The sequence below is a fragment of the Sturnira hondurensis genome, unplaced genomic scaffold (genome assembly GCF_014824575.4).
Source record: "Sturnira hondurensis isolate 20B ecotype Veracruz unplaced genomic scaffold, ASM1482457v3 Scaffold0008196, whole genome shotgun sequence".
In the NCBI taxonomy this organism is placed as follows: Eukaryota; Metazoa; Chordata; class Mammalia; order Chiroptera; family Phyllostomidae; genus Sturnira; species Sturnira hondurensis.
The window spans coordinates 20,576,588-20,719,077 of record NW_028080827.1 but is presented as its reverse complement, the minus strand read 5'-3'; the positions used below and the strand labels follow the sequence as shown (position 1 = coordinate 20,719,077).

General features: G+C 51.6%; 1 protein-coding gene across 1 annotated transcript; it reads left to right on the top strand.

The window, feature by feature from the left end:
* Positions 1–25,323: 25,323 nt before the first annotated feature.
* ITGA11 (integrin subunit alpha 11) lies at positions 25,324–141,177 on the top strand. The gene is made up of 30 exons (XM_037054224.1): positions 25,324–25,484; positions 54,455–54,566; positions 81,939–82,039; positions 86,127–86,218; positions 88,612–88,726; positions 91,825–91,952; positions 93,049–93,197; positions 97,635–97,779; positions 98,560–98,725; positions 100,061–100,131; positions 108,941–109,085; positions 110,824–110,972; positions 113,933–114,073; positions 114,347–114,550; positions 115,199–115,329; positions 117,001–117,167; positions 118,536–118,678; positions 120,122–120,232; positions 123,476–123,561; positions 124,362–124,569; positions 127,736–127,834; positions 129,289–129,365; positions 131,308–131,397; positions 132,287–132,377; positions 133,899–134,012; positions 134,226–134,312; positions 136,286–136,396; positions 136,506–136,601; positions 139,710–139,823; positions 140,410–141,177. Exons 1-30 carry the CDS (start codon positions 25,433–25,435, stop codon positions 140,479–140,481), a joined length of 3,567 nt encoding a protein of 1,188 aa, XP_036910119.1. The 5' UTR covers positions 25,324–25,432; the 3' UTR covers positions 140,482–141,177.
* Positions 141,178–142,490: the final 1,313 nt, after the last annotated feature.

Genomic DNA, 142,490 nt, shown 5'->3' with positions numbered 1-142,490 from the left:
CAGCTACGTGGTAGAGGGACTTCTGATGAGATTTTAGGCCATGGAATTGTGCCTGCACGTAACTGCGGTGGATGTGAACACAGACACACACACACACAAGCGCTCTCTGGGATGTAAGCACAGGATACACATCCGTGTCTTTCTCACACTTACAAATGGACCGAGCTGCTCACAGCTCTCAGCCCTGCTGTGTCTTTCTCTCGGAGCTCTGTGAGCTCTCCATTGGGAGCTTCTGGGCCATGGGAGTGTGGTGCCTGTGGAAGATTCAGGACTTGCTTCCCCCCACTCTACAAATATTGATGGGGTTCTTGCTCTGTGCCAGATGGGGTACCAGGCACTGGGGATACAGGACTGAGCAAAGGCAGACAAGGCCCCTGTTCTCAGGGAGGAGACAGGCATTAACCAAACAACCACAAAGACACCATGCACCATGACTCCACTGTGATGGGCAGGTCTGTGGTGCTACTGGGCAGGGCCCCTGAAGAACTGAGACTGACTGGGCTTGAGGACACCTGGACTGAGGTCTGAGGGTAAGCAGGTGCTTTCAGGTGACATGTGGAGAAGAGCTCTCCAGGCAGAAGGAATAGCATGTACTGTGGAGGGGGCAGTGCGGCCTTGGGGAAATGAAGGCAGGCTAGTGCTGCCTGGGCAGCCACGGAGGTAAAACGAGGCCCGAGACAAACCGGGAGGTGAGTGGGCAGACCAGGCAAGCTCTGGAGGCATAATGACAGTGACAACTCCCCAAAGCAGTAAGAAGCCATTGGTGGGCTTCAAAGTAGGACCACAGAGGAGTCATAGCACATTTACATTTTAGAAAAGGGACTCTGGCTTCTTTGTGGGAAAGAGATGGAGGGGGACTAACCAGGATGTGGTGAGCCCTACTAGAAGGTGACTGTGTGGCCCAGAGCCATCGGAGATGATGGTGACAGATGCCAAGGTCTTTTAGGAGTGAATCCCAGGCCTTTGCCAGCCCCAGAGCCCTCAGCCTCACCTGCAGGTGGTTGGGGTCCAGAAAGAGATGCTCCACTTGCTGGCCTACCCCAGAAGAAGACCGGCGCCTGGAGGCGGCCAGAAGTCCCTGATTCAGCCACCTAAGAACCATCTTTGGCTTAGCTCAGGCATTTCGCTAAGTGGTCGGGGAGAGTGGGGTGAGGGGTGAAAAGGGAAGGCAAGCTCTCTTATTTCTGGAACACTTTCCCATTTTTTGTGGGAAAGTGCCCTGCAGTTATCTGTACAGATTGTCATATTGTCTGGCAGAAACCCCAGCTGGGGCCCTTGGGGGAGAAGAAGTGCATGATTCAGCCCATGGGATGGAGCCAGGAAGGTTTGCGATTGATGAGAGAGGTGGCGGGAGGCTGGAGATGAGGGGTAAGGAGTGAGGGGTTTGGAGTTCCAGGCAAGAGAGCTCTGGAGAGGAGGGCAGAGATGGTGAGGAGGCCAGTGAAGAGCCGGCCAGTGCCCCAGGCTTGCCCAGCAGAAGACAGGCTCCTGTGCGCCACTTCCTGGAGGCAATGCTGCTCAGCAGGGAGCCAAGAAATAATAAGATAGGTCTGATTAAGTGACTGATTCAGCAGTGGGGTTGCTCTTGGTCTAGGCCCAGCCTGGAAATTACAGGTCTGGGTTGCAGCTTCCGGGACAGCTACTGGAATCAGGGGCCTGCTGGTGACTGTGGTCAATGGCCACATGGCCCTGCCCACCCTCCTGGGCCATGGTTATCGATTGGAGGAGGGGCCCTGACTTCTGGTCCAGGCTCGAGAGCTGCAACCACCAAGGCCCCGCCAGGCCACGTCAGTCCCCTGGGAATGCAGCTATCAAGAAGCACTCCATCACTACTCACTGGAAAGCTCAGCCTGGCTCCCCCAGTTCTACAACACAAAGATGCTGAACTATCTAAGTCTCCGTTCACAGCGGACGTGAAAATGCAGGTGTGTGTGGGTGCTGTCATGGCACGAAAGAGAGAGGAAGTGGCTTTCTGGTCCTACTCTGCCACTGTTGTGTGGCTTTGGAACATCTACCTTCTCTTTCTGGGCCTCGGTTACCCAACCTGAACATGGAGGCCACAGTACCTGCTTTGGCTCACAGACTGCTGTGATGGCCAAAGTGAAACACTTTGAAGAAAAATAAGATAAGACTGTAATGACTGTGAGGACACCCCATGTGCCCTTCACCTTGTGAGAAAAGGACCTTTGACCCCATTTCCAAGGTGAGAAGGTGGAGGTTCGGGGAGGTCAAGTATCTGACTAAGTGGACGGTGAGCCGCTGAGCCAGCACTCCGGTCATACCCACCGATCCTGAAACCGAGGTTCCCTCCACCATCCCACAGCTGCCTGTGGGTTCATCAGGAGCCAATTTTCATTTCAAAAGGTTTTAAAAAAATATTAGTCCCGAAATACAGAACCAGAGACAACAGTTACCTCAATTTTCAGACTTAAGAGTAAGCAAGACAGAGAGGGTCAGCTCACAGCAACCTCTCTGTGAACTCCAACCAGATAATGTGTCTGGAGGTTTGTCCCCACAAGTCTTTGAAACAGAAGTAGCAAGGGTAGAGTTGGGGGGGCTTTTGCAGCGATCCCAAAGTGGCAGGAACTTCGAGACCAGATATTTCCCTCACCCTCATCTTACACACAAGGAAGCCGAGGTCCCAAGAAGGGAGGGACCCAGGTCCTATCGTCACTTGTCCAGTTATATGCAGACAGAGCTGGGCTGAGGACTTGAGTCTTCTTTATTCTCCATATGATGCTCTTTCCAAAATAGCAGCAGCCTGGTGACTTTATCACATGTGGCTGGGTGATCTCAGGAAGTGAGGGGTGACATTTGGAAGGAGCTCTTCAGCAAATCACAGGGGTCTGGCCTCTCTCTGGTGAGGTGCTCAGACCTTTGTAGGCAGATGTTCGAGGCCCGTGCTCACCCCCATCAGGTCTCACCAACTCTCCTTCCTCATCCCTTCAGGCTTCCCAGCTTCATCTCCTTGCTGTAGCCTGGAGAGCTCTTCACCACCAGCTACCCCCCCCCACCTACCCCACACTCCTCTCACCCCTGCCTCAGCTTCCCCCACTGCTGCCATCCTTTCCATGTACCCACTTTCCAGTCTTCTTTGAAGGGAGCCATTCTACTTGCTCCATGAAGCTTATCCCAGGTTCTAAAGCCCTCTTGCCTGTCTAACAGTTGTTGAAGTTTAGTACAAGCCAAGTGCTATGTTCAAAGATCACCTCATGTAAATCCTAGTTGCATTATCACTCCCCAGTGGGTACTATTTTTATGTCCATTTTGAAGGGAAAGAGGATACAGGGATCCAAAAAGTTTAGGTAACTTGCTGAAGGTCATGCAGCTTGTCAGTGTTGGAGTTGAGGCACAAGCCCAGGGTTGGCTGTGTGAGCCAGGAGCCCTGTCTAACCATTGGGCTACACTGCATTGGGGGATGTGGCCTGCAGCTCATTCAATCTTTACCACCAATTCTAGCAGCTTCTTACACCCTGTCTCACTGTGTCCATTTTCCATGGGTAGTCCTGTCTGACCAGCTAGACTGTGACCTCTCAAGGGAAGAACCCGACCATTTCACTCTCCCTGGTTCCTGGGGAAATAGAATTAGCTCTCAAAAAGACCATGCTTCTAGATTTCAATGTACAAATCGGCAGTTGTAAAAACAGTCATGGGATGTAAAGCGCAGCATAGGGAATACAGTCAATGATACTGTCTCAATAATATTGTCGTAACTGTGCACGGCGTCAGGTGGGAACTAGACTTATGGGGTGATCACTTCATAAGTTATTTAACTGTCTAACACTATGTTGTACACCTGAAACTGATATAATATTGTACATCAACTGTATCTGAATAAATGGAAGACCATCTTTGCCTCACCTTCCAGAGACGGACTCCACGCTGCTGAGAAACAGGCAGACATAGTCAGTCTGGCCTCTCCACCAGATGGCTACTTGCATTCCCAGAAGACAAGGGTCTCGTTTGTAGTAGTGGAGTCAGTGGGCCGCTTCCATCCAGTGCTGTAACATTCCTCTGGTCGACTGCCTGTAGAATTCCCTCCTTTCCTTTCTTCCCTCCTTGCCTTCCCACTCTCTGATCATCTCTGAGTATTCCCAAGGACCTCGCCTTAACTGTCTTCTCTGTAGGCTGACGGCCCCTCAGCGTCCATAGTGCAGGATCCCCACCTCTTTCTAGCAGGTCTGGACAGCACTCAGAACGGGCTCAGGTCTGCAATGGAGAGGAGGTGGCATCTCCCAGCCCCCCGAGCATTTCCCCTGAGGGGATGTGATCAGTGTCTCACTATTATACAACTAGAAACAAGGCAGTCACTGGAAAAGTTACCTTCAGAGACAGAATGACTCCCAGGTCAGCAAGAGTGAACCTAAAGAAACAATGTGCAGGTCAGGTGGAAAGGGCTTGTCAACGACAGAAGGCTGGAGAAAGGCGACGTACCCAGACCAACACCAGCAGTGCCTGGAAGCACAGCGAGAGGAGGCCCTAGACTGTGCACTGGCAGCCTTTTCATTCACAGAACAAGTTCCACTTCATTCCATCTCTAGTCATTCATTTATTCATCAAACACACCTTTGTTGGACACTCCTCTAGGGTCTGAGATTTGTTGGTGCACAGAAGAGATGAGTTTCCATTCCATGGATCACAGTTTGTAACTTTATCTTTAGCTATGTAATCAGTTGGTTATGTCCTGCCTCCATGGTTAGGCTGTGAGTGTTATGCTCAGTGCAGGATCCCGAGTGCCCACCGTGGGACCCAGTTCATAACAGCACCTGGTAAACACGTACCAGTTAAATACATGACACGACCTCGTTCCTGTTGAGACAAGAGAGTCATGACGTTGTATCAATAGGCTGTGAGGATCCCAGCCTCACTGTAAGGCCATCCACGTGTGGGAGGGACGGTTCCCTGTCCTCACTGTGAGCTCACCGAACTGCTAGAGATGACAGTGTCCGTGTAGTACCCTCCTCGGGGAGAGAAGGTAGGTGCCAGGTGAGTACTGAGCTCTACTTGCAAATGAACAATGCACAGGGCCAGCCACAATCCCCAGAGGCCACCCTCAGGGTAGCCGGTGCACATGTGCAAAATGTCTTTATCTAAGAGTGGAGTGTGACATTAAGGTTTGTGCATGAAAACAGTTCAGGCAATGCTAAACATCTTCCAACAGTCTCCTCTGTTGACACTCGCACCAGCAGTGGAAGAGTTTCACGGCTCCACATCCTCACCAATACTTGGTGTTATCAGACGTTTTATTTTTTGCCTATCTCAAGAGTGTGTAATTGTGTCTCATTTTAACTTGCATTTCCCTGATTACTAATATGGTCAAGCCTCTTCCTATACTTTCTGTGTCTATGATATCCTTCTTTATAGTTTTTGTTTATTTTTTAAATTCTGTCATTTTCTTATTGACTACTATTTATATATTCTGGATGTTATTAAGCCCTTTATTAGCTTTATGTGTTGCAATTAATCTTCTGCTATTTTGTGGTTTGTCTTTTTAGCTTTAGATCTTATATTTTTCAAGTCGTAACCTACTTGATTCTGTTTCAAATCCATTTATTGCTTACTTATATTTACAATGCAACTTTTATTTCTTTTAGCATATTAATTCTAGCTTTTCTGATGCTAATTCCAGAATACGAAGTCCCTGTGCATCTAATTCTGCTGCGTGGTGTTTCCGCTGACCTTACTTTTTGGTCCCTTATTTCCTTGTGTGTTTTGTTTCATTTTTGCTGTAAACTGCTCATTTTCCTTGGAAGTTTATTTGAGGGAATTCTTTGAGAGATGGGTTTAAGTTTAGTTCCTCCAGAGATGATTCATATTTGCTTGTTCCAACATAGGACCACTTAAAATTAAATTCGCCATTTGAGGTTTTTGGGCCACACTGACAGTATGAATTTGGACTACACTTACATAAAGACCAGCTTATAAGTTTTGAATTTTCAGAGTTTTTGTTCATCTCCATCTGCAATAAAAAAAAATTTAAGGCTAGTTTTCATGTTTATCCTCTTTGCAGAGTTTACTTCTTATTCACTTACAATGAAAATAAAGCTCTTGCGGGCTATCCTAGCTTTATGAAAAGAGATCTGGTATTAGATTTTCCACCTTGGGTGGACCCAAGGCTTACAACTGCATTCTCTGATCCTGTAAAACTGTGGACAGAAGCTCAAATTCCTACATTTTGACAGAAACCTACATTCCAAAGAGAGTTTTGGTACCAATTTATATCCAAGGATTTCTGGTTTCACCTCATTGTGATTTCTTACCTTTATATCAGCTCCATGGGGCAATTAAAAATATTCTTTTTCTTAATATAGCATTGCCCACCATTTTGTTTGGTAGAGTCGTTCATAGTATCTAGTCTGCTGTCCTGCAGAAAAAAAACGTCTCCATAATTTTGCAAACGAGGAGACTCAGTTCTAGAGAGAAGCCAGCTCACAGCCAGGTAGATGCTGACGCTGCCACAGGGAGGAAATGAGTCCACTGAGAGTGCTGCTCAGAGGAGAACCCCTGGGGCCACGGCTGACCTGGCAGGCGGCTCACCTTGGCCCCTGTGGACAGTGTCTCCTGGAGAGGTGCTTGGTTTATGGTCGAGGAAGATCAAGTGCCCCCCAGCACCTTCTATTGTTCCGAGCGCCCTCTTCCCCTCCCATACGCCACTACTGTGCATGCTGTCACCTTCGCTTCACAGGAAGATGGCCTGGAACACACAGAGGGACAAGGCCTGTCTAGTTGGAGGTGGAATCAGGAGCTTCCTCCCCATTATGGTCACTCCTGAAAATGCTCTTTGCCTCTCCCCACATCCATTGGCACATGCGGGGTTTCAGCTGGCCTCGCTTGGCTCCCGGCCTCACGCTCAGCAGCAGCCACCTAATGTCTAGCCTCTGGCCCTCTGGTGGCCAGCCAGATACTGCTTAGACTCCTGGGGAAGAAATACCTGGCTTGGGAGTTGAGAGCTACCTTTCACGGAGCTTGCTCTCCAGTCTCTGCCCCAGGAACAGCAAATAGGAGAAAAGTGAGTTAGAGCTGAGTACTCAGACTCATTACCACCATTGTCTTGAGAGCTCGTAACCTATTTACTGAGTGCTTTCTTCACACTAGGCCCTGTGCTGCACTCTTCATGTTACTCTGATTCCTCTAATTCTCATGAGAACTCTGAAGTTAAGAGAGGCTAACTCCCTGACCCAAGGTCCCCTATTGGTAAGTGGTGCTGGGATTTAAACCAGATCTCTCTGAGTCCAGAGACCACGATCCACCCCCCTCACAGTACTTCACAGCCTGTAGGGACATGTTAGACAACCTAATGTGATCCTCTCTTTTCACAGAGGAGGACACTGAGACCTGGAGAAGTGGAACAACTGGCCCACGGTCACGCAGTGTGTCGGCGTTGGTGCCAGGCTTTGCATGGCTTTCCCGTTGATGCCTTGTTTCAGAGCAGAACTCGGATGCATTTGTGGATAACAAGCCAGGGGAAAGGGTTACAACATTGCCTCTGCAAGGCCCTGACCCAGCCAGACTCCAAGCACACAGGATCAAGGGAGCCCAGAACTGGGCACTCTCCTTCACTTCTACACACCCAGACGGAGGAGGAGGCAAATTACTCACGTCATTCTCTGGGTCCTCCCGGAGCTGCCAACCCAGCTGCCTGCCTGCCGCCTCCCCTCAGGGCTGTGGTCAGGCCAACTGGGGAAGTATTAGATGCTGCTGGGTTTCCATCTTTCCATCCAGCTTTGGAAGGGCCCCTTCCAGATCTTTGAGCAGCGAGCAAATTTGGAGAAAACGGAAAAGTTGGCTCTCTTTTCTGAAATCCTGTGGAGCACCAAGCATGGAATAAAAAATAGAGCCACCGAGCCATGGAACAGTCTAATTTAAAGATGAGATCCCCATTTGGGGAAAAGTGAAGCTGCCCGAATGAATGAACTGTGCCGACCTTAAAGACAGAGAAAGAGGCAAGCAACGACCTTTTCTTTTTACTGGGTTTCGTTGCTCACCCTGCTATTGTTTCACATGAGCATTTTCGATGTGAGGTTGGGAATCTGTGGTTGGGAATGTGAAAATACTGTTTTCCATCTGTATTTGGTTGAATCCATGGATGTGAAACCTCCTGGTAGGAAAGGCCAACTGTAGTTGTTGGGGGAAAAATCCATGCACAAGTGAGTCCACTCACTTCAAAACCATATTGTCCAGAGTCAACTGTACTTCTCTCCTGGAAGCAGTCATCTGAGGAGGTCAGTTCTGGGCGCCAAGGAGTGCATTGTATTGACCAGAAGGACGCGTGTAGCATCTATGCCGGGTGGGGGAGGGCAAGGAGGGGCCCGTTGAGGAACAGTGGGGGACTCATGAGACAACAGTGGTTGAAAACGTATCTTCAGACAGAGCTGGAAGAGCCTCCCAGGCCACTTAGCCCAACACCCTTGTTCTACAAATGAGAAAACTGAGGCCCAGAGAGGGGAAGGAACCTGGCTGCGATCACACCACCAGCGAATGACAGCTATAGTTTAGGAGCCAGTGTCCTCATGCTCAGGGAGTCTTGGGTTACTCAAAGTCTGGCGACTGCCAACCAGAAAGCCTGGTGGAAATTCCTCTCCAGTTAGAGCAGGAAGGTCATCAGCCCCGACTGTCACAGGGGAGAGAACGGGAGATATTTTGATGGGCTGCTTTGAGGTATGTTCCTTACATCCTACCTCCAGGGCTTCTTCCCTTGGTGTATCCTTGGCACTGACCTTGTGGCACAGCACCCTCCACGTGTACAGAACCCATATCAGGTCTGTCTCCTCCATCAGACTGTGAGCTTTTAAAGGTCATCTTCATAGTCCTGGCACCAGGCACATAGTACACACTCAATTTTTGTTGAATGAATGAACAAATAAATGGACAGATACATGTATGTTTAGAGGGATGAATGGATAAGCCAACCAGTATTTCCCCAAGGAACAAGATCACAGTCCAGTGTTGGACAAAGTTTCCAGCACTGGGAAACAAAAGGCCAGTGGTTAAATCTGAGCTCACTTCGTATCAGCATATGACTCGAGGCAAGTCACTCGGCCCATGCCTGGCACTTGGCAATGGCTACACTCATCTGCCAGTCCCTGAGTTAAATGCTGAATTCACAAGTAACCAAAAACAAGCACTATTGTTCCTATTTTAGAGAGGCAGAAACAAAAGTGTGACAAGGTAAAGATGTAAGGCCTAAAATGAAAGTCCAACATTATGTGCTGCCTTGATATCTGGTAATACTCGGAAGGCCCTAAATGTCCCAACAGCCAGTTCCCGTCTCCACTCTGCTCTCATGGATGAGGTTCTCTAGCCAAAGAACTTGTGTTGCCAGATGGGCCAGGTACAGCCCTTGCTTATCACTTGGCAGCAGTTTCTGGTTCCCTGCCAGCCTGCAGGAGTATTCAAGCAAACCAGTCACATCCTCCTGTGGGAACCAGGGGGCACCATAGCCTCTGGATACCACAAAACCTGCCTCTCACAGACCCCACTGCTCACCCTGGTCCGGAGTAAAGCCCAGTATGGCCCTGCAAGGTGTGTCCTCTTCCCCAGGTTGAGCATAAGTGGCTAATAAAATACCTTTTATCTCATCTGTCTAGTGTAAGCTAGCGTGTGCTCAGCCATCCCCATAACCTTAGAATGATGATCACCACTCAGCAGTGGCGTGAAGAAGAGGTGATCAAAACAAAGACTCGCCCAAGGTCACGTAGCCAGTGAACCATGAAGCTGGGACTTGAACCCTAACATCTGCCAGAGTCTACAGCCTTTATTTTTGTGCCAAATTGCTTTAGAGTAAGCATTTCATAATTGCTACTCCATGCGTCTGAGAGTGTTGTAAAGTCAAGGACAGTGTTCTGTTTGAAACTGCATCTTCTGTGTCTACCATGAGCCGAGAATACTGGGGAGCCCAGGAAAGCATTGCTAAGTGGCAAAATGGATGATCGAACCTCTCGTTTCTGACCTCGGTTTCCGCATCTGGAAAATCAGAAAAATAATCTCCATTTACCTTGATAGAGATTATTTATCAAAGCAGATAAAGTCATTAGCTTTGGAACCAGGTGACCTGGGTTTAAATCCAGGTTCCACCCACCATATAACCCCCTGAACACTGTGATTCAGTTGTGCCTTTATAAATTTAGGACAATAATAGGACTTACTTTGTTGGGCTGTCAGAATATCTAAATGAGTTTACACATATGAACACTTAGTAATGTGAGCTATTACTACTGGTTTGTGGGTCATTGCGAAGAATGTGGTAGAATGCATATGTATAAAACCCTAGGGGAACTGTGGAATGGGTGATTTGTCTTTGGTGGCGTCTGCATCTCCTTCCAACCCCCTGTGGTGAACACGGGTGGTTTGTCTGTCCAACAACCATTCTTCTTCCTTCCTAGTGGAACCCGAGTTTTTTTTGCAGATTTGGCTTCCATGACTCGAGGGAAGATGGCCCCATTCCTAGCCAGAAACAGATCATGACTTGTCCAGTCCATTGTGGTAATTTAATCCTCTCTGTCGGTGATCAGAGAGGGCGAGTGACCCAATTCTTCCCAAGAGAGACGAGGAGAGGTGTGCAGGGGGTTCCTGTTTTCCCTCGAGGTGTCTCCACGGCTGGGTTAGACGAACGAAACTTCATCTCCTACCAGGCTGAGGATAACAAAAGGGAAGAGACAGAGGAGTAGCTGCAGTCGTGACAGCCACTGTCTGAGTTTCCCTGCCTCTAGACTTAGAATTTTGTGAGAGGTAATGCATTCAGTCATTATTTAAGCCCATGTGGGCCTAGTTTTCTGGTGTTTGCCATCAAAGCTTCACAACGGATATAATTCTTCTTGTACTTGGCACCCTCATCCTCTTCCTATTACAATTGATTGTTCTAGGTCAATTTTCTTCTCAGTCTGTCATCACATTTGAGTGCAGCTGTGTTGTTTTTTTTTAATTTGTCCAAGCCTCTCTCTCTCTCTAGCCTTTCAACTTTGAGAAAGAAGGAAAGGTGTCTGCTTTGCTCACCGTAACACGTCCAGAGCCTAGATCCACACCTGAAACATAGAAGACACTCAATAAATATTTGTTGAAGAAATACATGAACTAATTTCCTAGTCCTCAAGCCGTTATAAGACAGAATAAAATCACCATCCGAGAGCACTTGCTTTTGAATGGAAATTCTAGAGTGTTCACAAGAAAACTCTTGCTGAGTTTTATGAGTTATCATTAAAGGGCACCTTGAGGAAATGACATTGTCATATTTTGTATTACATTTCCAATTTTGGCAGGTTGAGCGATGTAGACAAATTTTCCCTCTGAGGAGAACTCAAAAAAGTAGACAAGATACTTGCCAAAAATTGGCTTGAAAGTATGGAAAAGCTATCAAGGTCATAAAAAATTACTGGACTGAGATCTGAAAGGGGAAGGAAGGTCCAGAGAGGGGAGCTTGGCATCTGGGGCTGCCTGTGCCCTGAAGGCATTTCCAAATCTTGATGGCACAACTGAGAAACTGGGAAACATTTTTTTTGACAATGTTGGTAGGAGAACAAGTCGTAGCTGACAGTCTCCATAAGTGGGAATCACGGTAAATTTCGAGCATTATTAAGCCCTAAGAGTGAGGGTAAACTGTCAGTAAACCTCTCCTCACACTGACTGCAAACCAGCTGCCAGACATCTGGGTACCCAAGAAAGTCTCACTCCTAAAGTATTATTGACAGTATTCAAGTGAGCTGAACGGCCTCAGGAACCTTCCGGAAGCAAATAATCCTCTTTGGAAGATAAAATTCAAACTCTTAATTTGTTTTTGCAAACAATTTTTAAGTTCATGACATATGCACAGTCAGAGGTAGCCAGTGGTGTCAGGAGACATCACACGTGAGGATGACGAGCAACAACATACAACAGGAACAAACCGCAACAACTGCAGTTGATCAGACACAGACTTTAAAATAATGGTGTTTCCTGTGTTTGAGGAGATAACAGACAAAATTTAAACTTTTAACAGAGAACTGTAAAGAATGAAATAGAAATTCTCCAAGTCAAAAATTAAATAACACAAATTAAAAACTTAAAAAATAGGCTTTGAGTCAGTTGGGGAAAGGCTTAATAAATTAGAAGATAAGGCAGAAAAAATATCTAGAAATAATTGGAAAGTGCAAAGAGAGGACAAAAGGCATGAAGCAACTGTCTTAGTCCATTCAGGTTATTATATGGCATCACAAAAATGCTTAAGGAACAAACATTTAGTTCTCACAGTTCTGGAAGCTGGGAAGTCCAAGATGGAGGCACCAGCAGATCTGGCATCTGGGGAAGACCCACTTCGTAGTTCAGAGATCAGGTTCTCCTGTGGTAGAAGGGGTGAGAGAAATCTCTGAGGTCTCTTTTGTAAACATACTAATCCCATTCACGGGATTCCACAGTCATGATATAATAAGCTCCCAAAGGCTCAGACTCTTTTTTAAAAGAGTTTATTTATTTATTTTTAGGCAGAGGGGAAGGGAAGGAGAAAGAGAGGGAGAGAAACACCAATGTGTGGTTGCCTCTCGCATGCCCGCCACTGGGGACCTGGCCCGCAACCCAGGCGTGTGCCCTGAGTGGGAATGGAACCAGCGACCCTTTGGTTCACAGCCTGCGCTCAGTCCACTGAGCCACACCAGCCAGGGCCTAAAGGCTCCAGCTCTTAAAACCGTCCCATTAGGGGTTAATATCTCAATGTGTGAACTGGGCGGGGGTTGGTGGGGGGACATTCAGTCCATATACAAAACAGTGATGAATTCTAATGGCTACTGGAGTCCCGGTGGTTAAAGAGAAACAAAACAGGACAGACACAATATTTGAAGAGGTAATGGCTAAAATTGATGAAAGGCTTAAGTTTACAGGTGAAAGTTCTCGAGGCATCAGTGCTCTGTGGTGTTAGCATCTTGCTGAGTGTCAGCCTATGTGTGCATGTGCCAATGTGGCCTCAGATGACTGCACCCAACAAGCAACCCAAAGCTGTGGGCCTACCTCACCCAGCAGAGCAATCAGCTGGGCGGACAGGAGAGCTATGGAGGCTACAGCCAGTCAGGGGACACTTCAGGCTATGGCCAGAGCACCTGAGGTTATTTTTTTTTTAAGTATTTATTTCTCTTTAGAGAGGAAGGGAAGGAGAGAAGGAGAGAAATATCAATGTATGGTTGCCTCTGGTGTGCCCCCTGCCGGGAACTGGCCTGCAACCCAGGCATGTGCCCTGACTGGGAATTGAACTGCGATCGTGTGGGTCACATGCCCGCGCTCAATCCACTGAGCTACACTAGCCAGGGCCTGAGGTTCTGATGGACAGACCCCAGCACAGTCTGTGGCTCTCAGTCAGCAACCCAGGGATATGGCTCAACTGGTAGCTATGGCCTGGTCAGAATTCTCAGTCGTCTTACGGCAGCAGTCCTGCCCTGGCTGTGGCCAGCAGCCTGCGGCTGCCTCCTGAGGTTCCGGAACAGCTTTGCTTCTATACCCAGTGTTACCCTCATTGTTCTGTGACCTTCCAACTCCTGATCGCCTGCAGGTTTCTTTGTGTCAGACTATGTAATTGTAACTATATCTCTGGCTCCCATTAAAAACCATCATGTTATAAACAAGTGCTGGTAAGGATATGGAGAAAGGGGAACCCTTTTGCTTTGTTGGTAGGAATGCAGACTGGTGCAGCCACTGTGGAAAGCACTGTGGAGATATCTCAGAAAATTAAAAATGGATCTGCCTTTTGACCCAGAACTCCCATTTCTGGGAATACATCTGGAAAAAAAAACCCAAAACACTAATTCAAAAGAACATAAGCACCCCTATGTTCATTGCAACATTATTTACAGTCGCCAAGACATGGAAGCAGCCCATGTTTCCATTGGTAGATGAGTGGATAAAACAACTATGAAACACTTACATGACAGAATACTACTTGGCTATAAGAAAGAAGTAAGTTTTAACCTTTGCGACAGCATGGATGGACCTGGAGAACATTATGCCAAGTGAAATAAGCCAGTCAGAGAAAGGCAAATACCATATGGTTTCGCTCATATGTGGAATCTAATGAACAGACTGATATAGCAAACAAAACAGAGACAGACTCATAGATGAAGAGCAACATGTTGTGGGGGGAGGTTAAGGGGTAGAGGGATTGAGCAAAAAGGGAAGAAAAAGGACTCGTGGACATGGACAACAGTGTGGTGACTGCAGGGGGGTGGGGGCATGAGGGGACTAAATGGTTATGGAAAGAAATACAGTGGATTAAATTTTTAAAATCAAATAAATAAAAACCATCATTTTAGTTTTAAAAAAAGCCAAGTTATTCTCAGAAGGAAAAATAAAAAATGAACCTATATCATAGCAAATCTCCTTAAAGCAAAAAATGAAANGGGGGAGGTTAAGGGGTAGAGGGATTGAGCAAAAAGGGAAGAAAAAGGACTCGTGGACATGGACAACAGTGTGGTGACTGCGGGGGGGGGTGGGGGCATGAGGGGACTAAATGGTTATGGAAAGAAATACAGTGGATTAAATTTTTAAAATCAAATAAATAAAAACCATCATTTTAGTTTTAAAAAAAAGCCAAGTTATTCTCAGAAGGAAAAATAAAAAATGAACCTATATCATAGCAAATCTCCTTAAAGCAAAAAATGAAAAAGAAAAAATGTAAATGTGCCCATAGGAAAATTAGACATTTTACCTTCAAAGGAGCAATGATTAAGCTAACAATTGACTTATCAAAAACAAGAATCAAAAGACAAAGGAATGATCATTGTAATGTGCTGAAAGAAAAAGTAATGCCCAGAGAAAATGTTATTCCGGAATAAAAATGATACAATATTTTTATACAAACAAGAATGAGGAGAATTTCATACCAGAAAATCCAGTCTGAAAGGAAATGCTGAATGATATTCTTCTGGCAAGAGGAAAATGATGCCGTATGAAAAGTCAGAGATCCAGGAAAAGCAACAAAAATGGGAAATGTGTGGATAAATTGAAATATTAATCGGCTGTGGAAAGTATTCAAGTCTCACGGTGTGTAAAATATGGAGAGAAGTAGAACAAAAGCAACTGTGTGCACATTAGGTGGGTGGCAGGTGGTGGCGAGGCCAGCGCTCTCAGCCCCCCTGTGCTGACTGAGAGTGGAGAAAAGCACTCTTCACGGGAGACTTTTATAAATCAGAGATGCAGGCTGGAAACTCAAGGGGATCATTAATGGGTAGCAAATGGCTTTATTCCTTCCCAGCTAACAGAGGGGGGACTAGGATGATTTTAAATAATCTATCCGGCAGAAAGCAAGAAAAGAGAGAAGAAGGAACATAAATTAGGCAGGACAAAGAAAAGACTAAGATACTAGATTCAAACTCAAGCATAGCAAGAATTCAATGCAAATGGGCTGACACTCCAGTTTAAAGCAGTTTGGCAGGTTAAATTTAAAAAACAGCTACATGTTGCTTGTGGGAGCTAGGTCTAAATCACAAAAAAACAAAGAGGCTGAGAACAAAATAAAGGCAAATGATACCCATGCGAACACTCACCAAAAGAAAGCCAGTGTAGCTATATTCATACAGACAAAGTACTGTTTGAATATAATGGCCAAAAACATTACTCAAGACAAAGGCATTTTTAACAATGGAAGGTGTGAGCCACTAAGAAGATATAAAATTCTAAATTTGTACACACCTGAGTCTTAGGCTCAGAACCTATCATGCAAAAACGACAGAGCTACGGGGGAGGCACCACACATGGTTCTGCCATCTTGGTGGCAGGTTGTTTTTCTTTTCACATAAGCAAACGGCGCACGTGGTGTGTGCCGGCCACCGTTCAAACGCTTCACCTCCAACTGTGTTAGCTCGTGTAACCTTCCAACAGTCGTGTGAGACAGGTGTTCTCATTAACAGGTGCAAATTCCAAAACACCAAGAGCCAAAGACACTTGCCCAAAGTTGTAGGATCAGTAAAGGCGAGGGCTGAGATTGGAACCACGCTCCAGGATCTTACCGGAACCGGCGGGAGACCTTGACACGGCTCCCTCAGAAACCGACAGGACACGGGCAAACCTCCAGGGGAGCAGGTGCTCGGGGCACAGCCACCTGATTCTCCATCACAGTCGCCGTCCTCGGCCCAAGGCGTGCACCCCCGTCGCGTCCAGGAGTGGGTGCTGGAGGCTGACGTGCCGTCACATGTTTACGAGCTGGGAAATACTGGACAAACACTAGTTCTATTGTTTGACCCTTGGTCTTCAACTTTGATTTATTTATTTTGTGGGATTGTATAGGTTTGTAGCAACTGCTTTTATTGTGAGCCCTTCACATCTCCATTATAAAAAAGTCGAGCACAGTGTAAGTAACGAATAAGGTTACTGTTGCATCACAGTTTGTGCAGTTGGGTGTAAAAATGTCTGGATGGACGTTAACAGAATCTGAATATCTGAATGGGGCATATACTAAAGGTGCACATGCCGAAGGTTTCTTGGCACTTTTTCCAGCCCTCATGGTGTGTCATTCAGGCTCTGGGGTGTCTGTACAGGGTTGCTGAAGCGGGCACGGCCAGAGCGGCAGTGTGGGGCCTTGTGCAAGTCACGGGCCTTTGGGCCTCCACACCATGCTCACCCAGCAGCCATGCCCACTCTGAACTGCCCCCTGCCCTCACAGGACTCAGGGAGGGGGTAAGAGATGCAATTGGGAAAGCCCTTTGGACTACATACAGGGACTACAAATGCCAGGCATTGTTAAGAATCTCAGATGGTGCGTGGCTAGCTTGACTAATCTGTTTTACACCATTTCATATGTTGTTAATAATAAAAGTTAACATTTACTGAGGGCTTGCCATGTGGCAGGCGCCGTGCCAAGCAAGCCCTTTGCAAACTGCACTCTGTCTCCTCCTCACAGAAATCCAGGAGGCAGAGTGGTCCAGGGCGCTGCAGCCAGATTGCCTGAGGCAATCTCTAGGCTCCACCGCGTACCAGCCCAGTGTCCTTGAGCGAGTCAGTAGCCCCCTTTGGGCTTCAGTTTCCTCATCTGTAAAATGAGAATAACAATAGCACCAGCTTCACAGAGCCATTGTAATCATGCAAGGAGGTGATCCATGCCAAGTGCCTGAAAATGTGCCTGGTACTTGGTAAGTGGCCCGTAAGAGTCCGTTCTATCGTTTTCATTTTTCTTTTCATTCCATTTCAGCAGAGAAATGTTTGTAAGTGGCAAGTCACCCAGCTGCTGAGGGTCAGGCTGGGGTTCTGACCTCGGTCTCCAAGCCCATGTGTTTGCCCACGACACTCCCTGCCCCCAGAGCTGCATGAGCAGCTTCAGGAGCCACCAGCCAATCAAAACTCTGCAAAGACCAAGAAAGTTGCTATCCCCATTTCCCTAGCAACCAACAATCCTCCACATGCTGCTTAATGGTTGGCTTCCATTGAGGGGAAAGTTCTTAAGCTGCCTTAAGTCCAGCACTTGCACCCACATTTTTCTCATTAATGCTCAAAGAGAAAAAAATACTCACAGGAACATTTGTTACCCAAATATCAACTAACACACCCATACTTACCATACTGCTCCCCCAACCCCCCAACCACTGCCACTTAGCCTCTGCCCCCAGCTGCAAATTGCTCAGGAGATATTTACTGCTGGGACACGCTTGAGGACAAGCGGCAGCTGCAGCAATCTGGGGACTACACACCCTGGCAAAGCAGGAGGTCAGTCCTCTTTGCAGAAAAGTTGTAGACCAGCAGTCTGCAAGCAAGCGCCCACTGTGGCTGCCCCCACCCGGCAGGCATTTGTTTGATCACAGGGACAAGGCCAGCCCCTCCGGACTGTGGCAGAAGTGGAGGTAGAGGGAGGTAGCATCCTTTAAAAATTCTCACTGGGTTCAGCAACGCTGGCTGGAGGCAGAGGGAGTTTCATCACTGGCCACGTTGTCACGAATGTTTTTGATGGTTCATCCTAGGCTTTGCTCCCCTATCTTTCCTTGTCAACTTCCAAGATCAGTTATGCAACTTGGGATGCTCAGAAATCCCTGCACATCCTTCCAGGCTGAGGACATCAGCCCAGGGGACTGGCTCTCAGCTAAACAGGGAAACGGGACATGCTCATTTCCATCACCCTCGCGGCTGCCTTTCTGGGGGTCTGCTTTCTCCACCAGGGCCTTCCAGTTGTGTGGGGGCTGGTGTTCCTGACCCACATCTTCCAAAAAAATCATATCCTTCCTCTTCCTTATTAAAGCTCCTACTCTGTGTAGGAAACTTGGGGAAGGAAAGGATGTGATACAAAGTTCACACTGTGAATGAGTGACTGATGTTACCTAATATGCTAATCTACCCCCCAAGGGGATTTTTCTTTTTTGAAGAGACAGAGACTAAAATGACAAAATCTCTGGCATCCCCGGGCATTCCAGGAGCTTGGACAGATGTGAGAATGTCCGGGAGCACATCCTCCAGACTCAAATCTTCACTCGGCCCCCTTCTAGCAAGTTGCTTCACCTGTCCAAACCACCTGCCCGTGCAGGGTCCCCTGGAAGTAGACCCTGATAGAAGGATTGAAGCATAAGTATTCTCACAGGGAGGTGGCCCCAGGAAACATTGTCAAGGGGAACAGGAAGGAAAGCAGGGGAGGCAGGTGGGGTGGGGGAGGAAGCAGTAATGAGCAGGTGGTCTTTGTGGCTACCTGAGGCTCCACTCCACTGGGCTCCCCCGGGAGACAGTGGTCATACCTCAGAGTTGTCCCTCAGGAGGGATGTCTTAGTCTGTGCAGGTTGCTGTAAGAAAAATACCACAGACTGGGTGGCTTATAAACAACAGAAATGTATTTCTCACAGTTCTGGAGGCTGGGAAGTCCAAGATCAAGGTGCCAGCAGATTTGGTGTCTGGTGTGGGCCTGCTTCCTGGTCCATAAATGGCTATCTTTTTATTGAGTCCTCACGTGGTGGAAGGGATGAAGGAACTCTCTTTTATAAGGACTCTAATCCCATTCGTGAGAGCCCCACCCTCATGACCTAATCACCTTCCAAAAGCCTCACCTTCTAATAGGATTTAACAGGTGAATTTGCCGGAGCTGGGAGGGTGGGGCAGGCAGGGACACAAAGCGTGTGGTCCAGAGGAAGGGGTGTTGGAGCGGGGCAACCCCCTCCGCCTCCCATCAGCCATTGGCTGAGGGCTGCTCCCACGCATTGCCCCAGCATCCCTAGGCTGCTCAGAGGGCTCCAGCTTGTAGCTAGAAGCCATAGGGTCTGGCCTTCATTCACAGCAACGGTGAGCACCAAGAGAATACATTAGAGCAGCGATTTCCAACCTGTGTCATCTCATGGCACACATAAACTAATACTAAAATTCTGAGGCACACCAAAAAATACAATTTTTGCCATTCTGACAAAAATATATACAATCTTGATTCATTTGCACTAGGAGACTATTGTTGTGTTGGCTATTGTCATTTTTTTAAATTTCACAATCTGAGGAAAAAGAGGTCAGTTCCCCTGATGAAAGAGTCAGGTAGAGCACATTTCAAAAATTCTTGTGGCACACCAGGGTGCCGGCCGCAGCGCACCGGTGAAAGTCGCTGCATGGGAGCACTGACAGTGACTGCAACGTCACCCACTCGGTGGGAGAGAAAGACTCAGTGTGTGCTGAGAGGTAGGTGAGAGGCTGTGAGGCACTCAGCACAACGTCCAGTCCAGGGTCAGTGATGGTCAGCGATGGTTGCTGGTGGTTGCCTATTATTCTGTGGCCCTACCTCTCTGAGCCTCAATGTATGCCTCTGTAAAATGCAGATCATAATTATACTACATCCTAGGCTTGTTGTAATGATGAAAGGAAATCATATCAGGAAAACATCTAGCACAATAAGTGGTTGATAAGTGGGCGCTGCTGTTTTCGTTATTATTGGACATGTTTTGTCTCCTTCCCTAGAGTAGAAGCTTCACGAGGAGGCACAGCCCACATCTGGTTTGTCCCTCTATCCCCGCGTGGCGCTCAGGAATAAACCTGCTGAATGGCTCGGCGCCTGGTCCCTTGCGCTGTGCGGTCATCTCTCTGCCCCAGGACTTTGTTTAATGCCAAGACTCTGCTTCCTGATCCTGCCCCTTGCGCATGCCATTCTCTGCACACACCTCAGCCCAGGCAGGGCCAGGATGAAAGGGCTGCACGGCCACCAGGGCGGCGCTGATGAGTAAAGGAAGCAGTGCAGGAGCCGTATGCTGTCCATGCTAAGTGCTTAGTGGGAGGTAGTCATTCTTCACACCGCTGTCGCTGTGACCGCTGTTTCTGATGTGGCTTTTCCAGCTGGTCCACTGTCCAGGGTTTAGGTCATCTAAGCTTCATCAGAAACTGCTTCTCAGCTGGGATGTTGACTGCTACCTCTAAACTTTTAAGGCAATTTGTATTCTCTCATACCCTTTGACATACTTTTCTTCAAAAGCATGTTTCCTTATCCATCCTGTGTGTCTGTTTGTGCTGTGGCCTTCCCTTTGATTTCTTTACTGTGAATGCCGCACATACTTGTGGCTTGAGAAATGGAGATCAGAAAATAAGTCCCTGGATTTGGTACAGGTTGTATACAGAGCTTAATCCAATATGAACCCCAGTGACTGACCCTCCACAACAGGACTCAGATCAGGGCTGAGGCACAGCATTTGGAAGAAGGTCCCACCCACCCAGGATTTTGGACCAGACTTTCTACTTCAGGGAGAACGTGGCTGGGGCAAACAGAAGCTCCTGGGGTAAATGCATTTACTCAAAGCCAATGTCCTTCACTCTGCTGGCAGGGATGAGACCTGGCTTGACAAACAGAAACCAGGGAAGCCCTCTAAGCCCCTTGGTGTGTGACAAATGCAGTCACCTCCCCATCGTCCCTGTGATTGTACCAGAACGGTGGTACACACCACTCAAACGGCAGTTAACAAAAGCAATCTGTGGCTTTCTTTACTACTTTTTTTGTTGTTGTTTTAACTTTAAAGTTTATTAAATCACTTTTTGGCAAAAGATGTGCCTTCCCAGTGACTGTAAGCTTGCTTAAGTTTGTCTTTTTTAAAAAAAGTTTACAATTCCTTAGCACAAACCAATGGACAAGAAGGCACAGGAAGAGGCCGGATCCGTGAGGGGGACCACAGGGCCTAGAGGAGCCTGAGACCTGGGGTGCCCCACAGGGTGGACCCCAGTGCTGACAGGGAGATAGATTCATTAGAGGCACCTAGAGGCAGAGAAGAGAGGGGGAGACGAGGCTGAGGAGAGAAGGAATGCCGGAGAAGAAAGTCAAAGTGAGGCAGAGGGTCCACCTTCTAGACAGAAATGGCGGGTAAGAGGATCAGCCTGTCTCGGTTGGCCAGGGTTGTCCCAGTTTTGAAATTCCAAGTCCAGAACCCTGGGAAACCCCTCAGCCCCCGGCAGTCCAGGAGAATTGATTACCCTACGTGGCAGAGGTGAAAACGCGGAGAAAGGGTAGAAAAATGAAAGCGGATTGGGACGCCCCAACAGCGTTGCTGGATGAAGACCGTGTCAGTCACAGAAGAACCAGGCTTCTGTCGTGGGTGCCCCCAAACAGCAGGGCTCCTTCGGAGGGAGTGGCGTCTCACCCACCTTTCCTTCCGGGAGAAGTCAGGCACTCCCCAGAAAAGGGGGCTCGGACCCAAAGCTTCAGAGCAGAGGACCCCCACCCCCCAGGCCTCCAGGCTAACCATGCATGTGCAGTCCTGGTGTGAAACCTGCTCCCCTCACCCAGCTGTGGTGCAGTCGTGGGTTCCAAACCTGCTGTCGAAACACCTGGACTCTAATTCCAGTTCCGCCACATGGGTGCTGTGGAATTTTGGGTAAATCCCTTGCCGCTTGGAGTTTATATTCTTTGAGTTGACTTAGCAAGGATGGATTTTGTCTGTCCAGTGTGTTTTGTCGTCTCCCTTTTCCTATTTTCCTCCAAGAACTTCTCTCCTGTAGTATGTGGTCTTGGTGGGGCTGTCGACCATTCACCCTTTTCTTCCCAGCTCCCCAGGGCTGGACGTGTGCCCCAGATTGGACCAATTGTAGCCCCGTGTTCTCCAGACACCGACTGATCCAGGGGTGGGCATGAAGCAGAACCACGGGCTTTTCTGCTGGAGCCCGGGGGGGGGGGGGGGGGGCCATCCTCTCCCTTTAGAGTCTATAAAGTGTAAGCTCGGAACTGCCAGCTTCACCTTTCCAGCAGGCCGAGAAATCCTGTCTGCGGCAGGGAAGGGGAGCAGAGTGAAGTAAAGCTAAGAGGAGGCAGAGAGGAAAAAGACGAGTCTCCCTTGAGACTCTGATCCAGCCATACCTGAAGCAAACCACCTTTGCGCTTCCCAGTTGCACAAGCTTGTCCATTTCCTTTCCTGATTCAGTCACTTTATAACAAATTTCTGTTACTTGAAATTGAAAGAATCCTCGCCAATGCAATCTCTATATCTATAAACATGCATATAACGTCTTGCAGGACTCTTGTGAGTATTAAATAAGGTCAAAGGCGTGAAAGGGATTCCAAAATTAGTAAAACACCATGTACACTCCCCATGCATTGCTTGTGGGAACGTAAAACAGGACAGCCACTACAAAAACAGCGTGGCAGCTCCTCAAATAATGAAACATGCTTAACATATGACCCAGAAATTCCACTCCTAGGTACAGACCCAAGAGAATGGAAAACATATGTTCACACAAAAACATGTACACAAATTTTATAGCAGCCTTGTCCATAACAGCCCCAAAGTGGAAACCACCCAATACCCATTACCTGATGAGTGAATAGACAGAATGGTGCATCCACATAATGGAATCTTATTTGCAACACACATGAATGAAATAGGGATACAAACTACAATGAGATGGACCTTGAAAACAACGTTTTAAGTGAAAGAAGCCAGACACAAAAGGCCACACACTCTATGACTTCATGTCTCTGTGAAATGTCCAGAACAGACAAATCCACAGAGACAGAAAGTAGCTTAGTGGTTGGTAAGGGCTGGGGGGAGGGAACGGGGAGTGGCTGCTGATGGTCAGAGTTTCTTTGGGGGATAATAAAAACGTTCAGAGATGAGCAGCACCAGCCGCACGAGCTTGCGAATATACTAAAAATCGCTGAATTGCTTGGTGACTATTACAGGATGTGAATTGCATCTCAATAAAAAATAAATAAATACATAGGCTATGTACACGTAAAGGGTTATTATTTTTTTTATTACTGCTCAACTCAAATCCCAGCCTCCAGAAAGTCTTCCTCTGAGCTTCTGTCGGCTCAGCGTGGGTTGTGCATTTGTCACCCATACGCTGCTGCCTTGTGTGATTTAAAGAGCATATAAAAATCATTAAATTATAAGTGATTTAAATGAATAATTAAATAATAAATGGCTGACAATAAATATGAAGTTATGTCGCATCGTCTCAATTCCATCACTAGCTTCTCTTATGCGATGTTCAGAGCATCAGGGACACAGGGCACACTCAAATATTTGTTGAAAGAGTAAGTGAGGGCACACCTCCCGCCTCTCCACCCTCTCTGGTTACACAGAGGCCCACACGCTGGATCCAGGACCCCCATGCCCTGTGAGGACAATGTGAGTCAATGAATGGTAGGATCGCTCCTGAAAGACCAGCAGCAGCAGCACACTGTCGCCCCAGAGAGCCCTGCCAGCCAGCTGAGCACAGCTTCAGAGTTCGGCCTTCAGCCCACCTGCTCAGCAGGACACCTGCAGTGCCCATCAGGACCCCCTGACCTTTGGGGAATCTGCATTCTTCACAAGGGCTCCCGCACACCTGCAGTGTGGGGACCACTAGGAAGGGCACCGATTTGTGCAAGGCGGGGAAGTGGTCTGCAGCCCTCTGGAGAGCTGTTATCAGGATTCTCCAAGTTCAAAGTGTCCCAACTCAAACCCACTCACACAATAAAGGGCACATTGGTCCCACAACTGGAAAAAGTTAGTTAGTTCATCCTAGGAGCCCTTTTAGAAGTCCCAGAAATCTCGTTTCCCAGAAAACCATTTTCTTTGGTCATGTTGCCCTTTTTTCACACTAAGGACAAGGTACGGCCGCACACTCATTCATTTCAGCCTACACCACATATCCCCCCGCTTCACCCCCCAACACCCCATGGACGGTATCGGCTTCCCCCCAAGTCTGTGGCTGACAAAGGAGAGGTGAGGATACCGAAATAAAAAACAGGACATCTGCCAAGAAAAGATCACAAGCCCATGGCTACGCTTATGGGAACCTGGACTTCCTCAAACCCCGCCTTACCCTCCTTGGCTCTGTCTGACTGTCACCTCTTCTGGGAAGCCCACCAACCCCTCCCAGACAGAAAACTACAACCTTTGTGCATCCCACACCCTTGCACTCACCCACCCACCCACCCACTGTGTTCCCAGTGGGGAGGGGGTTGAGTGCTCAGTCGTGAACCAAACAGATTTCTACTCTAATGGTGTTTTCAGTCTGGACAACAAGAGAAAAAGTTAATCAAATGATTTTACCAATGGATGTGTAGCTTCTGTGCTAAGTACTAAGTGTGTGTGTGTATGAGAGAGAGAGAGAGAGAGAGAGGGAGAGAGATGTATCTGGGGGTGGAACCTGTTGAGGATGGGGGGCGGTGAAGGCTTTCCTGAGAAAGTGATGAGGGGCCTCTGCTGTAGCTTTCACCACACTTGCCATCGGCCCTCCGCCCAGCTCTCTCCCCTGCTGGGAAGACCAGCCTCCACACCCATGGGTTGTGGTCCAGGGCCTGATTTAAAGCTTGTGCAACAACTGTGCGTTGAATTTAATTGTCAGTGGTTAAAAAGCTGGGAAGGAAGGTGGCTGGGCTCCAGAGGGCTTCACTGTTCTGGTAAAAGTGGACTAGAGTCCTTCGGCAAGTTTTGGAAAGCCTCAGGTGTGAGGGACGGGGAAAGGGGAGCAGGGTTCTGCACTTCCCCAGGGTCAGAGGAAGCACTGTGCCTTTGTATTCATTCCAAGCCCCAGGGTGCAGGGTAGCAGAGGGGTGTCTCAGAATTTTTGAGGGACATCTACTTCCCTTGGCTAAGGGAGACCAGCGTCACTGTCCATGTCCCTGGACCAACTTAGGTACCCTCAGCTTTGTGAAGCACTTTGCTCTGGGAAGTGGAAATACAAAGCACTCTCTCTGAACAGACTGAATTGGGGGACGGTGGTGTAGGCACTGGCAAGCTGGTTCCCAGAAGCACTTTTCCAGGATTTTCTCCTAAGGCAGAGGTGGGGGCTCGGGAAGGGATCTGGAGACGGCGTCAAGGCGGCAGCACGCCGCCAGCCCAGGTGGCGGAGGGGCCCAGCCTGGCGGGGAGCCAGAGCGGAGTGGTGTCCCGCGCCCCTCCCCGCCGCCCGAGCCCTCCCACTTCCTCTGAACTCGCCGGCTGTCAGGGAGCCGCGCGCGCGGCGGGCGCGCAGTGCAGGCTGAGGCGCCGCGCCCTGGAGGCTGTCGCTCCGGCCTGCAGACCCCGCCGCCGCTCCGCACCGGACACCAACGGACGCGCCACTGGCCATGGACCTCTCCAGGGGCCTCCTGGTGGCCTGGGCGCTCAGCCTGTGGCCAGGTATGTACCCCCTCTTGCCTCCCCTTGTCTCCGGGCGCGGCTTCCCGGCCCGCCGGGGCCTCGGATCTAGCTGCCAGGAGCGGGACACGGTGCACCTCCAGGGGTCAGACCTTGGCTATTCTTGGGGACCCGGGAACCCCGGGAACTTGCTGCAATCTGGCTGCTCCGCCAAGTTCCATAAAAGAGGGAGATTCTCGGGAACGGCTTGGAGACGGTAGTTTAGTGTGTTTGGGAAGAGTTGAAGGTCCGAAAGCTGGTGGCCCCCCTGGGCTCCCTAGCTACCGCGGAGTGCCACGCCGAGGTTCCCGCTCCGCCGCCGGGGGCACTCGGGCGTCCCGGGAGCGCCTAGGGTGCGCGGCCCGGGCTGGAAAGGAAATGGGATGCTCGGGGTGAGCGCTGCCTCGTTGCCCTCCTGCCCGGCGCGGAGGGCGCACTCCGCAGTGTAGAGAGCCGGGCGCGGCGGTCCCGGACGGCTGGGGAGACCCGGGAGCCAAGGGCTGCCCGGGGTGGCTCCGACTAGGGAAGAAGCGAACGCCAGGGCTGTCGGCCCCAAGACAGTGGTGAGCGGTCGACGGCCGGGCCAAAGTCGGACGGGGACAGCTTCGCAGTCCGGAGCCCCCGGAAACATTAATATCTGACACTCAGAGCGGGGACAAGGCACGACCCCCCATCCTGTGCTCAGGATTATACAATTGTTCAACAATCCGGGGACGTAGCTGTCGCGGAGAAACGCGCTGCAGCCCAATACACTCAGGTGTCGGGCGCCGGGGGACACTGGGCCGGCAGGGCGCGGCGGGGAGAAGAAGCCCTGGGATCTCCGCACTGGGGCACCCCGCCTAGGCTTCCCCACGCCGCGGGCCTCGGCAGGAACCGCCACGCGGGGGCGGCGACCAGGAACGCTGTTCTATGGGCCATGAAAGGTTTTGGTGTCCCTCAAGTACGCTGGGGCCAGCGCCGCCTCAGGGACTCGGTGCCTCCCCTTCTGCGTGTGCTCTGGGCTGGGGCTGCCGCAGGCACTGGGGGGTCAAATGCAGTGGCTGAGGGGTCAAATGCAGTGGCAGCGCGACAGACACCCTCAGGGCGCATAGGCGGAGACGTCCCCACCCCAGCCCAAGCTCCTTCACCCCAGTTCTGAGGCTCCACAGTAACAAGTGCACCGCCCCCCCCCCCCCCCCCCCCCGTCTGTCCGTCTATGGCGGAGCTGCTGGAAGTGCCTGTGCTTGAAAGGGCTCCTGGTTGGTGGGGTTCAATTCAGACCCTAGAGTCACAGCTGAAAACAAACATTGATGCATTTAGTGGTTGGGGTGGGGGATGGGGGAGGGGAGTTGGGGAGGACAAGGGAAGAGCTGTGACCAGGCCCCATACATCAGCTTCAGGAGGAGGCAGGGCACGCGGGTCACTTCAATGGGTGGGAGACAACTCCAGGAACCATATTCGAATCGCTATGAGATCCTGCTACAGAAAAAGAGTGCACTCCTTGTGACTCCAGATAGGAGGAACCACCTCATCAGACCCTGAGATGGAGAGGCCGCCTCAGGGGCCAGAGAGGGTCTGGACCCCAGGAAGCCAGGAGCGAAGTCTGTGAAATTAGGCCTGGCTTCCAGTTCTGGCTCTGCTGCTGGCTCGTTGGACAGCCTGGGACAGGCGATGCCATTTCTCCAGCAGGTTTTGTCCTCCGTAGAAGGGAGCTAGAAATCTTGAGTTCCTAGCGCTGATTAAGAAAGGCACTGTAAGAAACGTCCTTGACACGGGGCTTGGTGCCCAGCAGAGCAAAAGTAGTGGTTGTTAATGCTGTTACTCACACAGGGGCGGCGTGGGGGTGGGGGGTGAGGTGAAGGATGGGACAGGACTTGTGACTCAGAGCTCCCTTTCTATGGAGAGAACCACCCCTGACTTATGTTTGGTCAGTTTGGGTTCTTGAAATATGGGATTCATTAAACGTATCAATCAATGTTGGAACAACATCCGTGTGCAAGGAGCTGAGGCTGCGGCCCAAGAGTGTATGCCATCTGGGCCCTGCCCGGAGCTGAGAACAAGGCGAGATCAGGGAAAACCAGATAGATAGAGGCACTAGGGAGTGAACTGCACAGGAAATGTATGGACTGCGGTTCAAACTTGGATAAGCAAAGGAGGCCTCCTGGAGGAGGAGATACCGTCTGAACTGGGCTTTGAAGGAGTGTGTAGAGTGTGGACAGGCTGTAACGTGGGACTGTTCATACATTATGGTTATTTCCTGTGGCTAGTGAAGGAACAAAATGGTGAATATTTTAAAACCACAGAGATGACTCTGGCCAGTGTGGACTCTGAAGACTGGAAGTATAGCAGAGGTCACTGGGTCCATTTCCCTGGCTCCAGGGCAGGATTGATGTTGGTCTCTCATCTATGTGTCACATGGGTTCAATGAGGGCCTTGCCAGCTTGCCCACGGGTGACAGCCCAGTCTGGCTGGGCAGGGAACCTGTTACAGGCCATAGCTGGACGTGAGCCCTCATCAAGGCCATTATGAGTTCAGAGCTTCTGTCTTTCTGGAGCTCCTGCTGCAGTCTGGGCAGGGTGATCGGGTGCGCAAAACTATCAAGAAAGTCCGAAAAACAAATCCAAAGACTTTTCCAGTTGACACTCAGAGAGCAGATCCATTGACGAGAACTTTACTACCATAGTGCATTGGTAGTACGGGTTGATGAGGAGATGATCCTTCAAAACCCAGTCTTCACCAAGTACCTGTTGTCTTCCAGGCCCACGGGGAGATCAGACGCAGTGTGAGAATAAAGGCCCTGGGGTCTCACCGCCTGGGTGAATCTGGGCTCTGCCAAATCTCTGTGCAAGTTACTAAATGGCTCCGTGACTCAGTTTTCTCACCTGCAAAATGGGGATGATGATAATAGAACTTACAGATTTACTCAGAGTTAAATGAGCAAATGTATATAAAGTTCTTGAAAAGTTCCAGGTACATAGGACACACTCAAGATACTGACCCTTAAGTAAGCAATCTGAGGACGCAGAACTGTAACTTCAAACTCAAGCCCACAAGATAAATCTAGAGGGAGCGCCAGGGTACTGGACACTCCAAGGAGGCCTATATTCCACGGCTCTAAGTTAATCTAAATTTGCCTGTCTCTTCCTCCCAAAGACCTGGCCCAAAGTCTTAATCATACTGGTGGGCAGAGGTTGCCGTTGAGGCTGCCTTACAGTCAGTGTGATTTTAGTGTGAGTGTTTGTGGTGTCAAAGAGAACGGCCCTACCACTCAGCATGGCCCTTGTGTGTCCTTGTGAGTGGGGTCTCATTCATCAAAAAAAACTTGCATGGAAACAGCGCAGTACTAGGCACCTTGAGTATGTGAAGACTGCAAAGATCCAAGCCCTGCTCCCCAGCTTTGGAAGAGCAGGGAAGGAGATGAAGTTGCCCCTTGGCCTAGCCACCACCCACCCTGCGTGTAGCTTGTCAGCCGAGCTTCTCAGCTTCTGGACCCTTCCTAATCAGGCACTGGGGGCCCGAAAGAAATGGGTGTGGAGTGTCACCTTCTTTCTACTTATTCACCACACCCCTACATCAACCCCACAAAGGACCCCAGCACCCCAAAGATGGGATGTCTGTCTCCCTGCCACTCTCCTCATTCCAAGCCCATCCACACAGTGCCGCGGGCCCCTGAGGACCTAAGATTAATTTAAACTCACCTTAATTTTGCCCTCTCTGAACCTCTTCCACTCCCCTCCTGTAGTGGGAGCTTCTGGCAGCGGGGAACCCCTTCTGTTCTCTCTCCTCATCGCTTAGGCCACTGCTATGCTGGCCTGGCGTGGCTCTTTCGGTATGGGAGGGAGCTTGAGAATTTTAAAAGGCCTCTTTTCTCTCCATGATACCTGACTTTGGAGAGTATTGTCTCACTATAAGCTTCAAATCTTACTTTGGGAGTCAAAGTTGAGCCACGTTCTGTTGTGATTGCAAAAAGAAAGAATCCACCATAACCCTCCCCAGGCAGCGACGGCCTCTAGCTGACTCGGGGGGGGGGGGGCAGCTATGACGCAAGCTGTAAACGTGCACTAACACTTAAAAACTGGTATCTCTGCTGGTTGTCACTACCCAACACCCCTATCCCTCCACGTCAAACCGTGGGCTGCCATCGGGGATCCTGGCCATTTGAAACTGTTTTCCCCCTGACAGTTGTGAGCTCCAAAGACACCCACGGGCCCTCAATAGGGAGGGCTTGCTATAGGGAGTTTGGTCCAGGCCGGGGCCATCCTCAGCCCCCATCATGTAGATCCAGACTGTGTGAATTCTTTGTTACCAGTGAGGAGTGAAGGGGAAGGGAGAGGCTGGAGTTGGTCATCTTGTAAACTGAAAGTAAATAAGCTCCCCTCAAATTCCCTGAAGGGTTTTCATACTAGGTACTTATGACCTGAGTCACCAGATGAATAAAATCCCACCTGGAAGAAGAAGTCAGGGTGGCCCAACCCACTCACTGCCTTTGTTTCTCATTCCCCCTCACCCCCAGGCTTACTGAGCAACAGTAGCAGTCAGCACGCCTGGCCTGCAGCCCAGCTGCCTGGGCTCAAATCCTTCCCACGTGGGTGACCCTGGATGAGCCCTCTGGGCCTCATTTTCCTCAGCTGCAAAATGGGGATAATAATGCCTTCACAGGCTCATGTGTGCTGTGCATTAGATGATCGTACACGCTTCTTTAATCTCCAATGCTTGTAACAGAAGCGGGCACCCAGTGAGTCCTCAATTAACAGTACCAGTTACCATGCTTCCCAGCATTTATTATTTATTACTTGATTGATACCAGCCACTGTGTCAAGCACCTCTTCACATCTCAGGTCTCAAAACAGCCACATTAAGTCATTACTGAAATCACCAGGTCATATATGCGAAGTTAAATGGCTCATCCAAGGTCCTGCAAATTGAGTAAGAGATGGCAGCAGGATTTGTCTGACCCCAAAGCTCCTGCTCTTAATCTGTGCATAATATCTCTTTAGGAACTGGGTCTTAGAAGGCAGAGAAAGACCAATAAGACGTCCTTGCTAACAGAGCTGGCTTCGTGAGATCAGTGTAAACACGGCCATTCTCTCAGGGGAAGCAGTCCACCCATTCTCACAGGTGGCAACCCCCTTCTCAGAGTCAGCTAGGCAGCGATTTCTCAGTCAGGAGGCTGGCTGGGTGAGAAGTGTCCTCACGTGGTGCCTGGTCACCTGGGAACCCCTCTCACTTGCATCCTGGTTCAGGGCCAAGTGAGGCTCCACCACCTGCCCCCCAGTGCCCGGTGCGCTGCCCCAGGGCTCCCTCTCCACCTCACCCCCAAGGTCCAGGTGGGTGTTCCTCTCCTCCCTTCCCATCTCTGCTCCCATTCCCCTAATCAAAGCCTGCTCGGAGCTCCAGGCCTAATGAGATAATTCACGTTAAACAGCACTAATGAGCAATGACAACTTCCTGTGTCCTATCCGAAGGGATTTACATTCTAACTGAGCTGTGCCTCGAGCCCAAGGAATAAAGGAATAATGGCGGATGGAACTTCAGACACCAGCACCAGCAAACAGGCAAAATAATCAAGGCAGGCAGACCTGTCTGGCATGGTTCAGTTGCTCAGCCCATTTCCATTGCCCGTCAGGTACGTCCTCCCCTGGCCCCTGTGGATGATGACAACCTTATCCTATGACAAAAAAGAAGCCGGTCTGTGGCTTGGGTGATGCTGTTCTAAAGCAGGCAGAGGTTTTTCCACGTGGCATGTGGGGTGAGTTAGGCAACTTGCTATAGCAACGTGCTCCGGGATTCCAAACAGGATGACACACAGAAGTGGTTCCTGCCTCCGCAGCTGGGGCCAGCAGCTTTCTTGCCCCGGCAGCCTCACTCAGTTGGGCTGGGCTGCCAGAATCCCTGACCCTGAAGATTTCTACAGCCTGTTTCTTTGAAGATCAGGAGGACTGGGCCTCAGGAAGGCCATGGAAAAACCATGAAATGAACGAGAGGGTGCAGCTCCTGACAGTCTGCAGAGAGCACTCCCATGCTTTTGTTCTAGCATGTCGGGAAAGGCCGGGTGAGGCCAGGTGAGGCCAGGTGACACCAAAGCTGCCATGGGCTTTACATAGATGGGGGAACTGAGACTCTGAGAGGTTGAATGATTTCCTGCGATTGTCCCAAGATCACTGGGAACCTAGGGGCAGGTGTTCCAGCCAAAGATGACATTAGGAAACCAATTTGCCATACCCATCAGAGAAACTTAAGGAGAAAGCAGTGCTTCAGCCAAAAGAATGAAGTTCGGTATATTTTGTACATCTGTGGCAGGCAGGTAGGACGAGATCGTTGAAACCATTCTCCATAGACTTCTGGAGGTGTCCCCAGTGTCCCCCATCCTCCCTCTTAGCCTGGCCCATCCCAGACCACCTCTGCCCCCTGTACCTAGGAGAAGGCCTTGGAGCAACGTCCCTCCCCCCTCCTGTCCTGGACCTGCTCTTTCACAGCCCCTGATACTCAGTGGTGGTGGCAGTCATAAAGTTCCCTACGTAATGTACAGATGGAGCTCCCTCTTAGGTTATTTGCACCAGTTACCACATACGTAGGACCTGTTGTGTGATCTGTGGGACCCGGTGCAGGATGAAAATGCCGGGCTCCTTGTTTTAAATGATGAAGAATTTCAAGATGGCCACAGGAGAGCATTTCACCAAGCAGAGTCCCTCCTGAATGTGGGGCCCTGAGCCCCATATTCAGTACAACCATGAAGCTGGCCCGTCACGGGGTTGTCCCTATGGGCCTGTAATTTGGCAAGGAGGCACCATGCTCCCACTTCACGGGTGAAGGAACTGAGTGGCTTGTCCATTTGGATGACATGTGCTGGTCACCCACTGTGTCCCAGGCACCGCCAGGTTCCAGGGACTCCACAGCCTCTGCCTCAAGGAACATGGTGGGGGCAGGAGGGCAGAGATCACACGCGGGCTGCCGGGCTTGTGCGAAGTGCTGGTGTCCATAGATGCAGGCGTGTCGGTGGAGCCCTTCAAAAGGCACACAGAATTCAGGAGATGCTACCGTCTCCACTTACTGCCCCGAGGCCACTTTGAGAAGTTCTGTGGGGTGGGAACCTTCAAGCATTTGACACTGGGCTTTGGAGTAATCACCTTGGCGAATGCAAGACGCCAACACCTGCAGTTGCTGAGCCTTCTGCAGCTGCAGGTGTTCGGACTGCGGCGGTCCCGCTGGGCTGGCACTTCTAAGGAAGGGGTCGCTCCTCGGGCACTTTTACCTGCCCACCTTGGCCTCCCCTCTTGGTCCGTGGTGGAATCTCGGACTATCAGCAAATCCAGCGTCCTCCACGCCCGACGAACAGAGAACGGTGTGTAAAACAAACCCTCTGCCCGAGCCCCACCCCAGGCCGCGTCACCGCTCTCCATGGTGGAGCCCAGCACTGGTATTTTCTTAACACTCTCCAAGAATTCTAATGGGCAACCAAGGCTGAGAATCACTGATGCAATGCAAACCTAGATCCCAGTCAAGCAAAAGAAAAAATGCCATCCAGGGAAGGAAAACTATTTGCTTGGGGTCGCACAGCCCTTAGTAGGAAAGCAAGATACACCACTTCTCTTGACTCTGTCCCTCCTCCTTAGCCTGAAACTGCACAGGATTTGTAGCCAGACTGGGGTGGAGACACGGCTTGAGCCAGATTTGAGAGGCTTAGTGAAGGTGGAATTGGGGGGTAAAAGTTGGTAATGGAAGGGTTATACATTGGTTATACAGTCTTTGTCCACCCCCAGGCCGTAAGCTATTGATCACTGTGTGGTCCCAAGTGAGACCCGGGAAAAACAAAGATGCGCTACAGGGACTGGTTTGGCAGAGGATGCTGGTCAGAACTGTACCCAGACAGGTGGAGCAGCACAGGAGTTTCGAGGGGAAGGAGGGGGAGTCCAGGTTGGGGGTGGATGAAGCCCCTTGGGGTCATTCCAACCCTGTGGTTCTGGCCCCTGCTGAAGCTGTCACGGGCGTTCAGGTCAAGGAAGTGCCTGACAGGGCTGGGAAGGGACGTTCCATCTCAGAGAGGGAGAGGAGGCTAGCCTGGGGGCGGAGCAGGAGGGTCCTAGGAATTCTCTGAGTCCCCACCCCACTCTCAGGTGTCATTGTGTCTCTAGCCCCAACCCATCCAGACCTTTCTTAATAGGAGCCAGAGTGAGACTAAAACACAGACTGTGCTATGTAGTCACTCCCTTGCTTACAACCCTCAGTGGCTCCCTGTTGCCATTAGACTAAGTCCAGACTCTTTAATAGAGCTAACCAGAGCCTGAAAGGGTGGCCCTGGCCTGCACTCAGGACTCACTTCTAGCAGTGCCAGGGACCCCCACATACCCCTGCAGCACCCCACCGAGCTGAGCATCTTCTCTTCTCAAACACTCCAGCTTTCTCTAGCCTTCACTCACATTGCTTCCTAGTCTACCTCTTGTCTCCTGGCTGCCTCCCACTTCTTCTTCAGGTCTCCACTTGGGCACCACTTCTTCCTAAAAGCCTTACCTGGCCCCCTTAACCAGACCTCAAAACCCCACTTGTGTGGCCTCAAGATAGCCTGTACTTCACCCACCAGACAGTATTATAGTTGCCTGGCCACCTTCCCCCACTGGACTGAGAGCAGAAGCCACATCTCTAATTAGTCTCTGTGTCCCCAGCTCTCACACAGTGTCAGATATAGTAGGTGCTCAATTAATGTGTTGAATGAATATAAGAACATTCTACCCCAGTGGACAGAAAGATATTTAAGGGCAAGATAGATGTCTTGAATTCCTTTGTACATGCACACCCAGGAGGTCCCAAGACTGCATGAGACAGGCCCTGTGCTAGGTGCTGTGGGACATAAGTGGTAAGTCCTATCCTTTAAGGAGTTGATAGTATAGCAGAAGAGAAGATCCTTGGGTAAATAACTCTAATACAAGCTGCTAAGGGGAGTCATAAAGGCTACAAGAGAGCGACAGATAAAAGACTCTGAGATTCAAGAGATGGGAAAAAGGTTATTTTGTAAGTGCAGGAGGGGTAGAGACTGCTTCTGGGAGAGCAGCCTGATGTCTGCTCAGCAGGGCACTGAGTGTGTGCTGTGGGGAATGGCTGGAGGGAACAGTGGGCTGAGGGTGCTGAGAAAGGACCCAAACGCCAGCCAAGGCATCTGGATTTAGCAGATGGGGAGCCACAGAAGGTTTCTGAGGGAGGATAGTAGGTTGTTTTAATCTGTGTTTCACAAAGCTCCTGGGAGTTGGGGGCGGAGGATGGCATAGGACAACACCTGGGAACAGGTGGAATAAGACGGGCACTGCAGTGACCCAGGCAAGAGGCCGCTGGAGCCTGCAGCGAAGGTAGTGAGCTGAAAGAAGTGTAACTGTGAGGGGCAGAGTGGAACAGGGCCTGGTCACCAGGGAAGGAAGGGTGGCTGGGAGACCACTGGGCCGTGCCACTGACCTGAGAGCAAGGTCTGAGGAGGGGGGAGTTGATCAGTCTGGACATGTTAACTTTGCAGGGTTCGTGGGGCAGGTGGAGGTGGCTCTCGGGCCGTTGGGAATGTCAGCCAGAGCTTGGAAGCGAGCCCGTCACATATACCTGCCTTGGTGGCAAGCAGGCCTGAGTGAGAAGGAGCACCCGGAGCTTGGGGCCTCTGAGCCCTCCATCCCCTTTCCAGGCCCAGAAGCAATGATTCATGCCCTAAACTCAAAGAAAATCCAGGTTCTGATTTTAAAAGCCTTTCTGAGCAGAAGTAACCAGGCCAGGCCAAACCACAAGCCAAACATCAGCTGTGGAATGTGCTTGCTGCGGATGGTGAGGCCAGCCAGGGGCAGAGACGCCGGCAGGCTCGGCAAGAGGCCCCACCGATTGTTCTGCTCTTTTGTCGCTTTTCATCGTGGATCTGCTTGGGTTCTGGCACATCTTAAAAGTAGTCCCTGCCCACCCCAGCCTAGCCTGTTTCTTCCACTGGTCCCACAGCATCCTTGATGTGAAAGTCTGCCATCCACCCTCCCACCTCTGCTTAGCCTGGAGGACTGTGACCAGGGGGCAGGCAGGGAGCTGGGGGCTCCCGTGGGGGGCTCCTATGGCTTGTGGCAACAGTCACCTCATCGATCTTTCTGCGTCTGCCCTTGTCCCCTTGAGGATCTCCCACCCAGGAGCCAGAGGGTTGCTGCTAGAATGTAGGCCAGATCATGTCATGCCCTTGCTCTGCTCCAAACCCTCTAGGACACCCCTCCTGCTCTGAGGAAGAGGTCAAGTCCTGTGTGATCTGGCTCCTTCTGACTCCCTGACCTCATCCTCTACTCCTCTGCCACTGGCTCATTCTGTCCCACCCACAGTTTCCCGAATGTTCTTCAAACACACCAGGCACCTTGGGCCTTGTACTTGCTGTGCCTTCTGCCTGGAATGTTCTTTACCAAAGAGCCTCTCTCACTTCCTTCAGTCTTTCTTCCCACATCACCGTCTCCTGGAGGCCTTTCTGGCACCCCTAACTAGAACTTCGACCTCCCCCACTTTAGTCCCACTGAGATATTTCTCATTGCCTGGCCTCATTGCCTGCATATTTGTTCACCTTGTTTATTAGCTGCCTCCTCCAACGGAGTGTCACCACGAGAGCAAAGATTCTTGCATGCTGTGTTTACGTACGGGTCCCAGGGTTCAGAGTGATGTCAGCCAGTTGTGGAATGAGACACTTAGTCATCAGAAACCTTGCCCAGCCTGGTCCACAACACCCCTAATCAATCCCCTTTGAGATAGGCATCACCCCCTCTCTGTCGCCTTCCTTGAGATAACATTTCCCTAGGTGGGCACGCTTTCGATCCTAACACGTCTGGCTTTTTTCCAAACAAGAAGGGGCTAGGGACAGTTGCAGGTAGGCAGGCAAGGAGGGCTGCTGAGGGGGAACAGGGGCTCTTGAAGGGCAGGTGGCCTTGGAAGGGGCACCTCGGGTCACAGCAGGCAGCCCAGGCTGACCCAGCTGGCTCTGTGCTGTTCAGTGCCATTTATCATAACTTGGAAACATGGGAAAAGCCTTGTTTAACACAGTGCAAACCTAGGTATATAATGAGACTTCCCAGGAAACAAGGGGCGTGGAGCAGAGGTTTAAAATGCCTCATTTCCCACAGAAGGGTAGTGGTTCAGACATATCCACATACCAAAGAACATGGCCATGTCATTTAGTACCCAAGAGGAGGCTGGCAGTGTCCAGAGAAGACGGCAGGGACTGAACAGTCGACTCCAGTTTATGATCCAATTCCCAGGAACCACCAGACCAGCATCTGCCCCGGTGACTTGGGAGATGACAAGAAACCCATTGTACAGGTAGACAGCCTAAGCCTGAGCCCAACAAGGTTCATATGAGGGTCATGTTCCATCGACTTGGCGTTTGGACACTGGCCCTGATACTACGTGTGTAACCTTGGGCAGATCACTTTCTCTCGTTAGAATGTGCAATAAAATTATAATGTCTACTGTCTAGGATCACATGAAAAATGAGAAAAAACATGGATTGCCACACAAAATGATGAGGTGAAGATGAGGTGCTCAGTAAATGCCAGTACATTGCATTTAGCAACAGTAATACTTGCTAGCATTCTGTGAGGGCTCCTGTGCTAAGGGAAGTGTTTGTGCTAAGTGCTCGTCTTCTCGATAATTCTATAAGAAGGTACTATTTCCCCCACTTTAAAGATGAAGAAACTGAGGTACGTAGAAGTTAAGTAACTTACCCAGACCACCCAGGCGATAGAGTCACAGCCTGGGATTTGAACACAGGCAGTCCGACCCCACGGATTGCAATTCCAAGAGGTTACATGACTGGCCCAAGGTCACACAGCTGGCCCCAAACAAGCTGGAATGCAAACCCGGGTTTGATCGCCTCTCCTGCTTTGCATGTACTGCCCACATGGCTTTACACGTATGTGTGTGACACATGGACTACTTTCACATAATAATTTCCTTTAAATTGGCTTTAAATCAACTGTCTTTTCCCTTAACCTCATTCTAAGCAACAATTGCTGGGAAGTCAAAGATTTGATTTGCTCGTAAAGTTATTTATTTATTTATTTATTTATATCTTCACCCGAGGATATTTTCTCATTGCTATTAGAGAGAGAGTATGGAAGAGAGAGAGGGAAAGAAACATCAGTGTGAGAGAGAAGCATCGATTGGCTGCCTCTGACTGGGGACAAAACCCACAACCTCGGTGTGTGCCCTGAACTGGAATTAAACCTGCAACCTATCTGTGTACTGGACAATGCTCCAACCAACTGAGCCACACCAGCCAGGGCTGCTTATAATTTTTTAATATCCATTAAACAAACACATGAATAGTCAAATTTTAATATTCACTCTGGTCCCACCTACGGTCTTCTGGCCCATCCCACCATGGGGATCACTGGGTCACAATGCGCAGCCTCAAAAGGACAGACAACCCTGTCCCTACTCACCCAGAACTGTAGTGCGACAGGGCTCAGGTTTGACTGGGGTTTTTTTTTGCGAGACGGACCATCCATCTGTGTGACATGATGTCTCAGTTGCCCTGGCGCTCTTTCCTTGGAGGTTCGACCAAGGCCTTTCCAAAGGCCAGCGCCCCCTTGGAGGGAATCCAGAGGAGCTGGAAGGTGTCCTGGCAACAGGAGTGACCATTTTCTCTCACACCCAGTTCACCCCAGGGTGAGGCCCAGGAGGCCACTTTCCTGCCTCCTGCTAGCCCAGTCCCTTGCTGCTTCTGCAGTGCTGTTTGGCTTGGCAGCAGCCCCACTAGAAGTGTCTCATTGCTAATGGGGGCAGGCCAGGGAAGACGGTCTGCCCAGGGTTCCCCATGACGGCGGAGGGAGCTTTTATGTGGAACTAGAAGCCCAGATGAAAGCTTTGATGAACATGGGGCTGGCTTAGAGTTGGTAGAGTGTGTGTGGGGGGGTGGAATAGGATATGGTGGGGGAGTGAGGAACCACAACTCTGTTGCCTCCACGAAAGAAAAGGAAACCCCTAATCCTCTCCCTAATAAATGTTCTTAGTGGATAGAGGTTAAAGTAGAGAGGAGCTTTTTGCTTTTTCTGAGCCCTAGCAGATCCAGAAAGCCCTCCTTTTCCAGGAAGCCCTCCTGGACCACTATCAAAGAGATGGTCATATTTCCGTGGGCTTCTCTATCTTATCAGCAGCACCCCCACTCTCCATAAGGCTGCCTGGCCCCTTGGGCAGTGGACACTGTTCACTTGCTTCCCTCTTACTTTCTCCTCCTCTGTGTAGCATTGCGCCATCCTGCCCTACATCCAACATACACCCCTTTTAGGGTTTGCTGCTGCCTCAGGCATTTCACACGGACCAGCTGCCCCTCTTCTTCGGAACCTGGCTCTGCTCAGCCTATCGAGTGGTAAAGCGACTATAAACAATTCACACCAGGGAGTTCATGGCTGACCCAATGTTAGACCTAGCCCACCCCTTACTGATTTCTTTAGAAATGGCTACTTGAAACCAGCTGTGACCTAGCTCAGATGGGTTGCTCTGGGCCAATTCTGAATGTTAGAGATGTGGAAACCAAAGCCTGGGACTTGATTACATCTTTCACCAGCTGGACCCTCTAAGCCTAGGGTAATGAAAAAACCCTGGGCTGCAGATGACAACCTCTGGGTCAAGCTCAAGTTCTAGTACTAGATTTTAGTGAGTCATATATCCTCTTAAGAACGCCATTTAATCACTTCTAAAGTAAGTGTTTGGCCTTCCTGATTCCGAAAGCTCTGTGGACTGTGCTCCCACGCTTCCATAAGCATTCCTGATCCAGACAGAGCCTAGACTCTGGCCGTAAAGGCATGTGTAACATAAGCAAGAAGTTGACAACAGGGACTCTGTTTTTAAATAAGTTCATCTAGCACATGGGGTGATCCAGCACATAGTTGGCCCTTTCTCATCCACGGGCCCTGAGAAATGCTGGGCCTCTGGGGCCTCTTGAGAGGCCTCAGTACCAAGTATCTGCCTGGGAGGGAACTTGGAACCTGAACATCCTACACAAGTGGCCATCCTTGGTTTGCATCCCTGCCATGACAGAGCACTCACCACCTCACAAGGCAGGCCTTTGTTTCCCAGCAAAGACAGACTCATGAGGCCTTGACTCTTCTAAGGACCTCAAATCAGCAGTAGACATTTGGGATAGTTTTAAAATGATGAGTTCCTGCCATACACCCAAAACTGAAACACCTCTGTCTACATAGACCTCAGGGATCCCAAACACTTTCACTACTCACCACCCTCCATCCCCACCAAGCCTAGCCAATAGCACTTAGCTTGACTTGGGTTCCACTGGATCTATGTTGAGCTCTGAACAGCCAGAGAACTTTTCAGATGGGCATGGGTCTATCCCCTGTAGGGCGGGCCCTGTAGGCTCAGAGGGAAGGGCCCCCACAATTCCTTTTTTTAGTTTGCATTCAAAAGCTGGGGGCAGACAGGCACAGCAGTTCTTCAGGTCCCTGCTGCCCTGCTTGCTCTCCTCCGAGGGAAAGCCCTGCCACAAATTGCATATGCTGAGCTTTGTCTTGCTCTTTGCCCAAACAATCCCTGAGCTAGGGCTAACCCCGGATGCACAGGGCTCTTGATCCACACACCCATGACAAGCAGAAAATAATCTTAGGAGTTAGAAAACCAAAACCAAACTGTCTGAGTCTTTTGGGCTGGTTAGTATGTCAGGAAAGGGAGGGACTCACTGTCCAATTCAGCTCCGTTTGAAATGGCTAGTGGCCAGGATCAGAGTGGGAAGAGCTGCCACGTACAGTCGTGCAGGCTGCGCACCACGTAGCTCAGCTGCAATGTGAGCGGCGCCCTCTGCAGTCGTGTAATCCAGCGCAGTAACCCCAGGAGTCAGAGGTAAAAGAAATGGCAACAGTGTGCATAAAGGGGTTCCATTCAATCTCAGACAGGGACCTAGAAATAGAGCATCTGTTAACTTAACTGTGCCTTTCACAGTTAAGGAAACAGGGCCAGGAGGAAACTAGTCCTAAGTCATAAAACAAGTCAGAAGCCATGCTGGGATCAGAACCAGGGCTTCTGAAGCCAAAGGCAAAGTTCTAATTTCCTTCCCTTCCTGAAGCTTAGAGGGCCGCAATCCCTTCAGCTCCTTGATGGCAGGTTAGTATGTGAGGCTCCAGAGGCCTGAATGCTTCTATTCATATACTTTTAAAAATCTGTTTTAACAAATGCACATCGAGCAGCTATTGTGTGCTAGGCATTGTTCTAGGTGCTGAGAAAGATTCGGTTTTTGTATTTGGTAAATGTTTAATAACCCATTCTGGCTCTTAGGATGGGGTGGAGGAGTCCTTATTTGAAGCATTTGAAGCCAATGATCATGGTGTAAATCCTCCCAACATGATTAATTTTAAACCACCGACACGGCATCACTGACTGGGAAGATTGCACACCGTCAGCTCTGTGAGCAGAGTCCACCACCCCTTGCTCCCTTCCCTTGGATCTGAAGCTTCAGTGGGAAAGGAGACAGTGTCCAAATGAGCAAGTAGCTTATAACCATCTGTAATTATTTAATAGTAAGAGAAAGAAGATGCTTTGATGGAGAATAATGGGTTCTCCACAGCACAGTAGGGGGAGATTTCTTCGAGGCCACCACATTAAAACTGGAGGTTGTGAAGAGACTAGCTGAGCGAAGATCTTGGGGAAGAATGTTCCAGGCAAAGGGCCTTGAGGTGGGAAGGGCTGTGTGCATGTGAGGGGCAGGGAGAGAGGCAGTGTGGCTGGAAGTTGCACGTGATGAAGATCACAGCACAGGGGCAGGTGGGCCCAGAAGGGCCTGGTGGGCCCCAGCGCATTTTAAGCAAAAAGGTGCCAGAATGTGGTTGGCATTTTAGAAAGATCACTCTGGCTGCTGTGAAGAGCGTAACTTGGAGCTGAGCAAAAGTAGAACTGAAGGACAAGTCAGAAGGCTCTTACAAAAGTCCAGGCACAAAAGGATGAAAAGAACTTGGTCTGGGTGCTGTCAGAAGAAATAGGGAAGAGTGGACACATTTGGGAGGAACTGAAAGGGTAGAACCTGCAGGATTTTCAGGGAGTGGAGAGAAATCCTGGGGAACAACTTCCAAGCTTCTGACCTGAGTGATCCGGTGGGTGGTAATGCCGAGTCCTGAGTCAGGGAGACTTGGGGAAAAGCCAGTGTAGAAGGGAAAACCTAGGGTCCTTTTGGTCCTATGAAGTGTGAGATGCTGTGAGACATCCAAGTGAAAATGTTCTACGGGCAGCTGGGCAATGATTGCGGGGCCAGAGGGCAGGTCTGAGCTGGCTGGGGTGTGATCTGGGTCTTCAGGAGCCTGGGCTCAGCCAGATCCTATAGGTGTGTATTTGGGGTCATGTCTCTTGAATCCAGTTTTCCACACAGCATGAGGTCTATGCTTGGGATGGGTAACGTGGGGTCTAGTTGATCAGTGAGCTAAACACCTGCTTAGCCAGCACATTGGCAAACATCTGATTTTTAAAAAAGATTTATTCATTTATTTCTTTTTAGAGTGGAAGAGAGGAAGGAGAGGGAGAGAAAGATCAGTGTGTGGTTGCCTCTCATACAGCCCCTACCCAAGACCTGGCCCACAACCCAGGAATGTGCCCTGACTGGGAATCAAACTGGAGACCCTTTGGTTTGCAGGCTGGCGCTCAATCCACTGAGCCACACCAGCCAGGGCTCTGATTTCTTTTAAAAAATTAAAAGGGCAGCCCTTGCTTTCCCCAACACTTGCTCCTTCTTTCCATCTCCCTTCTCGGGATGCTTATGCTACTATTTCTCATTCAGCCAGCATCCCACCTGCTCCAACAAGCATTTGGTCTCCTCCACACACCCCACCAATGGGACCTTCACTGCTCCATCAAGCTGCTTAGCCCAGGTCTGATTGTTTCTAGTTTTGAAAATCTATCCTTCTATAGGGCAGCAAATGCTTTGGACATTTGAGGGGACTTCAAATGTCCATTGTGATAAGCCACTTATTAGCAAGCATTTGTTTATCTAGCACAAAACAGGACACTGAGTGAGCAGACATTTCTTCTGCTGAGACAAGGAAACCGAAGTAGGGGAGCAAGGTAGGCCGGCCAGGGCCGGAGGGCTCCAAGGTGGTAGACGTCCAGGGTGTATCATAAGGCGTGGCAGGGTCTGGCCAGAAACAGCAGAGGGTGAACTGACAGGGACGTGGGCAAAGGGAGGGAAGGCTGCCCTGTGATCCATCTGCTTAGGTCCTTCCTGGAGGGATAGCTAGTTAATTCAGTGAGCTCACCCATGCCCGTTCATTCATTCATTTGTTTGTTCAGCCAACATTGTAGAAAGCCTGCTATGTCCCAGCTCTGTGCAGGCAGGACAGAGATGGGGAGGGACAGACCCCCCTTGTCTTAGGTGAGGGAGCCTCCCTTTGGGCCCCAAAGAGGCTAGATAGAGCTATTCCTGGTCCAGCAGGGGGGGTGAAGGGGTGTCATCTTCAGGCCTTAGTAGAGGGGCTCATCTGACCCAACCAAGGAGAGCTCTCAGTTGCCCTGGCCTGCCTCACACAGATGCAGCCCGCCTGGAGGGGGCGCTGCAAAGGGGTGAAGGATGTGTTGCCTGGAAGCAGACAGGACAAAGCCGGGCACCTGAGCCACAGGCAAGCAAGTCCTGGAGCCTCTGTTTCCTCTCCTTTTCAGTCGGGATAAAAACCCCTAATTCCTTGTTAGAATTGAATGACATGCTGTACCGAGGCACCTGGCCCACCCCTGTCACTTGCTCTGAGAGTGGCAGCTGAGCCCCGCCAGGAGGTTTGGGAAAGGCACTCACTGCCCAGGACTGGGGAGGGGGATCCCTGCTCTAACTGTGTTCCACCAACTAGAGGACCTTGGTCATGGCAGGCAAACTTCCTAAGCCTCCACTTCCCATTGGTGTGTGTATTTGTTCCATGCCTGCTGGCTGCCTACCGTAAGAAACTCTAGGCACCAAGGGGAGGCAGGCAGGACATGGCATGGGTCCCGTCCCCTGGACTCTCCACCTGAGATGAGGACAGGGCAGTCACAGAGGCATAAGGTGGGGTGGGGACAAGGTGGTTAATTGACAGTGAGTGGGGCAATGGGCCCTGCTGACGTATGGGAGCAGAATAGGGGCTGACAGTACAAGAAGGCAGGTAGGTAGAGGAAACTGAGAGCAAAGGCGTGGAGGAGAGTGGCAGTGCTCCTCCTGTACAGATGGCGTGTCGGAGGCCACCCCTAAAGCCCTAATGAGATCGTGACTGTAAAAGCTCTTTCCCACTTAACACCTCTGTGCCCAAGTGAGGGCTCCTTCGAGTCTCGGAGCTCAGAGGAAACTAGAGCTCATCTGGTGACGGCATCCGCCCCTCACCGCACACAGAAGAAGCTTGCTGATTCTTCACATATTTAACGTTAGGAGGACCTAAGTGCTCATATTGTCCCAGGGCTTTTCCTCCTGGGGAGGAGAACAGACACCCACGAAACAGCTGCTGGTGCACTCAACGAGGCTTACCACCAGGGCAGCGGTGGGCGTGGGCTGGGAACGCACTGGCTCCCAAATGAGATCACTTCTCTGAGACACTTCCGAAGAAACAAGTGGTGTGCTCGTGCCATGGGGAAGGTGACACCTTTCCACGGAAGCCCCCACACTCATCCTTCTCCCTTCTTTTCTCTGTTCAGACTGGGGTACAGCTGGTCCCTCACATGGAAGGCATCTCTGTCCCTGAAACCCTGTCCTTTCCGTCGTTACCCCTGCCATCCTGTCCACTCTGGCTGATCGCTTGGCCATGCATGTGCGCGTACACACCCCGTGAGCTGTGTTCTGTCCTGCACGAGGCCGGGGGAACCACGGATACAGGAGTCCACCCAGACACATGGTTCTGTCCAACAGAGGGGAGGAAGAGGAAGGATGGTGGTCTGGTGGTGACCTCAGTGGCTAGATGAACACAAAGCAGGATGGCGACTCCGTGGTGTTTCTTCAGAGAAAAGGCAGTGGGCTAATGACCAGTTAGCAGAGAGACACGAACTGACATCTAGAAGGGTAGTCATTTTGTAAAGAAGTAAGATGCTGATGGGTTGATTAAAGGAGCTAGAAAACAGAGTGGTCTTTTGTAAGAGTAAAGAGGAGGGACTGTTTCTCTCCGGAGAAGACCGAAGTTTGGTCAAGTTTGCCTTAAAGCACAGGGGGCATCGGGACTGATAGTTCCTACCCTCACAGCCCCCAATTCCAGCAGGGGGCTGTTTCAGCTGGATGCTGGCGACAGACAGGAGCGTGTCCTTTAGAAGTGGCCTGAAGCCGAGGGGCAGTTGTGTTGGACCCCGGTGTCGGGGGAGTGGGAGGAAACAGCGTCTGTCCTGAAAGCCAATCTAACAGAGACTCACAGGGGCAATGACCATCTGCCTGCCCCCCTGCCTCCCAAGGGACATGGATTTGGAAGCGAACCCATAAGAGAAGGGCACAGAGACCCAGGACATCCCAACTATGAAGGTCTTTAGACCACCTGGTCCAGCTTCCTCGTTTTCTAAAGGGGAAACGGGGACCCAGAGAGAAAAACCATCTTGTTCAAGGTTCCACCAGTCCTGATGGCAGAAGCCAGCGGAAACCCAGGTCTCCGGACACCCAGCCTTGTCTACTCGCCACCGCAGTCCTAGCTCTCAGGGAGTGGCCATGACATTCCCGTGTCCCCTTTTCTGCATCCTACAACCAGCTGTCCTAAAGTCAGGAGTCCATCCTCTGGCCTTTGACCTTGATAATGGTCCTCCAGCCATTTCTCCTCACTGATGGGATCTCAGCTTCCATTCCTAGAAGATTCTAGGGAGAGAGAGGTCTCCGCAGTTTCTGAAGTAACAGTGGTCCGAAGGGAACTGTGGAGTTCCTGCCCACGTGCTCTAAATCTTGCCGAGGTCCTAGCAGCACGTTCCGGCTCCAGGGCAGAGCTGGACTTTCTTGGGGAGGTGCCCACATTGCCTGGACCCTCACCAAAACCTCAGTCCTTCTGGCATCTGGGTGTGCCTAGAGCCGCAGTCAGGGAAGGAGGGTCCTGGGGCCAGTTCTCCGTGGTTCAAGTGAAGAGAGCTGGGCCTGGGTAATGCAGGGCATTGGGTGACAGTTTTCTCCAATCCTTCCCCTTGGCTCAGGAATGCAAAATATGACCATTGCTTCCCAGAGAGGTCTCTTCCTAAATGAGTTTGGTTCCAACCAACATTAAGATGAGTTTGCGTTCCTTCACATTCTTGGCCTCCAATTCTAAACTGTTTGCAGAAATTCAAGATAGACGCTCACATGCTGAAAATTGGAAGCTGGTTGTGAGTTTGCCTAAGAGAAACTTTCATACATGTGCTGGGGGCTGGGGCTGGGCCCTGGATGCCAGAGAGTTTGAACCAACTCATTTTACAGATGAGGAAACTGAGGCCCCATCTGGACAAGCATCATGACTCCCCACAGACACATGGCCAAGTTAATGACAAAGCTGATATTAGAACCCAGATCGCCTTGCCCTGGTGCAATCTTCTCTCAGCCTCACTTCAGGCTCTGGTGGCTTGCAAACATGCCTCTTGGCCCACACATGCCATGTGGGTGTAGATTCCGAAGACAGTAAGTTGTGTCTTCTCGGACTTCGTGTCCCCACTGCCCACCATGGAACCTGGAACATCATAGGCCCAAATACATAGTTATTGAACTGAAGGGCTGTGGAGGAGAGTTACACAGGAGTGGTGGGGAGTCCAATGGGCGTGAAGAAAGCGGTGACCTTGGGCAAATCCCTGTCCCTCTCCTAGCCTTAGTTCTCTCACTTATAATAAGGGTCTTCATCTCAATCAAGTGATTCTAACACTATGTTGCAGGACATCTTAGTGCTCCCAGGAAGTGTCTAAGGACCATTGGGGGTGTAGAGCTAGTCCTTGTCCCCTATCCCTAACCCCAACCTCAACTTTTTGTGTCTGCCTTTCATGTGTAGATGCTGTTCCAAAAAGGCAGGGTTCGGTGCAGAAACACAAAGTTTAGAGACCACTAGAGCATTTGATCTCTAAGATCCCTGAATGCTCTTAAAAATAAAATCCTAGTAAGTTACCCCTCCCTGAGAGCAGATTTGCTACATACCTCCTTTGACCCAGTGGTTAACATTTAGGGTGGGGATGGAGGGGGGTGCAGGGAACTCATGCCCCCAGGTAATCGGGAGGACAGACAGTGAGGCACCAGAGGGCCCTCATTCTGAGGAGGCTCCACTGCTCCACAGAGGCAGCTCTGAGCCAAGAATCGATGCCGGCGGGTCTGCCTGCTTGTCTGCACTCTGTGTCTGCCAGTCTGTGTCCTGATGAAGCCGGACAGCTCAGCAGTAAGGCTCAGTGTGTGGCTCAAGTAGGAGAGGTCATGGCCCGCTTGCTGGGCCACACTGCCCTGGGACAGGCGAGGTCCAGGCCTCGCCCTGCCTCATGTTGGCCTTCCCCATTAGCTCCTGACAAGCAAATGATGATTGGGTTACTATCCCGGAAACCACAAGTCCCCACAGATCTCCAGTCGCCCTTTGCCTTTCGTCTTTGTCCAGTCACTCTGTGAAATTGTGTCTCCTCCTCCCCATTGTCCATCATTTAAGGGCTAGACTGTGTCAGTTACCAAATGCTCTAATAATGCTACAGTATACCCCCCAAATCTGAGAGACACACAGTAATTATTTAACTCACATGTCTGCGGGCAGCTGGGCATAGTGGACCCAAGCTAATCTCGGCTGAGTGGTCCTGCTGGTTTCATGTGTCTGGGGGGTGGCTGACCTCAGCTGGGCTTGGCCAGGGCCCCTCAGCCGGGGCAGCTCTACTCCACGGGCCCCGGCTCATCCTTTTCCCGGATCCATGGGCCGGCCTGAGCAAGGGCTGGATTTTGCCGTGTAGAACGTACACCCACATTTTTGTCCTAAACTTTCAGGGAAAAAGCTTTTTGTTTCAATTTTTTAATTCAATCTTTTATTTATTTACATTTAGAAACAAAACCGATGATCGTATTCTAGGGTATTATTTTGCACATGGATATTGTTATTGCTTTCTAGAGTTACACTTGTAATGCATAAGCATAAAAAAGATTTTAAAACATCTATATAGATACAGAATTCATGCCACCTGTGTATAATGCACATCTTTATTTTTCCCTCAAAAAATCGGGCAAAAAAAGTGCACATTATACATGGCAAAATCCAGTACTTCTCACATTAAAGTCAGCTGTGCAGGTGAGCATGCGGAAACAGATGAGGTGTCCCAAGACCTCAGCTAAGAACTTTCATTTCTGCCACATGTGGCCCAGCCCAAAGCCGAGTAATTGGGTGGGGGCGGGGGTGGGGCAGGATCTCCTCTGCCCCTTCAATGAGAGGAACCAGGAAGTCGCACGGCAAGGGTGCGGGTATGGAGGAGTGACAAACTGGGACTAACAATGCAATCTGGAAAGGGACCCTGATTTCACAAGCCAGCTCTCTCACCTACTAGATGTGCGACACAGGGCAAGTTACAGAAACTATGCCTCAGTTTCCTCACTTCAGAAAAAAAGGGGAACATCATAACACCTACCTCCTAGGGCTGTCATGGGGAGTAGATGAGTTAACACATGTAACTATCTCATAGCTGATGCTTAACGGGGTTGTGAGTCTTGCGTAGGCAGAGCTGAATTTGCCACTTGGATTCAACACCTTTCACTCTGTCCCAGTGCTGGTCCTCGCACTGATCGGAGTCCTGAGATGGGGAGAAGATGTGTGGAACTCACTCTGCTCTGTGTGTAGGTTCAATCCTGACACTTAGCAGGTATTTACTAAACCCTTCCACGAGCAGAGGGAGGCGCAGGCAGAGAACAGCCCGAGATGCAGTGTGATTTTCCCGCCATCCAAGCAGCCACCTGCAGGGAAGGGACTGCATGTTTTCTGCCCCCACAGGGTGCCTCCCAAAGGCCCAGACCCCACCCTCCTGAGGGATTCCTGGGGGAGAGCATGGTTACGAGGTCCCCTATGAGGGCAGCGGGCCCCCAAAGGCAGGGTCCCACCTCTCCCCAGAGTCAGAGGGCTCCCTGGGCTGAGACCACCTCCTCTCCAGTGCAGGCTTTTCCCTCAACCGGCCAGAAGGTGCTCTGATCAGGCCGGACCACGCTCGCCCCTCCCTGTCTCTTCTTTCATATATCACTAGTGCCTGCCACAGGGGTCTGGGCTAGGACCCTCGGGCCTGGTCAGCAATGCCCCCAAACCTGCCTGTCTTTGAAACAATGGCCTCAGAGCAAAGGGAGAGATGTCTGGTGGCAGCCAGAGCTGCCACTTTGTGGAACCTGCCCAGGCAGAGGGGCAGCAATGCAGGTGATGCAGCTACAGCTCAGTCACCTGAAGTTCATTCTGTCTCATTTTAGGATGTTTTGTCTTTTTCCTTCCACAGCAGCCAGGAGGTCCACTTTACCATTTCTTTTTGCTTAGGCCAGCGTCGGGGTCTTTTCTCCCCCTCACCCCCATCTGAGATTTGCGTTTAGATATGAAGATTCTTGGGGCCCAAGTCAAACCGGGAGAAGGGAGATAATACCAGAGTGTGGGTCCTATTCCAGCCTCCCTCACTGCAGTCTCAGGTCCCACCATCCAAGGAAAACGCAAGCTTTGTTTACACAGGTGCATCCGCAACGGAGAGCTGGGCTGGGAGAGTGAGTGAGGCCCGGCCACCACGGCTGCTGGCGCTCTTCAATCCTGGGGTCCCAGAGTCGCTTCCCCTTGCTGTCAGCCACCTGGTGCTCCGTCCAGACCCTCAAGACTCTGGCTGGTCCTTCTGGCGACCTGGGCTGAGCAGTCCTCTAGTGAGCAGGGTCTGTGGGTGTGGGACCCAGGCCAGGGGAGTTTTTAAGATGAAGGGGTGGGAGGAGCACTAGCCTGGGTGGGACCACCACAGTGAGGAACTCAAGTGGCCAAAGGACGTGGGAGCTAAAGGGGATGAGGAAGACCATGGTGCTGAAGACCATGGAGCTGAAGGGCATGGGATGAGGAAGACCATGGTGTCAGGCAGCATGGGGCTGGGCCAATGAGGCTCCAGAGGTCAGCCCTGCCACTTCCTAGCCAGGAGACCTTGGCCAGTTACCTGCCTCCTTTGTGCCTCAGTTTCCTCATCTGTGAAATGAGAATGTTAATATACTTACCTCAGAAGGTGTTGTGAGGATTAAATAAATCTGGAGTAGTGCTTGGTGCCTCACCCTCAACAAGCCTGGGAGGAGGGTAGGGAGGAGCTGGCTGATCCCGGAGGCCACCACCCAACAGGCTGTGTTTTTCCTCCTGTCCCTGGTCCCACATTCACACTACGAATTCCTGCCTACCTCCTCTGGACCAGCTCTCCAATTCCTACGCGTTGCCCATGAGGCCAGATCATACCTCCAGCGGCTTCCTGCACCCCAGCACGCAGTCGTCCCTCCCTTCTCCAATGATCTCAGTGCTCTGCTTACAGCGTTGCACTTTCTCTCCTGGTTTCCATGGGCATTGCCCCAAGCTGGCAGAGTCTCCATGCTCTTCTCTTCCTGCTTGTCTCTCAGTGGCGTTCGGGCCCAGCCCCTGGCTCAGTGTTGGATCCAGCGATGAGCAAACAGACCCCATCCTGCCCTCACGCAGCCACCCTCCCGATGGGGAGATGGGAGTAATCAAGTGATTGCAGGAGTGGTGTATAATTACTAACTGTGATAAGAAGAGGCAGAGTCCCCTGTCACCTGTTAGTGAGGTGTGATGGGTGAGGAGGTCATTGGGTGAGATCTGGTATTATCAGGGGTCAAGAAGACTTCCTTGGGAAGCAGGAAAAGCTATGATATTTGTGTTGAGATTTCAAGGCAACGAGAAGGTCATCAGAGCCATTCAGGTGGAGGAAACCCCACGTGCAAAGGCCCTAAGGTGGGAGGAAGCAAAGTGTATCTGGGAAGCGGTAAGGGGGCCCTGGTAGCTGGACCACAGGGAGGCAGAGGAAAACTCTCACAAGGCTGGGAGGCCTCAGAGGGCCTGAGGCCATGTAGAGTCATTGGACTCTCTCCCAAGACCCCTGGAAAGTTATTTAGTTATTTGGCAGAGGTGTGGGTGGGGCGGGGGGCACAGTGGACTCTCAGCAGATGCTCCTCGAGCTGGAGTGTGCACTCCCTGGGGGGCTGTGGGGTTGACACTGGCTCTAGACCAGTGTTGGCCTGCGTGCCTCAGCCTCTGGGACTGTGACTGCCCCACCTGTGACATGGCGGTGGCCTCCACCTTAGTCTGCGTTTAAGAACCATGGGCCCCAGTGATGCTCAAGCTCCTCGCTGTAGCTTTGGTGACTTGTTGGGTCTCATGGATGCTTTTTAAACAACGATAAGATTCTGAGAAAGTGGCCAGCTGCTGATGTAACTCTGGCCACAGTCCACAGGAGAGCGGCCCAGGAACCGTGGTTTCTCCCCCTCTGTCGTCAATATCAAGAGCAGAAAAGTGGCAGGCTGCCCGACCGGGCTCCGGCGTCTCCACAGCCGGCCTGCTGGTTCCCGTCAAGAACAACTTTGTTTTATTTTGTTGGTGTTTGGGGTCCATAAACCTCTGAGCAGGATACATTCCCCAAGCATGAGAGCCACGCGCCATCTGAGGAGCAACCAGAGGTCTCGCCGGAGCTGAGGTCAGGGCAACAGGCTTGACATCACTTTTAGTAAATCCATTCTCTGGTTGGTTCGGTTTGGTCAGAAGCCAAGGCCAACTGGGGGAAGAAACCAGACCTTTGTGACTTAGTGACCCAGCCCTGAGGGCTTCTGTTCTCTTCCTTGTGGCCGGACCTCACTAATCCTGTCCCCAGGAGGTTGGGGTGGGAGCAGAGGGGAGAGCCCTAAATGAGAGAAAGGCCCCTGCCTTCTGCCTCATTTCCTTCTTCCCACCAAACCCAAAAGCACAGGAGCGGGGACCAGAAGGTGGGAGGAAAGACCTCTCTGAAAGGCATTCTCCCTTCCCCCAGTGGGTACTTTGTATGAAAAGCGGATCCCCCAGGGCTTACACATCACCCAAGGGCCACAAGCTACTTCATCATGGACCTGCTCTAACCTCCTCCCAGCCGAGGGATTTGGGACAGATTATTTAACCTCCCAGAAGTGCGGTAATAAATATTTCCTAGGGTTGGTGTGAGATTTAACTAACCCATATATAATTAATGGTTAAGTACCCAGAATAGTGCCCAGAACATATCAGTGTTCAGTAAATATTGTTTCCCCTACTCATGGGCAGGGGAATACATCCCAGCCAACACGGGCCCCTGGTCTCTAACAATTCTGTCGGCCAACGTGTGTGGCACCAAGGGTACCACACTGAGGAGACAGCAGTGTCTCAGGGGCTTAGAGAACATCAGAATATCATAGACTATTTGCCACACGAGAGTAAACAGAGATGGAGCGTGTTTGTGATGATACTGTGAGGGGAAATGAAGACTAAGAGTTTAGGGGTGATGGGGAGGGGTGACGGGGTGGGATGACAGGGTGGCCTGACTACAAGGAGTGAGACAGGGGGATAACCAGGGGAAGACTGAACAGCCAGGGCGAGGATGCTGATCAGGGAACGGATCTGACGCGGTCTAGGCACTGCAGGGAGGGCTGGGGGCAGTGTGGCCGGAGCAGAGGAACGGAGGGGAGGACAGGGACTGAGGGGTGGAGGGAGTGGGGTGGGCTCATGCAGGGCCTTGCAGGTGAGGAGCTCGCCCCGAAGGTGAGGCGGGTGGGAAACACAGGGTGCAGGGTGGGCGGCTGAGGAGTGTTGGGGTCTGATGGGCCTTCGAAGGAGCCTTTTGGTGATATTTGTGCCAGAAGTACTATGAGCGCGAGGGCCCCAGAGACACAATTTATGCCCCGTCTTTGCAGGCCTGGGAGTGTGTGGTTGGGTCTGGATTTCCTGACGGCCAGAGCAAGCCTTCCTCTTGTTCACGGCCACCTCCCTCTGCTGGGGTCAGATGCAGGATGGGGAGGACCAGGGAACACCTCCAGGGGGAGCCAGAGAGCCAGAAAAAGTGTAGCCCCATACTCTGGGATTGAGTGTGGCCTGTGCATGTGTGTAAGTGTGTTTCTGTGTGTATGTGTCCATTCCTGGGACAGACTTAGAGAGTGAGTTCCTCTCTGTTCACTTCCCAGCTTTGCACAGCTGACCCTGATGTCGCTCTCCCCTGTGACACGCCCTCACTGGCCAAGGATTAGTGCTCCTCCATCCAACTTCGCTCATCTGACCAGGGTCTTTTTCCCCAAGGCTGCCTGCTGCTAGCCATTCATGGTCTGGGCTTTGTAAACAAGGCACTAATCCGCTAAGGTACTCTTCCTCTGTCACCCCCACTGAGGGCCCAGACACTAAATTCATGTGGCAGATCAGGAGCCAGGAAGACAGGGGACAGCTATCCAGGCACTTGCTGCCCTGTCCTCCCCTGCGTCTGCTCAGGTACTGCTGGTCGATCACACTCGCCTTGCCCACGGAGCCCAGACTTGACCTCAGAATTTTTCTTATGTCCCTGCTCCAGGCAGCACTGGTCCTCAGTTGACAAGCGTGAGGGAAATAACACATGTCTAACAGCCCTACTGGAAGGTGTTTCTATTTTGCCTCTGGAAATTCATTCTATGACTGATGATGGAATTTTTGGCCACTATATCCTTTGCTGGGCAAAAAAAAATTTTTGGCAAAAACCACTTGTACAATAGGTGGCCACTTGTATCAAGTAGGTGCCCCAGGGCATCACCCCTGAACACTCAGCCCAGGGGCCAGCGCCCAGGAGAGGACTGTAGGAGGCCTGCAGGTCCAAGCCTCCAATTCCCAGTTTCTCCCCAGCAGCCTGGGGTCAGGGACCTGGGTCAGGTCAGTTCACCTCTCTGACCCTTGGCTTTCCATTTGCTGCTCCATCACAGGGTTGTCATGGCGATCAAATGATAACATACATGTGAATGTTCTTTGAAATTTATAAAGGGCCCTGTACATGGAAAGTGTGACAATCATAATATTCTATTCTGCTGATTGGTTTTCACTGATCTGGAGGTTTTGGCTTGAGGTAGGATTCCACACCTTAAACCCCAGGGGTCCCTAGTTTGGTGGTCCTGTTAGTACTGACAACTGGGTGAAGATATCACTTAGATGTGTAACGAGACCAAACACGCCCTGAAAGTGGAGGGAAGGAGTCGCAGGCCCTCCTTCCTGATGCTGCTGCTGACCTGCGGTGTGGCCCTGGACCAGACTCTCAACCTCCCTGGGGCTAAACCCACTGCCAAAGGCAGATGGTGCTTGCTCATTCTCCCGAGTCCTGCAAGGGTGAATGATGGCAGACACCCAAAGTGCCAGATAGATGTGAGTTGTTACTCCTTGTAACTTGGCACAAGGATGCCAAAGGGGCAAAGCGTTTGGCTCAACAACAAGGCTTTCCACCAGGTGGAAATTGACATGTGACTTTACCAAAAAGGGAAGGTCTTTGGGGCCAAGGTGAAAGGGTTACCAGACCCCATCTCTGCTTTGCCTCAGCTGCCTCAGCCAATAGCGACCCCTGCTAAGCCAGGCAGAGCCTTGCAGACCAGTTCAGCCAGCAGGGCAGGGCCACAGCCACTAAGATGACAGGCTTGATGGGAAGGTAGGGAGTCAGTTCCCTGACTTTAGCAGGCAAAGACAAGAGAAAGGAGAAGGAGAGAGAGGAGGGAAAAGGAGGGAAAAAATTGGAAGCGCAGACCTGCAGAAGCTGGAAGAAGCAGAGCTGGAGAAAGGAGTGATGGGGGAAGGGAGCCTTCTCTCCCCTGTTGAAGACGAGAAGGTTCTGAGGGAGGGACTGGTCTTTCCACTCAGGCCGGGTCTCCCGGAGAGTAGGCTCTCCTACTCTTATGCCTCCCTGTTGGATTTTGCTCCCCAAGGGAAGGGGTTGGTCCTCTCCCATCAGACTGTGGGCTTTCTCAGGCAGGGACCCCTTAATAGAGGGGATTCCCAAGGACAGGGGAAAGTATCCTCCCAGACTCTCCAAGCTAGGTGACCTGCTAGTGGGGCCCCCATATTCCTGGGGCCAAGACTTCCACCCCCCTGACTCCTCTACTGTCCCTTCTTCTCTTCCTACTCCAGGGCTCACGGACACCTTCAACATGGACACCCGGAAGCCACGCATCATCCCTGGCCCCAGGGACGCCTTCTTTGGCTACACGGTGCAGCAGCATGACATCAGCGGCAAGAAGTGGTGAGTGAGAGCTGGCACCCACCCAGCCCTGACCTCCCCACCTGGCCTCACCATCCTGCCCCTGAGCCCAGTGGCTGCCAGACTAGTCCTCACGTGTAGACACCCCCATTTCCAGTGGCTTGACTCCTTGCCCTGGCAAGTAGAGGCTGCAGAGTCTCTGCCCTGATTGTGAAACCTTGAACATTCCACTTCACAGGTCCTCAGTCATCTCACCTGAGAAATGGGAATGAACACCCTCCTCCTTCTGGTTATGTGACAGCACAGTCAGCAACCACCCGAGACCAAGAGTCACCCCCTCCCAGCCCCTCTCAGGGCCTTGTGTCTCGCCAGTGGGGCAGCGCCTCTGGCCCTGGCTTCCTGGAGAACTGTTTGGGGGTATCTCTGCAGGGATGGATTGAATGTGCTCACAAGCTAAAACACAGACAGTGGTGGCATGAAGTGAGGGCCAGGTGGTGTGGAGGGAGACCCCCCAGGGCCCTTTTGGTGAGGGGGCAATCGAGGGGGCTCAGTGGGTCCGGTTTGATTCCCCATCAGGGCACAGGCCTGGGTTGTGGGTTCAGTCCCCTGTTGGTTGGTGCGCCTACAAGAGGCAACTAATTGATATTTCTGTCTCACATGGATGTTTCTCTCTCTCTCTTTCTCCATTTCTTCCCCCTCTCTAAAAGTAAATAAATAAAATTGTTTTAAAAAAAAAGAAGAAGGAAGGATTCACTTCTGATTTCTAAAATAACTTTATTGGGTGATATCTTACATATCATAAAATTCACTCATTTTAAGTGTATGATTCAATGATTTTTTAAAAGTAAATTGATCAAGTTGTGCAGCCATCACAGCCATCAGATTTAGAACATTCCCTCACCCCAGTAAGACCCTCACCCACATATACTGCTAGTTGCCGTTCTCCTCCCTCCGACTGGCTTTCAGCAGACAGAAGACAAGGCCTTCTTTCCTTCCTGAGATAGAAAGGGCAAGGCCTTGGACTGGCCTTCTTAGATGCCTTGGCCAAGTTCAGGGACCATATGAAGAACACTGGGGGTTAATGTCCTGCGATGCCCTCTTCCCAATCGAGCCTCTGCCTACCCTCCCCAACTTCTTTTTCTTCCATTTCTCCTACCTTTTTTGCTGTGCTCAACACTCATCACTAGTTTTCCAGTCCTCTAGGTCTGCTGTGCACGTGCAATTCCCTCCCCCCATGATATCCTCTCCCACCTTCCCTACTCAAGTCACCTCACCATTTGGATCTGGCTGATTCTCTCTGATAAAGATAGATGATAGATGATAGAGATGGAGAGAGACAGAGATGGAGACAGAGATAGAGATGGAAAGAGAGAGACGTATTTTTATAAAGGAGTGTCTTACTTGATAGCTTTCTATGGAGGTGTAACTTAGATACAATAAGCATAGACCTCTGAAGTATACAGTACAGCTCAGCAAACTTCTACATATGTTTATGCCTGTGCAGTCACCTCCCAGAACATGGCATAGGACATTTTCAGCTCCTCTGTGTCCCCTGCCCAGCCAGTGATGCTCCAGGTAACCATTATTCTGAGTCCTGTTGCCATCGATTCCTTTTGCCGGTTTATGAACTTTATGTAGATGACATCACACCATAGATACTCCTTTATACCTGACCTGTTTCACTCAACATTATGGCTTTGAGGTTTGACACACTGATGAATGTATTCTAGTTCATGCTTCTGCACTGGTGTGTAATAATCCACTGTAGCAATGCACCACAATTTACTTCTTCATTCTGCTGTTGATGGACATCTGGATGGTTTTGATTTTGGCTATTTTGAATAGAGAGGCAATTAACATTCTTTTTAAGTATATCTTATTGATTATGTTATTACAGTTGTCCCAACTTTTTTTCCTTTGCCACCCTCCATCCGATACCCTCCTTCCCTCCAGCAATTGCACCCACCCTTAGTTCATGCTCATGGGTGGTGCCTCTAAGTTCTTTGGCTTCTCCATTTCCTATACTATTCTTGATACCTCCTGTCTACTTTTTACCTACCAGTTACGCTTTTTAATCCCTGCACCTTCCCCCCATTCTTCCCCTTCCCCCTCCCAGCTGATAACCCTCCAAATGAGCTCCATACCTATGATTCTGTTCCTGTTCTGGTTGTTTGCTTAGTTTGTTGGTTTTTTGTTTTGGGTTTGTTTGGTTTTTTTTAGGTTCAGTTTATAGTTGTGACTTTATTGCCATTTTAATGTTCATAGTTTTTATCTTCTCTCTCTTAAATAAGTCCCTTTAACATTTCATGTACTAATGGCTTGGTGGTGATGAACTCCTTTAGCTTTACTTTGTCTGGGAAGCTCTTTTTTCTGCCCTTCCATTCTAAATGATCGCTTTGCTGGACAGAGTCATCTTGGTTGTAAGTCCTTTTTTTCATCACTTTGAATACTTCTTGCCAGTCCCTTCTTGTCTGCAAAGTTTCTGCTGAGAAATCAGCTCATAGTCTTATGGGAACTTCTTTGTAGGTAACTCTCTGCTTTTCTCTTGCTGCTCTTAAGATTCTCTCTTTCCATTTAACCTTGGGCATTTTAATTACTATGTGACTTGGTGTGGTCCTCATTGGTTCCAACTTGTTTGATATTCTCTGTGCTTCCTGGACTTTATGTCTATTTTCTTTGCCAAATTAAGGAAGTTTTCTTTCATTCTTTTTTTAAAATAAGTTTTCAATTTCTTGCTCTTCCTCTTCTTCTGGCATCCCTGTGGTTCAGATGTTGACACGTTTGGAGATTCCCAGAATCTTCTTATTCTCTCCTCCTTTTTTAATTTCTTTTTTCTGTTTTGGTTGAATGTTTATTTCTTCCTTGTATTCCAAATTGTAGATTTGAATCCCAGCCTCCTTCCCTTCACTGTCGGTTCCCTGTAGATATTTCTTTATTTCGCTTAGTGTAACCTTCCTTTCTTCCTTTATGTTATTGCTGTACTTACTGAGTTCTCTGAGCATCTTTATCACCAGTGTTTTGAACTCTGCATCTGATAGGTTGCCCATCTCCATTTCATTTTTTTTCCTGGGGTTTTGTTCCGTTCTTTCATTTGGGCCATAGTTCTTTGTCTCCTCAATTTAGCATTCTCCCTGTGTTTGTTTCTGTATGTTAGGTAGAGTTGCTTTGACTCCCTCCCTGCAAAAGTCCCCCATCTGGATGAGCGTGGCTTCTTTAATTCCCTGGTTGTCAGACTTCCATACAGTTTGATTCTCTGACAATTCTGGATATTATATGTTTTGAGATTTAGCTGTAACTCCTTTGGTTGTGTGAGGAGGGGAAATGTGTCTACCTATGCCTCCATCTTAACTGGAACTTGCAATTAACATTCTTATACATGTATTTTTGTTGGACATACACACTCATTTTTATTGAGGATATACTTATACACTCATTTTTATTGGGAATAGATTGCTGCTCCCTGTTTAAACTCTATTTCCCTGTGGTCAATGAGGAAAGTGCCCTCATAGAGCGAGTTGGATGATGGGGCTTTAGCTCCTTTGCTTGTCTTTTCTCAAATATTGAGCTTTTTACCGACTGCTGTTCCATGCCTGAAAATAGTTGTATCTATTTGTCTTGTTTTCATAGCTGTTTATGGCTGGAATTAAAAATCCTCTTTCATATTCTCTTATCAACTTAGATATCACTTCCTCTGAGAAGACATTTATCAGACTGGATAGTAATTGCCTGTTTCATTGTCTTTCTTCCTGAAATCAGGGATATAATCTCTGGCATTTAGTAGATGCTCATAAGAACACACTTTGAAACACTGAGTTAATTATTTGAACTTCTCTCAACTGGCCCACACATAAGAGACACAGCATTCATATTCTTTACATATAAAGGGTTAAATATTAAATGGAACTGGCTTTTCCAAGATAGAATTTGTTTTGTCCAATATTTGTTCATTAAGCATCTGTTAATAAATTTTGCTAGACTGCAAAATATTGATTTCAGTAAGCCATGGTTTTACTTTCAAATAACTCACAGACCAGTTGAGGAAACAACACTAATATCCTTGAAATAATTAAAAAACAATACAGGACAAAATATAATCCAATATTATGTTCATCTTTGTAAGCCACTTTCTCCATGAAGACTTGCTGGATCCTTCTCTTTGCCGAAAATAGCCATACCTTCCCCTAGCCCTCTCTCCAATGGCACACGTCACTTCCCACCTTGTGCTAGAGTTGCTTCAGCCCCACAAGCCAGGCTCTTTCTGCCTCCTGGGTACAGACCTGGCTTTCAGTCCTTAAGGCAGAGCTTGCATACCTCACTCTGCATTTCCTGGGCCTGCAGTGGGGCCAGGGAATGTGTGTTTTTAAAAGCTCCCCAGGAGATTCTAGCAGGGAGTCTGGGGTCACTGAGGCTCATCGTCTCCACTGAGGGCAGGGGATGCCAGTGGAAACATCCTCACTGCTCAGCCTCTGACCCCATATCCAGGCCCCAGCATTGCCCCAGAGAAGGTCCACCAGCTCTCTCCTACCATAAGCTCCACTTGGGTCTGGTCCCCATTTACCAGATTGTGAGCTTCCTTAAATGTCAAGGGCATCAGACCCTGATGTAAATGGATGGAGGAGAGGGGGACACACCTGGTGGGGCAGCCGCTTTATTTTACTAACTCTTCACCTTCAGTCCAGCGCACAGCCAGCTCAGACCTCAAACTACGCAAAGCTGACAGTGCACCAGGGCTTCAGGCATCTTGAACAGTTTTCCACAGGCCTGGGTTTTAGCAACAATAACAACACTCACAGGCACACAGAAAGGAAAAGAGAAAACAAATTCCTCTTGGGCTGAGTATTCTCTGCCCCTGCGTTTTAAGCCCTTGTGTATTTTCAGAGAAATTTAATCCACATGACTCTAATGTATGAACATTGAAATCATTAAGTCAGTTGGATTTTCAGAGCATTTGATGTCCCGAAGCTCCAGTGCAGGGTCCGCAGAGGGCTTCTCCAAGCCTTTGGTCCCTTGGAGCGGGAAGCCTCATGGAGCCGAGATGACACAGAGCTGGGCCCCACAAGTTTTCAATTTGTCATTGAAGTTCTCACCCCTGGAGAGAGAAGCCTCAGCTCCCAGCAAGGCGGGGTGTTTCCTCTCCTCCCCTCGAGGACTCAGGGAGCAGGAGCCTGACAACACCCAAGGGCTCCTGAAGGAGGCCCCTTGGAAACTCAGTGGGCTTTCAGAGGCCAAAGTGAATTCCCTGGGATACAGGTTCAGGGACATGAGCAACCTGTAACAGAAGAGACTTGCTCCCATTTTACAGGCATAACAATTGAGACTCCAAGAAAGAGATGACCTAATTAGTAAGTGTCTGAGGCAGGTCTGGAGCCCAGACCTTATCAGGCCTAAGGGGGCCCAGAACAGAAGCAGCCCCAGCACTGGGGCTGGCCAGGAACACACAGTCTCCAACGGCCGTGCTCTTCCCCACTGGTTACACTGCTGACCCCACGAGAGAGCCAACGCTGCAGTGTTCCAAGGTCCCAGCACTAGCACATTCCCATAAACAGCATGTGGGAAGGATGAGTGCTTCGCCAGCTGGGAAGAGAGGGCGTGTGCTCACAGAGCCCCAGTCCTGGGTGGTAAATGCCGAGAGAGGGCAGACAGAAAGAACTTTGGGAGTGTGGGGAATGAATTCCTAATTCAGCAGGACTGGGTGGAGGGAACCTGGAAAAGAAGATGCCACATTTAGAGCCAGGACACTGTCCCAAGTGGCTGGAAGAGATGAAGCAGAAAGTAGAGCAGTGAGAACAAAGACTGGGAGGGCAAAGACTTTACTTCAGAGGTTTTTAAATACCAGGGCAAGAGGAGTGTATCAGGGAGGCACTAGGGAGCCATTGGGGGTTTTAGAACAGGAGAGTGGTTTACCAGAGTTGTAATTTTTAGGGTGACCAATTTGGCTGCCAGGTGGAGGATGGAGTTGAGAGAGGAGACCTTGGAAGGGTGTCTTGTGGGAAGGCTGTAGAGGTCTTGGTGACTGGAGGGTCTAAGAGGTGGGGTCTTGACAAAGATGCTTGCTTAATGAGCATCAATAGTTCATTCATCCGTCCTTGAGAACCTGTGTTAAGTCCTGAGAATTCAACAGTGAACAAAATTGTAAAGTCCCTACCCAGAGGCACCTTTTCTACTGCAAGATGTATATCATTAGTTTGTCCATCATCTGTCAGATGGCGAGATGCGCAATGGAGAGTCATCAGGCAGGGTAAGGGAACTTGGGAGTGGTGGGTAAGGATGCAGGCTGCCACCTTATACAGGTGTCAAGGAAGGTTTCAATGTGAGGGTGACAGCAATCAGACACCGAAGGAAAGGGAGAATCTCAGACAACCATGGATATTTGAGAGAAGAGCATTCCAGGCAGAGGGAATGGCAAGTGCAAACGCCCTGGGTTGGGAAGAAGCTTGGAATGTTTAGGGAATGAGTGCGGCCGGAGTGGAATGAACTAAGGCAGGAGTGGAAGGAGGAAAGGTCAGAGACAAAACAGTGTGAGCATGACTGATTGGGAAGACAGTGAAAAAGCAGAACAGCACAATCCAGCAACAGGGAACAGACTTTGGGAGAACAGGTAAGCTAAGCTTTGGGCCATTCATTTGAAGTATCTGAGGGTCACCTGGATACAGATGGCCAGCTGGGCTGGCAGCAGGGGACCGGAGCCTTCAGCTTAGCAAGGAGATCAGGGTAGAGACTCAGGTGTGCTGGGAGAACTATTCTCAGAGAAACGGTTCAGAGAGAAGGAAGCGGGGCTAGGGTAGACCCTGGGATGCCCGTTGTAGGAGAGAGACATCAGAGGTAGGCTAGGAGAGGGCTGGGATTCCCAGAGGACAGAAGGGGAGGGAATTGTGAGAAGGGGGAGGGGCTACCCGTCCCAGACCGGAAGTGCAGGTGCAGCTTTTGGCTTCCAACCATGCCTCTCCCAGAAGCAGCTGAAGGAACCAAGCTGGGGAGCTTGAAGCACTGGACAAACCGCTGCACACCCAGAGCCCTTGAGACATGAGGAGTTACTCCTGCGTACATCCATGCACATGGAATAAGCCTAAGTTCTTAAAACAACTCCCTGCAATATATGTGTGAAGTGTCTGCAGTTACCACACTGGAGTCGTGGCTCTCACTCCTGCCAGTGGCAGCAGGCATTCGAATTCCCAGGGAGGACCACTGGGCCCGCCTCCAGACTTCCTGGTCCACTAGGCCCAGCAGGGCACTAAGCCCAGCAGGGCACTAGGCCCATCGGGGCAGGAGAATTTGCCTTCCTAACAAGTTCTCAGGTGGTACTGTTGCTGTTGGTCTGGTACCACACACAGCCACCAGCAAGAGATTTTCATTTTCTGCGTCTTAAGCTGGTGACAACAGGCAGACACAAGACTGCTTGGATCAATGTGGGGAAATGGGTGCCTTGGAGGTCGGGGTGAGATGGGGTTGGGGGGGCGAGGCTGTTTTTGAGATACACTCATTATTGTCATCCACCCAAAACCTCTGCTGTCTCTCTCAGCCCTTCCTCTGCCTCCTCCTACTTTTCAGTTTTCTGTGCCCTCTTTCTCTTCCTGATTCCTCCATTCCCCACCCTGCTCCTTACTCTCTCAACTTTTCTTCCTCCCCCTTTCCTTCTCTCCTTTTTCCCCTCTTTCCTTCTGCACTGGAGCCTCAGATGGAAATGGGCATGAGGGGTTTGAGGCCTACCTGTGCCCCTGTCCCCACCCCCTCCTGCTTCTGTCCCTTGCCACCAATGTCATTAGTCTCATCAGCCTGCCATGTACCCTTGAGTGGAGAGCGGGAAGAAGGAGCCCAGCTCAGGCCTCCCAGCACCTGCCCACCTGGCCAGCTGCATTGCCCTCAGGGTGCCTGGGGGCAGAGGAGAGCTTGTACCCAGAGAAGGGGACAAAGGTCAGAAGAGGGGGAGTCCCTGGATGTGGAGAGAAAATGGAGAAAGAGACTCTGGTGGAGTGGAAACTTGAGAAGGAAGTTTAGGCCTGTGCTGGCCCCTGAAAAACCAAACCAGCACCTCAGTCTCCTGAATTCTGAGGTGGCCTGAGAGGAAACAGGAGCCTCTTGGTGGAAAAGAGCATCTCACCCCTGTCATCACTCTCTGCCATGGAAGGACAGACTTGGTGGCATGACTCAGTCAGTCACAGTGAGTCCTGGGCTGCCTTCCCTCTCTTTGAAGGTCTTTCAGATTCTTCCTCAGTACCTGGAGGCTTACGTGCTCAGAGGCCGGAAGGGCTGGGAGGCAGTGCCCTGCATACAGACCTGAGGCCGTGGGGAGGGAGACCCAGAAACCTGCTGGGCTTGGGAGCAAACCCTCTTCCGGGGCCAAGTGCAGATCCCACCAGCAGCCCCCACCCCCTCCACTCCCCTCAGAGGCTGGTGTCACACAGGGGTGGGCACCTGCAGCCCTGAAGGCAGACAAAGTTGAAATGGACCTGCCTGACACAAGCAGATAGCCATCTCTTCTCAAAACCTCTCTGCCTATGCAGTGCCGTCCACAGCTGGAGACCTCAAGCGGAGGTCACCCCTGCCGTGGTCTTCAGCAGGCTGGGGTGGGGTGGGGAGGGACGGGGTGTCTGAGCGCAGGCTCAGGAGGCACAGATGGACAGTAAACATGGGTGGGGCCGGCCTTCGGGGCTACTACACCTTCTTCTGTATCTCCCCCCACCTGAGAGAGGCTTTGAAATTGTTTATCCCAACCCCCTTACTTTACAAAGAAGGGAACCGAGGCCCAGTGATAGAGACTACAGCAAGGTCGCACAGCAGGTCAGCGGGAAGCCAGCCCTGAGACCCAGGTATCCCGGCTCCCAGTCCCATTGCTTCTGCTTCCCATGGTGTTTCCTCCCGGAGCTGCCAGAGGGTTAGCTCACCCACCATCCTGAGTCCTTGGCTCTAGATGACGAGGTGGTATCCCCCTAAACTAGATTCTAACTGGGGTAAAGCGTTGATCGCAATGCCTTCATGCACTGACCTTTTGCGTTTTTACTGTGATCTATGTCTAAACCCAGAGGCCCACTGATGGTGGAACTTGGAGTTGACCAAAAAGGTGATCCATAAGGAAGTAATTTACAAAATCTCGCTCTAAGGCCGAGGCTAAGTGGTGAAGCCCTCACACCCTGTGGTTCCCTCCCCTCCAAAGTCAGAGGTTCCCCAGGCTCTCATTTGCGGCCCTTTTCTGCAGGTTAGGGCAGCGCTGGGGTGAAGGCTGGGGCACAGGTCTTGGCCGCGGCAAATCAGTGAAGGCACGTCAGACTGGCTTCTCACTCAAGAAAAGTCAAGGCTTCAGCACCACACAAACCTGAGTCCCCTTCCCTGTGGAGCCACTTTCCAAGCTGTGGGAACCGGAGTGCATCGTATCCATGCACTGGACCAAAGTGCTCTCAGGAGGAAGCAACAACGGGAGATGGTGTGTGGAGTGTCGCCTCGGCAGACACCAGTGTTAGCTTTTCACACTGGCCCATCCCCCGGAAAGGACAGGATGGCCAGGGAGAGGCTTCGAGGAAATGGGCCTTGGGGACTGTTGCTTGGACAGAATGACAGATCTTACCCAAGTCTGTCCCTCCTCCTCAGGTGACAGAACTGCTTGAGAAGCCTGGGGCAGGCTGGCTTTGTTGCTGTGAAATCTCTCTAAGGAACATCCTAGGTTCGCTCTTTTCCTGGCTCGCGCCCCCCCCCCACCCCCGCCCCCGCGCAGGCTCCCAAACACCGCAGCACGCAACACGCAAATGCCCTCTGCTATTTTCTCTTGGAACAAATAAAATTCGGCACCATGACTCATGCTGGTTAAAGGATAAATCACTGCAGGAGCAAAGCCCACGATAGATGAAACCACCCAGCGCACGAGAGCGATGGAAAAAGAGAGGAAAGGCTGTACTCATGGGGAAATGTTGGCCTTCGGCCCCCGCCAAGCCACCCAGCAGACCCTGGCAGGCAGCGTGGACAAAAGAGTGTGAGCCGCAAAGGGCTGAAGGAGGGGAATCCGGATGGTGGTCCTCACGGGCAGCAGCTGGGGAACCTTCAGACCCTCAGCAACAACACACAGCAGCACTGAGAGCAGCCAAGGAGAGCCCGTGAGCCAGAACACGGGGAGAACCGAGGCAGTGCGTGCCTTTGAGATGCAGCCCGCAGGAGGCCCCCAAGGCTCTACCTCCAAGCAGTTTTTTCCTGGCACTTGGAGAGTACGTCAGTGAGGGTCTGGGTGACCTGTGACACCCACATACTGGTCAGCCAGAGCCAGAGCTAAGGCCAGTCCTCAGAGCCAAAGAAAAGTCGAGGTGGGGTCCAACCATTGGGTGTTTTCAGGGGTAAGACGCACAGTCTCAGTGGTGGAAACATGGAAAGGCAAGTCTCCTGGTTACTAACCTCCACAAAAGAAAATAAACTTAATTGGGGCAGTTCAAGGAAGCCAGAGGGATTTGCTAACTCAGCATATTCTCCAACCGCCAGTGCCCGCCCGCCTTCAGCAGCCTGCGGGCTCTTCCTCCTTCCCCCTCCTCTGACGCCGCCGATGTTGTGGGGTTTGTGAGCCCAGTGTCCTTCGTAAGTCCAGCGAGCAGAGGACAGGAGAATAGAGGGAGAGAATAAGCCAATGCTTCAATTCACTCCAACTAAAGAATGATTTTCTTTTGGAAAAACATTTTAGTTGAATCCCGCTAGGAGACGTAAGCAAATCATAGTGACATACGATACACAAGTAATGATCACATCCATCTCAATCTGTTTCCGAAGTGAACCCGCCTGTGTAACTGCGCCCTTCGCCAGGACCCCAGAAGCTTCCCCTGTGCAGCTTCATTCCCATATCAAAAGTTGCCTTCAAAAGCAACCACTAGTTTGACCATGATCAAAACTGATTCACTTAGCCTGCTCTTGAACTTTATATAAATGGAATCATGTACTACTTTGTGACAGATTTGTTTTTATTAAAGGATAGTGGACATGCAAAGTTACATTAGTTCCAGGTGTACAACAGCGTGACTCGACAGTTACAGTCTCCACGTGTGATCTCCATGGCAAGTCTAGTGACCCTCTGTTGCCACCCAAATATTGAGTCTATGGAACCCACCCGCAAAACAAAAAGGCAGCCTGCTGAATAGGAGAAGCTATTTGCAAATATCCAAAATATATAAAGAACTCGTCTGCTCGGCATCAAAAAAACAATCAATTAAAAAATGGGCAGAGGACCCAAATAAACATTTCTCCAAAGAAGACACACAATGGGCTACAGACATATGAAAAGATGCTCGGCGTCACTAATCGTCAGGGAAATGCGTATCACAACCACAGTGGGATAGCACCTCATGCCTGTCATAATGGCTCTGACCTAAAAAAGACGATAGATAACAAGTGTTGGCAAAGATGTGGAGAACAGGGAACTTGGTGCGTTGCTGGTGGGATTGTAAATTGGTGCGGCCACTATGGAAAGCAGTATAGAAGTTTTTCAAAAAATTAAAAATAGAACTACCACATTATCCAGAAATCCCACTTCTGGGTGTTTTTCCAAAGAAAACAAAAACACTAATTAGAAGAGATACATGCACCCCTGTGTTCATCGCAGCGTTATTTACAATAGCCAAGATATGGAAGCCATCTAGAGAATGACTTTCTGTAACTTCATAAACTTTCAAGACTGGCAATCAGCATTCAATTTCTCCTCGGCACTTCCTCTGTAATTGTCATATTGAAACTAGGAAAAGCAAGGCAACCTGGGTAATGGCTCCTCCCTCCAATCACCTAGGCTTCCCGTAGGTCAGTCACTCAGGGCAGCCCGTGATTCTGTTCGGTTAGGCTATAAAATGTGGAAAGCAGGACTACTTACTGAAAACTGCAAGGTGGGATACATGTGTTTCAAGGTTATATGCAATTAGAAAAACAAAGCAGTGGCTATCAATGCTTTTTCTCACTCAGGTCACCTGTGATCAGTCACTAGGTGACCTACCTCTTGTTTTCCCCAGGCTTGCATGGGGTATCTCCTTCTGTCTTTCCCTGCCTCCTTCATGAGCAACGAAGGGCTCCTCGGGAGCTCGCCCTTTCAAACGGCTTTTCCTCTCTCTCAGCAATTTCTCTTCCACACAGCTGGACGCTCAGACGCCCCACATAACTGACTGGAGACAGGGTTTCCGTCATTTTCTGTTGAATTCCTAAACCCTCTCCACTCTCCTCCTTGAATCATTTCTTCTTGGTTTAGTGTAACAAGTCACCCTCGGCCAGTAGTGCAGAGAGACAGGGAGAGAGGGCTGTAGAAAAGCCAAATAAGAGAAATGGAAAATGAAATGGAGGAGCAGGAAGAGGGGAGAAGATGAAATGAAGAGTAAAAGGCTAAGAGAGGTTAGTGGGGGAATAGGAGCTGTGAGCCCCAATACTAGGTCTTGCCTTTTGTTCATTTTTGCATCTTAAGGGATTGGCACAGGCCCACAGAAGGAGAAGGAGAAAATGGTTCTAAAAGTCTGGGTGTGAGCCACACTAAACCTCAGGGAAGCCCAAAGCTGGACCCTCTTCATTTTTTTCTTTTTCCTTTTTAAATTATGGTTGACATGCAATATTATATTCGTTTTAGGTGTATGACCTCATGATTAGACATTTAATAACTTATAAAGTGATCACCCAATAAGTCTAGTACCCATTTCCATTTTTTACCATATTCTTGACTATATTCCCTATGCTGAACCTTACATCCCCATGACTAGTCTGTAACTATCAATCTGTACTTCTATGTGTCATCACCTTTTTTACCCGTCCTGCCAACCTCTCTCCCATCTGGCACCCATTAGAATGTTCTCTGTATCTATGAGTCTGTTTCTGTTCTGCTTATTTGTTTATTTTGTTTTTTAGATTCCACATATAAGTGAAACCATATGGTATTTTGCCTTCTGCTGTCTGACTTTTTTCACTTAGCATAATACCCTCTAGATCCAACCATGTTGTTGCAGATGGCAAGATTTTATTCTTTTTTATGGCTGAATTATATTCCAGTGTATATATATACCACTTCTTTGTTCATTTATCTATTGATGGACACTTAGGTTGCTTCCATATTTTGTTAATACTACAATAAACATATGGATGTATGGGTCTTTTTGGTTCAGTGTTTTGGATTTCTTTGCCTAACTATGCAGAAGGGGAGTGGATGGGTCCTTCTTTGTCTCTTGTTATAGCTTTTGTTTTAAAGTCTGTTTTGTCGGCTGTAAGTACTGCTACTCCAGGTTTCCATTTTGTTTTGTTTCCATTTCCATGGACTATCTCTATCCATCCCTTTACTTTCAGTCTGTGTGTCTCTCCATCTAGAGTGAATTTCTTGTAGACAGCATATGTGAGGGTCTTGTTTTGTTATCCACTCAGCCTTCATATGTCTTTTGATTAGAGAATTTAATGTTTGCATTTAAAGTGATTGTTGACAGATATGCATTTATTGCCATTTATTACTCGTATTTTTTTATCCTCCCTCCTCCTCCTCCTCCTCCTTCTTGAAGACCCTTTAACATTTCTTATGATATTGGTTTGGTGGTAATGCACTCCTGTAGCTTTTTCTTGTCTGGGAAACCCTCTGTAAGCCCTTCAATTCTGAATGATAGCTTTGCTGGGTAAAGTAATCTTGGTTGTAGGTCCTTGCTTTTCTTCTCTTCTGGCCTCTAATGTTTCTGTTGAGAAATCAGCTGACAGTCTTATGGGCGCTCCCTTATACGTAATCAACTGATTTTCTCTGGCTGCTTTTAAGATGTTTCTCTTTGTCTTTAACCTTTGGCATTTGAGTTGTGATGTGTTTGAGTGTGGGCCATTTTAGATTCGTCTCGTGTGGGACTCTCTGCGCCTTCTGGACTCGTTATTTCCTTCACCAGGTTAGGGAAGTTTTCCTTCATTATTTTTTCAAGTAGGTTTTCAATGTCTTGCTCTCTTTCTCCTCCTTCTCGTACCCCTATATGCTAATGTTGGTACACTTGAAGTTGTACCAGAGGTTCCTTACAATATCCTCATTTATTTAAAAATTCTTTTTTCTTTTTCTGTTCTGATTGGGTGTTTTCTGCTTCAAAGCTGGACGTTCTTGTTATAAAGGGAGTGGAGACAATGGCCCCATGAGAGCTTGTGATTTCCTGTCCTTGTCTTCCCCTATGAAAGCAGGGAAAACTGAAACAAGGTCAGCCAGAGGGTGGGTGGCTGGCGGCTGGTGGTCTGGCCCGACTCTGGGCGGCTTGCCCTGTGTCAGCGGCTCCTCTCTACGCTGTCCTCTCTGCCCCTCCCCAACCACCGAGTCAATGAACTTGTAACCAAAGGAGGACATTTCCAAACATGGAATGACAGACTTTGCCCTCCAGTGGTTCAAGTGAGTCCACAGCTTCTTTGTTTCCTGACGGCTTCTTAATATAAAAACAGTGCTGTGAGAAGAGCGGCTACTACTCATGGTCCTGAAAAGAGAGGAGGGAAACCAACCTGGGCTTTGAACCAGGTGGAGAGAACCTAGAAGGATTCTGTGTCACCAATGAGTCCCTAGTGTGACTCAGGGTTTCCAGATGGAACACAGGGCTGGCTTCTGTGCACCCCGCTCTCCCAGAGGTGTGGAAGGGACCCAGGGGAAGAGGGAGACAAAGAGCCACCCTTGCCCAGCTGGGTGACTTGGGCAAGTCATCTAGCTTCTCTATGTTGCCTTTTTCCTCAGCTTCAAAGCCTCTCTCTCTCTTTCTCTCTCATTTTGAGGATTAAATGCATCAGTGTCAGAGGAAGCACCTAACATAATCCTTGACACGTAATAAACTCTCCCAAACATTCACTCATGACAGTATTAATTTATTGGCTGGTTCACACAACGTGCTTCGAAAGTAGATAAACATGACCTTATGTTTGTTAACTATTTCTTATGGTGCATCCTGCCTCCAATTCCCATGTGACCTGTTTGCCATTCTGTCAAAGTCCAGTGATCACGTGATAATACAACCCAGGAGTTCCCAAAGCTGGCAGAACAGAATTGCCATTGAAAGTTAGGGAAAAAATACAGATTCCTCACCTTAATCCAAGACTTACAAAATCAGGATCTCTAGAGGTAGGACTTGGGAATCTCTGTTTTTAAACATCCCCGTGTACATCTGATGCACAGCCAGGTTCTAGAACAAGTGACCTAATCCTTTTTAAGGAGTCTGTGAGTTCTCATGGATTCATAGGTCAACACCTTTTAAGGCTTACGCTGAGAGTGACCCTTGAGCCTGCATCCAAAGGGGTGACCAATGGCAAGGATTTAGAGACCCCAGAAAGCAGGTAGGGGTAACCTGGTCAGGAGGCAGTGCAATGCCCGTGTAGGCATCTAACCATCTGTCTACACTTCGGGCCATTTTGATAGAGTTCTTTGGACAAGGAGGGGAGAAGGCAGGGGATTCGGAATGTCAGGGAGGTGTGGATGGGGAGGGAGAAGGAAGATAAATGGTGCTAGCCTGGGGTTGAGACAAGTTCCTGGAAGGCAGGGACTTTGTTCCTCTGGGCCCAACCTTTACCATGAAAAGCTACCATGAAAATAACACGCATAAGCACTGGCACCATCAGAACTCACCTGTCGTTTCCCGCTGTGGGCCCCAGCCCCTCTTCACCTGGGTGACACCTATTCAGCTTCAAGGCTCCATCCAGGAGTCACCTGCTCTGGGAAGGCCTCTCACATGGCTGAGCAAGCGCCCCTCTGCACCCCTCCACACCCAGGCACCCCCTCTCATAGCCTTGTCCCTCACACTGAAATTGCCAGGTGTCGATCTCTCAGGCCCCACCAGACTAAGGGTGTGGACTGTGTTTCACTCACCTTTAAGTTCACAGGTTCCAGCACTAACTCTTTGTACTGAACTCGTCCATGCCTGTCTTTTTACAGATGAAGAAGCTGAGGCCCAGAAAGGGCAGGTGGCTCACCCCAGGTCACTTACCCCACCTGAGAGTAGATCAGAGCTAACCTTAAATGCACCAACAGGCCCAAGACCAAAAAAGAGTGTGTCTCCCTTCTCCTCTGGGCCTCCTCCTCTTTTTCTACCTCATCTGAGTCCACATGGCTAGAGTCCTGGACACAGTCAGAATTACAGGTGTTCCAATTGTGCCTCAGTTTCTACTCAGAGGATCCAGACATCCTCTGGGCTTTGTTTTCTTCTCCAGTCAAAGAGAATTGCTTTCCTGTCTAGTCGCCTCCCCTGGTCGTGGGTCCCATGCAATGAGCTGTTGCGTGTGTACCCAGGCTGCACACCATCCTGACTGCGATCCTAAGTAAATAGGCCCGCCTCCGATGGAGAGCAGGGAGTGCCAAGGCCCCTCCCCAGCAGAGGAGCTGTCAGCCTTCCACATACCAACAAATTTAAACTATACATTCCACTGAGAAACATCTGCCCAAACTATTATTGTGTGTATGTTTCATTTCCAGAGGAAAGAGCTGTTATAGAACCGGGATAGGGTTGGGGGGCGGTTCTCTGACCATGGCTTGAAAAAAATAAGCGAGTTTATTAGACATTTTGAAAAAAGAAAGGGAAATGTTTACACGATGGACTCAGCCTCTCTGGGGAGGGACTGCAGATCACAGCCACCTCCCTGGGAAAGTGAGACCAAGGGCCCCCCAAGGCTGGTGGGCCATCTGCAAATGGGACCTGTAAGCACTCAGCCCAGCTCTGCTTCCAGCTGCACCCCAAGAGTGAAGACTCAGCTTGTCTTTGCAGAGTGAGCAGCCTCCTCGCCGTCCATCTATTTGTTCAACAAACGAGTATGGAGCCTTGGCCGTGTTCACGGCACTTTTATCAGCACTGCGGGGGGAGATTTAAAGATGGGTCAGGTTTTTTCTCTGCCCTCTGGAGGCAAATTACTCACAGGAGAGAAAAGAGACAAGAGGGGGTACAGAGCATCATAGGAATTGAGGGAGAGAGAGCTTTCAGCTAAGAGATCAAGGAGGGCTTCTTAGAGGAAGAGGCCCTCGAGGGTGGATGGAAGGGGCCGGCCCAGAGTTTGGTTTGAGGAAACTACTGCAGAGAGGCAGGAAGACCCATGTGCATGTGAGGTGTGGTGAGAAACGCACAAGTGGCCCTGTGAGCCTAGCATTGGCGTGTGAGAAAGGGAGGGTCATCGCGCTCAGTGGCCACTCATAGTCAGTAGGTCAGGTTCTCGTTTCCCTTCAGATGGGTTGAGAATGTCCTTTGTGGAAAACTTTCCTCTTCTGTTCTAAGTACTTCTGCAACTTAGGAAAAAATGCTGTTTGGATGTAAGCTAGGTGGACCCAGAAGTTTCCAGGAACAAAGCAGAGAGCCAAGCTTGTGAAATCAACAGCTGTGATGAGGCTTGTCAACAGGCTCCGCGCGGAGAGGACACGGGCCGACTCCAGGGCCGACTCCTGGGCCAGCCCCACGGGCACGCGCACGGGCCTCGCACACACTGCTTGCATTGCCCCCACTAGCTGCTCATGCACTGAGGCGTTTTCGTTCATTGGTAGTGATAAAAGTCCTTGTGCAGTGGGAAATCTTTAAAGCTCCTAATTATAGCTGTCATTGAGGAAAATGATGAAACAATTTAAATACCCATCAATAGGAGAATGGTTAAGCAAAAGTGTAACACTGTGAAGCAGAATAAAGGACGAGGCAGAGAGAGCTGTATCATATACAGCCATACCAGGCCCAGCCCTGACATCTGAGGGGCGAAGAAGGCAAATGGAGGCTGTGGCCACAGCACACATTTTTTCTTCCCACCTACAGTTCCTCCTGGGTAACTGAGGGACCGCTCCGGTGTGGACACCCCACCCAGTGCATCCAAGCCCTGTCCACATCCCCACAAGCAGCCGCTCCTGGGCTAGCCCTGTCGNCCTAATTATAGCTGTCATTGAGGAAAATGATGAAACAATTTAAATACCCATCAATAGGAGAATGGTTAAGCAAAAGTGTAACACTGTGAAGCAGAATAAAGGACAGGCAGAGAGAGCTGTATCATATACAGCCATACCAGGCCCAGCCCTGACATCTGAGGGGCCAAGAAGGCAAATGGAGGCTGTGGCCACAGCACACATTTTTTCTTCCCACCTCCAGTTCCTCCTGGGTAACTGAGGGACCGCTCCGGTGTGGACACCCCACCCAGTGCATCCAAGCCCTGTCCACATCCCCACAAGCAGCCGCTCCTGGGCTAGCCCTGTCGAGGTGAGCTCCACCTCCACGAAGTCAGGTCCAAGAAACAGGCCTGTCCCGGGCGGTTTCAGCAGGAGATTCTGGCATCCTGGGTACCCAGAATGGTGACATGTGGGCTCTAGGGGGCCTGTGCCCTTGACCTCTAGGACTTTCCACCCCATAGGAAGTGGCAAAGCCAAGGAAGAGTCAGGACAGAACCCAGGACTGGAGCCCTGGTGACCAGGTCCAAGTGTGACGTTGATGTGTACTAACATGCAAATTACATAAAATAATCAACTGGAGAAAAGACGCTACAGAACCACGTCTGTAAAAGGACTCCGGTTTTTAAAGTCCCCACGTAAATGCAGAGGAGGTTTTCTGCACCCTGTTCCTAATGGCGGGGTTGTCTGCAGGGCTGGGTTGAGAAGGCGAAAGAGAGGCCTTGCGTGTTTTACTCTGCATGGTGCTGCACCATGAACGTTGTACAACCAACATGCATTACTTTTATTATCTAAAAATGTAAACAATACTTTTATTTTGTTTTATTTTCTATTGTATTTTTTCATTACCATTTACCCTCCTTACTCCCGCTTCTCCCAGCAATCACCACACTGTTGTCCGTGTCCCTGAGTCCTTTTTCCTTTTTGCTCAATCCCTCTAAAATTAGTTCTTCTTGCACAAGTTAAAGTAGGTATTTCTTATGTGTTTTCTTGTGACCCCCCCTCCAAAAAAAAAAACAAGTTTAAAGCCCAGTTGTGGACCATGTCTGGACCATCAGTGAGGTTGCTGTAGACATGACCCCCAGCTATAGTGAAAATTCCTGGTACACCTGTGCTTTCTCGGGTGTGCGGAGGGCCCCCCATCCACTTACCCCGCAGCTCCTCCACACCAGGGCTACAATCCTGCCTGCACATCTGGGAGCTTCTAAAAATGGATTCCCCAGGCCCTGCCCCAACTGGCTGAATTAGAACCGTCTTCAGAGGAGGCCCAGGAACCTGCATTTATAACTCCTCAAGTGATTCTGCTGAGCAGCAAGGTTTGGGACCCACCCCCACCTTGAAACCCTGGGCGATAAGCAGCCCAGGTGTGTGTAGTCCCCTTTGCTAGATGAGAACACTGAGGCCCAGGGCAATTAACAGCCTTGTCTCAGGCCATGGCGCAGAGTTGACTAGCTCCTCTAATAGAGCTTGTTCTACTCTCCCAGTGGGGCTAGCAGGTGTTGGAAGACCGTGGATAGCCTGCAGTCTCAGGTCCCAAATTGCAGGCTGTTGGATTGCAGTCGTCCTGCTAAACCAAGTGATTAGATAATTAATCCAGGAATGATATTTCAGGGACCTGCTCTGTGCCAGGCACTGTTCTGGTTGCTGGGGTGTCTAGAGCTACAAACCTGACCAACAAGGCCCTAGCTTCCCTGCAGCTCGAATTCTACTGGGAAGTAAGGACGACTAAAGGTAAACAAGGAAGATGACATCAGAAAGGACAAAGTGCTATGAGGAGGATAAGACAGGGTGGCCAAATGGGAAGTGACAGGTGGGTAGGACAGTCCTCTGAGGGGAGGTGACATCAGAGCTGAGCCCTAAATGTTGACTTGGCTGTGCCGCATTTGGCCCTGACAAAAAAGGGACAGACAGGTGGGCAGCAGTGAAAAACTGCAGGGCCTCGACGTCACGGTGAAGAGGATGGCCTTTACTGAGGCAGGCCTGGGGCTCCAAGCCCAGCCGTGGTTGCAGGTCGCCCTGCCTCTGCTGCCCGACGTGAGCACGCCTCGCACTGAGTTATGATGCTTCTCAAATTTAGGCGTGCATCAGCATCCCCTGAGGGGCTTGTTAAAACACAGATGCTGGACCCCACCTTCAGTTTCTGATCCTGTTGGTCTGTGTAGGGCCTAAGAGCTTGCCTTTCTCACCGACTCGCCTGTTTAGAGGGAAGGCTGCTGCTGCTGGGCTAGGCACCAGTTTGAGAACCACACTGTGTTGTGGTGGCTTGCGGACATGCCCGTCTCCTCTGCTATGCTGGAGGCCTCCTGAAGGCAGGGACAATGTTACAGTCACCATCGTGCCCCAGCATTCGGTGCACTGACAGGAGCTCAGTAGATGGCTATGATTCAATGAATGAAGAAGGGCATGGATCTTCGGCAACATGAAACAATGCATGGAAAGCCCTTAGAACATAAAAAGCACTGTGTAAATGTGTTAGTCAGGGCTCTCCAGAGAAAAAGAACCAAGAGGATGTACATATGGAGATTCTCTTCAACTTACAATGGGGTTGCATCTCGATAACCCACTGTAAATAGAAAATATCATAATTCAATCATTAAAATGCATTTAATCCACCTAACCTACCAAACATCATAGCTTAGCCTAGCCTACCTTAAACATGCCTAGAACACTTATATCATCCTGTCGTTGGACAAAGTCATTGAACTAAGTGAATACACTGTAGAGTACCCCTTGCTACCCTTGGGTTCACGTGCCTGACTGGGAGCTGGGGCTCACTGCCACTGTCCAGCATCACGAGAGGACATCATTCCAACTGCATACTGCTAGACCAGGAAAAGATCAAAATTCAAAGTATGGTTTCTCCTGAATGCATACTGTTTTTACACCATCGTAAAGTCAAGAATACTAAATCAAACCATCAGTAATCAGAAACCATCTGTATGCAAAGAGATTTATTATGAGAAGTTGGCTCATGTGATTATGTCACGTGTGAGCTCACAGACAAGCCCAAAGGTCTGCAGGGTGAGTCAGAAAGCTAAAACCCAGAAGAGCCGATGGTGTAGTTGCATTCTGAGGACCAGCAGCCTGGAGACTGAGAAAGAGCTGATGTTCAATCTGAGTCCAAAGGGAAGAGCAAGTCAATGTCCCAGTTAGTCAGTCAGGAAGGATTCTCTCTTATTCGGGGAAATAGTCAGGTTTTTGTTCTATTCTGGCCTTCAACTGATTAGATGAGGCCCACCCACATTGGAGAAGGCAATCTGCTTCACTCAGCCTTCTGAGTAAAATGTTCATCTCATCCAAAAACACCCTCACAGACACACCCAGAATAATGTTTAACTAAATATCTGGGTAGCCCATGGCCCCGTCAAGTTAACGATAAAATTCGGCATCACGGTGTTCATGTTTGTGTTTGTTTAAAATACACACAAAGGATTCCCATTTCTGAGGGGTTTTTACAGTGGTAGGGAGTGTTGAGGATGTGCTGGCAAACAGCAGGGTCTTCATTTTCCTGGCCCCCAGGAATCCAGGCCCTGCCAGGCGTCTGAGCCACAGCCAACCATGAGCCCCTCCATCCAGCCCAGGAAGGTAAGCAGGTGCCTACATCTCCCCTCAGGACGGTCCCAGGTGAGCTCCCCCTGACACCTTGCCCCCAGGGAAGCCCCAGTACATCCCCAGAGCCCCCGCTCCCAGCAGGGGTTTGCTGTGCTCAGCACTCCCCAGCCCCGTCTTGAACACATTAGCCACCATACTCACCCTGGCTGGAGGAGATCACATTTTCCATGGAGAGGGGGAGAAAAAAGCCTCGCTAAAGAAATAGTTTCTCTTTTGTTCCCTTGATTCTCTGCTCCTCAAGTGGAACCCCCTCCCTAATGCCCCTATCTGATTTCAGGAAAGGAAAATGAAACCAGGAAAGAATTGGAACAAAGGGCCCAGAGTGGGTTTGAGTGGAGGAAGGGTGCTGCAAGAGAGGAGCAGGTGAGTCAGGGAAAGGGATGAGAGAGGAGGAGGCCAGAGGCCCCTGGGGGGCCTGGCCCAGCTGGCTCCGGGAAAGGCAGCCCTCACCCCACGCTGGGCACTGCCCAGCCCCCAGAGCTGGGCTTCCTGAGCATCCCAGCCCTTCACAATAGTGGATCGAGCCCTGGGCATGGAGTCCAGCACTGAAACTGTCCAGTGTCTCTTCACAGGCTTGTCACATCCACTGTCTGAGCCTCAGATACTAAAGGCCCTTCCAGCTTCAAAGCTGTCTGGTGATCAAAATCAAATGCAATTTAATTGCGTCAAAAGTGAATCATTAAAATGAGAAGAACAAACAGTGATAATTGGATTTCCTGGGATGTGAGGTCAGGTCTTGCAGAGAGGATCAAAAAGTCTGGCCAGGTGAGGAGGATGAAACCCACTTCATACCTTTCCTTGGCAGGCAGTTCGTGCTGGCCTCTCGGCTCAGGACCTCCTCCAGGGGCAGGCCAGTAGCCGGAGGTTTCCTCCTTCCTCCGCAGCATTGGATAGCCTTTTTCTGCCCATGGCATCTGCTCACCCAGCCTAAGCTGTTCACACCCACCTCCCCAAACACAGCCAGTAACAACCAAGCTGGGCCTGGAGCCCCGGCCCTGCCTCCAGGCTTTCCACCCTCTGTGGCCTAGGGGAGCACTGCCCTGGGAGTCAGGTCACTGTGCAACAGTCCAGCTCTGCCACCCTCTGCTCTAAGACCTCAGACACAGCACTTCCCTGCCACAGGGTTTCAGTGCCTCTTGGTACACGATGGGGCTAACCCAAGGAACCACCACATTTCTGCCCAGCTCTGTCTGCGAGGCCAGTTACCAGGTAACAAGGAGCTTCTGGAGTGCAGAGCTCCCTACCCAAGTGTCTGAATAGCATGCATGGTGTCTAAGAGCCCACCCACCATTTATGCAGGAAATACATGCCCAGATGAAGCATGAACTGGGGGAGACAAATCTGCTCTTCTCTCATTGGTCTTGGATGCCATGTTCCTCCCATTGCATGGTAATATATGGAATTTCTAAGAGTAATTTAAATATGTGATGCTTTTTTTTGACTCGCACATTCTAGTTAGTATGTTTTCAGTTATAAATACCTGAAAACTCAACTCAAGTAGTCCTGTACAGTAAAAAAAAGTTATTGGTTTTATATATATATATATATATATATATATATATATATATCAGAAGAGGTCAAGCTTCAGGTATAGTTTGATCCAGGGGTTCACAGTATCATCAGGCTTCAGCTCCTCCTCTTGATGCTTCTCTCAGCCACACCACCCTCCAACAATGCATCAGCTCACACCTCTCATTGTCACAAGACTGCTGTCAGTAGTTCCAGGGATTGCCTACATATTATGACATCCAGAGGATAAGAACTACTTTGGTCCCTGAGTCCCAAGCAGAAGTCCTCAGATTCATTCTGACTGTGGTGACTAAAGTCATTTGTCCACCCTGACTCAATAACTACAGCCAGGAGATAAACTGGCCTAGCCTGAGGTATATGCTTGGTCCCTAGAACAGGGAGTGGAGCCAGCCAGGTCCCCTGGGTCCCCATACAGAAATGAGGGCTGTTGAGAAGAGGAAAGTGGAAACCAGGGAAGCAAGCAACATTGACTTTAAACATTTTATTTATTTGTTTTTAGAGAGAGGGGAAAGGATGGAGAAAGAGAGGGAGAGACACATCGATCAGTTGCCTCTACCCAGGGGACCGAACCTGCAACCCAGGCATATGCCCTGACCAGGAGTCAAACCTGTGACCTTTCACTTTGCGGGATGACACCCAGCAAATGGAGCCACACTGGTCAGAGTAACATCGATGTTAGTGGAAATTGGGTCACTCCACTGAACCTCTCTGCATGAAAAATACTCAACTTCTCAGCAACCCCTTCTCAGCAATCTGGGGGCTCCTCTTAGGCCTGAGATTAAGCCAAAAGTTCCTGAGGCTGCTGCTGCTGTAGACTGTTAGACAGGAGGTCAGAGTAGCCAGGGGATACTCCTTTCCAAGAGCCCTCCAGAGCACCCTATGCAAGGGCAGCAGGGCACACAGGAACATCTTGGCCCTCAAGGAATGATGACACCACAACACTGGCAAACACACAGCAGGGATTAGATGCTGGTTTATGTGGAAAAGATTGGGGTAATCAGGGAAGGCTTCCTGGAACAGGTGGGAATTTGTGCTGGATCTTAAAGGAATGATCTCCAGGGTATGGTGTGCATAACACAGAGGATGTGTGGAACATAATACTGAGGCATAAAAACAAAATGATTTGAGTTCTGTGTATGTTTATATTTTATTTGAAAAAGCAGAATTACAGATATTTAATATAGAGATTGACAGTGGGACACTGGTTTAATTAACATAAAAATTTACACATATTGGAAGCCCATATTACTTTTTTTCTTAGCCTGTGTTCTGTTAGGAATCAAGGAACCCAGGGCCCAGCAGGGCCATGTTCTGCCTTCCTTAGGTGACCAGCTTCATGGTGAGCCTTGTCCCTTGGCCAGGCCCTGTTTAGAGGGCAGCCACCAGGGAGGAGTCCTACAGGGCTGTGGCTGAAGCCTGCCACCAGTCCTGCCATCTGCAAGAGCCCTGATCCCTGCGTCTTCATGGGAAGAACGCTGGGAGCTCACAGTCAGGGAGCCATGGCCCACAGCCCACAGAAAGGGCCCGATGCTCGCCACAACCTTTGGGGTTCGCCTTACCGCACTGGTACCTGCACCAGAGGGTATAGAGTATCCAGTCCCCAAGAGGCACAGCAACCCTGAAGCTGTAGTTGGCTGTGTAAGGCTGAGACCACAGGAGGTGGCAGGGGCTGCCAGACCCCAGGAGTAACTTGGCGGGTCTCGGTGGTGACGCAAACATTTTCCCTGTGCTCAGGCAGCTCTCCCCGCACAGCGAGACTGAATCATACCCTCAAAACCTCAGGCCCGACAGGCACACGTAATGCCGACACTCAGGAATGACCCAGGCCCTCCCTTCATGGCGAGGAAACATTTGGGGCAACACAGAGAAAACTCAGAGAACGANCGATGCTCGCCACAACCTTTGGGGTTCGCCGTACCGCACTGGTACCTGCACCAGAGGGTATAGAGTGTCCAGTCCCCAAGAGGCACAGCAACCCTGAAGCTGTAGTTGGCTGTGTAAGGCTGAGACCACAGGAGGTGGCAGGGGCTGCCAGACCCCAGGAGTAACTTGGCGGGTCTCGGTGGTGACGCAAACATTTTCCCTGTGCTCAGGCAGCTCTCCCCGCACAGCGAGACTGAATCATACCCTCAAAACCTCAGGCCCGACAGGCACACGTAATGCCGACACTCAGGAATGACCCAGGCCCTCCCTTCATGGCGAGGAAACATTTGGGGCAACACAGAGAAAACTCAGAGAACGAGTCCCAGCTCTCCACCACACGCTGCGGGACCTGGGTCACCTCCCTCTTGGGGCCTCAGTTTCTGCGCCTGTAATATGGGGACAGTAAGCTGTCCGGCTACCTCCTGCAGTGCCACAGACACCAGAGAGGTCAGGACTGGGAGAATGGAGATGGGACGCAGGCAACGACTGTCGACTGTCGTTCTTTGGGAACAACAAAGCCCAGCCTTGCAGCACATTCGGATGCCACTGAGACTTGGTGGATTTGCTGCCTGCATGTCGAATCTCGGCCATTGCCAGGACACGAGCCTTCTAGGAAGCCACCGGTCTTCATGCATAACTTACGTCTGATTCAACGCCTGCTGTTTCTCGGTGTCTTTTGACATCTGTGACTTCCCACAGTGCCCCTGAGAGGTAGGCCATGCAGAAATTGCTAACCCCATTTCACAGCCAAGCAAACCAAGGTCTGGAAAGTTCAATGACTTCTCAAGGCCACATGATGAATTGGTGACCAAATCAGAAATGAAGACCCAGCTTCTGGATTCTCAGCCCAAAAATCTCACACTGTGTTGGGCCCCCCTGAAGCAGGCTGTGGGGCCTCAGAGTACCCATCTACAAAATGGGAAGAAGTGTGAGGAGTCCATCTGGTCAAGCTTCTGGCACGTTTTCTAGAAGACACGTGAGGGTAGCTTCCTAGAAGACGGCTATGATTTTTCTAATCTGGAACTGGCGGTGTCTGATTCTCCCAGGGGCACCTGCAAGCTATTCCTCGAAGGTGCTCTCTCCAGAAAGCACTCCCCGCCAGGCAGCCAGGGTGTCTGGGAGGGGACACTCCTCAGGAAGACTTGGTTACATATCAGGGGGGCTGTGAAAACCAGAGCAGCCAGAAAAGCAAGCTTGGAGCCTAAGCCTCGGACACTGACCTACCTCTCTCTCCCCTCTCTCTCTCTCTCTCTCTCTTTCTCTCTCTGGCTGGAAAAAAAAATGGAGCAGACTTGACCACACAATCCCTCACAGAATTAAGTAGCCAAAAATCACATCGTCTAGACAAACAGATTTTATGAGTCCAATTAATTTCTGCCAGTCAAAAAAGGCATGCTTAATAAACGATATATTTAGAATTTGTCATTATCTGGTCCCCAGGGGAGAGACCTCAGCTCTTATTTCATAGACTCTTAATTTCAAACAGAACCCTATTAACTCCCACTTCAGAATTCACTTGCTTTCCTGACAGCAGGGAGGGTGGGAGCAGGGGCTGGGGCAGTTTGTCCACGAGAAGCCACCAAAGTCCTGTGTAGCTTAACTCTCCAGACCTGTCCCCTCTCAACCCTCTTAAGTCAGAAAACAAGTGACAGCTTCTTCTTTGGGCCACAGTGCCTGGGGGCGTCTCACCTGCACCCGTGCCCCAACCTCCGTCATCATCTGTTCTCTGTCCCTCAGGGGCTGGGAGAGCCCTCACCCCCTGCCACTCTGTCACAGCTGTCCCTCGAGGGTTCCATTTTCGAGTCTCTATGAGCCCCAGCGCAGGAGCAGAGGAGGCAGTGAATGGCTGAGAGTCGGAATGGCCCCAAAGCCTAGATGTGCCAGAGGCAGGTGGCACTGACAGAGTGGGTAGGCGGTCACTGAGGGTTGGCTGCCTCTGACGCTCTTAAGCCCTGCTGGCTGCCTGGCCCACCCCGAGCAAAAACTTAGTGGCTCAGGGGACAGCCATGACCACTGAGCAACATGCCCACATCTGAGTCCCTAGCTGAAAAATGGTTATATAATGTGAAAAATGAGGCCTCTGCTGACAGGGACAGATGGCTGAGACTCAACTGCTCCAAAACCACTCTTCTGCCTGAATGACCACTATTACCACTCTCCTACCATTTGACAAACTCATATTCAACTGTTAAGACCCAGCTTCAGCATCCTCTCCTCCATGGTGTCTGCCCTGCTCTCTTCTCCCAGGGACTGGCTCCATCCCATTTGTTGCTGGGCCCACGTGGCCTTCATCTTCATATCTGTGCATCTCGGAGAGGGCCGGGAGTCAGCCACAGGTGCCGTGACCTTACGCTGAGAGCCCAGCACCCCCTCCAGAGAGACAAAGCTCCAAGTCTGCAGGCCTGCATGTGGCGGCTCCTCCAGGATTCCCCACTAGCCCGTCCTCCCCCATCCCTGCCCTCCAGGTTCCAGCCTTTACGGGGAAGGCCCACCACCCCCAGCACCTTCACTTGTCTTCCCTCCCTCCCCAGGCTCATCGTGGGTGCTCCACTGGAAACCAACAGCCAACAGAAGACAGGGGACGTGTACAAGTGTCCGGTGACCCATGGGAACTGCACCAAGCTCAACCTAGGTAACATGGGCCCCTGACCCCACCACCATGAGGCCCACCGTGGTTGAGGGTGGGGCAGGCTCTGAAACACAGTCACACTGGCTCAGGCAGCTGCCCCAGAGGTGGCCGGCTGGTATCACTGCCCCATTTTATAGATGAGGACGCTGAAGCCAGAGAAAGAAAGCACCTGTCCGCAGTCACACAGCTTGCGAGAGGCTGGCCAGGAATCAGACCGAGGTCCCAGTGGCCCCGGGACACTGCTCTTTCCGACCCATCCAACGCCCCTCTCCCAGCAGAAGGAAAATGCTTCCTGCCTTCTTTCTGATTTGGAAGTGCTAGCAACAGCAGCTAACATTTGAACATCTCATATAATGTTCACTCCGTGTCAGGCACTGGTTTAAGCGCTTTTAGGTGTTTTGACTCATTAATCCTCCCAACGACCAATGAAATTTAACCATTAAAAGAGGAGGAAATGACCGCCTGTGGCTGCGAGGGAACCCACCTGGGGTCGCCCAGCTAACAAGCAGCCAGGCTCGGGTTTCAGTGCAGGCAGGCTGCGGCCACCCTCAGCCACGAAGACGGAATGCCACCCTCTGAAATGAAGGCTTTGTTCCTCACTGCAGAGCTTTCAGCCCAGGGAGGTGCTGTGAGCAGCCTCCAGGCCTTCCAAGCCCTTGTAAAATCTACTTGTGTGTGCGTGTGCGTGTATGTGTGTGTGCATTCACTAAAGCACACACACCAGTCCTCGAAAGCACGTCTACTTTGTCCCAAAGTCAGACAGCGGCCAGACCACCACTTTGCTCACAGAAGGGAGTACAAGTTCCATTTGGACTGAAAAGCCACGGTTCCAGGCCTTGCCCCAGAGGACTAGGGCTGGGACCCGCAGCCTCCTTCTCTTCCAGGAGGGGAGCCTCTACCCTAGAGCGGGGGGTGGGGGGTGGGGTGTTCCCTGGGGAGGGAGGGCAATGGCAGGGCTTCAGGAATGAGCAGAGGATGAAAAGGCTCGCATCAAAGAGAAAGCCCCGAGAACTCAGATCTCAGGAGCAGCCGGCTGCCCCGTCACGTGGTGCTGGACTCCCCTGCTGTTCATATCTGTGTCAGCACCACGGGTGGGAAGTTCAAACCCAAGTGCAGCCCAGGCCCAGGCTTCAGGAGGAAACAGTCTAGGGGAGGTGGGGGCCTGGCTGGCAGCTCATGGATCCCTGTCACCACTGCTTCGAAGCGCAGCTTCCAAAACAGGCCAAGCTGGGTTCCTCCTTCTGGTGGTGTAGTTTCCTCATTGTGTGTTCACAGGGAGCCCACACCACTCTCTGAGTCTCCATCAGCTCGTGTGTAAAATGAACAGGGTAGCCTAGGGTCGGTCCATTCCAGTCTGTAAGGCACCCCAAACTTTCGTGAGTGCCTCAGATGTGCTAACACAATGCCATTCCCTGGGGATATCGCAGAGAACAAGATGCCATGGGCCCCCTGGGAGGAGACAGTAAGTGAGCAGACAAACCAGAAAGAAGGATGAGCTCAGGCCGCGATTAGTGCTGTGTGTGTGATAAACCAGGGGTTTATGATGAGAGAGGCTGGGGGGCTGGGGGCGGGGAGGAGGTTTTACTTCAGCAAGGGGCTCGGGAAGGCCTGCCTGAGCAGATACCATTGGAGCAAAGGTCTAGGGGTGAAAAGGAGTCAGGCGGGGCCAGAGCATTCCAGGCAGAGGAAGAGCAAGTGCGAAGACCCTGAGACGAGAATGAACTTGCTCTGTTGGAAAACAGAAAGAATGGCTATATGGCTGGGCAGAGGGAGCCAGGCGGCTGATGGAAGCTGTGGGCACTGGGCTTGGGGCCTGGGCCACGGAGAAAAGCCCCTGGTCCAGGTGGGGACACAGATGCATGAACCGATTTGGTTTCCTCTGTTGCTCTGGTTTCCAATGTGGTCCAAATTTCTCTGCAAAGGCGGAACCCCTGCCAGCAGCGAGAAGCCACCAGACCCTGGAAAACATTCCTGCACTGGGGCATAAGCTGGGCGGCAAAGTGAGTCAGAGCAGAGGAAAAGTATGTCATCTCAGGAGTGTTCTTCCCCTACCACGCAGGAGAAAACGCACAGCAGGAAGACCATCTGTCGGTTCATCCCACACTGGAAAATGCAAGGCAGGGAAACCGGAGTGCTGGGTTTTCCAACGGCCTTTCCAGGCTCTGAGCCCTGCCAAGCCAGGAATGGTTTTTCCTCTCTCTCCAGGGAAGGCTCAGGGGTATCAATCATTCACACCTCAGTGTGAAAGACTCCACAGATGGCACTTTCTTCCCCACACCTGCATGAAGTTAGGTCCCCAGACCCTCACAGAGACCCACTTAGAAAGGTGTTAGTCTCTCCTGGTCACAGAGCAGAGGTCAGTGACTGCCCCAAATCCACAAGCAGCAGAAGCAGGACTTGAACATGAGTTTTTCTTACTCCAGCACAAAGGTCTTCCCTACTTTGCCCATCTGCTTCTGGGCAGGCCCAGTTTCCAGGGACTTCGGTTACTGAGATGAGAGAGACTGAGGGGCTAGGGGAGGGGAGGGATGTGCCCCATGAACAAATGGAGGGCAGATTCTTCAAGAGGGGTGGACATTGCCCAGTCGGGGCCAGAGCTTCCTCCCCAGATTTCTCACTGCCATCCCAATGCCACCACAGCCCTGCCATCAGATGGGAGATCAGGCCGTAACCTTAGGTGCCCTGGGTTCAAGTCCCCGCTCCGCCTTTGACCAGCGATTGCCTTTGTAGAGTCTCAGCCCATTCTGCGCCTTGATGTGTCTCCTCTGGAAAATGGCAGTGGTGACTCCTGGGGGAGCACATGTGGGCGGGAGTTTGTAAATAATAAGAAATTACTTTAAAAAGTCAAGGTCATTACCATTACTTTCTCTCTGGTTTTATGGGATAGACAAAGCAGAAAGCCATCTCAGTCACCGCACAGCCCAGGGGGGGCTGGATTTCAAAAGGAGCCCAATTGCAAACTGAGGGAGCTCAAAGGGAAACAACAACAAACGCAGATGGCCCCCACTCCCCACCCCCCCAGACAGTCAGGGGGCTGCTGTCACTCGGGCCTCCGCTGACGCCCACCCCGGGCCCCACTGGCTCGTGCCCAGAGGGCAGGCCAGCTCTGCAGACTCCCAGTGCCAGCTGAGCTGAATGCCAACTCTGCCCCGCTGAGTCCCAGAGAGCACGCCCTTCCCCCTGGCAGAGAAGATGCTGGATCCTCCTCACAGCAGATGAGGATCGGCTTGCTCTGGGCTCAGTGAAATGCCCCATTGCCCCACCAAACCCTCCCTCCGCCTGCCCCTGCCCATGCGTGTACTCACACATGTACACACACATGCATCTACACTTACACACCAGCTCATGTCTGGGGAAGTCAAGCTCACTTCCTTTACTTCAGTGGCCTGACAGAATGATCCAGTAAAACCTTAAGTGATAAAATTTACTTAGCAATTCTAATCTGCCACCGCCCTCCCCCTGTATCCAGATGGCTGATAATCCTGCTCTTTGATATCTCTCATGGCAGCGACCACAGAATGACATTCTTGGCAAGACCTTATGCCTCTAGAATGTTCTTGTTAGTTGGTTATTTGCTATCTGTGAGGAAGAATCATGTATCATACAAAAGTTTATCAGGTGAGCAGAGAACTGGGCCCTGCAAGAACCAGGCAGGGGACAGGTAAGTTTTGGTGGCAGGTTGGCGTGAAGAAACATGTGGAGGAGACACTGCCCAGAGAAAGCCAACCCAGGTGGGGTGGGTGCCTGGTGTGTGTCAAGTGGGACACAGGGGAGTGTTGGGGTCCCTCAGAGGGCTGGAGGAGGATGTGGAAGACCTGCCCTGTGCTTCCTGTGTGACTCTGGGCAGGTTGCTTGGCCTCTCTGAGACTCATTTTCCTCAGCTCAAGGGAGTAGAGAGGAAACAACTAAACAACGTCTGGGAGAGGCCCCAGTAGACCCTGAAGGTCTGCACCAACGTTCAGGGAGAGCTGGGGAGGACTCTGCTCAGCACAACCCTGCCACAGGCGTCTCTGGTGGCCAGCAGCAGCAGCGGACCCTGCTGGAGGCAGGGTAGGGGGGCTGCAGGCTGAGCTTCTCTCTTCTTCCTCAGGAAGGGTCACTCTATCCAACGTGTCTGAGCGGAAGGACAACATGCGCCTCGGCCTGAGCCTGGCCACCAACCCCAAGGACAACAGCTTCTTGGTAAGAGCCACCCTCTCTCCAAGCCCCACCCTTTTGCCCCAGAGATCCTTCTCTTGGGACCAGGAGAGGCACTGGCGACTGAGTGTGTCTTCACACACACTCTGCACGCTGCCCGCCAGGCTGCCTATGCACGCACTCCAGAGGCAGTTCCTCCACCAGCTCCCTGCTCTGCCCCCAGTTTCAGGGGGTGGCTATAGTCCAGTCAAGGAAAAGTGTTGAGCCCCCCTGCGCACAAGCCCTGAGGTAGGGGATGGGCAGCCTGAAAAGGAACAGGGATAAATAAAGGCCGACAGTCCAATGGGGGGCTACCCCTTCCTTTGGGGAGCCAAATGTCCAAGGCAGAGGCTGAACTTCTGCTCCAGGTTTGATCAGAGAAATAGGACACCCCTCACACCCTAAGAAGACTTTGAAGGAAAGCCAGAAACGAGTGAACGCAGACTCACTGCAACCATGGGGAGGGCTACAGAGTGGCAGGCCACCTGGTCTGCACAGGACCCACCGGAAGGCTGCCCAGAGGCTGTTTCTGTTTTGTTTTTAAAGCTTGTCTATTCTTTAGTGAAGAAGGAGGAGCAGGCACCTGGACTGCAGTGATGGGGACATTCATTCATTTTAACAATTGTTTTGAGCACTCACAGTCCACGAAGCCCAATGCCAGGCACTGGGGATGCAGCAGTCAGCAGAGTTGCCGGCCCCTGCAGCTCACATTCTGGTTTGGGGGTCGACAGTAAGCAGATGAGTGATGTAAACATGACATTGTGGCAGGAAGGCAGCCGTGAGGCATGCTCAGAGGTCTCTCACCTGCCCAGGTGAGCATGCACAGGTTTTGCCCGCAGCAGGCCTGCGCAGGTGAAGGGGCAGGCGGGGACTGCCTGCTCCTGGCCACCACGTTCCAGTGAACCACCATGACTTTGGGTGAAGCTGGGGACTCAGAGAAGGATCCTTTAGAGTCTTATTTCTTAAAACAGATGCAAGAGAAAATTTCAGAAAAGAATTCCCAGAGAAAGGCCAATAAAATGTACCACCCTGTGAAAGCGGAAGGGCTTGTGTCACTCTTTGCTCTCGCCTGTCAGTCCTCTTCTGTGGACAGATGAGACATCTGGGGTGTGGAGCACTAGACACTAGAGCAATGGAATCATGAGGCTGCCCAGGGACTTCAGGAGACCATAGTGGCTCTGCTGGCGGAAGCCCTGGGGTGCTCACTGTGTGGTTGACCCACAGCCCTTCATCGTCCCCAGCCAAGGGCAGACAGGACCTCTGGCTCAGACCATATGCATACCCCCCCACCTCAGAGGGTGCCTTTGCTCCCACTGAGGCTCCTTGTCACAGTCCTACTAACTTGATTTCACCCACTTCACTAGATGGGGTGAAGGCCCAAAAAGGATGGTGTGATATACCATCTTGGGCCTCTGTGGGTAGATTAAGTCTCCATGATATAAATAGCAACTTTTTTTAACTCATTAACTCATCCATCCATCCACTCATTCACCCACTCACCCACCTGTATATCTATCTGCCCCCTCATCCTCCCATCTAATCATCCATCTATCCACCCGTCCACCATCTTTGTATCCACCCATTCACCTATCCATCCATTTCTCAAGCTATCCATCCGTCATCATGCCTCATCCATCATCCACTCATCCATCCATCCATCCATTTATCACCCTTCATCCATCCTCCCATTCTTTATTCTCCCCTTACTTCCAAAAATAATTTACAGCAGTTCAACAAAGGATACCAATAAAACCAAACCTGTAAAATCTGAGTAAAAATAGAAAGCTAATTAAATGAAGAGATTGAAGTAGAATAACTACCCCTCCAAACCAAAGGAAACTGCAGCACAAAATTTAGTCCTGGGTTTCCCAGCAGCAAGAGAAAACTTGAGTCATGGAGCTGGCTTTCACTTTTATTTAGTGACCATGGCTCTGAGATGAACCTGCCGCTCAGTGTTTCTTCTTCCCCTAGTAAGAGCTGGGGGCCTGTTGTCGGACCAAGTCCTGGAATTTTGCCCAGTAAGGGCCTTCAGGTGACCTGTTCGGACAGAGAGTCCATTCCCGTGGATGAAAAGGCTTTCCCAGCTCCTGTGCGGTATGGGTGGGTGGGCAGGCAGGGCAAAGAAGGGGAACAGCCCTAGACGGTGGAATAGAGAATGAGACCCTTGCAAGCAGAAAAAAGGAGCACTCTAAAATTCATTTTCTCCATTCTCCCTGAAACCAAGGGAACTGGCAAGAGAGCTCAGGTAGTAGACTCACAGAAGTCCCTCTAAAGCCGGGGGTAACAATACTCAGATAGGGAATATCTGTTGTGAGTCATGGAGGCTGGGACTGGGCCAAAGGCTGTGGGGCCTGGACCCACCTCAAGGGCCCCCACTGACCAGGGTCTGTGATTCCCAGGCCTGCAGCCCCCTCTGGTCTCACGAGTGTGGGAGCTCCTACTACACCACAGGGATGTGTTCGAGAGTCAACTCCAACTTCCGATTCTCCAAGACCGTGGCGCCAGCTCTCCAAAGTAAGTGGCTTTGAATCTGCAGACTCAGGCTGAGCAGCCAACAGTCCATGGGAGGCTTGGGGCTCTGATCCCCCCTGTTCTGCAGCTACAACACAGCATGGGACTCTCGCTCCACCCTGCTCTGGTTCTGTGGGTAACTCACTTGACCCACAGAGTGATAGAGGAGGGCAAATGAGCTAAGAGTATGAAGGCAATGTGGTAGCCAGGGATGCTCACTGCAAACCCAGCCTGAGTGAGGAAGAAGTTGCTGGGCACCATGTACAGCAGGCAAGCTGCACAATTCTGAGGACCTCACTCACACTACAGTGTGAATGGTGCTGTTTGATGTTATGCCGTTCAGTCACACTGTAGGTAAAAGACCAAGGAGAACAGAGAGATTCCAGGTAATAGTCCCATGGAAGCAGTGTCCCTAATCATTAGTAAGCTCTGCCCAGTTTTTCCAGAGCTTCATGGGACACTGAACCTCCCACTCACTCCCCACCCACCAGGAAAATCTAGGAAATAATGCTCAGACTTTGCCTCCTGCAAGCCCAGACTGCTTGGATCTGAGCCTCACTATTTCCTCTGGGCTAAATACCATCGCCCAAACAGCTGCTGCCCATTTTATTGAGGGCGAGGGGATTAGCGCTTCTGGCTAGTTGCAGCCTCCCTCTAAACAACAGGGCCCAGTCACGGAGGGAAAGATGGCGATGCAGGAGGGGGCTGGAGAGGGGTCGTTTTAGGACGATGAGAAGGCACTGATTCTAGTCTCACAAAATGTCAGAGGGAAGGGCAGTGCTGAGGCTCAGGAGGGGCCTGAGGTCGTGAGGTATGCTGGAGGGAGTGCTCCCCCCGCCCAGGACTGCTATTTCCTCTGGCCAAGGGGTGACAGTCTCAGCCTCTGGGACCTCCTGTGTCCAGAGGCCTCCTGCCCACCTGACCAACAGCAGGGCCTGGGGAGCTTATCAGATACAGAGCTCAGGGCGGCCCCCAGCTCCAGGGAGGCGCAAACTCAGCAGGTCTGAGATTAGCCCCAGAGAGTGAGTATGTGTGTGTACACGTGTGCGTGTGTGTGACAGGGTGTTCCACCATGTTTAGGAACCCCAGACCTAAAGCAAAACTCTTCCCAAGGTACCTAATTTTATTTTTAATGTTGAAAATTTTTTCAGTTACAGTCGATACTACATTGGTTTCAGGTGTGCAGCATAGTGGTTGGCATTTCTGTAACTTACGAAGTTAGTGACAGAAAAGTCTAGTCACCTCCCGATACCATAGAGTTACTACAATATTATTGCCTACTCCCTGTGCTGTACTTTGCATCCCCGGGACTATTTTGTAACTGCCCATTTGTACTTCTTAATCCTTGCCGTTTTCACCCAGCCCTCCAACCCCAGTTTGTTTGTCTCTGTATCTATGCCTTTGTTTCTATTTTGTTTGCTCACTTATTTTGTTTTTCAGATTCCACATTTAAGTGAAACCATATGGTATTTGTCTTTCTCTGACTTGTTTCACTTATCATAATTCCCAAGGTATCTTACAAAGGAAAAATTGAAACTATAAAGGAAAATCAGCAACAATAAAGGCATTTAATAATAAAAATTTGCATGAAAATCAAAGAAACCTGGTCCCTACCACTACATTAGAAACCCCTCCTCCTGAAGGAGTTTCTGTGTCGGTCACCTCCGGGGCCGCACCGTCACAGGGCGCTCCAGTGCGAGGCAGGCGCTCTGTCCACAGGCACTGAGCTGAACCGAACCGGGAGAGAGCGAAGCTGTCAGGTGCTGCTGATGGGAAGTGTCCGGGCCGTCACGTGCTATACACAGGATGCAGGTGGGACAGGAAGGTCCCACAACTTCTCCTGAAACGGAGGAGACTCTGAGCATGCAAACCACCCAAACGCTTCTAAAATGCCCTCCAAACACAAAGCAACGGGCACCTGGGCTCCGAGCCCCCACCCTCCTCTCCCCGGGGAGCGCTGGCTTCAACATGCTGTACCTTCATGGTGCAGGGTTGCCGGAAGGTTCGCACACAGAAGCTTCCTGCCATATGTATTGCGGTAAAGTCGATTTTAAAACACTATGAAAATCCTCCAATAAAAATAAGCAGATGCCCAATATTTCAATATAGTATAATACACATTATACTATAATATATACTATGTAATATACTATATAGTATATACTATATAATATATTATGATATACAGTACAATACTTATATCATATTGAATCATACCATGTCTTACTTCAAAGTAACCCTAACCATTCACAAACAGAAATGAATTACTTAGATTTTAAAAGAAGTTTTTACATTCATTTACTTAACCAATATTTCATTAGATTTTTTGATGTTTTTATTATTCACTTTAATTTGGCGTTACTACTACAAAAATGCAGAGAAACCTTTATGCTCAGAGCAGAGATACAAGCGTGAGAGCTTAACCCCTGATGTCACCACCGCATTAACGGAGTGGTTTGCTTTTAAAGAAAAATAGTGTCAGCTAAGACTGCTTGAGGACTTACTTGGTGCTCAGCCCTCTAGAAGCATCCTCATCTTGTTAATTCCTCCTGGCAATCTGCTACTATTGTTAGGCATATTTTTCAGAAGAGAAAACTGATGCCCAGGTGTTAAGTGGTTTGCCCAAGTTCAAAGCCAGCAGTCAAATAGGTTCCACATTCTTAACCATTACACCATACTGCCCTCCTAACAAGTGAAACCCATTCATTCGGGCTGAAAGTTGTGCATGCCAGCCTGTGTGTTACGGCAGACCGATGATAACCAGGTACTGCTTTGGGCGGAGTTGGCTGCCTCAGAAACACTGACCCGCTGACGGTGGTCAGTCCCCGGGGAGCAGGGGCAGCCAGGTATGGTTAAGCTTTGTTCAAACGGCCAGCACTGAGTGGCGGAGCAGAGCCAGGAGCTCCTGGGCTTGCCGTCCACCTTGCCCACACAAATGTCCTGTTGAAGGTCAGCTCTCCAGCCCAGGAAATTATACACGTGGAATCACACACGTGTAACAGGGTCCTTCTTCTCCTGTGGTTTGGACAATCGTCTGGAGAATCAGAAACTTGCAGACACTGGCTCCTTGGGTAGCTGTGACCATGTCCCCAACTTCCCAGGGTGCCAGACCTACATGGACATCGTCATTGTCCTGGATGGCTCCAACAGCATCTACCCCTGGGTGGAGGTTCAGCATTTTCTCATCAACATCCTGAAGAAGTTCTACATCGGCCCCGGGCAGATCCAGGTGAGTGTCTCCGGGACTCCTTCCTCCTTCAGACGGGGCCCCCCAGACCCATGGCCGATGCTGCCTTAGGCTGTGGGGGGCATCTTTGCATGAGCTAAGAAGGTGTAGGTGAAAGGGCCAGCACCAGGGCCCTGCAGCCCAGGACACCCATCCCTGCTGGGCTTGTCAGAGGAGAGTCTGGGGGAGACCTCACTTCCAAGGTTAAATGCTGGGCAGGTCTCACCTATTAGGAAAGAGTTTGACCAGATACAGAGTGAGAAGGAGGATGGGAAATGTTGAGCAGCACTAGAACCTTGCTGAGTGAAGCACAGCGGAGAATTAGACACATTGACCTTGGAGAAAAGACCAGGAAGGAGGCCACAGCTTCCAGCACATACTGAAACCCTGCCTGGCTAAAGGGAGCGGATTCACTCTGTATTGTTTTGGCAGGCCAAACAGAGATGGATGGATAGAAGTTGCAAGGTGGCAGATTGCAAATCAATCTAATAAATCACTTGGTAATGATCAGAGCTGTTACGAAGGGAGTGGGCTTTCTTATGAAGTAATGAGTTCCCCAGCACTGAAAGGGGATAGTTTAGGGTGCCGTGGGTGAAAGTCCAGCATCAGTCACGCATTTGTTCCCGATAAACCCTGGGCCCACCCAACGGTAACATGTTATCATTCTAACCCTACCGCATTTTAGTGCTGTTCATATTGTCACTATTCTATCAACCTCGGGGGTAGGAGAATCCTTCCTCTTCCCGGTTTTAAGGACGTGCTTAGTTCCAGAGTTTGGTGAACAAGCCATGGCCTCCATCCATGCTCTTCCTAATACTGTAGACTTCTATTCTCAACTTTTGTCTTTCTAAGCAAGAAACAACTTGTTGGGCTTTTTTAAAACCACAGTCTCCTCCTCTTATGCCCCCAGCACGTGTCTCACCAAGCCATCCGTTCATTCCCAGAACTTTGCAGAGCCTGCTTCCCCTCGGCTTGGGGGGGTTCCCCAGCCCCCCTCACCCCTAACAGTCACAGACGTGACATGGCTCCAGGGGCCTCGCCACCGAGGGTCTAAGTGTCAGGGGTCAGGAGTTCCGACGCCCTCTCCTCTAACTCGCAGGTCGGAGTTGTTCAGTACGGAGAAGACGCGGTTCATGAATTCCACCTCAATGACTACAGGTCTGTAAGAGACGTGGTGGAAGCTGCCAGCCACATTGAGCAGAGAGGAGGGACAGAGACCCGGACGGCATTTGGCATTGAATTTGCTCGGTAAAAAAACTGAAAAAATGTTAAATTGTTTTAAATGTTAGATATCATTCTGGTTATATATGGCTGGGTAGCAAGCCCCCACAAAATTTAGTACCTTGAGACGATAATTTATTAATCCCTCAAATTTCTGTGGATTGGCTGGGCCCAGCCTGTTCTCTCTTGGGTTTTTCTCATGGGGTTTGATGTCAGCCAGGGCCGTTGTCATCTGAAGGTTTGATAGACTGGACACCCAAGATGGCACACCAACATGACTAGAAGTTGCTGCTGGCTGTCGGCTGAGAACTCAGCTGAGTCGGGTGATCTGAGCACCCACATATGGCCACACGACTGGGTTTTCTCATGACACGGCAGCTGGGCCCCCAGAGGGAGCACCTCCAAAGTGAGCTTTCCAAGAGGTCCACACAGGGACTGGGAGGCTGCCCATGGCCCCACTGCAGAGGTCCCAGAATACAACTTTGACTGAGCAAGCCACTGATGCCAGCCCAGGTTCAAGAGGAAGAGAAATGATCCTGCCTCTCGTTGGAGCACTGGCAAGGCAGAAGAGCACTTGGGATGGTAGATAGTTTGAGGCCCACTTTGGACAAGACGCTCCGCCACAGTGACGCTATGAAAAGTGCATAGGTCCTGTGAGGGCAGAGTCTTCCCATGGTGTCTTTGTCAGCAGTGGAGTGTGGAGAACAGCGTTAAACCAAACCTCTGAGACTGTAGAATAATGAGGCCAGTTCCTTAAGAACCACACCAGCACACACCCGTAATGACAATGAATGCTGTCTCTGGCTGCCATCCGCACAGACGGCTGCGTCTTTATTCCAGTGATGCTGCCACCGAGGCTCAGAACATCATGCTCGCCCCACCCCACCCCACCTGAGATCAGTGCATGATTTTCAAGGCACATCCCCAAGAGTTTTCAAGTTGAGGCCTGAACTCCAAAGGTGGCATTTGGATTTTAAATTGTACGTTTCACACCTGTGAAATTGAGCTCTGCTATGCTCATTGAGACCGCAGTCCCAGTTCCTTGTAATCCCACCTCAAACAGGGGGGACCAATGTGTTTACCAGAACCCTGCAGTGAGAGCCACATGGTAGTAACATGACCTCATGTGGTCAGAAGATTTTTTCCAACCTCATAACCCTTATGATTAAGTTATTGCTCCACTAACATAATTTCTGTTTGCTTCTAAAATTCACTCAAGCTTTTTCCATAAATGAGCATCCATCCATGTGAAAATGGTCCTTGCTCGCTCTCACGAGGAACAAGCCATATTTCTGTTTTGCTGTCATTGGGGTGAGTCCCTGAGACCCCAGCAGCCAATTATGAAATGTCTGGGGCAACAGAGGAAGCCTGTGGCCTGGAGCTACGGCTTCCTCAGTGTAAGGCTAACTACCCCATACAGGGAGGGAGCCCCCTGTTCTGGTCTCCTGTCACAGCCCACCAACCCCAAGGCAATGTGAAGTGTGTGACTCACCAAGTAGTTTGAACCTTTGATGACTCAGGCAACAGTCAGACCCACCACTGCAGTGAACAATCTGCATTTCAAGTGACATTTGAAATCCGATCTTCCCAGCCTGCCAAGTTTGGGTCCCAGATTATAGCCAGTGAAAGATGTTTTCTCCTCACTCATTTATTCATGATGCACTTTTGCCGTGCACCTACAAAAACACGAAATCCAAGCCATGACTCGAGGGGTTACACAGAGGATTGCCTGTGGCCCCGGCCCAACAGGGAAGCTCTGGTAAGTGTCAGCCTAACTCAGTAAGGCTGAGAGGGGGAGGGACCCCCAGAGGAGGCCGGGAGAACTGCCGAGGTGGGTAGCATTTGACCTGTCCTAAGAAGATGCCAGGATTCCAGCAGGAGGAGGTGGAGAAAAGACAAGCCATGGAAGATACTCTGCTCTGAGGAAGACAGGGGAGAGGGCAAGCTAAGGAGAGAGGAACATTTACACCCTGAGCCACAGTCTGACCACATGTTGGGGGCTGGCGAGCCACACAACTGGGAAGATGACTTGGTGCCGAGTTGCAAGGGTGGTGATGTTGTAGCTAAAATAAGCAAGAATGGCCACTGAAGGTTCTGAGGATGAGCGTGTTATCATGAGATGTGCCCATGAAAGTCGATCTGGCAGCCACATAGGGCTGGGCTGCAGGTGCAGGGACAACATGGTGCAATTCCACCTTAGTTCATGTGGCTCTTTTTATTGAGCACCTATTATGTGCCTCACACTGCTTTAGGCACTGGAGTGGATCAGTGAACAAAACAGATAAATGCCCCGCCTTTGTAGAGCTGACATTCTAGTGGCTGAGGCAGACAATACACGAAGAAACAAATAACAATAAAATCTATGGGGAGAAACAGAGCATGGTAAAGGGGTGGAGCAAGTTGGAGAGGGCAGGTATTTAATCAGCATTAACAGGGTCCTCGGGGAAGGCTGCCCTGCAGGCGGGGAGGAAGTTGGCCAAGCCAGTACTGGGGGGAGCGTTTCGGGAGAGGGGCAGCTTGGACAAAGGCACTAAGACAGGAGCATGCCTGGTGTTTCCAGGACCAGCAAAGAGCCCCGTGTGGGGGAGAGGAGCCAGCAGAAGGAAGGGCTCAGAGGGATAACCGGCCAGATCAGAAAGGCCCTGGTGGGCCGGTGGCGGGACCTGAGAAACATGGCAGCCATGGCAGGTTTTGAGTGGGAGGGAAACACGACGTGACCTTCTTTTCCATGGGGTCACTCTGGCTTCCAGGTTCATGGAAACTGTTGTGAGTATGAAGCTCTTACCGCTCTCCAGGAACTTATAATCTGATTTACAAATGACCCAAGCCAAGTCTTTTGCACAATACAAAAATCACAATTCTAAATCTGATGATTCATGCCAGTACTTACCCAATTACAGATTCACACAGACATTCACACGAGTCTACTGCAGTGCGTGGAAATATGATCCTGGATTTGTTCTTGAATCCACATATAATAAAACCTGTGTTTTTTTTCCACTACGTATTTTTGCATGGAGTTTTGTTCCTGAGCCTAGTCCTCTAATGATGTCATGGAAGCATCTAGAATCTCCTTTGAGGAAATAGCAGAATCCTCCCTCCACTGGACTGGACTTAAGCCCAAAATCCACTCTTGCCGCACCGAGTGCGCCTCTGCCCCCATCTAGTCCACAGCTCACACTAAAATTCGAGGGCTTTTTAAGTCAGCATATTCAGAATATCATAGAGCTGCTAAGAGAATGGCAATGGTCTGTTAACTGGTGGCTTGAAGATGCTGTGGACTACTATAGTCCCAGTGTTGTGAATTCCTCAACATCTAAATCATGCACGTCAGCTCATCAGCTTGCTGCGTAACAAGAGATACCTCTGGTCACCAAAGCCTTGGGGCCTGGAGACCAGCTCTCCCCTGACATCGTGGACCTTCAACCTGTGGGTCAGACCCATGAGGAATCCCTGCAGAGTCTAAGGGTAACGTTTGTTTTTAGATCATTGCTGGCAAATTCTACCTGCCGGGCCAGACTCTTGGGCCAGACTATGTCTGCCCTTCTCAGAACCTCACAGTCTAAAGGAGGGGGAGCCACAGAGGCACCGGGAGCCAGTGATGGTTTAGGAGCCAGTTTTCCATGCTCCACAGGCAGGTTTCCAGCTGCAAGAGTCCTCCTGCAGCATCGGGGTCAGTGTGCCAGCCTCCCCCCCCACCCCATTCCCTGGCTGGATCGCCTAACAGGCAGGCCAAGCGCCTTTTCCCAGCACTGAAAACAAAACAAAACATGAGAAGGAGGAATTATTTGCCGTAGAAGTTGATATTTAGTAGTTCCAAAATTAGAATCAGGTTGTCCTCATGGGAGAAATCAACTCCGTCAGGCTTCGTTACCGGGTTTTCTGGATTAGTGTCGTGTGGGTGTTCAGTTACCCTGACCCAGCACCTCTTCAGCACATAGGGAAGCAGTTCTCAGTGCCGGTGTCCATTAGAGCTTTCGAAACAGACTGATGCTCAGGCCCCATCCATTGATTCTGATTTCAAGAGTCTGGGTAGGGCTTAGGCATCGGTAGTTAGTTAGTTAGTTAGTCAGTCAGTTTGTTTGTTCTTATCTCCCCAGACGATTCTAACGTGCAGCTGGGTTTTTCAACCACCAGCCGAGAGCCTCTGAAGTTCTCCACCTGACTCTGAACTCCCCTCGCAGGCCCCCCACCCCCTATATTTGCCCAAAACAGCATGATCAGGACCCTAAGGGGCTTTTTAAAGTCACTTGTTAAAGACAAGCAGATAGAGATCCAGTTGAGTGCTCTGGGCATCTCGGCCCTGCTTCTTTGTGGTTTGAGGTCCTAAAACCTTCTAGGTTGCTGGAGATGGGAAGGGGGTGGGTGTTGGCCCTGTGGCGGCCCCTCTAGGGGACCACCAGGGGCTGCCCCATCCCCATGTTCCTCTTGTGACCCCCCCCCCCACAAATGCTTGGGTTTTAGCTCAGAAGCTTTCCAGAAGGGTGGAAGGAAAGGGGCCAAGAAGGTGATGATTGTCATCACGGATGGGGAGTCCCATGACAGCCCGGACCTGGAGAAGGTTATCCAGCAAAGCGAGAGGGACAACGTGACCAGATACGCCGTGGCCGTGAGTCACTCCCTGCCCCCTCCCTGCCCCTGCCCGCAGGCTGCCAACTCCCTTATAGAAGCTTTACCATCAAACCCCTGGGGGACCCCCAGGGGCATTTTCTGGACAGTAAACGAGCATCTTGTCCCTCAGATGGGCCGCTGCTCATCTTATTTTCTGAAGAACGAGGTGAGAACTTCCTTTCTGCTGCCTAGGCCTGTCCACAATAGGCACGGGGTTTTCCTCTATTTCTACAGAGGTTCTGAAACCTTGGAAAACTAGAAATCCCCCAGCCACCCGACCCCTAGAACCCCATCTGAAAACAGGGCCATATCTGGCCCCTGCTACAGAGTCTGTTTCAAAATGCGAATGGAACCAGGTGGTGAAAGGCAAGAAGGATCTCACTGACAAGTGGAACCCAATCAACAAAACAAGCGAGCAAAATAGAACCAGAAATATGGAAATAAAGAACAAACTGACAGTGACTAGAGGGGAGGGGGGAGGAGAGGAAGATAATGTGGTACAGGGGGAGGGTCAAGTCAAGAAACATGTATAAAGGACCCATGGACAAAGACAGGTGGAGGTTGGGTAGGGTAGGGCAGAGTAATGGGGAAAATGGGAACAACTGTAATTGGACAACAATAAACTTTTTAAAAAAATGCAAATAGGACTTTGAGGACTACTCATGTCTATCAAAGCAGTGACTCCAGCCCTCCCTGGGCTCCAAGGTCAGGGGCGGCAGGTGTGCAGGCAACGTGTGTGCTATGTCCTGGTTTGTCGCCCGGCCCCGTTCCCTGGCAGGTCCTGGGCTACTACAACCGCAGGGGGATCAATCCAGAAACTTTTCTAAACGAAATCAAATACATCGCCAGTGACCCTGATGACAAGCACTTCTTCAATGTGACCGACGAGGCGGCCCTGAAGGATATTGTCGACGCCCTGGGGGACAGGATCTTCAGTTTGGAAGGTGAGTGATTCATAGAGAGAGGGGTCCACATTCCCGGGGTCACATCAGGTAAAGACCTCAGAGTGAAATCCAACCGCAGAAGGAAATGGTTTTGTAGGAGTCCTCCCTTCACAGTCAATGCCAGCACTTGGGCGTTACTGTGCCGCACATGAGGCTGTGTGCACTCTACAAACAGCCCCTGGAGGTGGTTTTGCTGATTGCCTCCTCCTTTAGCCACAGAGGAAATCGAAGCTCAGAGGAGCTGGGTGACTTGCCAATGCACCCGCAGCTTGAGAAGGAGCTGGGGTTTGAATGACAGTCGCCAGATTTAGCAAATAGAAAACACAATCTTTGTGGCACACTTATACCAAAAAAGGTTCACTGTTTGTCTGAAATGCAGTAACAGTGTCCTGTATTTTATCTGGCAACCCTACCTTGAACCCAGCTGGGCTGACTCCAGAGCCTAAAACACTCTATCTCTGCCTCCCACTCCACCAAAGCGCCTTTATAGGATTCCTTCAGGTTGCCTCTCTCCATTCGACTGAAACTCCAGGCTTGACTGGCCATGTATTTGCACCATGCATTGCAGTGGAGGGCCCTTTCCACACTGCACTTTGCCATGTGGGGGACTGGCAAGAGGTGGAAAGCAGCGCCCCAAAGCCTGAGCAGTCTGCAGAGCGTCGGAAACGACGAGCTGAAGGGACAGGAGACAAAACACAGTCCCCGCAGACAAAGCTAAATAGAAAGTGTGGACCTGAGTTTTGACACTCACAGTAGAACTTAAATATCCCAATCAGTGTAGTCCCCCTCAAAAGGATCGCCCCGGGTGACAAGAACACTGGCTCCGTGGACAAGCTGAAGGGCCCTCTGCGGGGAGGGGCTTTCGGCACACAGGAGGTTTTCTGTGCACATCTGTGGGGGTGCCAGTCCCTCTCCTGAGGGTCTAGTTGATGTTTGGGAGTCACCCAGAGGCAGCTGGAACCAAGCATGGCGAGTGAACAAAGTAGGGAATTTAATTTATTCCCCAAATGATTTCTTTCCGTGCACTTCTATTGATCTCTCCCCGATTTTGGCCATCTCTTGGTGGACATGTCCTGTGATTTGAGTTGCCCTGAGCCCTTTCCAGCAGGGAGTGGACCACTAATAATAAACCCACACAACCATCTGCAAGGTGCTCGGTGCCTCCCTGGCAGGGTGCCTGCCACTTGGGGAAGACAAGGCCAGGCTCTGACTCAGAGGCCCTCTCATCTCCCTGAAGGTGCCCCCTGGGAAGCAATGCTGTGGATTAAGCTGCAAGTGTGTGCGGCACTAAGCCATCCACTACGGAACTGACCTCTTTTTGTCCCTCTGTCTTAGGCACCAACAAAAACGAAACCTCCTTTGGGCTAGAGATGTCACAGACGGGATTCTCCTCTCACGTGGTGGAGGTACGGCCCAGATCACAGCTGCCCTCCCACACACTCAGCGCTCTTGGTCAACCTCCTGCTTTTCCTAGGCTGTCTCTTTTCGCCCTTCTCTTTGTCTTGGAGTCTCTCTGCCTCCCGCTTTCTGTGGCTGGAAGAGGGACATCGAGGTCTTCAAGTTACAGTAAGTTGCCTCACCCTCCCCGTGCAGAGCACTGATGGGGACATTGCTTTGAGGGCCAATGGTCCCATTTAGTCCATAGGGTCTTGTGCAAAAGCCAGGTCAACGTGGCACAACCAATCGAATGTGCTCTAATAGTGCCCCCATGTGACCGAGAAGGTATGTGCATGCAGGGACCCAGCCCTCCATGGATGTCAGAAGGGTGGCCAGAGGTGTCCGATGTGCTCTGGCAGGTGGCCCTCATGGTCCCCCTCTCCGTGTGAACTCAGCATCAGATTACAGAGGTCCCAGGTGAACACACGGTGTCACAAACAGCATGTCGAGTCTGGGGCTCTGCGTGGCAGACCCAGTGCCTCAGGCCACCACCCACCCTCTACATACTTCACCTGGTTCTGATGTGCAAGCTGCAGCTGAAACCTCACGGGATTGCCTGAGGGACAGAGGAAGTGCCACCAGTGAAAACGCTTTATAAACTCTCTGGGTATAAGTCCCGCCTGGGAGCACCACGTGCAGGGAGTGCCTTGTGGGGAAAGCCTGGATATGTCGGCATCCGCACAAGCTCTTACGCGCACGCTTCAAACAGACGTGTCCCAGAGGCATGCGTGTGTTCTGCCCAACTGAGACAAAAGGGTAGAATTCCTGCTCCCAGTTTCCACCAAAGAAACCAAGTCACAGAATGGTTGAGTGACCAACTGAAGTGCTCTAAGTGAGAGAAATACTCACCCCAAGCTCTTTCCCCTATGCTGAGCAGGTGCTCGGTGAGAGAATACGGAATCTTAGGGGTCTGGGTCAGAAATCCCAAATCAGAAGGGCGGGGACAGACGCCCGACATGCAGCAGGCAGATGGCGGAAATGCAGCTCAGGCTGGCTTTTCCTGAGCAGCACCTGGGCAATCCCACCCTCACTCGGATACAGCAAGACGGACGTGCAGCTGTGCCGTAGCCCTAACAGTCAAGTTATGTGCAGAACACTTACTGTTTGCCAAGGAAATTGGAATTTCTGCCGCCTACTTCATGCTCAGGAGCAGTCCTGCCACGTCGGCAGGGTAATAGTTGTCCCATTTGAGGTGGTCATATCGGCAAATCTTTCCAGCGCCTCCCCTGTGCTGGGTCCTGCGCTGGATCCCACAGGGGGCAGAGGCGAGCGTCCTGCCCCAGAGGAGCTTGCAGTCTGAGAGTGAGGAGCCGGTCTGCTAACTCTGGGGACAGGGCTGATCAGGAACTTGAACAAGGAAATCCAATTTAATTGAATCCAGCAAGTTTTGTCAAATGCAACTAAGGTACCAAAAGGAACCAGAATTTCCTGTTGCCACCAGGAGTTTGCCAACTTGCAAACAACCCAGAGCAGCTGGCCTGAGCTTCGAAAGCAGGGTAAGACAAACCAGCGGATGTCTCCTAGGCAAGAATGTGCAACTTCAGGATGCCCCCACCTGTGGAGCTCTTCAGGGGGAACCACAAGTACATGCCTGCCACTAATCAAGACAGTGTGTGATGGGGGTCTTACAGACAGAAAGGCCCAAGCGGGGGGGAGGGGGGGCATGTCAGGAAAGGATCTGCAGAGGGGCTGGCACCTGGGCCGGCCCCGAAGACAAGGGTTTCTGCAGCCATGCGTGGCAATGAGCAACAGAAGAGAGGAAGTTTGTGTGCATGACACTGGGGGGACCTGCACACACACAGGGCCAGCCCTGATGTGAGAGACAGTGAGAGACAGTTCATGCCCCTTGTCCCCTTCCACAGCCATTTTTGAGCGTCTCCCTATGTGTCAGGCTCTGTACCAGGAACTGGGGACATATAAATAGATAAGGGTGAAGGGGTGCTTGAGCTGAGCCCTGAAAAAGGCCCCTGCAGTTCAGTGTGTGGAGGAGCAAGGTGAGTCCTTAAGGACCTACAGGTTCCCCAGCTGCAGGGGAAGATCAGGACTCAGAGTCCCAGCTTATTATTTAGGTCAAGGTCATGCACTGCCCTGTGCAGCTTCTTCTACACACCCAGCTCTTTTGCTGTTGCCCAGTCACAGACAGCAGGGTGCCTCTCCCCATTCTGCAGATATGGACCCCAGTTCTTCTATCACCCCATCTTGTTTTCAAGTGATAGGTACCTGGAATTTTTTATGTGATAGGACTTTGAAAAAGATGATTACATTTGATTCTGAAACTCCTTAATACGAAAGGAAGGAAGGAAGGAGGGAGGGAGGGAGGGAGGCAGGGAGGGAGGGAGGAAGGAAGAAAGGAAGGAAGGCAAGCAGGCAATGAAAAGGGAGGGGAGGGAAGGAGAGGGAGGAGAGAAGAGGAACCCTTCCAAATCCAAAAAAATAGTGCAATTTGACGGTGGGTTGTCTGGTACTGTGACCAGCCACGGGGTTACTATTTTAGAGCAGAGATTTTTTTCATGCCAGCCACTGATGCCATCCTAATTGGCCACAGCCAGTCTGTCCCTGTGAGTCCAGCCCCCCAGCTCTCAGCATCAGTCAGATCTCTCTGAGGGTCGGGGGCAGGCGTGCCCAGTCTTTTAGCTCTGCCCAGAGCAAGTCCTGAGCCCAAGTGGGCCCATCTCCTGGGCAAGCCCAAGCTGCATCTCCCCCAGCAGAGCTCCACCATGGGGGACTCAGGCAGCTGCTTCCTGCGAATGTGCTGAGAAGCCTTCAGCTGCCCGGAGCCTGTTTAGTTTTGTCAGAGGAAAGGCCTCTAATTCTGGGGGATGGGCCCAGGAGGACGTTCTCAAATGGCAGGGGAGAGGCCCAGCGGCTCATCGCCCCGTCTGCTGCCCTCTGCGTAGCAAGGAAACCAACCTTTGAGTTAGGAAGGGTAAAAGCTACACGAGGAGGGAAGGGACCAGGGACCAGAGTAGATGAGGAGACCCCAAGACATCACCTGGCCACCTGAAGAGCTCAAGGCTCCAGACCACAGGAATTGCATCCCACGCTGATGGCCAAAGATAGAGCCATTGGGAAAACTGAGAGAGCTGGAGCCAGCCCAGGAACTGTAGTGTTAACTTAGAAAACGGGGAAAGAGAATATTCTGGAAATTACCCTCAGAAAGACCAGCTATGGATCCCTGGTCAAATTCTAGAATGGATTTTTTTTAGCCGATGTTTTCATTAGCATTTGGAAAGCTGTCAGTGAAAGTCACTGAGGGCTGAAATAGCTTCTATTACTGCTGGCTGTCTGCTGAGGTGGTGAACTCCCTGTCCAAGTTGGGTAATCAAGAAGCTATCAGAAAGCTTACAGAAGGGACCCATACCTCCCTAGCGGACATAGACACTAACAGTCTATAATCTCCATGAGCCACAAGGGGAAGGTGTGGAGGAAGGAAGAGGACCATGAATAATTGATGCCCACTGGTGACAGATGGACCTCCGGGGAGCTCCTCCTACGTGAGGACTCAGCCGAGGGGTTTCATACTGAGCGTCCTACACTGCAGTCCATAAATGCCCCTCCACCACAAAAGTTTACAGAAGGAAGCAGATTTTTTAGGGTGGATCTGTCTACACAAAACTTGGGTGACTCACCCCAAGATAAAAAGAGATCATTTTTCCTGTAACCCGCACGCAAGGCGCTAACACCCTACTTGGCCTGTGTGCTTCCACAGGCCCTCCTAGGGTGGTGGGCTGGACAGCTGAGGTTCTTAGTTGTTGAAGCCTTAAAGCTGTAATCTTTCCTAAGAGTTTTGCATTTGAACTAGTGTACATATCCGATCCAATCCAAAGTGAACGAAACTAATCCATGTGGTGAAATGACCCAGGAGCTGTGAACCCCTCCTGAGCCTCCATGAGCCTGAGCGCGGGGGTAGACTCTTCACCCGCCAGCTGGGCCAGGCAGTCAGGCTGTCCATCAGGACTGTCCATCGGGGCTGTCCATCAGGTCTGTCTGTCATGGCTGTCCATCAGGACTGTCCATCGGGACTGTCCATCGGGGCTGTGCATCAGGGCTGTCCATCAGGGCTGTCCATCAGGGCTGTGCATCAGGGCTGTCCATCAGGACTGTCCATCAGGGCTGTCCGTCATGGCTGTCCATCAGGGCTGTCCATCAGGTCTGTCCGTCATGGCTGTCCATCAGGGCTGTCCATCAGGGTCGTCCAGGGACCCCTCCCATGAGGCCAGGACATAGTACACTTATTCCAGATTATTTACAAGGTGACTCCTGGGGGCAGGAATCATTTCCAGGTCACTGGCCCTCCTAAGTCCAGCTGTATGTCCTTGGGCTATGCCCTGTGCCCAGCACCCCACTCCTGGACCTTGTTCTGGGAAACTCTGAGCAGAGGCCGTCAACCCTCTGATCTTGAATGAGCAGTCAAACGAAATGTGCCTCTTGCCCCCCACAGCCCCTCCTCACTGCCCTGGACACCAGCTTCTAACAATACACACGGTGAGGGGCTCCTCTCCACAGAAACGTGGAGGACCCGCTTCTGGGTCCTTCCCACCCAACTGCATCTGAACATCCCAGCACACATCGTTCCTTGGGCTCCACTTTGAGCTTGTGGAAAAGAAGTCTGATTCCAGAATCCAAGCAACCAAAGCATCATCCACCCTCTTAATGATACATTGGCCTTAGAAGGGGCTCTTGAGAATGCAGTCCTTCCCCCTCTACAGTCACCGGCTGTAGGTTAACACACAGGCACTAGGGAGCCATGGGAGAGCCTAGCGGGAGGTAGCACTTGGTGCCCTCAGGGTGGTCCCCCTGCACACCCGCACACAGGACCACCAGTGACCCCCTCTGCCTGCCTCCACAGACCACTTCTCTAGTGCCAAGAAGAACTGCTGTCGCCTGGTATTCTAATTCCATTACTGCCTGGCTGTGCAGCCGCAGACAAATCATTTAACCTCCCTGATCTTAGTCTTTGAACAGATGTCTGAAAATTTCTGTAGAATTGAATCTTGAGGCTTGGAACTGAAGTGTGCATTTTGAGACTTATGTAATAATCGATCAAGTAAAATTTTCCTAAAATCCCTTTCTAACTCCACTATGCACCCACCCCCTTTCTCAATTGGCCAGCCTCTCCTGTGGGTCCCCAAGTAGGCTGTCCTTGCCTCTGTCCAAGCGCTTCTCACAAGCTGATGGGAAGACTCATCTGCAGCACCAACCTGACTTCGAGAGCTGACCCTTTGACTCCCTTCCCAGAAGTGCTTTATGGATGAATTCATCAATGAGAAGAGCTAATATGTACCAAGTCCTATTAGCTGCTGAACACCTGCTAAGGATTATAAATGCCAATTCTTACAACAGAACAGCTGAGGAAGCTGAGGCCCAAGAAAGAGAGAAATATGCCCAGCCTTACAGCTAGAAGCTTTGGAGGAGGAACTGAAAGTCAGGAATGTCTGTCTCCAGAGCACACACTCTACTACAAGGCCAGGAATGCTCAGCCTTGGCCCATGGATGACCAGGGCCGGATACGTTTACGCTGTGGGCTGTGCTGGGCACAGTAGGTATTCAGCAGCGCCCCTGGCCTCTACCCGCCAGATGCCCATAGCAACCCCAACACCATCCACAGCTGTGACAACCAAAATTCTTTTCAGGCACTGCCAAATGTTGCCTGGGGGCTAAATAACCCCCAGCTGGGAACCACTGCCCTAAGTTACACTGCTTTCCCGGGGCTGGGATGTGGCCCAGCCCAGCTGGGAACATGGGCATCTGGCACACGGAGCTTGGGGAGGTAGGGCCACAGCCCAGGGAGCACTCAGCTCGTCTGGGAAGGCAAGGCTGCTGCAGAGGTTTGGTCAGAGGGCAGAGAGGAGCTGAGCTGGCAGGACCTGACAGTGCGCACCGTGCTCCAGCAAAGACAGGTGCAGGTCCTCAGGGAGGGCACAAACTGGGCCTCGGGCATCTGAGGGCCGCCAAGTCTGCTTCCTCGTTTTGCACGATGCTCATTTTTCCCAGAGCATTGGGAAAGTCGGCTTGTGCCAACAGCCCATCTGTGCAAGGGCACCCAGGCAGACCCTGCTGATGTCCGGTGGGAGCCCAGGGGGCCCCATAGGAAGGGAGGCCACAAATCAGGGAGCAGGTGCTGGACCTGGAGTGTGAGACCTGCTGCTTGTTTCCAGCTGGGCCTGCAGTCCTGGCTTCCTCTCTCAAGACTTTGGCCACACGCTTCGAGATGTTTTCCAAACTCTGAATGCCTGGGCTCCCACAGCTGGAAAAAAAATGGTGACATAGTGAATTTGGCTCTGGTGGCTTTCGCTTATGCTCTCAGCCAGCCCTCTCCTCATGGTGCACTTGTCCTCAGCGGGGCTCTCCCAGTCCCCAGCAGACCCCTTCCCCAGAAAGAGCCTCCTACGGGGACCACAGGCCTGCAGCCATTACCAGGGTAAAATGGCATGAGGTGAGAGTCTGTGAGCTGCCCCCCCAGCCACGTGCTGCCAGGTCCAGAAGCCCCTGGGAATCTCTAAGCTCCACACGTGCTGAGTCAGCATCAGGCTCCCCAGCAGAATCCCAGGCACTGGGCTGAGCCCGCCCTTCTCAGTGCATCGCAAAGGACTCTAGTCATCTGCAAAGCCAAAAATTTATCTCTAGAGTTTCTCCACAAAGCAAAAAAGCCTGATCTATGGTTACAAACTTGAACTCAGCAGGCAGAGAGAGGGAGGAAAGGAAGAGAGAGAGCTGAAGCCCAAACGCTGCACTCCCCCCAGAGCAGAGCTCAGATGGAAAGCTGGAAGTGGGACCCAGAGGCCTCTGGGAAGCAGACGGTGTTTTCTCTTCTCCTCAGCCTACCTCCCTGATTGACGTCCTAGCTCTGCTTCTGACTTGCTGTGTGACCTCGAGCAAGTCCCTTTCCTTCTCTGAACTTCAGATGCTCATTTGCCAATGCAAATAGTGACATCTGTCCTTCTGGCCTTACACAAATGGGTCACTGAAGGAGAAAGTGTCCTGGAAAGCAGGGAGCACACCCACATTCGGGACTGCTGGCCGTGACTCTGCGGGCAGAGTCCTGGAGCACCTGGCCCGGATCCTGGCTCCCGCAGACCATCGGGCTCCCTCCCCCAGGCTGAGGCTCCAACCGAGGAGGAGGAAGAAAGCGAGTTGGAAAGCGTGACGGTAGACACAGCCAAGCGCATCAGACTCCCCCGTACCAGTTTATTTGTAGTCGTGAAAACATTGTCGGAATGGTCCATTCTACCTCTAGAATGTTGGGATTTTCAACCCTTTGATAAGATCAACTTTACTCTTTAAAGTGACACCTTAGAAATGAGAAAAGAAAGTTCTGCTTAAGGTTCGCAATCTTGCCCCCTCCTCTGCCACCAGTGATACTGGTGCAGGGAGACCCTGCCTGTGTGTTTCGGTGGCTCTGACTGTCCCGAGGCCAGAATCACATTTTTCTATTGGTACCGTTGCTCTGAGGGTAAGGGGGGATCGAGTGCCTTGGGCCCCAAGCGGTGGGCGAACCTCGAATCCAGACAATGAGCTGGGCTTCGGGAGGCTCAGTGGGAGAAACGTGACTTCACCAGCTCATGCTTTCCCAGCCCAGAGCCGATCCCCCGCCCTCAGCCCCAGTCACCAGCGTAACCCAGGAAGGCAGCCCCTCCCTGCTTCCACCACCCTTCTAGTCCCTCATTGCCCCTACTCACTTCTCTCCTCTTCCAAGTGCTTGCTGTTTGTTTTCCTGCACCCACTAGTTCCTTGGATTGTTTAAGGAGGCGGGATGGTAGTGATAGGTGCAGGTGCAGCCCATAGTGTGAGTAGCCCCAGTCCTCAGGAGAGGCCCCCGGACTCAGTCACAGGGAGACTTCACCTCCAGAAGTCAGGGCTTCCTGTCTTCCTGCCTGAGAACTGTAGCATCCACTTACCTTACAACTAATGACAGGTTCTGTCCTCAGGGTTGGTGGTCATGGATGGCCTTGGCTCATCTGTCCAGCCTCATCTTGAACCGCTCGCCCCCTCTCACTCACTGTTCCATTCAAATAGCCATCAAACAGCCTTCAGTTCCTTAGACCAGAGGTTCGAAACACCCTCCAGCCCCAAGACCTTTGCACAAGTTGTTCCCACCCCCTCCCAGTGTCTGGGTACACATCACCTGTTCAAAACACTTTTGCTGACCTCCACTTCAATCTAAATTAAACCTCACCAAGGCATCTATTACATCCCTTGTCATGTTTATCCCAGTCTATTGCATTTATCTGTGTGTTCATTTAGGATCTTGGAGCTCCATGAGGTGTCTGGCAAAAAGGAAACACTCAGTGAATTTTTACTTAAAAAATTAAGAAATAGGATTTTCACACAAGGAAGCAACTCAGACACCACAGAGGAATGTGGAAGAAGGCCAAGTGCAAGGGCACAGCCCAAAGGAGTGTCAGAAAGAACAGTGACAAGAGATTTCCTGGAGGGTTTATGAAGCCCAAAGGCTAACGGGGGTTTGGTCGTGGATTTGGAGTTTCTTTCTGGAACATTCTTCCTCCCCTAAGATCCCATCCTTGGGATTCGCTTGTCCTGTTCTGCTCTAAGGATGAGTTGAGGCAAAATGCCTGTGTGTTAGGTTGGACAAGGAATGAGTCTTTGACTCATTCAAAAGCCAAAGATCCCGGCTACAAGTTGGGCTGTTAAATACAAATCCAGGACAAGGTGCCCAGGGCGGCTGACAGATGCCTCGTGGTGCAGGACCTAGTGTGGCTTCCCAGAGAGGGGCACCTGGGGGGCAAGAGCTGATACATGTCCCCTCCCCAATGACAGGACGGGATTCTGCTGGGGGCTGTCGGTGCCTATGACTGGAATGGAGCTGTGCTGAAGGAGACCAGCAGTGGCAAGGTCATTCCTCTCCGAGAGTCCTACCTGAAGGAGTTCCCCGAGGAGCTCAAGAACCACGGCGCGTATCTGGGTGAGAGCCAGAGTGAGGGCGGGTGAAGGGCAGCAGGCAGCGAGGGGCGCCGGGGGAGCCAGAACTTGCCCACACATGGCACGAGCATTCGGTGCTGATTCAAGCTCCGGTCAGGGCCATCACTTCTTCAGACCGGTGCCCACCATGCCAGGCAAGTAAGTAGGTAGAATAAAAGACAAGCCATGCACCTCTACCTGAAATGTGCTCCAGGGATTGCTTCTAGATGCTCCTCTTCCGTCCAGAAGACCCTGGTGGGTAGAGCCAGGCTAAAGGCCCCTCGTGAAGCCCAGTTGTCTGGCCTTAACGGCAGCCACTGCCTTGGCTGGGTAGGGAAGATTGCTCCCTACATGCCCCAAGCGAGAAGGGGCACAGGGAAGAGGACGGGGAGGCCAGGCTCTCTGCCTGAATGCTGAAGAAGCTGTATGGCCTTCTGGCTCAGGTTCCACTTGCCAGGCCTTCAGGGAGGCTGGTTTGGTTTTCAGGGTGGCCCTGCCTGCTGGCCAAAGAGCCACATGGGAACTGAAGCCACCACCAACAGACTGATGGAAGCAGGAAGTTCTCAATGTTGCTTGGAGCTCTGGGGGTCAGCCCACGCCTGCCCCACCACAGTTGGCCCCTCCCATCACCACCCATCCCTCCTTGTGTGGGAGTCCCAAAGGTCAGGGCCTACAGGAGACATTCCCGGTAGTGCCATTGAGGGCTCATCTCAGAAGCAGTCTCTGCCCACGTCACGAGGCCCCACCCTCATACAGGTATCCATGGTTGTGCTAAATACGCAGCCACGTTGGTGACCCCCATGCGACGTCCTGGCCTTTCCTGACCTTTCAAGCTCCATTTCTCAGAACACACTTCAAAGAGTCAAAAAATGTGTGTCTGGAACCAGAGTAGACATCTGGCTGCTCTGATGCCCCTAGGCACTGAATCTGCTCGTCTGTGCCTCCTGTAGTCACTCTGGAGCCAACCAGCAGGACCCGAGTGACAGTGTTACACACACATGCACACATGGCAGAAAGAGACAGCCACTCCCCAGAAATGGCCCAGAAACTGCCAACAGGCCGGACACCTTCTAAAAACTGGAATCCAGTCCAAGATCATATTGCAGGAAGTGGAACTCTCGGCTTGCACACCTGCCCCACTTCCAGGAGAGTTACCGGAAGGTGCTACACACTCACCTTCCAGATGCTGGGTGGGCAACTTGAGAGGCTCAATGATCGGGCAGTGCCATCCTAAGAACACAGACTGGCGCCTTTCCAAAGAGCCCCTGGGTTCCATATCTTCTTCTTTCCCATGTCATATGTGTGGCCAGAGAGGAGCCTGGGAGCACCCTCCTTTGAGTCTGCAAAGCTTTGGGGCTGCAAGAATCCCTGAGATCCTATGCCCACACAGACAACACGAGTTTTCATGAGCCACTTAACAAGGGCTTATGGGAATGAAGAAGCCACTGTTTTGTCCCTGAGAGACTATTGGTGAGGGTCAAAAACCAAGCCTGCAGGTGAAGGAGGGGCCGTGCACATTCCAGGTCGGCTCTGCCTTCCAGTGGCCCCACCTGGCTTCCTTTATTCCTCCCACTAGGGCGTGGGGTACAGGCCTGGGAGTGACTGCCCTGCCTTACTGCATCTGCCCGGCCTGCCCTGAATGCACCTCCCTGTGCTCCGGCACAGCTGAGCCGTTTGGGGGGCCCTGGCAAGGCCTGCTGAGCACGTGGGGCCAGAGACCAGCCTGTTTCCTCCTGCGGCAGGGTACACAGTCACATCGGTCGTGTCCTCCAGGCAGGGGCGAGTGTACGTGGCTGGAGCCCCCCGGTTCAACCACACGGGCAAAGCCATCCTGTTCACCATGCACAACAACCGGAGCCTCACCATCCACCAGGCCCTGCGGGGTGAGCAGGTAACAAAGGGGAAGTTATGGGGTGGACAAATGGGAAAGGCTGGGCTGGGGCGTCTCTGGAGGCCATCTCTTCCTTCTCAGTTGGATGATCCCAGGCCCACAAACATCTTTCCTGGTAGTGGAACATGTATGTCCTTCACACCAGCCTTGCAGCTGGACCAGTCCATCCCCAGAAAGCCAGGCCCTGGTCCCTGATGCAGCAAGGAGAAGCTGGAGAACTTGCTCACCTCCATTTTGTGGACCTCTGCCCCCCACAGCCAGCTTCTCCCTGGTCATGTGTAGAGTCCGGGGCTAGAGGCCACATCTTCCAGACTAAGGCCTGGGCTACGAGGGCGCCTGGGGGGCAGCCATGTTCCTCAAGCCACCTTCATGCGGCCAGGAGTTGCGCTTCCACCCACTCGAGACCCCATGGGTTCGCCAAGACGCCAGCGTCTTCCCTTTTCCCGGAATGGTAACAATGCAGAATGGCCCTGTGGGCAACGCCACTGCCCTGCCGGGGACGTGGGGGGCAGCCAGACCGCGCTGCTAAGAGTCTCATGTTGGACAGTCATGAATGCAAATTAGAAAGCTCTGATAGCGTCATTGGTGGTGAAAAGTTCAGACAACAGAAAAGTCATTTCAACAGCTGAGGAAAACTGTGGTCCTAAGAAGCAACGTAGCTTTTCCAAGGTTATAGAGTGGATTCATGGCCAGGTTAAGTTCAGAATCCAGGACACTTGGTGGGGCTGTCTGCATTATGCCACCTCCTGATCCCCAACAATCCCCGGACCAGGCCTCAGCCCCTTCTGACTGGCAGCATTGGCATCCATGGCACCCTGGCCTGGGCTGGGCCCTGTCCTGGTCCTTGCTGTCATTTCCAGCAGCAAGCTCCCCCACCACAAGCTCCCTAGAGCCTGGGAACCGGCCTATCTCTTGCCTCGCCTGCTGCCCTTGGCCTGCGCATAGGGACAAGCTCCTCACTGGGTCTAACCTAAACCCCTCCAGCCATTGGAAGCCATCTTTCCATGGGGGACCCAGGACACTGCTCTGTTCCCTGGCCTCCACCCTCCCCACCCACAGTCCCCCCAGGGAATCCAAGGCTAGACTTGAGAGCTGGAGGGAATTTGCTGGTGAATTTATGACATTTTTACTGCCCAGCCCTGCCTCCAGCATCCGAAGGAGAAACCGCAGTGCTGAAGGCAGCTAAATTAAGTGGATTCTAAATCACCATGACCCACATAGCTGAGGCCACATATTTGAACAACCTCCCTGCCTGCTTACTTGCTGTCTGCCTCTTAATTACTTTAGGCAAGCCCATCACTTCCCTCCCCCACCCAGTGCTTATGATTTTTTTCTCCCTCTTCTGTGTTTTTATCTTTCTCTTCAGTGGAAAGCTCTTCGTGATTCTGAAAGCACCCTTAAGCCAGGAGATGACTGGGGGAGGGAGAGTCAGGGCTCAGGTGTCAGTCAGACAGACTGAGTTCCAGCCCAATTTGGCCATGACCAGCCTTCTGACCTTGGGCAAGTGACTCACATTCTCTGTTGAGTCCCTTCCCTATAAAATGAGGACCGTGAGGCTCACGCATGCTGACTCGAGGCTGTAAAGCATGTCACGCAGGGCCCATCCCTGGGCAGGGCTCCTTCCCTTTCCTAGGTGACCCGCTGATCCATGAACATTTACTGAGCACCTCCTGTGTGCCAGGTGGGGCCCCCAGGCCTGCAGAGCACACAGCAGGCACAGCACCCACCCTCGCGAGGCACCTGCAGAGGGAGTGACCTGAGGGATGGCAGACACTCACGGGGAGGGAGGAAAGGAGAGAAGTGCTAACAAGTAAAAAGTTTATGCCAAGGGAAGCCTGGAACCCAGCCAGGGTCTGGGCTTTTGGGAGAAGAGAAATCACTGGGTGTGGCAGAAGGGGGTCTGGGAGCCAGACATGGGGGCCGGAGGCTGGGCAGGGAGGGAAGGGGTCCGGTCCAGCAGGGTCACGTTGCAGAGTTTGGACTTTGTCCCGAAATTGAGGAAGCAACATGGTCAGCTGCTAGGAGGCCACTCTGGCTGCCCATGCAGGTGGACCAGAGGGGCCGGCCTGCAGGCAGGGAGGCCTTTGGATGGGGCCTGACCTGGGGAAGAGGCGGCAGAGGAGGGAAATATTGGGGCGATGTTTGGCAAACCCCAGGCAGTTCTCCCTGGGAGATGGCAGGAGGTTGGAGGGTAAGGTGGAGGGCGGAGCGGGGTGACCCTCTGATTGAGTGGGTGGGCGGTGCCCTCACCGACTTGGGGGGGTGTGGCACCCAGTGTGGGAGAGGAACCCAGTGAATGCTCAAATGCTGCAAAGAAATCACAACTCACCCTACAAGGTGCTACTCCCATAGTTATTTGTGACATTAGAAACTGAACCAGCTAAACGTTCAACAGTAGAGAACTGATTGAACACACTTGGCACAGGCATGATTTCAAATATTATAGAATCACCCATGACTGTGTAGGAGAAAAAAGTTAATAAAAGCTCATGACCCATCAGTATGTAAACTATGCATGTATAATTAGTATGATCCAGATTGGAAACATTAACATATGCACACACAGGGCCCATGTGCTAGAGAAAACAGACTAGAAGAAAATACACTACAACATTCATAGTAGTTGGATGTTTGGACAATGGGTGACTTATTTCCTTTACACCTTTTTTATATGCTCATTTTTTGCCATTATAATGCATCAGTTACAAACAGAATAAATGGCAATTGATAAAACTGAACAATGGGAAGAAGGAAGAGCAGGCATGGAGATGGCTGAGGGGAAAAAGAGGGGAAGGAAGGACAGACTGACGGGGCAAGTCCACTCCTTGGGGGCGGGGGAGTGAGAGGCCTGGGCAGGGGAGGACCTCCAGGTCGTTCACCCCAAATCCCAAGTCAAAGGCTGTCGCTGAGGCCTCTCCACAACGCAGCCCCACAGCCCTCTCCCCGTCCCTGTGCCGCAGATAGGCTCTTACTACGGGAGTGAGATCACCTCGGTGGACATTGACAGGGACGGCGTGACGGATGTCCTGCTGGTGGGCGCACCCATGTACTTCAGCGAGGGCCGAGAGCGAGGCAGGGTGTACGTCTACAGCCTGAGACAGGTACTGCTGTGTGCGGCTGGCAGCCTCCGGGGCACCTGGTGCCTGCCTTCACTCCCGCATCCACCAGGGAAACTGAGTCACGAGAGAGGCTAGCACCTGCCTGCTGAGCCAGGGAGGGGAGGCTAGAAAGCTCCTCTGTCCCTGGGCTTCTGCAGCCAGAGACGGGATGCTGGGAAGACGGGGTGGAGCGAGGACGCTGCAGGCCAGAGGGGACCGTGACTCCGAGGGCCCTTGCCAAGTCCCCCTGGGCCTCTCCCTGGCCCGGCTTTACAGAACCGGTTTGTTTACAACGGAACACTGAAGGATTCCCACAGTTACCAGAATGCCCGGTTCGGGTCCTCCATTGTGTCAGTGCGGGATCTCAATCAAGATGCCTACAGCGACGTGGTGGTGGGGGCACCTCTGGAGGACAACCACCAAGGGGCCGTCTACATCTTCCACGGCCTCCAAGGCAGCCTCCTAAAGACGCCGAAGCAGGTAGTGCCAATGGGCGGAGCTGGGACCTCTCGGCCCCTGGGTTCAGGGTTGTCTGCTGTTTCCCTGCCCAGGAAAGGGTTCCCACCTCATAGCTCTACTTGCCTGGTGTCAAAGATGTAAAATGGGTACATGATTCTTCAGGGAAAATGGGCACCCTCTCCCTGCTGACAGCAGCAACAACAGAGCCCCAGGCCCGAACTTCACCCTTGCCATGTTCATTCATGCACTTGACCACAGCACAGAACTCCTACCTGGGCTTGCTTTTCTCCGGAAATGCCTCATGCTGGACCCCTTGCTCCCCTCAAAAGTGAGCCATCCTAGGTCCCATCCCCTCAGGGTCATTACCATTGCTCAATATGTTATTAGTATGATAGCATACCACGTTAGAGATACTAATTGGGTTACCTGCCAGGTAACATATATTTACACTTAGTGGGGAACTCTTTTCAGGCACAATACTTTAGTCCAAAAGTCTGACTTAATGGTAGAAATCTCGGGTGCCAGCACAGCCCAGCAGACAGCTTTGGGCTGGAGAAGCATCCCAATGGTTTTGAGCAGGCTCCCTCCAGAGTTCCCATTTGGGTGGGTGGCCATGCCTCACCCAGTTCTAACCATGTCCGGTCCCAGCTTTTCCCTCTTACTCCCTAGAGAATCGCCGCCTCAGAGCTGGCTCCCGGCCTCCAGTATTTTGGCTGCAGCCTCCACGGGCAACTGGACCTCAATGAGGATGGGCTTGTGGACCTGGCGGTGGGCAGCCTTGGCAACGCTGTGATTTTGTGGTTGGTTCCTTCGCTTTTCTTGACTCTTGGGCTCTCCTGAGACTCATGATGGATACAGGGTTTAAAAGCTAGGCTTCGGGATCTTCGTCTCTTGTCTTTAATCACTGTCAGCCAAACGCACCCTGTTCTTACCCCATCGTGATTACAAATCTCCTTTGTATGAAATGACTGTGAATTACTCTCAAGTTCCAATCCCTCTTCTCAAGGGAGTTCTAAGATTTTTGAGCTTTTAGTGTCAAAAAGCCTCTTTTAGAATTTACCCTGAAGCTCTGGCTACTTAGACATTTTTTCAACTTCAGCCTTTCCAGCTACTTAAAGGAACAGATCCCCCTTCTCTGCCAGTAGGAAAGCACGTGTATCTAATACAGAGATTGCTTTCCTCTGAAGCCCTGAGCAGTGATGAACTTGTAGACAGAGCCCACTGGGGAGACTGTATGGTCCAAGCCCCTGGATCTCACCCAGGACTGACCGCCCATTATGGTCACCCGGGGAGCTTTTAAAACTCTCACTGCCCAGGCTTTACCCAACCCACTTAAAGCAGAATTTCTGGGGGAGTGGCCAGCAGGTGGTAGTTTCCAAAGGCTCCACCAGTGTTTATTACCAATGGGTAGCTGAGTTTGAGAACCGCTGATGAAAACTATTAGGTTTACACAGCATCGCTCTCCATGTCTCACTTACCTGCTGTGAGCCTTACGATTCCTGTGGGAAAGACCATGTGGCCTGCCCAAGGCCCTGGGAAGAACCAAAAGAGCCAAGACTCAACTTCACCCTTTTCACTCCCCAGCGCAGAGGAGGCAGCACCTCCCCTTAGAGTATCAGCACAGGGTAGAGTAAGAGCAGAGTATTAGCACAGACAATCCCGCTTGAACTCTGAAGCGTCCAAACCACACTACACTTATTTCGTGTTAAACAAATGCATGGTTTTGAAAGATGATACATTTCCTTCCCTGAATATGTTTGACTTAGACCAACAGAAGAGGACGTTTGGCCGCCTGGGTGGGTAGTGTCGGGCACACCAGGGCAGAATCTGTAGTGCGGGGACTGGTTGCCTACTGTGGCTGCCCGCTGGAATTGCCTGGGGAGCCTCGACCCCAAGCTCTTCCAAGTCTGGTCCAGGAACCAAGTGCAGCAGCAGCAGCAGCAGCATCACCCCAGAGCTTGCTGGAAAGGCAGCATCTGTGCCCACTGTCAGATCAGGATCTGCATTTCCATAGATCCCCGGGAGATGCGCCCCTTTGTTAAAATATAGAAGCTCCACTGTAAGATATGTCGATGCCGATTCTGATTTAATTTGACCTGGAGTGCAACTTCAGCACCAGGACTTTGTTTAAGCTCTCCAGGTCATGCTACTGTTTATCCAGGGTTGGGAACCACTGACCTAAAAGTGATAAGGAGGCAAAAGGAAGCCCGTATGGTCTGCAGCAAGGAAAACGAGGGTGGGCTGCTTCAAAGGTCAAGGAGGTAGCTGAGCCCACCCCTCATTACCTGTGCACATTCTGCCCAATCCTTCAATGGCCGGGGCTCCTCTGGGCCCCTCATCCCCATCCCCTACCTCACCCTCCAGTGGTGGTCTTGCAGATTCTACTCCCATCTGGTCCTCCACCTTTCCACCAGGTCACAGCAGGGCCACCTTGGGTCCACCCTGCCCAGCTACACACCCTTCTTCTCCAGGTCCCGCCCCGTGGTTCAGATCAATGCCAGCCTCCACTTCGAGCCGGCCAAGATCAACATCTTCCACAGGGACTGCAAACGCAGCGGCAGAGATGCCACCTGCCTGGCCGCCTTCCTCTGCTTCACACCCATCTTCCTGGCACCCCATTTCCAAACAGCAACAGTCGGTAAACCAGGCCCCTCTCCCTCCCCCATGGACTTCGGGATTGCTCTGCTTCAAAACCTGGATTATAAGTGCCAGGTCACACCTCAGTCCACCTTTGATGACTGCTGGATGCCCATTTGGTGCTCTCATTCCAAGGGACAGAGAGGGGATATCAAGCTCGCGCAGGGACGGCAGTGAGCCATGGTGACTAAGGTCAAGGTCATGTAGAAGAAAGAGGTAGTCGGGGTGCAGTTGGGATCAGAACAGAGGACTGGAAGCAGTGGAGTAAACTGGGATGTGAAAGCCATTAAGTCAGCTTGGATGCAGAGAAAGAGTCAGACCCAGGGCCGGGGGTGGGGGGCCAGAAACCAGGCGATCAGGTGGATGAAGACACAGGTGGCGGTGGTCACTGCCTGGAGTAGGAGTGAGTCTGTAGCAGGTGGTTTCCTTCTGAGGATCTATCACTCCACCTTCAGTCAAGGCTGGGGCCAGACACCTGCTCATGGCAGCCTGGGGACCAGGCAGCTCTGAGAAGTGACAGCTGCTGGTTCTAGGGCCCGACCGGGACCTGCTGGGCCTATGCAGGAAGTGGGGACTACAGAGAGCTTCTCAGCCAAGGAGCAGGGCCAACCGGATGAAGACGAAACAGGGGTCTGGGGCAAGATGAGGACAAAGTCAGGCCTGGGTGACTGTGCCCTTCTTTCTACTTCTCCCTATGAAAGGAGAGAGACGCAAGGACCTGGCATACCCAGAGGACCAGCTGGGTTACAGGAGAAGGGCCTGAGCCTGTCCTGGAATCAACACGCGATCAGCCTAATTGAAGGGGAGGAGGCTGTAGACCTTTAACCCCAAAATGGAGTCTTAAGTTTGAGGAATGGGTGGGAAGCTGGTGGGGCCCAGCCCACCCTCCTTGGTACGGTGGGACCTGCCACCCGCAGAACCTGTGAACCAGACATGATGGGATCCCAGAGCCGAGGGTGAGAGCTGGAAAGAGGAAAGGAGGGAGGTGTAAAGTCGCATTGACTCCAGGAGGGGCTCAAACGGGCATCGCCCTGACCCCTCGGCCTGTCTTCTCTTCTCTTCTACCACATTCACTTTTCTTTCCACTTCTTCCTGTCTTTCCTTTTACTGTCAGTCCCAGCTCTCCTCCTTCTACCTCCCTCTACTCTCAAGTTTCTTTTCTTCTTTCTCACGGCATTGCTTGCTCTCTGCCTGGGAGTTTCCTGCCCACACTGGGCCTCCTGAGGGGAGAGGAACATCTCTTTCCTGGCCAGCCTGGAGGGCTTCCTGGAGGAGGTTGACTTTCCAGAGGCTATTTTAAATGAGAGGCAAACAGTCTTGGATGGAAACATGACTTCACCTTCTTGGTCTTGGCCTCTCCCTCCTCTAGGCATCAGGTACAATGCGACCATGGATGAGAGGCGGTACACACCACGAGCTCACCTGGATGAGGGTGGGGACAGGTACACAAACAGGGCTGCCCTGCTCTCCTCCGGCCAGGAACACTGTGATCGGATCACCTTCCATGTCCTGGTGAGCCTGATGCCCAGCAGCCCCACTAGCAGGACCCAAGTTCCTACAAGAAGGGGACACAGAGCTGGAAGGGGGACTGCTGTGGGGGAGTCAGAGAGCCCAGCTGCTGCCAGCAGACCTCAGGAGGCCAGCCCATGGGCCGTGTTCTGGACCGTGGCCAACCCATACTCAGGCCCCAGAGAAAAAGTTACAACCTACCACCTGACAGCACCCTCCTCCAAAAGTCCTTCTTTCCCACCTTTCAAGTTCCCAAAGATTCTCCAGCAGGGGATGAAGTGCGAGGAGGAAGGCAGTGATCACTGAGGTCTAGCAGAAAGAACAGGGCCAGCCAGCAGGGACCATGGCTTGAAAAAAAAAATAAGTGGGCATCGATTGAAACTGAAGACCAGGCAAAGCAGGCCAGTGGAGTGGACAAGCTGGGAAGAAGGGCAGGGAGAGGCCAGCCTGGCAGAGAGGGAGAAGCAGGGGGTTAAGAAGAGGATGAGAAGTTCACCTCATCCAGAAACTTCGAGTACCCAGACCACAGCTCCAGCCTCAGGGACACAGCAGGGGACACTGAGAGCCTGCTGGCCCCAGGACGCAATGGGCAAGGTCAGAAAGCTAGGAGGAGGTGAGAAGTTCTCACATCTGTTGGTATGGTACCTCTTCTGATGGGCTGGTGCACTGGTTCTCCAAGTGTGGACCTTGGACGAACAGCATCTCCATCACCTGGGAGCTCGTTAGAAATGCATGTTTTCAAGCCCCATCCTAGACCTCCTGAATCAGAAACACTGGGGGTGGGACTCAGTGTTTTAATAGCCCTCCCCCAACCCCTAGGGGATTCTGATGCAAGTTCAAGTTTGAAAGCCACTGCCTTAATACAAAGAAGCCATTCATGTCAGGACTTGGGATCCCTGGAGGAGATTGTTTCAGGAGCTCTAGGCATCCCCTCTTACTGTTTATAGAGAGGGCCACCTGAATCAGCCCAGCACCGGTCACAGGTTTTTTATTCATGGGTTTGACATGCTTATTAAGACCTGTCACAATGCTAGGATGGTGCTAAGAGGCTTCTGGGGGAGGGAAACGGACACGCAATCAGGGAGTTTGAACACCACATGGGAGTGGCCATGACAGGGCTGGACAGGACTCGGGTGGGTGCTGCCTGGCTTCCTGGAGTCTGAGGTGTTGGGGAGATGGGTGTCTGGCCTTGAAGGGTGACCAGGAGCTTGGTGAAACATCCAAGAAGCCAGATTGCCATACAAAAGCCCAGGGTCCTTTCCAGGAGGCACACTCTTCAGCTGCGGCCCCTCCTGGGACCCTCCAGCCCCCACCCCAGGCAGCTACTGCATCCTAGACTCATGCTGAGGGCAGACAGGGCACTGCCCTCCGGGTTTAGGGAAATGAAGTCCTCTCTCAGCTGCTCTGGCCTCAGCCCTCACCCCACCCTCACCTCCTCCCACACAGGACACCGCTGACTACGTGAAGCCAGTGACGTTCTCAGTCGAGTACTCCTTGCAGGACCCTGACCACGGCCCCATGCTGGACGACGGCTGGCCCACTACCCTCAGAGTCTCGGTACGTCCTGCCTTGCAGGGCACACAACTCGGGGTCACACCCCAGCCCCACACCCACCTCCTCCCCAAAGCCCAGACCTGAGAGAGCCAGGGACAGGAATTCTGCCCCCAGCACGCCTTCCCACCTCCTGCCTGGCAAACCCACCACCCGGCTCCTTCCCTCGTCCCTTGTGACCTGTGCTGAGCAATTTTTCGAGGGTAAGGGCCTTCTCCTCTTAGAGGGTCCCCCTTACCCCTACACAGGGTGAGCGCTGAGTGGACCTGGGACTCACAGGACCAGAGGGGCTTCAGTCCCCATCACCACCTCATTTACAGATGAGGGCCCTGGAGGCCCCAGAGAGCCGGTCTGTAGTTGCTGAATGACTGACTTATTAACAGTCTTCCCCACACTGGGGGGTTCTAGCCTCAGCCTCGGCTCTGGCCTCCCCCTCAACCACACTGTCTAACCCCTGGCTCGAGGGACCAGCGGAATCCTCTGAACCCGACACCAGATGCTCCTGCATCTGCCACTCCCTACATCCGCCATCCATTGGCTCAAAGGAAATATCAGGCAGCCACCGCCCCCGTCAGAGCTGTGCGGGGAGAGCAGCTGAAATGGGGTCCCCCACACCTGAACCCTCAGGATTCAGCAAATAACTCTAAAATACTCCCCAAGGCTTTCGGCACCATGACCCGTGAGGCCAGTCTCTGAGGGTTCCTGTATGGAATCCAGCTGGCAAACAGAATTCCAGATACTCACATTCTTACGTGTATTTCTCCAGCGTGAAAGGGCTCCAGCAGCTCTTCTGAAAATCCCCTCTTCGAGTCTGTCCACCCCTACCAGACCCCCACCCCAGCTCCTCTGGCACCCCCTCTTTCCCAGACCTCCACACTCCACCACCCAGCCCTCGACCGCCACACTCTTCCCCGTTCTCCCTGATCCTGAGTCCCAAACACAGGAGAGGTTGCCTTGAGATGCAGTTCGAGAGAGGGAGGGGGATGGACTGGCAAACCCAGGGGAGGGGGAAGCTGGGGGCACTAAGTCCTTCATGCTTTTCCCACCACAGTAGTCACAAAGCCTTGACAGCAAGTGCGTGAGTGAGTGCATGTCGCCCATTCTACACGCAGGTGGAAGGGAAAGCACGTGGAAGCACATCACGTGGAAGCACGTGGTGCGGATTCATGTGCAGGGCGCTCTCCGCTCCCACGCGGTGACCTCAGGGCGAGATTGTGGGCCAGGCGGAAGAGCTCAGAGGAAGTGTAATCGAGCAGCCAGAAGATGAGGCAGGGGGACTTCCTGGAGGCAGTGGCTTTCAACTGGACCTTAAAGGGTAGACAGGCCTTAGATATGCAGAGATGGAGAGAATGGGCTGTCACTCTGGGAGCACGGGCGGGCAGCGTAGCCAAGGTGTGGACATGCGTGATAGCGAGTGGAGGGATGTGTGAGGAAGAGGTGAGGAAGAGGGCTGGGAGACAGTCTGGGCCTGCTACTGAGGGCTTTGAGTAGCAGCTAAACTTCTAGAAATCCTGTGAATCTGGATTTCTAGCCCCCCGCAAATTAGAAACATTCTCCCCGTCACTCTGACACAGATTCTTCCCTAGCATCTACTCAACGCCCAGCACTGCTCTGTAGTGTCTCACCTCCCGGGGATGCACCATTCGGTACAATGGAGCACAGCAACTGCTCATCCCATCAAGTTATTCCTTTCAATGAACTGGGTAGAGATTGTCCCAAAGGTTACTGCTACGCAGTTTTCACACTTCTCAGAGTATGCTGGGCAGAAGTGGGGGATATTTTAATGGAGACTTGAAATTACCAAAATGGCACGGTTACTACAACCCAGAGAAGCCCCTGAGGCTGCCAGTGTCTTGAACTGCGGCCCCTCTCAGACTGGCCTCTTTCTGCCCTACTTCACATGGCTGTGCGGCCTCCTTTCCCGGTGCCATCACTGTGCGCCTGCTTCTGGTGCAGACCCACCTGCGAGGGGGGAGCCGCGGGGCGGGCTCCATGGCAGTGTGTCTCACTCACCGTGTGTGGATCTAAGTAGAGGCCAGGAGCTCCCCTTCGAGAACAGTTAATGAGGTGAGGGTGTGCGTGGCCGCCGTGGCACCTGTTCCCGGCACCCTGGGTTTGGGCTGTGCTCTTGGTCCCGCCAGCTGCTGCCCCCCAGCTCCAGATTTGAGTGTCCAGAGGCCTGAGCATGCCCCTCTCCTTCTGCTTATGAATGAATGGTGCGGCCATCCTTCCAGACACTGAAAGAGAAACTCAGCCAACACCCTGGACTCTTTTGCCCCGAGAAACTCCAGGTCTTACCGATCCCACCTTCGAGGTCCCTGACCTGTTTTCGCCTCTCCACGCCCATTACCACACCAACACCAATCGCATCAACCCCTTCGGAAACATTTCAGGGAAACTCCTCCATGGTCTCCCTGCCTGTGGCCTTGACTCTTCAAGTTCACCCACCCACAGAAGCCAGCGGGAGCCCTCAGTATACAGGTCTGGAAGGACACCCTCCTGTCCAAAGCGGTCAGTGGGTCCTGTCACTTGAAAGGCGTGACCCCGAGGCCCCTGCGCACTCCCACCTCCTCCACCCCTCCCTGTAGCATCACCAGATCACCTGCCATCACCCCAACTCCCCGTGCTGCTTCACGTCTCAGGACCTTTGCACAGGCTCGTCCTTCCTCCTACACTCCCCTCTCCCTCCGCTCCATCCAGATAACCGGTCATCCTTCAGAGCTTCCCTGAGCTTCCCAGAAGCTTCCTCTGACCATCTACAGGCAAAAGAACTGTTTCCTCTCCTCTGCCTCTTCGGTTCATCACACAGGTTTCTATTCTTTGCACATTTCACACTGTACTTATTTGTTCACACACCAGTCTTCCCATGAGCTGAGAGCGGCAGCCGTGTCTTCCTTATCCGATAGCCCTGGTATCACAGACCTGGCCCCGACCCAGTGGACGATCAGTAGATTTTCACTGGAACTGCTCTGCTGTGTGAGTGGGTATTTTGTGCTACCAACTCAGTTAAAAACTGGGAGGGACCCAGAAAGAGTTGAATTTTGAGCCCTATTTTAAACAAGTTAAAATCGAGCCTGAGAAGCAGCTGTGTGGTGTCTGCGAAAGGGCAGGAAAGACTTAGCCCACATCTAGTGCAACAGAGAGAGGAGCTGGTGTGCTGCGGGGGTGACCGATGGCCCGCAGCAGAGACGGGCTCCAGGCTGCGGGGTTTCCCAGCCAGCCGCCCACCCCTGGCTCTCCCTGGCCCAGGTCCCCTTCTGGAATGGCTGCAATGAGGACGAGCACTGCGTCCCTGACCTCCTGCTGGATGCCCGCAGTGACCTGCCCACAGCCATGTGAGTTTGGCTCCTCCCTGCCCCTACCCCGAGTCCTCTTCCTTCCCTGCTGGGGGAGCCAGCACCCCCAGGGCCCTGGATTACTTCCTGCACATCCTCCTCATAAGCAGCATGGATGAAACACTGATATTGGAGCCTGAGTCTAACCCAGGCTCTGCCTCTAACTCCTGTGTGACCTCAGGCAAGTTCTTCGTTCTCTGGGCCCCAGGTACCTGCTCTGTAAAGTGCATGCTACTGGTCTGGACCAATGTCTTCAAACTGCTCAGTAAAAGGGACCCTTCCTTTGGAACCCACACTACAAAACTGCCAAAGGTGGAGGCCAGGGGCCTGGAGATTCAGGTCCTCATCCTCCACCCCACACGAGGTGATGTTTAAGGTTTATTGACTGACCGCTTGAGTTTCATGCTAAGGAGACGGGCAGAAGGAGCCCACAATCCCCTGGAGGAAACAAACTAATACACAAGGGAAAATAAGAAACAATATCCTATTTTAAATGAATGTAATATATTTTCAAATAATTCGTGCTCAACTTTTGAACAACTATGTGATGATTTAGACAGAAGATATATACACCACGACATAAACAATAAGTAGAAATAGCCCATTCAAACCTTGTAGAAGGATGAAGAAGCAACTGTTCCAAGCATCCAAGCTAATCATCAGAATTGTCTTCACAGTTAGCTCTGAGCTTCCTGGCAGCCAAAGCCTGAAGGGAAATGTGCTGAGTACGAAGGTGAAACATGAGTAGTCTGCCCTGCACGCCCCCTTCCGCTGACCCCGGGTGGCTCTCTTTCCTGCAGGGAGTACTGCCAGAGGGCGCTGAGGAAGCCTGCTCGGGACTGCTCCGCGTACACGCTGTCCTTTGACACCACGGTTTTCATCGTAGAGAGCACGCGCCGGCGGGTGGCAGTGGAGGCCGTGCTGGAGAACAGGGGCGAAAATGCCTATAGCACGGTCCTAAATATTTCACAGTCAGCAAACTTGCAGTTTGCCAGCCTGATCCAGAAGGTAAGACCATGGCGACCTGCCCAGCCTGCCTGCCTGGGGTAAAGGGCAGAGGTGGGAGAGGAAGGGTCCAGGCAGGCACCTGGCTGGCTGAGTGTTAGAATCACCTGGGGCTTAAAAATTCCTGTGTCCAGACTTCTCCCCCAAATCCTAATTGACAGTCTGGGATGGGGCCCAGATCCCTGTGCTTTTACAGCTGCCCCGGTGAAGTCGGTGTGCTGCTGGCCCAAGAACCCCCAGGAGAGGGGTCTGAGCCCTTCGGGAACACGGGGAGAAAGGCCCTTCAGCCTGTGCCCTTGGCCCTCACACACACAGACGTGCACACACGCCCCCTCCGCCTGCAGTTTATCCCCCAGGCTCTCTCAGAAGGAGCCTTCCAACAAGAATCAGAACAGCTTACCCCCACTTCAATACCTCCCATCATTCCCAGCTGCTCTCACGATAAATTTCAAGCTCCTTATTATGGCACACAGGGCCTTTCCCTGCTTCCCCACCCACCATCTGCCACCTCTGCACTCGCCTCCATACCCTTAGCTCCACCCGCCACCGCTGCTCCCCAGCACACCAAGGTCCTGCCTGCCATGGTCCCCTGCCTAGGACTCCCTCCTTCCTATGCCCAACAAGCGACTGCTCCTTCTTAGTAACCACTAGCAATGCCCAGGTACTGTGCTCACCTCTTAGCAATGATGTTGGTAGTGGTGGTGATGGTGGCAATTGGTGCTGGTGGCAGTGAAGCTTGTGGTGGCAGTGATGGTGAGGGAGGGGGTGGTGATGGTGATGGTGGTGGAGGTGGTGGAGGTGGTGGTGGAGGTGGTGGTGGAGGTGAAGGTGGTAGTAATGGTGGTAGTGGTGATAGTATCCCCACATTACTGCGGAGAAAGCTGAGGAACAGAGAACGTTAAAAGGTCTGACGAGGACCCCCTAGCTGGTAAGTCACTGAGTAGGATTCCCACCTAGCAGCTGGCCCCTGAGCCTGCACTTTGTGACAGGTCATAGTCCTCATGTCACGCTCTGTGTGATACCATCCCAAAGGCCCCAAAGGCCACGTGGGGCCCTGCAGAGCTCTCCGGCACAGCCCGGTGTGCAACCCAAGAAAATCACCAGTGTCCAAAGGCCACGCTGTGGAAACCCTGAGCTCTGAGGGCGCAAGTGCCCTGTCTTAGCCACGTCTGTCCCCAGGGCCAAGCTGGGGATAGACACATAGAAAACCCTCAAGACATGTTTGTTGAGTTAAACGAAGACATTGTTGTCATGTGTGGATGCTGGTGGCGGTGGGGTCCCAGGTCCCCTCAGACACCATCCCTGTTCTCACAAACCTCCACATATCCATGTGCAGCCCAGAGTGCGGCGGCCAGGGTCAGCACCTCTGTCCTCACCACCACTGCAGAGCCACCCAGCGCCACACCGCCCACACTCAGTTCCTCTGTCCGGCGCAGGCCTGGGCCCCCACGCAAACCCCCTCCTCAACCTGAGTGCAGGTGAAGAGCCCATCTGATGGTCTTTCCCAGCCCTCCTCTGCCCTGGGGTTTGGGTCTGGATTTAAGGTATTTAGGGAAAATTGAGCCCCAAACATGAGGCCACTTTTTCCTGCTTCCCTGGCCCAGATTTTATAGCCCTGTGCCCATTCACAGCCCCAGCAGGAAAGAATCATGGAGTTTTGTTTCTGTGGCACAGAAGGGCTTGGGGAGTGAGGAAGGAAGAGGAAAGGGGGAAACGTTCTGTAGAGCGCACCCGGTGGTGGTGTGCAGGGCTGGCCTGTGGCCTGGCTCCTTCACGAGGCCACCCATCTGTCCCAGCGCAGCGTGGGATTAACACCCTCTCCTCCGCCCCTCCCCCACGCCGCCCCACCACCCAGGCACGGGAAGCTGTAGCACAGGAGGCACCTCCCAGCCAAATACAGGTGTGTCCGTTTATCACACACACTCAGTTCACACACATGCAAAACACACAAACCCACATATACATCCAAGGAAACACATGTCCTATGCACACATGCAACTGGGCACATGTACACCCATGTACCTATGCGCAGACCCTCCAAACACACCTGTACATCCACACATGCATGTGCCCATGCTGTGCCCAATGGTGCAGTGCCCACAACAGGTACAAATAACCCTCATAGTGACTGCTGCCACACATGGAATGATTCGCAAGTCTGGGCATTGAACAAGGCCCTGCATTTACATGCATTGTATCATTTAATCCTCATACAATTCAATGCAGCAGGTACTATCATTCCCATTTAACAGATGAGCAAAATGAAACCCAAACAAATGAGTGCACAGTCAACCAGCAGCATCTCGCTAGAACACAGTGTGTGAGTCCCTTCCCCCTGGACCCATGCTGAGGGACACCCTGCTAGCCCAGCTGAACCCCATCAGGTTGGGGAGCCTGGTGGCCTTCCCCCCTAAACTATCAGCCGTTTCTCAATGTCCAGCAGCCAGTGAGTGACCTGCTGAGAGTAGGGAACCAGACGGTGGTGGGAGGGTTTGGAGGGGCATAGCCACAAGGAAAAGGAAAGAGAAAGAAGCCCTCGCTGCCTGCCAGTCTGGTGGTGGCAGAGGCTCAGGAGAGTCCCTGACCAGGGAGCAGCCCTGCACTGGGGGAGGCGGAACAGAGCCTCAGAAAAGTCCCCCACAGTCTCCACCAGGAGTCAACCCACAACCTGCCCGTGGTTACCGTGGATTACAAAGTTATGCAAGATCCCAGAAGCCTCATTTCTTGGCTCAAAGAGATCCTTTGCAATCCTGATGGAAAGACATGTGGTCTATGAAAGGGCTGCAAAACCAGAGGGGGCCGGAACAGCCAGACCAGAGGGCCTCTGAACCCCAGCTCTGTGCCACTTTCCGGTGGCCTGAGCTAGTTACTTCCTGCCTCTGGGCTCAGTGCCCCGACCTGTAAGGGAGATGATAAGTCCTGTGTCTGGGGCTGAGACAGAGGGCAAGAGAAGGCATGTCCAGGAGTGCCTGACCACTCTTTCCACAACCCAGCAGCACTGAGCGTGTCCCCATCACTGCCACACCCGGCCTCCAGGGTCTCAGTGGTCCTGGCATCAGAAGGCCTGTGCTGCAGCTTCAGTGTGGAAAGTGGGGGCTGAGGGCAGCCCCCACACCTGGGTTTCAGGCCCCACCTAACTGCTGCCCCCGTACCCCCCACTCACCCACAGGATGACTCCGATGGCAGCATCGAGTGCGTGAACGAGGAGAGGAGACTCCACAAGAAAGTCTGCAATGTCAGCTACCCCTTCTTCCGGGCCAAGGCCAAGGTTGAGGCTGAGGGCAGTTTGGGGAGGGACGAGGGTGGAACAGTGAGGCAAGAGAAATGGAAGCGAGCAGAGGGGAGGACTGGGGAGGGATGGAGAGGCCTGAGCGTGGGTTTTAAGCATGTTCATTTATTCTCCCATGCAGTGACTTTCAAACACTCTAACCAACCAGCCATCTCCAGGGCGGCAGAGAGCCCACCCAGGAGTGCCCCAGGCCCCTCCCCTTCACCTCAGGGGCAGAACTACCACTCCCACCCCCACCACCCTCAGCCCATTATTCCACTGTCCTTTAGACTCCTTTAAACTCAATGTCCAGCCTCTGTCCTTGTGCTCTGCATGGGAGAAAAATTAACATTTCTCAAGCACCTGCCACACGCTTCAAAGTGCATGCGACAGGAATGTAAGCTCCGTGACGTGAAGGGAACGCAAGGGGAAGGGAGGCAAACTCTGGCCTGGGGCACATTTGCCCATCACCCCTGAGCAGTGGGCAGCCACTGGGGGTTCTGCAGCAAGAGAAGACCGAACTGAGGCCATGCTGCATGTGAAGCAGGGGTCAGACAGAGGGCAGCTTAGGCAGGAGCCAGCTGGAGAGCAGGGGCTTCGAGGCTGAGGAAGGGGAGGAGGTGGGGGAGGGGGTTCGGGCTCAAGGAACCTCCCCAGTGGAACGCAAGTCAGGATCTCACTTTCAGGGTGCAACTCTGGCAAACCAGGGGCTCTCCAGTGAGCCTGAGGTAGGGGTGGGGGGTAGATCAGAGCACAAGCCCCCCCCCCCCGACCCTTGCCCCTCCCTGGGAGAAGGGGACCCCAGGTCTCCAGGGAAACTCCAGGAGGGTCAGACCTGGGAAGAGCACAGTGGTCTGTGCAAAGTGGGGAGGGCAGTGAGGAGGGTCAGAGGTCATAGGGCCACAGTCAGTCCGGGACCTAGACCTACTCCCAGACACAGGGAAGGGAAGCCGTCAGAGGGGCAGGAGGGCTGATTAACCCGCTGGGTGGCCCTGGGCAGCCACCGCCCTTCCGTGGCCTCGCCTCCCACCACACACAAAAGCAAGGGCTGGGAGGGCCTGCCTTTCCTCCCGTGTCTGGACCCCCCATACTATGCTGCATGAGGACAGCCAGCCCTCCTTCCCGCCGGCAAGCCCTCCCCACCCAAATCCTGCACAAAGTCAGAAGTTGAACTTGCTGCCTTCTAGCTGCCTGTTGTTAAAAGTTAAAAAAGGAGGAGGAAGAAGGAGGGGCTGCCCCACTAGTCAAGAACTCCCAGCAGAGGAGCTCTTGTCTGGCTGCATGTCCCCCTCAGCAGCCCCAGGCCCAGCTCCTTCCCTTCCCCCAGCCCACTCCCAGCCAGCAGGGCTCAGCCAAGCATGCAGTGGGCTGGGGTGAGCAGGTCAGGGCTTGCCCTGCAATGTCCACACAGGCAGTGTCCAGCTGCCCTAGTTCCAGTGACTTCTAACTTGCAGGTGGCTTTCCGTCTGGATTTCGAGTTCAGCAAATCCATCTTCCTGCACCACCTGGAGATCCAGCTCACAGCAGGCAGGTCAGGGCCTTGGCGGCTCCTTCTCCCTCCCAGCACACTTCTCCTGGCCCCATTCTGCCCCTGCCTACACTGAATCTCCTACCAAGCCCTGTCCCCATCCCTGTCTATAACTGCCTTAACCGGGGAGGGCCCCTGGTCAGTCCCCAAATGTGGGCCGACCTGCTGCCTGCAGGGCGGCCACATTCACTCCTAGGTGACTTGGATGCAAATGATACCTGCATCTTTGTGTTGTATTTTACACAGCAGCTCTTTCAAAGCCCTACACTTATAAAGCACTTACATATAATATCTCAGTCAATCCTCACAAGCAGCCCCCTAAGACCGGTAAAGCAGGAGTTATTCCCCACCCCACCTCCAAGTTACAGGTAAGAAAATTCACGTAACCTCTCTGAGTCTCAGAGAGGTTGTGTGAATTTCCCAGTGACACACAGCACATACATAATACAACTGAGAGCTGAAAACTAGTTGTCCTACTCCTTGTCCAGGTTCTTTCTGTCCTGGTCACCTCTCTCCCCTTGGAAGTGTTTTCATTTTTAAAAAGGCTCCCCTTACTTTATGTAGGTAGGTCTGCCTGTCTGTCGGTCTGTCTCCCTCCCTCCCAGGGAGTTTGCTATTGGTTGACACCATGAATCACCCTGTGTCAGTAGTAAACATTCTTCTCTTTCACAGACTTGCCTCTGTGTGGGAAGGGAGGAGGGAGGCAGGGAGGGATCCGACAGCTGTGGAGCCTGTACACGCCCCAAACCCTCCCAGGAACTTCTCCATGCTGAGAAATAAATACTGAAGGCAACCCAAACACAGACATTCCAACATATGCACACTCCTACACTCACACACACACACACACACTGGGACAGAGGTCACGGAAGGAGCAATGGGGACCAACACGCCAGCAGGTGCCAGGGTTAAATAAACCGTGCATTTGGGTGGAACTCTCATTTGACATGAAAAAGTTTGTAAGATGTATCGGTATCTGAAGGCCTCCCTCACACTCTTCCTGTTCTCACGGGAAAATGAATGCACTTGCACGGCGGTGTCTTTGCACAGCTGTGGGTGTTTGTGAGCCAGGCACGTGCAGGGGAGACACTGTGGTGTCTAGTGCAGCCCCTGTCCTGGGGTGGGGCTCCCAAAGGGGATAAAACTCGGTGTACGTAACAAGAGGAAATTCTACCTTTTTAAGTCTGAAATTATTTTTTCTGCTCCTATTGGTGCTACGAAGGGCAGCACATTTGACAAAACTCCCTCCAAAGGTCTCTAATTTCACTCTCTAGTCTTTTCAAGGCAGCAAAACACCTGAGCCAACCAGTGGGTGCTGCCCCACCCCAGACAACTCCAGGGGGGCGGTTCAGGGATAAATAAACGGTTCTACTGAGAATTCCTCGCTGTCTGCCCCTCACCTGGACAGACCAGGATGCTCAGTCCCACAGGCATCATCTCCATCCAGGCCCACTGCGCAGGGTTTGCCCCTCTGCCCCAGGAGGGAGCGCACCTGAGAGGGACTGAAATTAATGGCCAAGCCCGCTTGGTCCTCCCAGCTTCCATCCAAAGTCCTTTCCCGCCCCACACCAGCCCAGATGAGCTGCCCTGAAAAAGGCAGCATGAGGTAGAAGAGAGAAAGTGGGATAAATGGTGATAGAATGAGACTTGATTTCAGGCAATGAGCCCAGGATACAATATACAGATGATGAATTATAGAATGAAATCTACATAATTTTATTAACCAATATAAAAGAAAAAGAAAAGCTGACATCCCCAGTTCCCCTGCTGCCCCAGCCCTTTCTCTCCTGTTCTAGCGCCATGAGCCTGGAGGGGAAGGATGCTCCTTCCCAGTCTGAGGCAGACCCATTGCCGCACTGGGCCAGTCTGCATGCTAGATGCTGGCAGGGCTGGGTGGAGGGAGGGCAGGTTCCTTCCCCACCATGCTGCCTGGCTGTCCCTGCAGTGACAGTGATGAAGAGGAGAGCACCAAGGAAGACAACACAGCCCTCCTGCGCTTCCATCTCAAATATGAGACCGACATTCTCTTCACCAGGTGGGCTGAGGCCCTGGGGCCCCAGGGAAGGGGAGGCATGGAGGAGTGAGGTCTCAGGTGGGACACCCTCTGTGAGGCCCTGATAGGGTCAGAGGTCCTGGGAGCCGGCCCCAGCGCTGAGGGACTATGCGATGGAGCCAAATGTGTCCCTAAGGGGTCTGAGGGTGCAGCTCCCTGATCCATGGTAGGGACCTGGTATCAAAACAGAGGGAGGAAGAGACACAGACCTGACCTACGCCTGCCCAACAGGGACAAAGGCGGAGGGCCAGGCAGCAGGAGGTAGCTACCCCAGGTGCAGGCTGTAAGTAGGGCATGATCTGTGGAGAATTTTAAAATAGTAATAAAACCTACAAAGTCCTTCTGCTTTTCATTACCACCTCTCCCAGAAGTTGTAAGCAATGTGAGTGAGAAAATGCCCCTCCCTAGACAGGGCGCTCACAATGCTCACACCCCTGGGTGTGCCACTGGCTCTATCTGTTCTCCGAGAGCTCCCAGGCAGAGGGAGGCATCTGGATAGAACAGCAAACACAAGGAAAGAAAGTTCAGGCTTTCTCATGACCGCTCAAGGTTGGAATGGCACATAGTGGGCAAGTTCAAGTACAAAAACAGGCCACACCACTGGGCTGAGAGGCAAGGGCATGGCTGGGAATAACTGGCACCTCTGGCTGGTGCCCATCTCACGCACCAGGCAGATATCACTGGCCGACCTCAGCATCTATTCCTGCCGGGCCTCACCTTCCCACCACAGCGCTCCCAATGGACGCTGGAGGAAACCTGTGTTTTTGTGGTGTAGGGGGAGACGGGCCCATGCCCATACCCTCTTTCATTCATTTATCCATCTAGCCAGCATTCACTGAGTTCACGGCAGCCCTGTCCTCTGTCCTTGCAGGAGCAGCAGCCTCAGCCACTACGAGGTCAAGCCCAACAGCTCCCTGGAGAGATATGATGGCATTGGGCCGCCCTTCGACTGTATTTTCAGGGTGAGGCCAGAGGGGAGCCAGGCAGAGGGTGAAGGTCAGGGGGCGAGGACCCCGCATTTAGGAGGGGAGGAATCTGAAATCAGTACCAGTGCTCAGGGTCACCTTAGCCCTGCCACCCACTCACTGGATGACTTTAGGCAAGTCGCCTCCTCCCTCTGGGCCTCCCAGTCTTCTTCCAGAAGCTAACGGGGCTAGACTGCAAGAGCGTATCAGTGAAAACTAAGTGTGACTGCATACAATATTATTTTTAATTTGTTAAGATGGATTTATTTATTTATTTATATTAGAAAGAGGGGAAGGGAGAAATAGAAGGAAAGAAAAATTGATGTGTGAGAGAAACATTGATCAGTTGCCTCTCCCATGCCCCCAACCTGGGACCTGGTCAGTAACCCTGGCATGTGACCTGACCAGGAATTGAACCTGAGACCTTTTGGTCTGTGAAGCAATGCCCAACCCATTGACCCATGCTGGTCAGGGCATTCTTTTCTTATTTTTTTAAAAAAACAGTGCTCTAAACACACCAGGGGTTACTCTCCCCCATACAAAAAGTCCTGAGTTGACAGCTTCACAAAGTCACCCAGTTGGGTCTCCTGTCTTTATGTCCCACTGTCCTCAAGGTGCAAGTAGCAACTTCAAGTCCCCCTCACAGCCCCAGCTGGCTGCCGTCCAGCCGCCATGTTTTCCTTCCAGGCAGCAGGAAGAAGGAAGGGACAAAGAGCAGGAACATACTCCTTGGCTGTTCCCCCATTGTCCAGAACCTTCTGATTTAGCTATAAGGGAGCCTAGGAAATGAGGCTTTTTGTCTTGGTTTCTGTCACTAAAGATGGCGGGAGAAGGAGCATGAGTAGGCAGCTTAGCAGTGTCTGCCACGGTGGCCCTGCGATCTCCCCACCCCGAACCCACGTGTGAGAACCAGAGGCAGGCAGACAGCTGAAACCTGGAGGGCTCGTCCCACAGAGGTTTAATAGCCTGCCTGAGGCCACGCAGCTCTCCCATGGCAGCAGCCCTGAGTTATAGTCCCAGTCTTTCTGATTCCAGAGTCCTCCTCTTTATTACCGTGGCTCTAACACCAAATGTGTCACAGCTAGAATGTGAACTACCACACAGTCACATTCATATCCTTCATTAACTGATGATTATCTCATAATAAATTAATGGCTGTCACCATCTCCAACCCCAGGGTAACCACCAGTGCCAGGCAACAAAATCCCCCAGAGCCAAGAGCAGTCGGAAATGGAAGTGGCCCTTGCTCTCCAGACATGCTCCCCACACCCCTCCCTGCAAGGACTTGTCCTCAGCTTGAAAAAGCCCACCCCTGTCAGGATCCCTGCAGCCCCCAGGGTGACTTGGCAGAGCCTGGAAGCTCCCACAGTGAAAATACCAGGGGGCTTAAAGGGCCTTTTCCCCAGCCCAGCTGAGGGATCACAGCCCTCGGGGGCTGGCTGGCCCCTGCAAACCTTGTCCTCCACCACCTCTCCCCCAGCTGCTGCTGGTGCACTGACTCCTCCCTCTCGGCCACAGATCCAAAACCTGGGTTTGTTCCCCATCCATGGAGTCATGATGAAGATCACCGTGCCCATCGCCACCAGGGGTGGCAACCGCCTGCTGATACTGAAGGACTTCCTCACTGACCAGGTACCGCTGCCCTCTGGGAGCTGGCTGAGAGGCAAGGGGACCAGAAGGAGACAGACATACCCCTAGGTGTGTCCCAAGTGCTCAGACCCCAGCTCCTTCTCCTCAAACCAGGCCTGGTGGGCCTTCTCTGGAAGAGGAGGGGGAGGAGGGAACACCCAGATGCTGAGTTTGCGAGTGCTGCTTGTGAAGCTGGCTGTGTGCATCCTCGCGCAGGTGAACACGTCCTGTAACATCTGGGGAAACAGCACTGAGTACCGGCATTCCCCGATGGAGGAAGACTTGAGTCGTGCCCCACAGCTGGTGAGTGTGACCCAGCCCGAGGGCCCTGAGGGAGGGGAAGAGAGAGTGCTGCTGCCTGAGCTCCCAGGGCTCTTTCTGTCCATAGCCTATAGTTCGTCAGGAAAAGTCTGTTAAGCACCTCTATGCCCAGCCTCAAACCAAGAAGGAACAGAACAAGGAAAAGATACTTCTTGCCCTCAGTGAGCTCATCATCTCTCAGGAGACACAAGAACGGGTACCTAAGGAGCCAGGGAACAAGCCAGTGATACATGTCAGAGAATGGCAACAGGAGCAGACGAACTCCAGTAAAAGAACAGTGAGAGGATTTGGAAACATGAAGCACTCCCATGTTCAATGCAACACTGTTTACAACAGCCGAGACACTGAAATAACCTGTGTGTCCATCAGTGGATAAAGAAATTGTGGTGTATATATGCAACAGGGTATTACTTGGCATAAAAAAGAAAGGAAATCTTGCCATTTGCAACAATATGAATGTAACTTGAGGGCATTATGCCAGTGATATATGTCAGACAGAGAAAGACAAATATGGTGTTATCTCACTTATATGTGGAATCTTAAAAAAATAAAGCTTATAGATACAGAGAACACATTGGTCACAGCCAGAGGCAGTGGGTGGGGATGGGAGAATGGATGAAAGGGGTTAAAAAGTAAAAGAGGAGGAGGAGAAAAAAGCGGAGAAGGAAGAAGAAGAGGAAGAGGAAGGAGAAGGAAAGGAAGAAGGAAAAGGAAAAGAAGAGGAAGAAGAGGAGGAGAAGGAAGGAGAAGAAGATGAAGAGGAAGAGGAAGAAGAAGTAACAACAATGACAGTGGCTAGTGGACTTGCACCTGAGCCTAAGAAACCCATGGGATACAGATAACAGAGGGAGGAGAGGAAGCCACATAGATCATTGCTATGGGGGCCAGAACATGCATGACTTGTATTGGAGACATTGACCACACCAACTGAGGCCTCCTTGTGCCCCTGGACATGAAAGGCAGCTCAGCTCAGTTCCCAAAGCCCTCCCTCAGACACCTTCTTGTTTCCAGGTGTATGTTCTCACAGTTACCTCTGTCCCCAGATGCCTATTTCTGTGCATGCTTGCACTATTCCTTACCCAGACAAAAATCTTAGCTGTTTTAGTTTGATTTCCCCAAACAAGTGCTTTATACAAGCATTTTTTAATGTAGTACATTTTACTGAAGACTTGGGCTTGGATAGGGTTGAAATGGGTGCAAAAGAGTGACACAAATAACTTTATCCTAATGCATTCTAATAATTTTTTGATGATTTGTTTGGGTTTTCCATTAAGACACATTATCTGCTGATAATAATAGCTTTAGCTTTATCATTCAATCCTTATAAATTGTTTTTCTTGTCTTATTGCTCTGGCTAGAACCTCCAGGATAATGGCAAGAAGAAATAATGAGTCTTGTCTTGATCCTGATTTTAAAGGAATTGTTTTTAGTTTTCTGATTATTAAATATGATATTCACCATAGGTTTTTTTTTTGTAAATGCCCTTTACTCAGATTCAGGAAGTTCCTAAGGAATTTTTATCATAAACTGAAGTTAGATTTCCTAAAATGCTTTTTCTGCCTTTGTTACAGTAATTATCTATTTTTTTCCTTTAATCTATTTGTATGGTAATGACATTTACAGGTTCCCTAACACTGAACCAAAATTCTGTCCCCAGAATACACCCATTATGCACAACTTCAAATGCAGCATTGGCTATACCGTCCTTACCTTGCCCTCCAGCCACCCCCTAGCAGCCTTAGCCCATGTGTCTCCTACCTCCATCTCTCCCCTTGTCCCTTGTCCTTTGTCCCTCCACTCCCAAAACCAAAACCCCACTTGACCTAGCAGTATAGCTAAGCCATCTCCCTGGTGGCCCAAGCACTTGCTCACACTCTCCGGTCATAGCTAGGTTTCTGCCTCCTTGCTCCCCTAGAGTCTGGGTGCTCACCCTCAAGACTCACCTTCTTTTTCAGAATCACAGCAACTCTGATGTCATCTCCATCAGCTGCAACGTGAGGCTGGCCCCCAACGAGGAAATCAATTTCCGCCTGCTGGGGAACCTGTGGTTGCGGTCCCTGAAAGCAGTAAGCACAGCACCTGGGCTAGGCTGGCAGGGAAACGGGAAGGAGGAGGGTTCTGGGAGTCTCCCACCGGGGGAGGGGCCAGCTTCGGACAAGACCTCTGTTTATACAGCTCAAGTACAAGTTGATGAAAATCACGGTCAACGCAGTCTTGCAGAGACAGTTCCACAGTCCTTTCATCTTCAGAGAGGAGGATCCCAGCCGCCAGGTGAGCCCCTGGGCACCCTGCAGAGGGTCTGAGCCAGGCTCGCTTGGGAGCGGGTTACCCCATCCCCTCCAGTTTTCCCACACCCTCTGCTGTGTGTTCCTGTAGGAGAGAGATGGACAGACCTGCCAGCAGTTAGTGCAGCATCAGAGAAGAGAAAAAAGCAAGACAAATAGGCCTTTGGGAGCAAAAGTGGACAGGCCACAGGAGCAGGCATTTGCCTAGAGCCCTGGGGGGCCCCAGGCTCTGTCTGCACCACAGCAGCTGAGGAAGGAGGGGAACCTGCGTACTTTCCACCACAGGAAACTGAAGGGAGCCCAGGGCAGCCTCACGCCGGGTGGCTCACTGGCTCCAGCAGTAGTGAGGCTGTGTCGTGGGCAGGCTTGGGCAGCAGAACGATCATCCTACTCTTGTCCTCCCCATCCATTCTCACATCACATCTAATGAAATGCGTGTGACCTGTGCTTTAGAAGTCTGGTGTGAAGGGAATTGGTGAAGGCCAAGGGATGCAAGATGTCTTGATAGTGAAACTTTATATAGTGAGTAAATCCAGACTGTCGCAGGTCAAACTGGCTTGAATCAGGGTGTAGGAAAGGGATGGGGCTCTGTGCAGTGCTCTCCTGGGGAAATAAGAAGCTGGTCTTGAGGAAATGTCCAATACTCTGGAAAGAGGCATCTCAGGCATGAGGCACTGCTGCCCTCCACTGGCCATGTCCCCAAACTGCCAGCCTGGGCTCCAGATGAGCAGTCAGTACCAGATGCTGGGTAAACCTCCCAGGCCCACCCCAGTAGACACTGGAGAGCAAAACAGCCGTGGGTGGGAAGCCATCACTTAAGATAACACACAAATACCCATCACAAACAGGGTGGAGTGTGCCAGACACAAAGCCAGCAGGTACGTGCAGGGGGCCCACCCAAGAAGTGGTTTTATTTCTTCATTCCTTTGGCATTTTGGGGTGTCCCTCCTAGGACTCAAGCCCCCTAGGGGACACAAAGGTAACTTAGGCAGACAAAGGAACAAGGACAGGTTGGGGGTGGGGGAAGGTGAGGTGGTCAAATGAAGGAAAGCTTTCTGAAGAGAGCCCACTTGAGCTGAACTTGAGAGATGTGTTGGAACTTTCCAGGCGACCCAGAGAGAAGAGGCATGGCACAGGCACCCATACGCACATACAAACCACCCCTGCTCCACACCTGCTCATGTCTTTCAAATGAATTCTCCTCCTCCTCCCATTACCACCCACCCCCAAAAATCTCCTTTGAACCTTCTGGGTGCCTCACTTCTCTTTCTGAATCCAGCAACCCCAGATTTCAGCCTCTGTTGGCTCAGCTGTGTGCTAGGGGCCAGGGGTGAGAAGGCAGCAAGGGACCTGTGCTTTATTGTCAATCAGTCAGTCATTCAACACATTGACTGAGCTTCCCCTCTGCCCCAAGCACAGTGCCTGGCACTGAGGAGTGAGCAGTGAGCAATTCAGATTAAGACCCAGCTGCCCTGACATCCCAGGTGGGAAGGAAGGCAACTAACATAAATAGAGGGTGAGCAAAGTAGGTTTACAGTTGTGAGTATGCAAAACACAGTTTATGTCTTGTATTATTATTTTATTGTACTATTTTTATACAAACATCTATAAACCTACTTTTGCCCATCCCTGTAAATACAGTGTCAAGTGGTTTGAGGTCTGCCAACAAAAAGAAATAATGCAAACATGTGAGGGTGGAGACTCAGGGGCGCTGCTTCATTCAGGGAGATTAGGGAAAGCTTTTCCAATAAAGCGACATCTGACAGAGACTGTGGGCCATGCCAGTAGAGGGAACAGCAGTGCAAAGACCTTACAACAGGTGTGCTTGGCATGCGGGGCACCAGATGGCTGGAGGGAGGGCTGGCGTAGAGAATGAGAGGGAGAGGAGAAGAAGAGTCAGCGAGGTAAGCAGGCCCAGAGAGTGCAGGTCCTGCAGGCCAGGGCAAGGACTCTGTGATTCGCTCCAAGTGAGGTGGAAAGGAGACTTGGAGTCTCTGAGCAGAGCAGAGCATAGATCTGCCTTCCTCTGGGCGCTAGACCAAGAGCAGACTACAGGAGCTGAGGCAGAAGCGGGGAGGCAGTTAGGGGGCTATTGCAGTCTCCAGATGGGAGATGAGGGTGCCCAGACCCAGGAGGTAGCCCTGGGGGTGACAGGAGGAGCCACCTTTTGGGCATTTCAAAGGTAAAACGGACAGACATTGCTGACAGAGTGGGTGTGAGGCAAATACAAGGTTTCTGGCCTGAACAGCAGCAAGGAAGCACAAGGCTGCCACTTGCTTTGATGGACAAGACATTGAAGGAATAGATTTGAGGGTTAGGAGGAAGCTCAAGAGTTTGTTTCAGGGCCTGTTAAAGGTGCCAGGCAGGCCAAGTAGACAGTCAGATATGAGTCTAGAATTCAGCAGAAAGTCCAAGCAGGCAGTAGAAGCAAGAGTGGTGGGAGGGCAGATGGTTCCAGCTCTGACTTACTCCACCCAGGGCTGCCTTGGGACTTTCATGGTCCTGGGCACTTTTGCCCTTGGGGCCCCTTCCTCCATGAAAGAAATTATTTCTTTTTTATTTTAATGTATTTTTTGCACTTTTTATTGTTGTTCAATGTGAAAAAACTATTTTAAATGACCATTTCATGACTCTGTGCATATAAAGGCAAATAGAATCCATGCAAGATTATATTCATTTATTTCTTCTAATTTTAAAAATGTTAGATCATGTTTGTGGGCCCCTGGGCACTGTGCCCACAGTGCCCGTCAGGTGTATTGGCCTGGAGCTCACCAGGGAGGGACTGTAGATAGAGGAGCGGTCCCGGGGTTGAACCACGGGACATGCCAACATGCAGAAGTGTGGGAGATAACAAGGAAGCAGCAAATAAGAGATGGAAAATGTCTCCAACAGGAGGCAGGACCACGTAACTCGGGTGTCTGCTGGGCAGGGGCTGGGAGCTCCGGGACCTCTGCAGGCTGGGTGGCACCCACCAACCTTCTAGCATCTTTCCCTAAGGAAGGGGGTACAGCTGTCCCACCAGGAGTCAGGTGTCTCCTGTGCTCCAGCCCTGCCCCAGGCTGCCATTAACCTGGCCGCCTTCCTCCCCCTGCAGATCACCTTTGAGATCTCCAAGCAAGAAGACTCACAGATTCCCATCTGGATCATTGTGGGCAGCACACTGGGGGGCCTCCTACTGCTGGCCCTGCTGGTCCTGGCGCTATGGAAGGTGAGGGCCCTCACTGGGTAGGGGTGGGGAGCGGCATCCTGACCCATTGGCCACCAGAGGGCATTCAACCCATGGCTCCCACTGTTTTGTAGGTCCCCTTGAGAACCTGATGAAAGCTAGGGTTCCTCCCATCAGCAGAAAGCAAGTACAATACACACAACCACAGAATGTCTCCCACAAAGTCAGGCTGTTAACAAACCTTCCAAAGCCCTTTGCTGTCTCTGAGCCTCAGGTTAAGAAGCCCTGGTCTCAACCTCCTCCTGTTCTAGATAAAGTGGCAGAGGCCCAGAGAAGAGTGTTAACCGGGGCAGGGCCACACAGCATGGCTTCTTGCCTCCCAACCCAAGCTCTGTCAGTTCCAAGGCCCTCTCACCGATTAAGTGGCCCATTGTGAGGCTCAAAAGTGAGCTGGGGAGAGACAGAGAGTTCTCGTCATCGGCGTCATCCTGAGCTGGGGTATTCTGGAAGCCTTCTGAGGGAAAAAGGCTTAAGAAAGTTAGTGGAGAGAGAGCAGCGAGGGGGAGTGGCTTTGTCCACTCTGTCCACTCTGTCCACTCCTGAGATGTCTGCCTCTGCCTCCCCACAGCTCGGCTTCTTTAAAAGTGCCAAGCGCAGGAGGGAGCCCAGCCTGGACCCTACCTCCAAAGCGCTGGAGTGAGGCTCCTGAGCAGGCTGCGAGTTGACGGGGCCAGGTCCAGGTGGCACGCAGGCCCAGGCCGGCGGCCCCACCCGGCTGGAGCAGAGAGGATGCCAGCTCGCTGTGCACTCGACCTCGTCTGAGAAACTGAGCCTGCTCCCTCTGAAGGGAACTCAAGCCGGATTTAAGAGGGACTGTCCTACTGGGAAACTGAGACACCTCCAACAAAGATCCCTAGGGATACAAAGGGACCCCTTCCAAGGCACACCCCAAAGCCTCTCCCAGGCTCTGTAGGGGCAGTTGCCACCCCCACCACTAAGGTGCTAGGAATTCCTAATCATCCCCATCCTCAGAAGAAACCCACAGGAAGACTGCAAATGCAGACCCACTCTGCACACGCCAGGTCTCTAGTTCCCATAGGACCCCGTGGACGGCAGATCGGAATTCTGTCTGCACTGCCCTCCCACCCCCCACGCTGCTGATGGCTCCTGAGTCACGCCTAACCCTTCCCCAAGCAGGGGATGGGTCCCTGGAGCCCAAGAGCTTGATGATGAGAGCTGCTGGCCAGGGATGAAGAAGGACTCTGGGACGCGGAGACTGTGACGGACAGGCAGCTGGGACCCGGGAAGTGGGCCGCCCACCCAGAGATGGGGAGGCACTCCCACGTACTCACACTGACTGTCACCCACACGCCCCCGCCGCGCTAGCGGCCCGCCCCGCCCCTTCAGCTGCATCTCCCCCCCAACCCCACCCCCGCCGCTTTTGTTCCCAGTACATCCGGAAGCGTGTGGATGACGCAACCCCGATGGCTCAGCGTTCCCTTCGGCCTTCCAGTGCAGCCAGCCCCCTGCCGGCGCAAGGGTGAGGGTGGGGGGGTGTCCCCCCAACCCCCCCCACCACACACATGCACACAGGACCTCCCATCTCTCCCATTCACCCGTGCGCCGGAAAAGGGTTTGGCCTGCGCTGCTGAGGGGTCTTCTCTGGAATGCACTGAATGAGGCCGGTGCAGGGACACCCCTCGGTGGCAAACACGTGATCCGCCCGCCCTTGGGACAAGCGGTACTACCAATGATGGCACAGGACAAGAGGCACGCCTGGTGCCCAAGCCGAGTAATTTATGCCTTAACTTTGTTTTGAGGTAGAAATGAAAGGGGATACGTCAAAGGCATCTGTCCCCCGTTACACAGTACGACCTTTACTGTCGTAAATATTTTTAAGGAATTAAGAAAATACAGTGTTTAAAAACAAACAAGGCGCTGACTTCCCTTTTCTGTGGGCGGAGCACAGCCTCGCAGTTCACTGTCTTCTTTGAAGAAGAGGAAATGGATGGAAGAAAGACTGCCTGCTTCCGAACCATCCATTATCTGCAGGTGCCGGGGAGGGACTTGCCCACCACTTGCCCTGCAGCATCCTCTCCCAGTGGCCGCCTGGCCTGGGGCGCACTCCCTCCCACCCAAGACCACCCATTCCGTCTTCTGCCAGTCGGGACGGCTGGAACCCACTTGTCACTGAAGCGTCTACCCCTAGTTCCACCTGTCCCCTTTCAGGCCTCCCTGACTTCTCCAAGCGAGCATTTCAGTGCTGATCTCACACCCTAGTGTTTCTTCACCTTCACGCTGTCTGCTCAGACCACATTACTTCCCTGTGTACCCGTGCCACTGTAACCCCAGGGACCAGGAGTAGAACCGTAGAAATCATTTCATCTTGTTTGCCCAGAGGAGGGCTCTCAGAACCAGAGAAAGTAAGAGGAAACCATAGGTTCCATGGCAAAGCCAAGGCTAATTAATTAACCCCAGGACAGCTCTTGCTCAGGACAAACTGTCATTCTAGCCCAGCATCAGAAGGGCTTAGTGAAGGAGCAGAGGAAATTTATATAAAATAACTCTTTATGGGAATTTTCTTTCTCAAATGGTGAAACAAAATCAGGAGGCATTTTCAAATCGTATCTCATTTGTGTCATTACCCCTGTGAATGGAGCAACCTTGCTGGAAAATCAATGAACCCGTACTCAAAAGTGTTTTGTTCGA

Excerpts from the sequence above, each read along its gene's own strand:
- ITGA11 (XM_037054224.1), top strand. The coding sequence starts at position 25,433 with ATGGACCTCTCCAGGGGCCTCCTGGTGGCCTGGGCGCTCAGCCTGTGG. Across the intron at positions 115,330-117,000 it reads GGCAACGCTGTGATTTTGTG|GTCCCGCCCCGTGGTTCAGA; the intron begins GTTGGTTCCTTC and ends CTTCTTCTCCAG. Across the intron at positions 117,168-118,535 it reads TTTCCAAACAGCAACAGTCG|GCATCAGGTACAATGCGACC; the intron begins GTAAACCAGGCC and ends TCCCTCCTCTAG.